The 113,509-nt window shown below is 38.1% G+C and overlaps 1 protein-coding gene, 1 non-coding gene and 2 pseudogenes across 4 annotated transcripts; 2 read left to right on the top strand and 2 right to left on the bottom strand.

Moving 5' to 3' along the window:
- Positions 1-9,954: 9,954 nt before the first annotated feature.
- Positions 9,955-10,014, bottom strand: LOC117091211. Its single transcript, XR_004440319.1, has one exon. It is a non-coding gene; the product is annotated as a U7 small nuclear RNA (small nuclear RNA).
- Positions 10,015-11,705: 1,691 nt separating this feature from the next.
- Positions 11,706-73,719, top strand: LOC117090785 (pregnancy zone protein). 3 transcript variants are annotated; one of them, XM_033223386.1, is made up of 36 exons: positions 11,707-11,860; positions 16,854-17,037; positions 18,088-18,247; positions 18,404-18,456; positions 19,415-19,435; positions 19,702-19,870; positions 20,305-20,389; positions 23,890-24,001; positions 24,327-24,441; positions 24,580-24,689; positions 26,949-27,110; positions 28,794-29,021; positions 29,277-29,340; positions 39,249-39,391; positions 40,234-40,383; positions 51,523-51,687; positions 52,139-52,244; positions 56,414-56,561; positions 57,238-57,466; positions 58,348-58,474; positions 58,817-58,938; positions 59,663-59,714; positions 61,188-61,271; positions 61,524-61,700; positions 61,991-62,078; positions 63,738-63,894; positions 64,553-64,627; positions 65,039-65,219; positions 67,721-67,944; positions 69,212-69,430; positions 69,605-69,732; positions 70,254-70,344; positions 70,882-70,950; positions 71,811-71,913; positions 72,962-73,003; positions 73,565-73,719. In XM_033223386.1, exons 1-36 carry the CDS (start codon positions 11,778-11,780, stop codon positions 73,585-73,587), a joined length of 4,449 nt encoding a protein of 1,482 aa, XP_033079277.1. In that variant the 5' UTR covers positions 11,707-11,777; the 3' UTR covers positions 73,588-73,719. The 3 variants fall into 3 exon arrangements, with proteins under 3 accessions (XP_033079279.1, XP_033079277.1, XP_033079278.1); XM_033223387.1 differs by lacking the exons at positions 11,707-11,860; positions 16,854-17,037; positions 18,088-18,247; ... (1 more) ...; positions 19,415-19,435; positions 19,702-19,870 and adding an exon at positions 20,080-20,184; XM_033223388.1 differs by lacking the exons at positions 67,721-67,944; positions 69,605-69,732; positions 70,254-70,344; ... (2 more) ...; positions 72,962-73,003; positions 73,565-73,719 and having other exon boundaries at positions 11,706-11,860; positions 69,212-69,401.
- LOC117090765 lies at positions 65,889-66,805 on the top strand (annotated as a pseudogene).
- A 23,598-nt stretch (positions 73,720-97,317) lies between the features above and the next one.
- On the bottom strand, positions 97,318-100,219 carry LOC117090916 (annotated as a pseudogene).
- Positions 100,220-113,509: the final 13,290 nt, after the last annotated feature.

Here is a 113,509-nt window from a genome sequence, read left to right as displayed (position 1 = left end):
AAACAAAAGCATAAAATCGGGAAAGGACATTTCATTTAACAAATGGTGCTGGGATAATTGGCAAGCCATATGTAGGAAAATTAAACTGGATCCCCATCTTTCACCTTATACAAAAATCAACTCAAGGTGGATCAACGACTTAAGTCTAAGACCTGAAACCATAAAAATTCTAGAAGATAACATCAGAAAAGGCCTTCTAGACGTTGGCTTAGGCAAGGATTTCATGACCAAGAACTCAAAAGCAAACGGCAATAAAAACAAAGATAAATAGGTGGGACTTAATTAAACTAAAGGACTTTTACATGGCAAAAGGAACAGCCAGCAGAGTAAATAGACAACCCATGGAGTGGGAGAAAATCTTCACAATCTATACATCTGACAATGAATTAGTTTTTTGAAGTGCTGCTGGATTCGGTTTGCTTAATATTTTGTTAGGGATTTTTGCATCCATGTACATTGAGTATATTGGCCTAAAATTTTCTTTTTTTTTTTGTTCCGTCTCTGTCAGGTTTTGGTATCAAGATAATGCTAGCCTCATAGAATGATTTAGGGAGGAGTCCTTCCTCCTCGATTTTTGGAAGTAATTTCAATAGGAATGGTGCCATCTCTTCTTTATGTATCTGGTAGCATTTGACTGAATCTGTCTGGTCCTGGACTTTTTCTGGTTGGTAGGCATTGTATTACTGATTCAGTATTGGAAATCATTATAGGTCTGTTTAGGGATTCAATCTCTTCTTGATTCAGTCCTGAGAGTTGAATGTTTTCAGGAATTTATCCATTTCTTACAGATTTTCTAGTTCGTTTGCACAGAGGTGTTCTTAGTAGTATCTGAGGTTCTTTTGCAATTCTGCGGAGTTGGTGGTAAATTCTCATTTTCATTTCTGATTGTGGTTATTTGGATCTTCTCTCTTTTTTTCTTTATTAGTCTATCTAGTGTTCTATCAAACTTATCTATTCTTTCAAAAAACAACTCCTCAATTCATTTATCTTTTGTTTTTTTGTTTTTTGTGAGGTTTTTTTGCATCTTAACTTCCTTCAGTTAAACTCTGATTTTGGTTATTTCGTTTCTTCTGCTAGCTTTGTGGTTGGTTTATCCTTATATCTCCCGTTCCTCTAGATATGATGCTAGGTTGTTACTTTGAGATCTTGTAACTTTTTGATATGCATGTTTAGCATTATAAACTTCCCTCTTAACACTGCTTTAGATGTGTCCCAGAAATTCTGGTATTTTCTATCTTTGTTCTCATTCATTTCAAAGAATTTCTTGATTTCTGCTTTAATTTCATTGTTTACCCACAAGCCATTCAGGAGCATGTTATTTAATTCCCATGTAATTGTATGGATTTAAGAGATCTTCATAGTATTGATTTCTATTTTTATTGCACTGTGGTCTGAGACTGTGTTTGGTATGATTTGGGTTTCTCTGAATTTGCTGAGGATTCTTTTATCCAATTATGTGGACAACCATGTGGACAGTTTCAGAGTATTTGCCACGTGGCAATAAGAAGAATATAGATTCTGCTGTTTTGGGGTAGGGAGTTCTATAGATGTCTCTTACGTAAATTTGGTCAAGCGTCGAGTTCAGATCCTGAATATCTCTCTTAGTTTTCTGCTTCAATGATCTAATACTGTCAATGCTCTGTTGAAGTCTACTACTATTATTGTACAGGAATCTATGTCTCCTCATTGGTCTATAAGAACTTGCTTTATGTATTTGGGTGCTCCTGTATTGGGTACATATATATTTAGGATAGCTAGGACTTTCTGAAGTCCTCTCGTAATGGGCTTATCATGTCTGATTAAATGAGTATTTTCAAATATTAACATACCAGGTATACTTTAATATAACTGTATCAATGTATCCAATTATATACAGTTTAAAAGGAAACCAGTTTTTTATTAAATAACGTAAATAACTATATGCCATGAAAAGTAAGGAGACTCAGTAAAAGTATTATTTTTTTCTGAATTCTAATGGAGTCCACAAAAATCAGATATCATTTAAAAATGCTTAATTCAATCCACAGAAGTAAAATCTTCTAAATTAAGAGTCAGATATTGTATAAAAAGAAAGAGAAAGGACTTTTTTGGTATTTATTAAAATATAATTAAAATAAAGCCTACCATATTCCAAAAAAGTAATTACAATTTAATTTTTTTCTCAGTTTTATTCAGTCCTATAATTCTTCTTTTGCTTGGTCTTCTGTCAAGCATTCTTTTTTAAGGAAGTATGTTTGCTTCTGAACTAAAAAGAGTCTTGGAAACCCTGCCTCAAGCCACTGGTACAATCTGAAAGTTGACAAAAGAATAACACCTCAGAGGATTGAATTCAAGGGTCCATTCTTTGAAATATCAAAGTTCAGTGTCTAAAAGTGTTCTTTCCAGATGCCTTCAGCAAGCATAAAGAAGGAGAAATCTGCTTCATAATGAGGTCAATTTATTAATACAACCAATAATGTAAGAATGGAGGAGGGCAAAATTTTCTATTGGAATACCACACATAGCTATTTTGTAAGTGTTGCTGCAATCATTCTCTGAGAGTAAGAACAGGTTATGTACAGTGAAGGCACTGACAAATCTCTAGTGCCTTCACATAAAGGGTACAATATGAAAGCCTATTTCTTCTGATTTGATCATTCTTCTCAAGTAGCTGTTATAAGGTTAACGAGGTCACATATATGAACATATATTAGCAAATACAGTAAAAGACATCTTGACTTTTAATTTTTTAACACCTTTATTGAAGTATAATGGATATACAAAGAATTGCACATATTTATTATGTGTAATTTGATGAGTTTGGACATATGAAAACACTTATGATGCTATCACCATAATCAATGCAACAGACATATCCAACATCTCTCAAAGCTTTCTTGTATCTGTTTTTGTTTTGGTGAAGCAACAGTAAAACACATTTTGAAATGCAAAATATGATATTGGTAACTACAAGTACTACATCGCACAGTAGATGCAACAAGAGGTTGTGTATCAGGAGAGTATTATTGTGACAGTGATGCATTAAATAGACAATTAGTCTAGTAGAGGGACATAGAATGAGGAGAGAATTGAGAAAGGGAAATAAGTTCAATAGCTATTGCAGTATTTAGGACCAAGATAATAAGGGCCTGCCTGTACAAGGTCAATAGCACTAGAAACCCAAAGAAGAACCTTTTGGAAAAAGAAAAAAAGCACGGAACTTGGTTGCAATTACATACAAAAATAGAAAAATAAAAGAGTAAATATGAACTCAAAAAAAAAAAAGAATTTATTCAAGTAACATAACTGAAACTTTATAACCATAGGACAACAAGTCCTCATCCCCCCAACTTTCTAGATCCCAAGAGCCACATTGTATTCTCTGTCTCTATGAGTTTGACTATTATAGATATGTCATATAAGTTGAATCTTATTGTATTTGTCCTTCTATGATTGGCTTATTTCACTTAGCATAATGTCCTCCCGGTTCTTGGATGTTGCTCCAAACGGCAGGATTTCCTTATCTTTAAGACTGGATAATATTCTGTTGTATGTATACACCCTTTTAAAAATCCATTCACTTGTAGATGGATGCTTGGGCTGTTTATTGGCTAATATGAATAACGTTGCAATAAACATGGATGTGCAGATACCTTCTCAAGATGCTGATTTCAGTACTTTTGAATATATACTCAGTAGTGAGATTGCTGGATTATAAAGTGGTTCTCTTTTAAATTTTTTAGAAACCTCCATACTATTTTTCTTAGCTGCTTTCATGCCACCAACAGTGCACAGGGGTTCTGATTTGTCCACATCTTCACTAACACTTGTTATCTTTGTTTTTTTAAAAATGCATATTATAGCTACCTAACAGGTGTGAGGTGATATATACTTGTAGTTTTGACTTGCATTTCCATGATAATTTACTGCACTGATTATCTTTTAATATACATGTTGGTCATTTGTATGTATTCTTTGGAGAAATGGCATTTTGTGCAGACATAGAAAAAGCAATTCTAAAATGTATACGGAACTATAAAACACTATGACTAGTCAAAGTGATCTTGAGGAAAGAAAACAAAGCTGGAGGCATCACAATTCCTGATTTCAAACTATATTACCAAGCTACCAGAATCAAAACATCATGGTACTGGCATAAAGGCAGACATATAGACAAATGGAATGGAATAAAGGCCCAGAAATAACCCCATGCATATAAGGTCAATTGATCTTTGACAAGAGTCCCAAGAATACACAATGAGAAAAGGATAGTCTCATCAACGAATAGTGTTGAGAAAACCAGATATCTACATGCAAGGAAATAAAATTGGACCCTTACCTTATACCACACACAGATATCAACTCAAAGTGGATGAAAAATTAAACATAGGACCTGCAATTATAAAATTACTAAAAGGAAACATGGGGAAAATTTCTTGATAATGGTTTTGGCAATAATTTCTTTGACATAACACCAAAAACACAGAAAACAAAAGTAAAAAAAAAGATAAGCAGAATTGCATCAATCTAAAAACCTTTGCACAGCAAAGAAAAAAACTAACAAAATGAATAGGAAACCTAAGGAATGAGAGGAAAAAAATTTCAAATCATATATCTGAAAATGGGTGACATGGGTTAATTTTCAAAATATACAAGGAACTCCTACAACTCAGTTGGAAAAAGTCAAATAACCTGATTTTTAAAATGACTTAAAAAATTTTTTTTAATTATATCTTTGGAAGGTAAAAGCAAGAGTTGCCACTGGTTACTTCATTAAATAGTGTTATATGTCCAAGAAGTAATATTCAGTTATACTTATGTAACCAAAAGACAAGGAAATATTTTAAAATTAGCATTAGAAAAGATAACACGACTGTAAAGTCAACACAAAGCAGAGAAAAATATTCTAGTAAGATATCAAATAACTGCTATCTGGATGCATTGCAACAAAAGATAAGTAATAATCTCATAACCTTTGTTAAGCACTCTAAAGCCAATCTATCATTTAACAAAAAGAAAGTCAAATTATTTCTGTATAAATATATTTGGCAATAAATCTTTTATAAACCTTTAAATTAATAAGCCAATTAAAATTGAGCCAAAAGTGACATTAGCACAAAAGGCAGAGTAAGGAACTCTAAAATACCTCCATGCTCATGAATTGGAAAACTTAATTGGGTTAAGTTAATGATACTCCCCAAATTGATGTGCAGATTCAATACAATTCCATCAAAATTACAACCATCTTTTAAATGGACAGACTGATTCTAAAATTCATTTGGATATGATAAAGATTCAGATTAGTCACAACAATTTTGAAGGGAAAAAAAGAACAAAGAGGACTTCTACTTTCCAATTTTGAAACTTACTACAAAGGCTGTTGCAATCTCAAGATAGCATGGTACTAGCACAAGGATAGATATATAGATCAATGGAAGAACATTGAGAATCCATAAATGAATCCACACATTTTTGGTTAGTTTATTTTTGAAAAGGGTGCCAAGAACATTTAATGGGGAAAGGATAATATTTTCAACATAAATGATGAAAAAACCAAATACTCATATGCAAAAAAATGATTGGAGTTGGACCCCTAACTCACATTATATCCAAAAAATTAATCCAAATCAATTACAAACCCAAATGTAAGAGCTAAAATAATAAAACTTCTATGAGGAGACATAGGTATAAGTCCTTGGGACCTTGGCTTAGGCAATAATTTATTAAACTTGACATCAGAAGCACAGTGAACCAAAAAATGTTTTAAATTGTATTTTATTGAAACTAAAAACTTGTATGTGTCTCAGAACACTATCGAATGTGAAGAGACAACTCACAGAACAGGAGTAAATATTTGCAAATTATATATCTGATAAAAAACAAAGATCCAAAATATACAAAGAACCCTTACAATTCAACAATAAAAAGATAAACAATTGAATTAAAAGATGGGCAAAGGAATTGAACAGACATTCCTCTAAAGATGATACATAAATGGTCAGTAAGTACAAGAGAATATGCTCAAAATCATTACTCACTAAGGAACTGCAAATTAGAACCATTATGAGATACCTCTTTATATCCACTATGGTTATCATTCTAAAAATTAAATATAGAAAGAATAGCAAATGTTGCCAAAAATGTGGAGAAAATGGAATGCTCATATATTGCTGGTGGGAATTTAAAATGTTTCAGCCACTGTGAAAAGTAGTCTGGCAGTTCTGCAAAAAGTTGAACACTGAGCTACCGTATGACCCACAGATTCACTCCTGTATATATTCCCAAGAAAATTGAAATCATATGCTCATGCAAACACTTGTATACAAATATGTATAGCAGAATTTTTCATAATAGCTAATAAATGAGAATAACTCAATTGTCTATCAACTGAGGAATGGATAAACAAAATGTGGTACATCCATACATTGGAATATTGTTCAATATCGTTCACTCATATAAAGGAATGAAGTGCTATATATATGCTACAACATGGATGAACTTCAAAAACATCATGCTATGTGAAAGAAGCCACACAACATAGGCCACATATATTATGATTCTGTTAATATGAAGTGTACAAAGAGGTAAATTCATAAAAAGATAAAGTAGATTAGTGGTTGCAGAGAATGCACGAATTAGTATTTCCACTTATTGAAAATAGGAAGTGACGGCTAACATGTAAGTGGTTTATGTTGGGGATGATGGAAATGTTCCATAATTTCATAGTGATAATAATTACATAACACCATTAGCATACTAGCAGCCACTGAATTGTACATTGTAATGTAATAAATGTTACATAATGGGAATTTATGTCCATTTAAAAATTGTAAAAAATAGCCAACTATGGAAAAAGTTTACCTTTTTTTCAGATTCAATGTTATAAATGAAGGAAATCGTTGCCCTTATTGTACATTCATTCAGATTTTCTTTCACTGTCCCATTTCACATTCTGGAAAGATCAGATATTTTAACACAAAATTACTCTCTTTTCCTCATTTGGAAAACATTTGTCCTATTATCTTGCATACAGAGTTATGTTTTTTGTCACTACTGTTTCTACCATGGCCTCAACTATACATATTAGTTATAACATTTAATGAAAGAAAATAACTACTTAACATAAAAAAACTAGAAAAGATCATCTACTACTTTCTTTCCTATACAGTGAATCCTAAAATGGCCCTGAAATCTGGTACCAGCTCCTCTATGCTGCAGTCTAAGAGCAGTCTTGCCCTCACAGGGACCTACTGGGAGAAATGCTCCTAAGTGCCCTGGTAGGCTGACCTTGGTCCCACTGTGGATCTTAAAGCAGCACTGTAAACTGGATCCAGGCCTTCTCATCTGTGATTTGAGAGCAGGCCTGCCCACTCAGGGACCCACTGAGAGACATGTTCATTCATGAACCCAGAGGCGGACCTGAAGACCTTGGTCTCAGCTTTAGGCCCTGAGGCAGCCCTGTTACTTGGTTCCCTTTTCTCTCAGCTGCAATCTAGACCAGTACTGTCTGCCTAGGAACCTACCCAGTGACCCAACAGGAGCCCTCCTAAGGACCCGGAGGAAGCCACATACATCCACATATCTGGTAACTAGTCCACAGTCTGTGGACTCTGAAGTAGACCCTCATCCCAGTGCCAGACCTACTGACCAAGGTCTGGGAGGCAGTCCAATTTACCCAGGAAACAGACAGACTCTAAGCCAGCATAACCATGTGACCTGTCTCTATCTCCAGTTGACCACAATTCTAGAAGCAATCCTGTCATCCTGGGAACCCAACAGGAGGATCCTGAGGACCTTTACCTGCAAAACCAGTCTATAAAGATGGGGAAAGGTGTTTGCTCCTTCAGATGCATGGAAACCAATGGAAAGTTACACAGATAATGATGAACCAGGCAAACATAATACCACCAAAGGAAACTAATAAAGTTCCAGAAACTAACTTCCACCCCAATGGAGATCTACAAATTGCCCCCCAAAACTCAAAATAATCATCTTAAAGATGCTCAGTGAGATGCAAGAAAACACAGATAGACAACTAAATAAAATTAGAAAAACAATGCATGAACAAAATGAGAAGTTTAATAAAGAAATAGAAACCATTAAGAAAAAACACAAAAATTATATAAGAATAGAACAGAATATTTTAATGGAGAACTTCAACAACAGACACAATCATACAAAAGAAAGAATTAGCAACTTGAAGATAAGTCATGTAAATAGTTTAATTAAAGGTGAAAAAAGAAGAAAGATTAAAGAAGAGTGAAGAAAGTATAAGGGACCTATGGAATACCATCAAGCATGCAAATACACATATTATGGGAGTCCTAGAAGGAGAAAAGAGGGAAATGAGCAAAAAGCTTGTTTAAAGGAATACTGGAAGAAAAATGTAAAAGCTAGAGTATTGGTGGCAATATGGGGATATGAAAATCCTCATGCACTACTGGTAGAATTGCAGTGTGATGTAACCATTCTGGAGAGTTCTATGTCACAACTTAGTCACTTAAGTACATGCCTCTGATACAATAATCTCACTCCTGTGTATGCATCTTGAAGGAGGATTTACCTGTTTCAAAGGGTATATGTAAAAAGAAATTTATCAAAGCATTATTTGATCACGGCAGGACAATAGAGACAATCTTGTTTTTATCATTAGGAGAGTGGAAACATTAAACATCGTGGATGATCACCAAAGAGGGCTATACTGTAATAAAATGCAATTAACAAAATACATACATATAAACATGGGAGGATGTTTTAAAACTAGCAATAACTAAAAGTAAGAAACAGGCAGGGTCTTTTTCCAATGCTATTTGTATAAAATAAAAATATCCACTCAGGACTTTCCTTTCCAGTAATGGTATACAAGGTAATTGAGACCAAACTTCCCACTTAAAGTACAAATGGCTGGTTTATATATATATATAATATTCATATATGATATTCATTATATATAAATTCTTTTTATATATATATATATATTCACTGGAGGTATTGAAAAGCAAAGGCTGTGAAGAATTATAAATCCAAAGTTCCGAAGTAACATAGCAACCCAAAGAGGTAATTCTGTGTTAAAGGGCACTTTCCCTTTAGGGTATTTAACAGCTCCAGAATATTTGGCTGAGAGATTTAGAAGCACATTTTAAAGCCTTTAGTAAATAAAATTGCAGCATCTAGAGTCCAAGGCTCACCAAACTGGGGCAAGGAGATGTTCCTGCTAGACCTTTTACACATTGTGTTGAGATATCAAACTGAAGATATAATTCAAATGGCCCATAAACATATGAAAAGATGTGTAAAGTCATTAATAATGAAAATTAGGACAAGATACTGCTTCACTCATCAGAATGATAAAAAGTAAAATGTCTAGCAGAGTAAAATGATGGTAAAGATACAATAAACTGAAAATATCCTCTGTTGCAGATGGGTATTCAAATCCGTGTAACAATTTGAAGAGCAATTTACCAATATCTGATAGATTTCAAGATGTACATACATCTATAGCCTATAACCCAATCTCTGCAGTATACCCTAGAGAAACTCTTGCAAATATGCTTAAGTAGACACACCGTATTTGTAGCAGCATTATTTGTAATGTTGAAAAACTATGAAGAATCCAAAATCTAGTACTAGGGAAATAGAGTAACAGGTTTGGTCACATTCATACAATAGAATGTCATATAGATGGTGATTAAAATTAATAAATTATATCCTCATTATCAATGTTAATAAGTCTTAAAACCATAATAGTGACAACAAATTTTACAATATGTGCATATCACTTATATATATATAATACAAAACACAAAATTATGCTATATATTATTTACATAAGTATGGATTAAAAACATAAAAACATGTCCTGAAGAATACGTATCAACTTCCTAATCCCACAACATTGGGAAGGAAATGAGATTGGAGAGAATTACAAAGGAAACTCCAACCATATTTGTCCTGCTTTATTTCTTTTTTTGGGTCGGGGGATCTGGTAAAAACTGGAAAACCTGCTAGACAAATTCTAAAAGAGCTCCACCATTGCCATGCTTCATTTCTTAAGAAGAAATGATCATAAATATAACTTGGCAAGTGTTTAATTTTATTAAAGTTGGGTGCATGTGAGGTACGAGTGTTTTTTATCTTGCTCTCTGTATTTGTGAGTGTATACAGATATAAAACATTTCATGATTTAAAATAAATTATTTCATTCTGTGATAATGTGACAAAAGAAACCAAGATGTGAAATAAAAACTAATGGGAAGGAATCCACTTTAAGCAGTGTGGCCAGGAATTAGCTCTCCAATGAAGGAATGATTAAGCTGAAATACGGAGAAAGAGAAAGTAAGCTGATAAAAAAAAAAAGTTTCAAGCAATGCAGTATGTAAACAGACACCAATGTCTGCAGTCTAGAGATGGCATTAAATCAGCTGTCGGTTTATCTGTGATCATCATTGTACTGCAAGTTCTATGAGGGATTGGATACCGAATATCCTGTTCAATGTTGTATTTTCATCACCAGAATAGCACTTAGCACACAGTACGGCTCAAAAAAAATCTCAGATAAAGTGAATGACATAGTTTAAGGGACCCACATGTTAGTGTGTTCAGACAGTAGCAAGGACAGATAGGAGCAATTAAGAATCTGATCAGGGATTATAAATCATGCTGCTATAAAGACACATGCACACGTATGTTTATTGCGGCACTATTCACAATAGCAAAGACTTGGAATCAACCCAAATGTCCATCTGTGACAGACTGGATTAAGAAAATGTGGCACATATACACCATGGAATATTATGCAGCCATAAAAAAGGATGAGTTTGCGTCCTTTGTAGGGACATGGATGCAGCTGGAAACCATCATTCTTAGCAAACTATCACAAGAAGAGAAAACCAAACACCGCATGTTCTCACTCATAGGTGGGAACTGAACAATGACATCACTTGGACTCGGGAAGGGGAACATCACACATCGGGGCCTATCATGGGGAGGGGGGGAGTGGGGAGGGATTGCATTGGGAGTTATACCTGATATAAATGACGAATTGATGGGTGCTGACGAGTTGATGGGTGCAGCACACCAACATGGCACAAGTATACATATGGAACAAACCTGCACGTTATGCACATGTACCCTAGAACTTAAAGTGTAATAATAAAAAAAAAAAAAAAGAATCTGATCAGATCAATGCTGTGAAATAGGCAAGGGTGATCTTTGATAACTCCTTTCTAAAATCTCTTTTATCTTTTATCTCTTTTATCTTTCATTTATCCTCTACTCTTAAAATCCTTATTTTGCATCACTTTCTTCCAGGACCATGTATTCAATCAACAGCTAAAAAAAAAAAAAAAAAAAAACCTACAGTCTATAGTTATAACTCACTCAGTCCCAGAAATGAATCTGCAATGCATGAGTGACTGTTGTGGTAACGTGTCCCATGATATTCTTTGTCAGCATCCTTTGTCATCTTCTTGTAAGGATTTTGAAGGAGATGGAGAAAGGCAGGTTGAAGGTTCCTTGTCAGGAGGTTTGCTGTCAAAGCTTATTCTAAATGGAATATGAATTTTATCCTCCAGACATGCCTCAGTACCTGTCAGAATTTAGCCTTGAGAAAAATGAGGCAAGCACTGAGAGTAATGACCCTTTTAGGGAATCTGTGCTCAATTCTGAACTCTATTCAGAGGCCTTGGGGTGGGGCTTGTTTGACATAGTGGCCGCATAAAGCCTGGTAAACTCTGCTGGTCTCCGGGACGAGGCTGAGGGCAGAGAGTTGAACACAACCCTGAGATTTATCCCTCACAATGGGGAAAGACAGACTTCTTCATTTATGTCTCATGCTACTTCTTATCCTGCTTTCTGCCAATGACTCAAACTCTGCAGAACCGTAAGTCTCACTCAAGACCCTTTCCTTCAGAGTGCATTTCAGGCTCTCCCTTATGTCTTCGCTTTGCCTTCCTTTATAAATGCGACCTTTCCACTCATTACGACATCTTCCAAACATAAGAAATTATTCCAGTTAATCCCTTGTTTATCTTTCATTTATCCTCTACTCTTGAAATCATTTTTTTCTACATTGGGCCAATCAGAGTCATAAATACAAGTAGTCACTAAGAAGCATGATTAAATAAAACACTAGATCCCACCTTCACAGAACCATTCTTTTGGATGGAAGGCACTGAAAATAAAGATATTCAAAATGTATAGTGAGGTGCAACTTAACATGTATTGTAGGCTTTATATATATATACAGAAAGTATAGCTCCTTTATTTTTCAATCATGTATCAAGTCTTCACCAACAGCCCCAATGGGGAACCAAAGTGGGGGAAATAATTTTAACCCTATCCAGTTGTAAGTTGGTAAAATTCAATAATTGTAAGACTTCTTTTTCACCTCTCCCCAGTTCCTCTCCTCTATAGTGTCTAGAGGATTGTGGTCTCCATTAACTCCTAATAGAGAAAAGTGTCAGAGTCCTTGGTCTCAAAGTTCTCCGTCCTTCTTGGCTACTGTCAGTCTGACTTCTTCTTATCTGCTAGCAAGCACTGTTGAAGTTTAGTCATCTCGTTTCTCTTGTGTGGTCAGGACCCAACAGTCCTCTCTACCTGACTGTCTCACTTCAGCTGTTTCATATCCCATAGAACTCCTACCTTTGCATCCTGCCTCAAATACTATGGCTATTGTTCCAACCCAGCCTGTGATGCAGGGTCCCTTTGCCCCTTTGCAGACCAGGCCATTTAAGGTCCCTGGCCTTAACCCAGCTGCCTTTACATTTCTTCCAGAGAATGGTGAGAACTCTTGGGTCCAATAATAACACTGAGGTGTCCTGGAGAGGTTAAATTTCTACCTCTCTCTTGCATACCCATACTGCACTTCTAGATGCCTATCGTGTCTCCTATATTTCAGATTGATACAGGGAAGTCTTCAGAGTCCCAAATGGGGGTAAGGAATAAGGGGTCCCTCTGCTCTGTGTGTTACCCTTATTCATCTGACATAATTAGCCCTCTTCAGGCCAAAGCACAGAAAGCAGAAATAAGGACTTCAATCCAGTAAGTCTCCTGCTTTCCTCAGGCATTTTCCTTGCACAGTTTCCTGGCAACCGGTAGGGGTACATTTCTCCCCCTATCTCACTATCCCTCTACCTCATCTACAGCTGTGGGCGCTACTACTTCCGGCTGCACTCCACCCAGAAAGCATTTGGAGTATATGGAGGCTATTTTGCTTTCTGAGAGGAGACTGAATGGATAAAGCGAGTGGCGTGTATTGGGTCAGAAACATGAAGCAATTTGTGGTTTTGGATGCAGTCCTATACTGCATAGGACCATGCTGCCATTGAAACCATCCTTTTACATTGTGTCCACCATTGAACCAAGAAGAGCAAGCCTCATGCCCTAGTTATCACAAGCAGAAGGGGTGTTTTCTCCCTTTGTAAGGAGAAAACTTAACTTTATCCCTCCAGAATTAACCCTTGATGTGATAAATGAGAGAAAGATTGCCAAAGAGACCCAATAGCCATTCTACCTTGCCTTGGGGCAGTAAACTTCAGAGAGATGAAGGCTTCAGGGGAATAAAATGAAAAAGAGAAAATTAAACATTATCACTTTAATATTTGCTAAATTTAGTCCCTGCTAAAAAAGCAAATATTTAAAATGCAAACATTCATGATTGAGTAATATATTAAAACATTTTAGCAGCTCACTACCAGTGAAATCTTGGGCCAGTTTGTCAACCCGGATTTGTTCCAATTTCAATATCCATTTAAAAATATTAACTGAACTCGGCCGGGCGCGGTGACTCAAGCCTGTAATCCCAGCACTTTGGGAGGCCGAGACGGGCGGATCACGAGGTCAGGAGATCGAGACCATCCTGGCTAACATGATGAAACCCCGTCTCTACTAAAAAATACAAAAAACTAGCCGGGCGACGTGGCGGGCGCCTGTAGTCCCAGCTGCTTGGGAGGCTGAGGCAGGAGAATGGCGTAAACCCAGGAGGCGGAGCTTGCAGTGAGCTGAGACCCGGCCACTGCACTCCAGCCTGGGTGGCAGAGCGAGACTCCGTCTCAAAAAAACTAAATAAATAAATAAATAAAAATAAAAAAATAAAAATATTAACTGAACTCATACAAAAATAGCTCTTTAGAATATCAAATATGTGTGCAATTAATTTTTACTCATGATAATTTTTGGCTTATAATTTATAAGAATAAAAATAGTACATCAAATAAATTAGAAATATATGTATACACCTTCTTATTAAGCTCAAAGAACTAAAGGGAAAATTTTGAGATGGGGAGGTAAAAATGATAAATTTTTATTATGTATTATGTCCTTAAAAGAGTAGTGATCAGGAGATCAGAAGCATCCAGATACCAGAAAAAGATGAGACATAAAGGACAAGCTGAATGACTATCAGCGAGTTACTTAACTGCCCTCAACTTCTCTGCTAGAGAACAAAACCATACCACTCATACAGTAAGATCATCTGAAACTTGGATGATTTAAGAGTGGTCCTAGAGATTCATGGCATATAGTTTTACCCAGGAACACTTTAAAACACATGTAGCAAGACGGTTTTGCTGGAGCAGACTACATGGAGGATGAGGAAACCAAATTTGAGTTCCAGATTCCACAACTCAATTATCCTTGGATCCTCTCCTCCAAGTCTCACACCTATTAATTTTGTAAAGTGATAATATTGGGTTTCTTGTGTCAAATTGCCTGTCCAGAAAACAATTTAAAAGGTAAGAGTTTATGTTGCCAATGGAAAGGTAAGGGTAGTAAAATAATATAAGAAAATAATAGTTTTTACTTGCAAATTTACTCTACAAATGGCTTAACCCTGCAGACATTGAATCGTGAATCGTTGAATCGTTAAAGCTTTGAGGTGTTAGATTTTAGTCATGATTTACTGATTTGGCAGGGGGGCAGGGATTTTATTCTTCTGTTATGTATTCAAGTTTTGGGGACTGATGAGGATCTCATGTTTTAGCTTTCATGAACATGGAGAGTATCATGTATGTCCCTTACAGCATTGCTGGGAACATTAAATGGCTTAATACACAGACCGCTTAACAATTCCTGTCGTGTGGCAGATAGTCAAAAAAAGCAACAACAGAAGCACATTCTCGTTCAGCCCATAGGAGTTCAGAGTGTGGAGAGATTATACTGAGTTGCAGTTTTCTGGAAAGTGACAGGAAAATATGGCATGGAGGGCATTAGAGACAAAGGATACTCATCAATAAAGCTAAGGCAAGAAAGTGAGGTTTACACAAGCAATTGCCTGTGCCTCTGAAAAACTGAAAACATTGAACAATTTAAATAAAAAAGGAAAGACTTTTCAAAATAATATGTACTTTTAGTACTCATATCAACTTTTCTTTTTTTCTTTTTTTTTTTATACAGAGTCTTACTCTGTCACCCAGGCTGGAAAGCATTGGTGAGATCATACCTGACTGTAGCCTTGACCTCCTGGGCTTAAGTGATCCTTCTTGCCTCAGCCTCCTGAGTAATTGGGACTACAGGCATGCGCCACCACACAACCAAATCTGGCTAAACTTTTTATTTTGATTTTTGTAGAGATGGCGGGGGGGACCTCACAATGTTGCCCCCAGGCTGTTCTCAAACTCCTGGCCTCAAGTGGCTCTCCTGCCTCAGCCTCCCAAAGTGCTGGGAATCAGGTATAAGCCACTGCTCCCAGCCTGAACCCTTTTTTTTTTTTTTTTAAAATAAAAAAGATAACCTATCCACCCATGTGATTCTGAAACAAACATATATTTACAAACATGGGCCGGGCACGGTGGCTCAGGCCTGTAATCCCAGCACTTTAGGAGGCCGAGACGGGTGGATCACGAGGTCAGGAGATTGAGACCATCCTGGCTAACACGGTGAAACCCTGTCTCTACTAAAAATACAAAAAACTAGCCGGGCGAGGTGGCGGGCGCCTGTAGTCCCAGCTACTCGGGAGGCTGAGGCAGGAGAATGGCGTGAACCCGGGAGGCGGAGCTTGCAGTGAGCCGAGATCCGGCCACTGCACTCCAGCCCGGGAGACAGAGCGAGACTCCGTCTCAAAAAATAAATAAATAAATAAAAATAAACATGGACATACTAATATTAAATTATTAATGTTGTTGCCTCAAGAAATTGAGCATAAAGGGAAATGATAATAAAATACAGTGTGCGTTTGTGTAGTATGTGTGTGGTGGGGAGTTGTGCACGTAAATAATTGACAAAATTTTCAAACTTGTTGATAAAATATTGACTTTGAGCTGTATCTGAGGAGCCTAAGAGAAACAGCAAATACTTTTTTTCAGTGTTGCTGATATTAAGGAAATGATTTCACAATATACACATGTGCTATTTTGTATAGTGATATATGCTTACTGAAGTTCTTTCAGCTGAATTTCTGTAAATCTAGTCATGGTGTTCATTCCAAAGTGATGTTTATCTAGACAGATTTTAATGTAAGTCCTTTTTAAAATGAATAATCACTCCCAATTTATTATATATGTGTGTGTGTTTGTGGGTGTGCACTTTTATGGATATATATTCAAGAATTCAGATACTTTTTGAAGTTCAAAGTTAAAGTTTAAAGAGTTCAGATTGCTCTTTAAAGCCAGGAATGTCTGTGAAATTGTGACATCTTGGAAAGCACTCTCCAGTGTTGTGTGGCTCCAGATTGTGTGGCTGAGGCACGACTGATGAGTAAAAGATAAAATTTTTGTGCTGATCTGTGACAGAACCTCCATTGTGTTGTTCTTAGTCCATTGACTTCTGGAATAAAACTGATTGCACCAATGATTACATATTGTTATGAAAACACATTTATGAATGAAAACGCTTACTATCATCAGTTTTTCTCTAATTTAGACTTCTTCCTTTCCCAGGCAGTATATGGTGCTGGTCCCCTCCCTACTCCACACTGAGGCCCCTGAGAAGGGCTGTGCCCTTCTGAGCCACCTGAACGAGACAGTGACTGTAAGTGCTTCCCTGGAGTCTGTCAGGGGAAACAGGAGCCTCTTCACTGACCTGGTGGCGGAGAAGGACTTATTCCACTGTGTCTTCTTCACTGTGAGTGCCGCGGTGCCAGCTGGCTGTCCATGCTTGATATATTTTATCGAGTTCTGTAAGTCATGGTGATGGAGTTCTGGTGTGCAATCCCAAGGAATGACTTTAAGAATGTAGTTAGGACGTCAGGGGCCGGGCGCGGTGGCTCATGCCTGTAATCCCAGCACTTTGGGAAGCCAAGGCGGGCAGATCACGAGGTCAGCAAATCGAGACCATCCTGGCTAACGCGGTGAAACCCCGTCTCTACTAAAAATACAAAAAATTAGCCGGGCGTGGTGGCGGCGCCTGTAGTCCCAGCTACTCCGGAGGCTGAGGCGGAGGAATGGCGCGAACCCGGGAGGCGGAGCTTGCAGTGAGCCGAGATCGCGCCATTGCACTCCAGCCTGGGTGACAGAGTGAGAGACTCCGTCTCAAAAAAAAAAAAAAAAAAGTGACTTTTCAACTATTAAGGAACAAAGCATTTTTTTTTTACCAGAGTAAGGGAGAAATACTCTTCTAAATTTCATTTATAAATAATAATCCTTTTGCCCACAAAAGTTTCATGACTTAGAGGAGTTTTCTAGTTTTGATTGTAACTGTCTCTTTAAGGACGGGGCTGGACATTGCCTAGAGATAGAGCGTATGAAAATTTCATGATAAAAACTTTGCATGCCACATAATTTTCTGCGCATGCAGGATACTCTAAGCAAACACCTAGTACCTCTTTAAAGTTGCCTAACTTGGGATACTCAGCTCCTATGCTCTCCCACATTTTTTCAGAGATGTTTCTCTCCATTCCTTCTGAATACAGATACTCAGTTAAAAGGCATCTAATTTAATAACTAGAGCTCTAGGTGAATTCCATGGAGATCTGGGTTCTATTGATGGCCACTCTTACTGATACAGTTCCTCTGTGTCACATTAACATCTTCACTCTTATGTCTGGAGAAACAGTTATACCTTCCTTCTCCTTGGTGAAGCTGAAGGAGAGATAGGAAATAACAATGACAGAAGAATGCAGAGGCAGAAGACTGCACAGTTCCTCCGCAGTAAAAAAAATCCTTCGCTTTTCAGCTCCCAAGGATCTCAGCCTCTTCAGAGGTGGCATTCCTTAGCATCCGGATAAAGGGGCCTACGCAAGATTTCAGGAAGAGGAACACAGTACTGGTAAAGAACACTCAAAGTCTGGTCTTTGTCCAGACAGACAAACCCGTCTATAAACCAGAACAGACAGGTAAGTAGGGAAATTCCACCGGTTGGGGCAACACTGAGAAGGAAGGGCCACCGGAACCGCCAAAGTCTCCATTATCCTAGCCCCATAGCCTCCTGTCTTATACCCAAATTACCTGCTTTATCGTGTCTGAATCTTACCAGAGAACTACTTTTCCAGTAAGATTCCGTGTTGTATCCGTGGATGAAAATTTTCGCCCTCAAAATGAACTGGTAAGCATCCACTATCTGTGGTTTGGGTGAGGGGTAGAGGGGGAATAGGCACCCAGAGTGAGGTAGAAAGGTACAAGAAAAGCGAGAGGATGAAAGACACTTGTTTTTGAACTTGGCTCCAGCCTCAGCACGGATTTGCAGTCTTATGCAAGACAAAAATTGAGGGACAAGAGATGAGGAAGTTCTTTCTCTTATAACAGTAGCTAACCATTCTGGTAATAGCTGCATTTGTTGCTCTGAACACACTCCATTAAGAATATTAAAGAAACATAAGAAAAAAGGCACTTTTCATATTCATACTTTCAAGGAATTTATGATTTAAAAAGCAACAAAGAATTATACTTTTATGAATATCTAGGTATATACAATAGGCTATATTATAATTTTATTATATATTCTATATATAGTATGGAAATAGACACAAACACTTTTTTACGCTAATTGAATTTCCCTTTTTTCAACTTACCTTCAATATTAGCGCAAAGGAACAAAGCTGCTTTAATAGAAAATAGACAATGTTGAAATTAGAAGAAATATTCTTGGTTTACTTTCAACCAAATGATTCTGGGAATTGTCTTTCTGTTAAGTCTAAATCACAATGACATATAACTCTATTCATATCCATTTCCCAATTTATGAAAGTAAGCAGTATAGTCATATTACTCACTAGGAGAAATTTACTTTCCAAATAATATTAATACTTAAAGATTCAATAATATCATTCACCAATAATAATTTTCAGGGAAATGGCAACACATAATAATTATTGAATATATTGTGTATGCTCATCCTAGAACTATTTAATAATTTCCCTGAGATTTTATCCAGTTCTGTGATGTTTCTTGTTGAATTTAGCTACAGATAGTATTCTTCCTCAGTATGTTGTTTGATCACAAGTCTGAAATTGTAGCCTTTGCTGGAATTCTAATCACATCTCTTCTTTCCTTTTATCATATAGATTCCACTGATATACCTTGAGGTAAGTATCAGAAAAAGTATCTTATAAGGAAATTAGTACTTTTAGAGAGTAGGAGGTTCTGATAATACTTCAGACAGATGAACTACTCTAAAAACTTTCAGATCTGAATTCTTCCTACTCCCAGTTGTCAGGTTGATTGTATTTTCTCTTCCCTCTGTATTTGTCTTTCCAGAGGCAATGCTAATTATCACCTTCAAAATCATTTGCGATGCTCAAGGACTATTGTGACTAAATGATTACTGCCCATGCTTCTTGTTTCCCTTCAGAACCCAAGAAGAAATCGAATTGCACAATGGCAGAGTCTCAAGCTAGAGGGTGGCCTCAATCAATTGTCCTTTCCCCTTTCATCAGAGCCCATTCAGGGCTCCTACAAGGTGGTGGTACAGACAGAATCAGGTGGAAGGATAGAGCACCCCTTCACCGTGGAGGAATTCGGTATGGATTATGGAAGATGAAAAAGGCATGACATTTTGGTTCCTAGTGTGTGAGCTTACTTAGATCCTTTGAATTTCCCGTAGGTATGTTGAACTTGCAGTACAGTCAGACATACCTGCTTCTAAGACCATTAGGACTGTGTGAACACAGAAGCTCATAAGAGCTTGCTGATTTTCAGTAGCAAATTACGCTTTGCCAAGTATGAAACTTCTTATTTCAGTGAAACCACCATCATTTGTTCGTGTCACTGAGATCTGCTGTGTTCAAGAAGTCAGTTAGATTCTGCAGGAATTGTTAAACCTTACCATCTTAAGGTGGATACATTGGAAACATTCAGGGTATTATTTTGGGAAAAATTATACACATACTGAAATTATTTGTATTTCCAATAAATGTTTACCAACATTCTTTATTCATATTATCTTTATTAACAGTGCTTCCCAAGTTTGAGGTCAAAGTTCAGGTGCCAAAGATAATCAGTATCATGGATGAAAAAGTGAACATAACAGTATGTGGAAAGTGAGTTATATTGTTTTTATCTAAAATTTTATATTTTGCCTCAATTTTGAGTGATTATGTAGGTACCAAATTATAAATTTATTTCCCGTTAGCACTTTTGTAGTATTACTCCATTGACTTCTCTTTATTTAATGACTTATTATTAAAAATTTCAAATACATAAAAGAATAAAAACACCCTTAATTATGATTTAACAATAAACATCTTTCTGTATTGTTTCATCATATATTTTGCTTTAACATTTGAAGATAAATTGCAAAGATCATGATATTTTTCTGTACACGCAGTAGCATGTACCTCTAAAACACAGAGACGTTTTCCACTTCCATGACACCATGCTCACTTAACAAAATTAAAAGTAATTTTCCAAAACTAATTCCAAGTTTACAGTCAAGTATCTTTAATTGTCCTAAAAACTGTCTCATGAAGCTGGGTGTTCATACATTGGTTTTGATTATTATGACTCCTAAGTACCTTTTGTTTTTTTCCAAACTCTCTACAATGGAAAATTCCAATCACGTGCAAAAGTTAACAGAGTAGTAAAATACAATTTCATGTACCTATCACCTATTTTTATAAAATTATAAAATTTGCCAGGTTCTTTTTGCCCCATTTCCTCCCCTACAGTGGTTTTTTAGCTCTAATATTTTAAAGCAAGCCATAGGAATCTATAAATATCTTAGAGGTTTAAAAGTCTATAACCTCCTTCTTAATGACATTTCACTGAAGATTCTCAGTTGGCCTCTAAATGTCTTGCTTGCAGGATCTGCCTGTTTGTTTTCTCATGGAACATTGAATTAATTACGTCTAATCTTTCCTCTGGGCAATTTTAAGAGGATGTACTGAATGTTTTACATTGACCTTTTTGATAGAACAATTGTTTAATAACCTGAAATAATCTCTCCCCCAGAATTTTCTACTCCAGGCAATTTCACTTTCTCCTTTTCTTCATATATATACCATAAATACTAATCCTGTCATTGAGGAAAGAGGATGAGCTGATACGATGGACTAAATATGTGAAAGAGAAGCCTAAAGGTCACAGGTCACAATTACTGGGCAAAAGCCAATGATTAGGATTTTATAGAAGTGACTTAAACATGATATAAACTATCCGGTGACTGATGTCATGATTACAAAGGGTACTAGACTCAGAATCGGCAGTGATGAGTGTGCCTCCCCTCCCAGAACTTACTATTTTAACTAGGCATTCTGCTGCTTCTCTGTGCCTCCATCCCTTAAGCAGTAGACAGAGGGCATGAACCTTACCTATGAGGTTCCTTTCCACCGTTGCCCTCTGTGATTACAGATACCTCTTACAGTTCCTTTTAACCTGGAGAAGCAAAACTGATTGCCTACAAACAAACAGTCCCAGAGGGAGCAGGTAGGGTGAAGGAACATGCCAGCCTAAATATTATATACTGGAAACACCAAAATGCCAAGGTCTCTGCCTCATTTCAGCCTCAGAGCAATGGCCAAGGAGTTATGTGTCTAACTTAATAGTGCCGTAGTGCAGATATCTATATCTTGGAGAAGGGTTTCAGAATAAGCTGCTTTGATTCTATCTTTGTATTTGAAGTAATTTCAGAGCCATTTGCAAATAGGAAAGAAAACCAATGTCCAAAACAAAATTTTTGTGTATTATTCTATTACCCTTTATCTAATGAGAGAAAGGACTAATATAACATGTGCACACACATACAACCCCACAAATTATTTTGTATTTACATGCCTCATGGTGTTCCTAGGCTTCTTTTTCTCCCTCTCTCTCCCTTCTCTTCTCTGTGCATGTAAGTGCACGTGCATGTGTGTGTGCCTGTGCATTTTGTGTTAGATTTGCTTAGTTATTATGTACTTATTTTTATTCAATTTGTCATCTACATTTGTTCACTTAGTATACAGAATAAGCTTTGATATTATCAAAACAAAATAAAGAAAGATAGGTAAGAAATAGGTTAAAAGGAAGAAATGTTTTTTAATAGACAGAGTCTGTCACCCAGGCTGGAGTGCAGTGGCGCAAGCTTAGCTCATTGTAGCCTCAAACTCCTAGGCTCATGTGAATCTCCCGCCTAAACCTCCTAAGTAGCTAGGACTACACGTGTATGTCACCATACCTGGCTAATCTTTTTAAAAATTATGTAGAGACTGGGTCCTGCTATGTTACCCATGCTAGTTTGGGAACTTTTGGCCTCAAGTGATCCTTCTTCTTGGCTTCCCAAAGTGTTGGGGCTGCAGGCATGAGCCACTGCACCTGGCCAAAGGAAAAACATATATATACAGTTTGCATATATATATGACTGCATCATAGCACCACATTCTTTTTGGGATTAAATATACATATTTATATATTTAATATATATTAATATATATTTAATATATGTATTAAATATTTATTTATATCTATATATTAAGATATATATTTATATCTTATATAAATGTATAAATATATAAATCTTATATAAATATATAGTTATATAAATTTTTATATAAATATATATTTATATAAATTTATATAAATATATATTTATATAAGATTTATATAGTTATATAATATAAATTTTTATATATTTATTTATAAAATTATAATTATATATAAATTTATAATATAATTTAATAAATTAATAAATTATTAAATTATTTTTAAAAATAAATTAAATTTTAAAATATTTAATAAATTGGCTGGGATCGGTGGCTCAAGCCTGTAATCCCAGCACTTTGGGAGGCCGAGACGGGCAGATCACGAGGTCAGGAGATCGAGACCATCCTGGCTAACACGGTGAAACCCCGTCTCTACTAAAAAATACAAAAAACTAGCTGGGCGAGGTGGCGGGCGCCTGTAGTCCCAGCTACTCGGGAGGCTGAGGCAGGAGAATGGCGTGAACCCGGGAGGCGGGGCTTGCAGTGAGCTGAGATCCGGCCACTGCACTCCAGCCTGGGCGACAGAGTGAGACTCCGTCTCAAAAAAAAAAAAAAAAAAAAATTTAATAAATTAAATAAATTTATAAATATGTAAATTATATATAAATATATACTTATATAAACATATAAGTTTATATAATATATACTTATATAAATATATAAGTTTATATAAATATAAGTTTATATAAATATATAAGTTTATATAATATATAAGTTTATATAAATATATACTTATATAAATATATAAATTGTACATAAATATGTAAATCCAAATATCTAAATATATAGATATAAATATATAGATATTTATATAAACATACAGATATCTATACAAATATGTAGATATAAATATATTATATATATTTAATCCCAAAGAGAATGTGGTGCTACAGTGCAGTCCAGTTGCAAAGGTTTTAATGGATAACACTTCCTGAGGGAGACGTTTTCCAGACAGGTTTCTACTCGGTGGGCGGCCAGATGATAAAGATGTGTGGGGAACTCTAAAGAGGAGCAGTGGAGGAGTGGTAGTGGAAAATGCAAATAGCCATTCTCAATTCCTGATTTATTTCTCAATGTGCCAGATACACCTATGGGAAACCTGTCCCAGGACTTGCAACTGTGAGCCTGTGTAGAAAATTATTTCATGTTCCTAACTGTGATAAGCACGAGGTCTGTGAGGAATTCAGTCAACAGGTTAGTACGCGGTATTCTCCCTCAGTGCTATCGCTGTTTACAACCAGTGAGACTCCATTTTACTAACTAGAAAGAGGGCATCAGGACAAGCCTGTCCCAAAATATCCCCCGCCAAAAAAGAAATTTCTGCTCTTAGTCAGCAAGATTCTCATTTGGATGACTAACTTTGGAGGTTACAAAGCAGATATGAGTATTAAGTTCTTGAAGGTCAATTAACATGCTTAATGCAAAAAAAAGTTTTCTTGTCATTAGAGAGAGAAGAATAGATTGAGTGACTATTGATCTTAGTCAGTTTGACATTTATTGCTTTTGGCATTTTTCTCAGCTCAACAGCAATGGCTGCGTCACCCAACAAGTACACACCAAAATGCTCCAGATTAAAAATATGGGCTTTGAAATGAAGCTTAGAGTGGAAGCCAGGATCAGAGAAGAGGGAACAGGTGTGAGTAATGAATGAACATAGGGAATAAAACAATAAACATTAGTTTCCTTTCCATAACAAAATAAAGGTCATTTGTAAGAAAGAAATTTTATGACTAAAGTAACTTCTAAAAGTACTAACTCTTCCTATTTTTCAGACCTGGTAGTCACTGCAAACGGGATCAGTGAAATCACAAACATTGCATCCAAACTCATATTTGTGAAAGTGGATTCACACTTTAGACAAGGAATCCCCTTTTTTGGACAGGTAGGATATATCGTAATGCACAGGTAAGCAAAGTGCCCAGTTACACCTAAGCACAGGACACAATGATGTAGCCCACACTTGATTAGTGTTATCAGTTAATTAATATGACTAAAACTATGAAACCAAGTGGAAATATTTTCCTTTCTAAAGATCACTGATGAAACGAACAGACACATACTAAATGATTATGAGAATCAGAGATACTATTTTAATATGTAGCTAATAAAGATACTTAATGTAATGTGATTTAGTTATTATATCAAATCTCTTCTTTTGGCGGGGTGTGGTGGCTCAAGCCTGTAATCCCAGCACTTTGGGAGGCCGAGACAGGTGGATCACAAGGTCAGGAGATCGAGACCATCCTGGCTAACACAGTGAAACCCCGTCTCTACTAAAAAAATACAAAAAAATTAGCCGGGCGTGGTGGTGGGCGCCTGTAGTCCCAGCTACTCGGGAGGCTGAGGCAGGAGAATGGCGTAAACCTGGGAGGCGGAGCTTGCAGTGAACTGAGAACTGAGATCCGGCCACTGCACTCCAGCCTGGGCAACATAGCGAGACTCCGTCTCAAAAAAAAAAAAACAAACAAACAAAACTCTTCTTTCATCCAGTTTAGAATAAATGATATTTCTGTCATGACCCAGGCAGCATCAGAATTTTCAGAGTTTGTAACATTTATGGCCGTCAGTGTTCTTTTTCTATCTGTTGTTCTCTTTTGACATAAATAAGTCTTTAATTTTAGGCATAGGTATTAAAATAGTGTGCATTTCATGGTTATTATTATTATACTGTTTATATGGTTAACTTATATATTTTAACAACAATAAAACAAATAAAATATTAATTTTATTCATATTAATAATTAACTTTACCAGTTTTATAATTAGTAAATTGAGACATTTGGCCAGGCATAGTGGCTCATGCTTATAATCCCAGCACTTTGGGAGGCCAAGGCGGGAGGATCTCCTGAGGCTGAGAGTTTTAAATCAGTCCTGGCAACATAGTAAGACTCTGCCTCTACAAAAAAAATAAAAAATAAAAATTAGCGGTGGGCTGGTGGCATGCACCTGCAGTCCCAGCTACTTGGGAAGCTGAGGTGGGAAGATCTCTTGAGCCCAGAGCTTGGATGTTGTTGTGAGTTATAATGGCACCACTGTACTCCAGCCTGGGCAACAGAGCAAGACCTGTTATGAAAGAAAAGAAAAGAAGGAAAGGGGAAGGAAAAGGAAAAGAAGGAAAAAGGGAAGGGAAGGGAAGGGGAGGGGAGGGGAAGGGAAGGGAAGGGAAGGGAAGGGGAGGGGAGGGGAGGGGAGGGGAAAAAGAGGGGAGGGGAGGGGAAAAAGAGGGGAGGGGAGGGGAAGGGGAGGGGAAGGGAAGGAAGGGGAAGGGGAGGGGAGGGGAAGGGGAGGGGAAGGGGAGGGGAAGGGAAGGAAGGGAAGGGGAGAAAACATTCTCATGTGGATTTTCTTAGGTGGTTTGTTGCAGGAGATAATAATAGTGTTATTAACTAACATTTATGGAATAATTATCATACACCAAATATCTTCTGATGTATTTTTATTTTTTTAATTTTTTAAAAAATTGATACATCATAGTATCAATTTTGGAGAGTACATGTGATTATTTAATACATTCAAATAATTTGTGAAGATTCAGTCAGCATAATTGAGATATTCATCACCTTAAGTATTTGTCCTTTTTCTGCTAAAAATTCAAGTTATTCTCTTCTGGCTGTTTTTAAATCACAATGGATTATTGAAAAACTATAACCGCCCTACTCCTCTAATGTATGTTTAGATAATTATTTAATCTTCAACACTACCATATGAAGGAGGCACCACTATTATCCCCCTTTTAATGAAGGTGGAAAACTGAAGCACAGAGAAGTTAAGTAACTTTTTTAGCTAGTAGAGTTCAGTACACAGCCAATCATTCTAGCCTCCATCTATGTGAAAAGGGAAAAACAGCCAGTTTAAATGCATTTCTGTTATTCTTATTCCAAGTGCATATTAAGTGGCATGTTGTAGTTATTAAAACTCTGCCTGACTTTAATGGAAATACTGCGAACTTTCATAGATAAGCTATGTAGGACATGAGAATCCAAATGGAAGGAAACATTTTGTGATAAATATAAAGGTTTGGTGGGGTTTTTTTTGAGGGGGAGGTGGTTGTTTTAGTTATAGCAGCAAAAGCATTGTTCACATGAGTTCAGGCCTCTCTGGGTGTTATTCACATCAACTATCAAGTATTTTTCTTTTTTAGGTGCTTCTGGTGGATGGGAAAGGTGTGCCCATCCCCAATAAACTCATCTTCATCTCTGCGAGCGAAGCCAATTATTTCTCCAATGCGACCACCAATGAGCAGGGTCTTGCACAGTTTTCAATCAATACTACCCATATCTTGGCTAATAAACTTTTTGTCCAGGTAAGTACAGAAAGGCAAACCTGTGAGGACAAGAGGAAATGTTAGGAACAGTGATATATTCAGAAGAAACATACAGATTGCATTTAAGAGTGAGAAATAAGAAGATATCTAATGTTGAGGTTATAAATTTGAGGATAATAGAATTTCATGAAAAAAATAGACAGGCATTAGAAAAGACACTACAGAAGTGCCTGATAATTTTGCTATCATTATCTGTAACATTTTATATATTATGAAAAAAATCTTATTTGATTTGGGTCTTGGACAAGATCAGCTGCTTCAGTAATTCATGTAATTGGTTTTATGTTATTTTTCCCATGTCTACTTAAAAATTTTGTAAAGTGATCACACACACACACACTTAATATAAATTGTCTAATGATGATGATTAAGAGATTTCTATAGCTAAAAAGTTTTCATGCTTGTCATCTCAAATAAGTGATAAAAGACTAATTTATGAATTTCAGTGTAGATAAATAGCATATAAATTATTTCTGTTTCTCAGTGTTCACATGTTAATTCAGCTCAAAAATATGTAATGATTTTAATGTTTTCTATGTGATAGACACTTGCTGTCCCTAGGATTTAAAAGGTGACTCAATCATGTCCCTACACTTTAAAAGTTCCTATTTTCATAGAGTTGACAGATCTGTACATTATTAGCATGATGTGTTTAGGCGTAAAAGGTTTTTTTAAGTAGGAACTTTATTAGGAGAGCCAATAGAAGAGTCCATAAAATATGCCTAATAAATTTAGAAAAAAGGCCGGGCACGGTGGCCCAAGCCTGTAATCCCAGCACTTTGGGAGGCCGAGACGGGCGGATCACGAGGTCAGGAGATCGAGACCATCCTGACTAACACGGTGAAACCCCGTCTGTACTAAAAAATACAAAAAACTAGCTAGGCGAGGTGGCAGGCGCCTGTAGTCCCAGCTACTCGGGAGGCTGAGGCAGGAGAATGGCGTAAACCCGGGAGGCGGAGCTTGCAGTGAGCTGAGATCCGGCCACTGCACTCCAGCCTGGGCGTCAGAGCGAGACTCCGTCTCAAAAAATAAATAAATAAATAAATAAATAAATAAATAAATAAATCTAGAAAAAAATAAGTGCGCTCTGAAGAAAAGCTAAGGAGCAGTTACCACAAGGGAAATCAGATTGTGCGCTCAACAATATCTGCCCGGCTTAAAGTTTCAGACATCACATGGGTCTTAAAGGTTGGAAGTCACAATAATGATAAGAGCCATAAATGCTAATTTACTAAGGATTACTCTAATTAATTTTGAAGCTCATAAGGTAATAGAATGTTATATTAATACAAAACCTAATTTCAATTAAGTCAATTTATGAGGCAATTGTAATTCTGAAAAATCCCTTTTCCAATTGTTTGAGTTATTTATCATTCTCATCGGGATGTCATTTTTCCTCTAGTTCTAAGGGGCAGGAGGAAAATGTCAAAGTAGTAACGAGTTAGCAGAATCAGGGCAAAAGAGATAAATTTGTGGATGATTTCCTTTTAATATTTGAATGTTGAGAGGCTGAAAATTCATTTATTTGGCTGTCAACCAGTATGAGGGAAAGCCATAGTGTATTTTAGAGTGGAAGACACAGTTTTAACTATTCATTTTGGTGAGAAGCTAAGGTGAAGAATTTCAAGATAATATCCTTTCTTTGTTTTTCTGTTTACTCAGGTTTACACTGTGCATCCTAACTTGTGTTTTCACTATGCATGGGTAACAGAAGACCACCAGGGCGCTCAGCACACTGCAAATCATGTTTTCTCCTTAAGTGGGAGTTACATTCACCTGGAGCCTGTGGCTGGTACCCTGCCCTGTGGCCACACACAGAGTATCAGGGCACACTATATACTGAATATTCAGTCTGTGGGAGAGCTATCGGAGCTCAGTTTCCATTACCTGGTAAGAATGAGGCCATGGAATACAATTGCAGCTTATCAGTAGGACAAAAGTGGTCAATAGGTTCAGGACTGTCAGAATAAACTACTTGCACACAACCACTTTGTGTTCTTGTTGTGCGTCCTTCATTCCGTGAGTTTTCTTGAGGTTGATTCTCTCCAGCAGAGATTTGACAACTGAAAGTGGGTCATGTGGGGAACAGAATGCTGAGACTGTGTCCAGCTCAAGAAAAGTTCCTTTACTGTTTTTTCATTTCAGATCATGGCTAAGGGAGGCATCGTCAGATCTGGAACCCACACTCTGCCTGTGGAGTCAGGAGACAGTGAGTATCCTCAGATTCATCTCTCCTTGCTCCGCTAACACATCCTTACCCTTCCCTCAGTGACAGTTCACAAATGGGAAATCACTTCCATCACCCCTTCCCAGTAAGGAGGACATGCAGGAACATACTCGTCTTATGACTCTCTGGCATTTTAAAATTCAACAGTCAACAGATAAATTTGATTGTCTACTCTGTTGTCAGTCACTCTGCTAAGGCACGCTAGTTTTTCACTTTCGTTTGTTTCTTCTAACAGTAAAATTAAAAAGCTTCCTTCTATTCGTCTCCACCCCCAATAAAGTGTACATTGGTTAAGTTAATATTGCAGAGAAGAAAAGAGTAATTATCATGGGAAATGGGAAGGAAGAAAGGTGATCGATTTTTTTTTTTCTTGTACCAGGCCATGAGTACTTTATATGTGAAGTTGGATTCACTTCAAGAATAAATTGAGGCCTAGGGAACCAAGATTGTTTACTATTCTAAGTCAAACAACGTAGAGGTTAAGCCACTGAAAAGAGAACTTATGAACATTTTTGTAATTAACCTAAACTAAGGCAAACATTTTACCAGTTTCCACCACATCCGTGAGCTAAACTTAATAACCATTAGGATTTGCTCCATGCCTAATGTTTTCTGTTTTTGTGGTTTCTCTTCCTGCTAAGCTGGAAACATAAAATATCAATTTTTAATATTTATTTTTCAGTTTTGAAAATTGAAACAATTTTGAGAAAGTTAAAATTTACAAATTATTCATCAGTACTCTAATAATTAATAATTATTTTAATTAAACATTAAAAACTGCTGCCAGTTTTGAATATCAGTTTTTTCCCAATACTAGTGTAGAGATAGATATACAGAGTGGACATTGTATACATTGTTCCTCTTCAATTTTTGTTGAATAATTTTCTTCTAATACTGGTCTATGTATCACATTCGCGGAAATAATTGAAGGTTTTAAAACATTTATTTGATTTTTTCTTTTATAATATTTCAATTTGAATTTTATTCATAACAGGAAGAGTCTGTATAAAAATCTCTATGTAGTAAAATGAGGAATAGTTATTTAATCACTCACTTTGTGAAGATGCCACAAAATTTTATTGAAAGTAGTTGAGTCAACAATTGGAAACAATTTCTCTATGTAGCTAATTAAATCACAATTGTTTCATCATAAAATGATTTTAACCACATATTTTAATAGCTATTAATTACCGATTTACTCTTCACCAAAGAATTATTGAAAGCCCTTACACCTCTGTGATAGAAGAACAAATTTTATTCACAATTTGTCTAAATTCAACTTTTTAAAACTTTTCAGGTTGTCCAAGTTGAGCTTCCTCATATTGTTCTCTTTTCACACTATTCTTCATACTGTCCAAATTATTATTTCCTAAACTATTTGCCTATTTAATTTTCAGAATTCAGATTTTAAATAATGAAGCCTTCTCAAATTTTATTATTTATTATTTTTATTTTTTAACTTTTATTTTAGGTTTGAAGGGTTCATGTGCAGGTTTGTAATATAGGGAAACTCCTGTCACAGGAGTTTGTTGTACAGATTATTTCATTACCCAGGTTCTAAGCCTACTACCCAATAATCATTTTTTCTGATCCTCTTTCTCCACCCACCCTCCACCCTCCAATAGACCTCAATGTCTTCTGCTCTCCCTCCTCCTACTCTCCATTCTCAGATAGGCCCCACTGTGTGTTGTCCTCCTCTTTGTATCCATTATGTTCTCATCATTTAGCTCCGACTTATAACCGAGAACATGCAATATTTGGTTTTCTGTTCCTGCATTATTTTGCTAAGAATAATAGCCTCTAGCTCCCTCTATGCTCCTGCAAAGGATGTGATAGCATTCCTTTTTAGGGCTGCATAGTTCCATGGTGTATATGTACCACATTTTCTTTATCCAGTCTTCCACTGATGGGCATTTAGGTTGATTTCATGTCTTTGCTATTGTGAATAGGGTTGCAATGAACATACGTGTGCATGTGTCTTTATGACAGAACGATTTATATTCCTTTGGATATATACCCAGTACTGGGATTCTTGGGTCAAATGATAGTTCTGTTTTTAGCTCTTTGAGGAATCACCACACTGCTTTCCACAATGGCTGAACCAATTTACATTCCCACCAACAGTGTGTAAGCATTCTGTTTTCTCCACAACCTTGCCAACATCTGTTATTTTTTGAATTTTAATAATAGCCATTCTGACTGATGTGAGATAATAATCTCATTGTGGTTTTGATTTGCATTTCTCTGATATTCAGTGGTATTGAGCTTTTTTTCATTTGTTTGTTGGCCACATGTGTATCTTCTTTTGAAAAGTGTTTATTCGTGTCCTTTGCTCACTTTTTAATGTGGTGGTTTGTTTTCTCCTTGTAAATTTGTTTAAATTCTATATAGATGCTGGATATTAGACCTTTATCGGATGCATAGTTTGCAAAAGTTTTGTCTCATTCTCTAAGCTGTCTGTTTACTCTATTGGTAGTTTCTTTTGCTGTGCAGAAGCTCTTTAGGTTAATTAGATCCCATTTGTCAATGTTTGCATTTGTTGAGATTGTTTTTAGTGTCTTCTTCGTGAAACCTTTGCAATTCCTGTGTCCAGAATGGTATTGCCTAGGTTGTCTTCCAGAGTTTGTATACTTTTTGGTTTTACATTTAAGTCTTTAACCCATCTTAAGTTGATTTTTGTATATTGTGTAAGGAGGAGATCCAGTTTCAATCTTCTGCCTATGGCTAGCCAGTTATCTCAGCACCATTTATTGAATAGGGAGTTCTCTCCTTGTGTTTGTCAGCTTTGTTGAAGATCAGATGGTTGTGGGTGTGCAGGATTATTTCTGGTCTCTGTATTCTGCCCCAGTGATTTGTGTGTCTGTTTTTGTACCAGTACTATGCTGTTCTGGTAACTGTAGCACTGTAGTATAGTTTCAAGTTGGGTAGTGTGATGCCTCCTCCTTTGTTCTTTTTGCTTAGGATTGCCTTGGCTATTTGGGGCTCTTTTTTTAGTTCCACATAAATTTTAAAATAGTTTTATCTAGGTCTGTGAAGGATGTCATTGGTAATTTTATAGGAAAAGCATTAAATCTATAAATTGCTTTGGGCAATATGACCATTTTCAAGATATTGATTCTTCCTATCTATGAGCATGGAATATTTTTCCATTTGTTTGTGTCATCTCTGATTTCTTTGAGCAGTGTTTTATAATTCTCATTGCAGAGATCTTTCACCTCCCTGGTTAGCTGTATTTCTCGATATTTTATTCTTTTTGTGACAATTGTGAATGGGATTGCATTCCTGATTTGCCTTTTGGCTTGGCTGTTGTTGGTGTATAGGAATGCTAGTCATTTTTGTACATTGATTTTGTATCCTGAAATTTTGCTAACATCATTTTTCAGCTTAAGGAGCTTTTGGGCCAAGACTATGGGGTTTTCTAGATATAGAATCATGTCGTCTGCAAACAGGAATAGTTTGACTTCCTCTCTTCCTATTTGGATGCCCTTTATTTCTTTGCCTTGCCCAGCTGTTCTGGCTAGGACTTCCAATACTGTGTTGAACAGGAGTGGTGAGAGAGGGCATCCTTGTCTTGTGCCAGTTTTTAAGGAGAATGCTTCTGGCTTTTTCCCAGTCAGTATGATGTTGGCTGTGGGTTTGTCATAGATGGTTCTTATTATTTTGAGGTGTGTTCTTTCAATATCTAGTTTATTGGGAGTTTTTAACACAAAGAGGTGTTGAATTCTACTAAAATCATTTTCCACATCTGATGAGATAATCTTATTTTTGTCATTAGTTCTGCTTATACGATGAATCACATATATTGATGTGTACATGTTGAACCAACCTTGCATCCCAGGGATGAAGTCTACTTGATCACAGTGGCTAAGCTTTTTGATGTGCTGCTGGATTCAGTTTGCCAGTATTTTATTGAGGATTTTCACACCAATGTTCATCAAGAATATTGGTTTGCAAATATTTTATTGAGGATTTTTGCATCAATGTTCACCAAGGACGTTTGATCAGACTATTTTTTATGTGAGTCCCACTTCTCCTCATTGGGTGCAACACCACAACCTGGGACTGCAGCCACTACCACCTCACCCGATCAGGGTTTTCAGGCTGGTAGCAACTCTACATTTCCCTGGGACAGAGCTCACAGAGGGAGAGGCTGGCTGCCATTTTTTCTGTCTTGAAGCTTCCATTGCTGTAACTTTCAGGTTCTGAAGGGCGAGTAGTGATTAGGATGTAGCACAGATCCCCTGCACAGCACAGCTGACCCACTAGTTCTTTTAGTTGTGATGTGAGGTTGTCAAGATCTTTCTAACTTTTTGATGTGGATGTTTAGTGCTATAAGTTTCCCTCTTAACACTGCCATAGCTCTGTCCCAGAAATTCTGGTATGTTTTATCTTTGTTCTCATTAGTTTCAAAGAACTTCCTGATTTCTGCCTAAATTTCATTATTTGCCCAAAAGTCATGCAGGAGCAGGTTGTTTAATTTCTATGTAATTGTATGGTTTTGAGTGATTTTCTTCTTATCGAACTCTATTTTAATCACATGGTAGTCCGAGAGTGTGGAGTATAAGATTTTGTTTTTTTAATTTGCTGAGAATTGTTTTATGTCTGAATGTGTGATCAATTTTAGAGTAGTGCCATGAGCAGTTGAGAAGAATGTATGTGTTTTTGTTTTGAGATGGATAGTTTTGTAGATGTCTATCAGATCTATTTTGGTCCAGTGCTGAGTTCAGATCCTAAATGTCTTTGTTAATTTTCTGCCTTGATGATCTGTCTAATACTGTCAGTGGAGTGTTGACTTTTCTCAATATTGCTGTGTGGGAGTCTAAGTCTCTTTGAAGGTCTCTAGGAACTTGTTTTACGAATCTGGGTGCTCCTGTGTTGGGTACATATAGGTTTTGTTTAGTTAGGTCTTCTTGTTGAATTAAACCCTTCACCATTATGTAATTCCCTTCTTTGTCTTTTTTTTTTTAACCTTTCTTGGTTTAAAGTCTGTTTTGTCTGAAATTAGTATTGCAACCTCTGCTTTTTTCTTTTTATTATACTTTAAGTTCTGGGGTACATGTGCAGAATGTTCAGGTTTGTTACATAGGTACATGTGCCATGGTGGTTTGCTGCACCCATCAGCCCATCATCTACATTAGGTATTTCTCCTAATGCTATCCCTCCCCTAGTCCCCCACCCTCCAACAGGCCCCAGTGTGTGACGTTCCCCTCCTGTGTCTATGTGTTCTCATTGTTCAACTCCCACTTGTGAGTGAGATGTGGTGTTTGGTTTTCTGTTCTTGTGTTACTTTGCTGAGAATGATGGTTTCCGGCTTCATCCATGTCCCTGCAAAGGACATGAACTCTTCTTTTTTTATGGCTGTGTAGTATTCCATGGTGTATATGTGCCGCATTTTCTTTATACAGTCTATCATTGATGGGCATTTGGCAACCCCTGCTTTTTTGTATTTTCCATTTGCTTGGCAGTTTTTTCTCCTTCCCTTTGTCTTGAGCCTATGGGTGTCATTGCATGTGAGATGGGTCTCTTAAAGACAGCATACCACTAGGTCTTGCTTCCTCATCCGGCTTGCCACTCTGTGCCTCTTAATTGGGGCATTAAGTCTGTTTACATTTGAGGTTAATATTGAGATGTGTGAATTTGAATCTGTCATCATGTTGTTAGCTATTTGTCAACTTGTTTGTGTAATTGCTTTATAGTGTCACTGGTCTGTGTACTTCAATGTGTTTTTGTACTGGTTGGTAATAGTCTTTCCTTTTTATATTTAGTGCTTTTTTTCTGGAGCTCTTGTAAGATGGGTCTGGTGGTAACAAACTCCCTCAGCATTTCCTTGTCTGAGAAGGATCTTATTTCTCCTTCATTTATGAAGTTTAGTTTGGCCCAACATGAAATTCTTGGTTGGAATTTCTTTTCTTTAAGAATGTTGGCTGGACACGGTGGTTCATGCCTGTAATCCCAGCACTTTGGGAGGCCGAGGTGGGTGGATCATGAGGTCAGGAGATCAAGACCATCCTGGCCAACATGGTGAAATTCCATCTCTACTAAAAATACAAAAATTAGCTGGGTGTGGTGGTGCATGTCTGTAGTCCCAGCTACTTAGGAGGTTGAGGCAGCAGAACTGCTTGAACCTGGGAGGTGGATGTTGCAGTGAGCTGAGATTGCACCACTGCACTCCAGTCTGGTGACAGAGTGAGACTCCATCTAAAAATAAATAAGTAAATAAATTTAAAAAATTAATGTTGAATATAGGCCCCCAGTCTCTTATGGCTTGTAGGGTGTCTGCTAAGAGACCCACTGTTAGTCTGATGGGCTTCCCTTTGTAGGTAACTTGTCCTTTCTCTCTAGTTGCCTTAATATTTTTTTTCTTTCATTTCAAGCTTGGTGAATCTGATGATTATGTGTCTTGGGGACGACCTTCTTGTGAAGTATATTTTGGGGTTCTCTACATTTCCTGAATTTGAATTTGGCCTCTCTAGCTAGGAGGGGAAGTTCACGTGGATGATATCCTAAAATATGTTTTCCAAGTTGCTTTCATTATGCTCATCTCTTTCAGAGACACCAAGGAATTGTAGATTCAGTCTTTTTACATACATAATCCCATATTTCTAAGAGGTTTTGTTCATTCTTTTTCATTCTTTTTTCTTTATTCTTATCTGACTATTGTATTTCAGAAAGTTAATCTTGTAGCTCTGAGATTCTTTCCTCAGCTTGGTCTGTTGTGCTGTTAATACTTGTGATTGCATTATGAAATTCTTGTAGACTGTTGTTCAGCTCTATCAGGTTGGTTATGTTCTTTTCTTTACCGGCTATTTTGTTTGTCAGCTCCTGCATCATTTTACTGTGATTCTTAGCTTCCTTAGATTGGATTTCAACATTCTCCTGAATCTCAATGATCTTCATTCCTATCTATATTCTGAATTCTATTTCTGTCATTTCAGCCATTTCAGCCCAGTTAACAACCCTTGCTGGAGAACTGGTGTGATCATTTGGAGGAAAGAAGATGCTCTGGCTTTTCGAGTTATCAGAGTCCTTGTACTGGTTCTTTCTCATCTTTGTGGGCTGATGTTCCTTCAGTCTTAGAAATTGCTGTTGTTTCGATTGTTTCCTTTTATCCTATTCAATGACCTTGGGAGTTTGATTGTGGTATAAAGTGGGTTCAGTCAACTGACTTTGTTACCAGAAGATTCGGGGGCAGTGGAGGCAGGAAAGGGCAAGGCTTAGCTCAGGACTCCTGGATTGCATGCTGTAACTCTGGGGGACTGGTATCTGGCTCCAACTTTGTTATCTGGCTCCTCAAGGTTGGGAACATGCTGCACTGAAGGGACCAAAGTGCTCCCAGACCACTGGTCACAACACTCCCATGGGTGATGTCAGCCAAAGCACTTTGCAGGACGGTAGCAGTGGGATCCCTCCTCATTCACATGTACCAGCAGCACGGCAGTGGCAGGGAGGTGGGGTACACGCTCATCAGCTGTGGCAGGGTGCTAGCAGGTGCCAGGGTCCTGGACTTTGTGCAGGCATTCATAGCAGTGGTCACAGCAGTATGACTCAGGGGATTGGGGGATCCCCACCAGCAACTGTGCATGCATTTGCAGTGACGGTGGTGTTAGCATGGGGGTGGGGCACTAGTGTGTGCAGGACTATATGAACCTTTTGTGTACATTCATGCTGGTGGCAGTGTCTGCACATGGCTAGGGGTGGGTTTGTGTGTTTTGTGCCTAGTTTTGCACTGGCAGCTCCAGTGCACGGGCAGGGTGCTGGCAGGGCTGAGGTTGGTGAGCTTAGTGCCTGCCAATGCTCTGATGTCAGTGGTGGTGTGGTAGGGGTAGAGGGCATGGAGTACACTCACGCTGCCAGCAGTGGCAAGGCAGGGTGCATGCACACACAGGTGCTGGCAAATTTTATTATTAAAAGCTTTAATTTCCTGCCACTATTCTTTGCCATAAAGTCACTATAATTTTTTTTTCTGTTTTTATGACATTTCGATCTACCCCACCTTCCTTGTTGAACTCAAGACACAGTGATAGAAGAGCTTCCTTCCTTTTAGAAGGGGAACTTATTTCCTTTCTGAGGTCTGAGGTAAAACTTGATCTGTCCAACTGAAGAGAAATGTGAATGGCATGACACTGCCTTAAGGATATTTTAAACTTCCTTTCTTCCCAAACTTAAGAGCTTTGCAGTATAAACACATAGTGATATAAAAATAAGTACTGTTAAGCTAAAGTAAAATTTGCATAAAGTTGGAAAATTTCCATGTTCTACGTAGAGTTAAAACAGTTTTTAATTGAGCACCACCTATCTCAGGGCTTTAATACAATCATTTTTAAAAAGTAAATTTTGGCCAGGCACAGTGGCTGCTGCCTGTAATTGCGGCATTTTGGGAGGATTGCTTGAACCCAGGAGTTTGGGACCAGTCTGGGCTACAGAGCTAGACCCTATCTCTACAAAAATATATAAAAAATTAGCCAAACATGGTGTTGTGCACCTATAGTCCCAGTTACTGGGGAGGCTGAGGCAGTACAATCACGTGAGCCTGGAAATTTGAGGCTGCAGTGAGCTATGATTGCACCACTGCATTCCAGCCTGGGCAACAGAGCAAGATTCTGTCTCAAAAAAAAATTACATTTATTTAAGGTGTACAGCATAATGTTATGGGACACATATAGATAATAAAATGACTACTATAGTGATATAAAGTAACATGGCCATCATCTCACCTACTTACTCATTTGTGTGTGTGTGTGTGTGTGTGGCAAGAACAGCTAAAATGTACTCATTTGGCAAAAATCTAAAATATAGTGCCATTTTATTAACTATAGTCTTCATGTTGTGTATTAGATAGCTAGCCTTGTTCATCCTGATATTACACTTCATAAAACATTCCTAAGGATATTAGACTTAATTTTTAACACATATGGTTAAGAAAAAAATAAAATCAATTATAGTACTTCTGCAATTATAATTGTCCTTGTCCTACATTATTTGGAGTTTCAACAATGTCTAGAGACTCTGTTATCCTATGTATTGTCTAATTGCACCAAGAACATGTTACTGGAAAAGAACTTGGAAGCACCGGAATTTAAAGCCATATAGCTGGGAATCTGGAACAGGAGGGATGTAGAGAAAAGGAAGATGTGGAAACAATGCCAGATGGTATCTGTCCTTTCTTTATGTACTGAGGTCTCAGAAACTTTGCTGTCGTTAAGTCTCTCATGGTTTTATAATTACTGTTATTCAACTAAATGTGGGCCATCTACTCAAGTCACCAGTGGACCATTCAGAAAATGGAACCTTTGTTGTTGCCCTTTTGTAACTACCTGGTGGCCCTTTACCCTGCTTTAAAATGTAATATATTTTCTGAAGTGTTATCTGGCACCATTTAATACTTCCAGTAGAAATATGCTAATGTACTTATGAGAGTTTAACACTGCAAGGAAAACTCCAAGCATGAAATACTCTTTTAGGAAATTCAATTAGTAGGAACTTTTTTTTACATACAGAGCTTTTTAAAAGTCATATGTTACAAAATAAAGTCATTATATCTTACAAATTATAGCTCTATATTTAAATTGAGAATCACCTCTAGTCTGAAATGTAAACAAAATAGTTGTCACATATATATGCAGAAAATCTGGAGCTATTGATATTTAATTGATTTAGGCAACAGTTAAGTGGCATATCAAATAAAAAAGATGTGAGTGAATGGAACTTTGTTACCTTATGCTATAATTAAAGTTCTGAAAGGAGACATTGGCCTACTAATTTCACCAAATAACTAATAGCACATAGAGAGACTAAGCCATTGAATGAATGGACACAGTTCTAAACTGAATAAGACCAAGCAACAGTGTCCTGACTTATGACCATTTTGTCTCACTCTCTCCATGTTCCAGTGAAAGGCAGTTTTGCCTTATCCTTCCCTGTGGAATCAGACATTGCCCCCATTGCACGCATGTTCATCTTCACCATTTTACCAGATGGAGAAGTTATTGGAGACTCTGAAAATTTTGAGATTGAAAACTGTCTAGCCAACAAGGTGAGTGATTTAACATAAAATTAAAAGAACACAAATAAATGATACTGTAGGAGCCATCTATTTTACCCCAGAGAAAGCTGAGTCCAGAAAAGTAAAATGAGTTGCCCAACAATTCCCAACAAGTTTATGGCAGACCTGAATTTCTAGGCATCTAGTACAGCACTTTTTCAATTACACAAAGCTGCTACCAAATAAAATACGATCCGTTTTGTGTTCATGATGCTGTTCTCTGCTGATTCAATTGTGTGAGTATGTAAAATGCTAAGACTCAAAAGTTCCCAAAGCCTGAAGAATAAGTGCAAGCACCTAGGATTACCTTATCATGTGTCAGAGATAAAGATGGCCATCTAAAAATCAAATAAGATATCTATCCTTATTCTGCCTCAGTTGTCTCCTTAGGACAAGATTAAGCTACTGAGAAGCTATATTTTGTTAAGAGTCCCCACCTATGTGCTAGTCATGTTTAAACGAGTGAATAAATTAATGTGTTGCCAAAGTATTAGATAATTTGGATCCTGTCTAAATAGCATCACTTTTGGTCACTGGAGTAGGTAAGCTTGTTATAAAATTAATACTCACAAACATAAGGGAAGTCATGTACCTTTTAACAGATCTAACTATTTATGTCTCTAGAGTTGTTGGGATCTGTGAATGGGGTAATAAGTGATTTACAAATTATTTTCTATTTTTAAAGTGAAGGGAACATGTAAAAATAGGTTTCTGACTGACATTACCAACATAGTCATATGAATTGTATATAAGGGTGACTTAGGAGATGCAGGTGACTGCAAGATCACAGAAGTAGGGAAAATGCTAGTTGACGTGCCCTTCATTTCCCACAGGTGGATTTGAGCTTCAGCCCAGCACAAAGTCCCCCAGCCTCACACGCCCACCTGCGAGTAGGAGCTGCTCCGCAGTCCCTCTGCGCCCTTCGTGCTGTGGACCAAAGCATGCTGCTCATGAAGCCTGAGGCTGAGCTCTCCGCGTCCTCAGTGAGTTTCCAGCAACCTTGGGGACCAGGAAGGGCCGTTCCAGAGGCTGAGAGCAGGAAGCCTCTGTTGAGAGTAAAATGTAACACTAAAAATACTTCCCACTTGCTAAGTGCTTGATAGTTTCTCAAGCCGTCTCATACAGGTTTTCTCACTTAATCTGCCCAACATTCTGGAGAGTAGTAGTCCCTTTTTAAGATGAGAAAACTGGATTCAGAATAGTTGAGAGATTTGTTCAAGATAAGTGGCATAAGCTGAGATGTGATTCTGAAATTCTGCATCTGCCTGCAAGTATAATTCCTTCTATGACACAGCTTCTATTTCTGTGAAGAATCAAGTCTTAACCTCAGTTATTAATGTCTTACAGTGATCTTCATGAAAGCTATATTTTAAGATTCCCCACTTATGTGATAGTTTAAAAGAGTGTTGCCCAAGTAATAGATAATCTGGATCCTGTCTAAATAGAATCACTTTTGGTCACTGGAGTAGGTAAACTTATATTATATTATAAAAATAATACCTGGCCGGGCGCGGTGGCTCAAGCCTGTAATCCCAGCACTTTGGGAGGCCGAGACGGGCGGATCACGAGGTCGGGAGATCGAGACCATCCTGGCTAATACGGTGAAACCCATCTCTACTAAAAAATACAAAAAACTAGCCAGGCGACGTGGCGGGCGCCTGTAGTCCCAGCTACTCGGGAGGCTGAGGCAGGAGAATGGCGTAAACCCGGGAGGCGGAGCTTTCAGTGAGCTGAGATCCGGCCACTGCACTCCAGCCTGGGCGACAGAGTGAGACTCCGTCTCAAAATAAAATAAAATAAAATAAAATTAATACCTGCAAACATAAGGGAAGTCAGGTACCTTTTGACAGATCTAACTATTTATGTCTGTAGAGTTGTTGGGATCTGTGAAAGTGGTAATCAGTGATTTACAAATTATTTTCTACTTTTAGAAAATGACCCACTACACCTTTGTTGGCAATGTTGATTCACAGACTAAAATTTTAATTCTCTGCTCTTTACTATAGTTATATTAATTCATGGGGGTAACATTCGGCATGTTGTGATGATTTATTTATTATTATTATTATTATTATTATTATTTCAAGCTTACTACATGCTGGATCTGTTGTAGAAGCTGGGAAAACAGAAGGAAATGTATCACAGTCCTTGTCCTTAGAGAGAGGCAATAAAAAAAGGCTATAGGTGGCTCAGCAAAATAAAAGGTGAACATTTGTTAATTATTGCCATTTGGAGAAAATATTGTCTAATATGGGGTTTTTGAAGAACAATTATCAGAAGGAAGGGAAAAGTCCAGAAACTACTTGTCTAACCTATTTAAAACTAGATTACTCATATTTGGAATTTTTAACATAATGCAAGAAAAAATAATATTATGATTTGATCATTGATAAAAAGTTATGAGAAATTTGATAGCTTTAACTGCCTCATGAATCACCATTTAAAAGGGTCAATCAACTTATGTATTTGGGAGGTATTATTACCTTTCAATGTTGCTTGGTAAATTAGTAATATGAAAGTTTCTTTTGTTTGTTCTAGTTTCTACTTCATGTCTATTAAAATGCTAAACTGTGAGATAACTATATCCGAGACCTCTGTCCTACTTTTAGTTATGAAAATTAACATTCTTCAGGTTGGAGCATATCCACTAGTGCCCCCTGATCTGCAGGGGTGTGTCTCAAGACCTCCAGTGGATGTCTGAAACTGTGGATAGCACTGAACCCAATGGCCATCAGCCGGAACACGTTTCTGTTCCTGTCTTCCACCCACAAATTTAATGCCTTTTCCATCTTAAGGAAGCGCTTACCACATACTGTAGCCATAATTTTTGTAGTTTGAGATGTCACAGCAAAACAAGCATGATTTTCTTTTTCCTTCTTCAAGTTTCATGGATAGAAGATTCATTCTTACCGTAGATCTTAGCAACCTCAGCATACATCATTTTTTCTTTCCTTATCAAGTGGAGAACTTTCACCTTTTCACCTAAAGGAAGCACCTTATGGCTTCTCTTTCACCTCCGAATTGCCAGCATCAGTCCTCTGGTGCATTGGGGCCATGATGAAGTAAAATAAGGGTGACTTGAACGCAAGCACTGTGATACTGTGACAACCTTGTAACAGGATTCTAGGTGACTAAGGGGCAGGGAGTGGCTACAGTGTGGATCCACTGGAAAAACGGAGGATTCACGTCCCGAGCAGGATGAAGCAGGAAAGTGTGAGATTTCATCATGTTGCTCAGAATGGCAGCAATTTAAAACTTATGAATCGTTTATTTCTGAATTTTCCATTTAATATTTTTGGATCACAGTTGACCACAGATAATGGAAATCTTGGAAACCAAAACCGCAGATCGAGGAGATTGCTGTAATCAAAACTTTTCTTGATCTTGATTTGCATTTGATATATATTTGATATATCTCCTCATAGCATAATAATTATTATACAAGAGACAATGACTATATTTCTGTATTTTAGTTAGAGGAAACAACATCAAGAAGTTAACCTGAAACAAGAAAACTGTCTCTCTGAGTTCTTTCTTTGGAACTATGCCTGTTATTTTTACTGTCTGCATTTATGGCAGTCTATTCTAAGCTATTAATTTCAGCAGGTAGTATAGGAATTTAGTCTGCCTCTCAAAAGTTTATGTCTGTCTTATTCTGTTTAGTCATATACATTTAACAGTCACTTCAGTAAGGTTTGGTAAACTTGGAGTGTTGTGGAAGTGAGAAGGAATTATGAACATAACTGAAGATTTCAGATGATAAATTATAGAAACCTTTAAGCTCAGTTGCTTTGAATAATAATAGAAATCATTAGTTCACCCAATATAAATAATACATGTTCATTTATGTACCTACTTAATTCTACTCAAAACCAAAGGTAAATAGATAAAGAAGTAGAAAGGGTGTTTATGTTAGCTACCTACTGCTGCATAACAATTTTCTTCAAAACCTAGTGGCTTAAAACAATAAACATTTATTATCATATGCGGTTTCTGTGAGTCAGGAATTCAGAGCAGCTTAGCTAGGTGGGTCTAGCTTGTGACCTGTCGTGATTGTGATTAACATGGTGGCCAAAGACAGAGGTTGGAAGGTCTGCTTCCAAGACAGGTTTCTCGAACGCTATCGGCGGGAGGCCTCGGTTCCTCACCACACAGAGGTCCTAGGGCTGCTGGTGTTCCCATAATGTGGCAACAGTTCTCCAGAGCATGTGATCCAAGAGAGCTAATATGTTCCAAAGAGTACTAAAGTCGCAATATCTTTTACGACCTAGGCCTGAAAGTCATGTCCCCTCATTTCCACAATATCCCATTGGCTATAGAGGTCAACCCTATTCATTGTGGGACAAACAATGTTAGGGCATGAATACCAGGAGGCAGAGACTGTTGTGGGCAATTTTGGAAGCTGTCTCCACAGCCTGACCTCTGATCCCCAGAAATACATGAGCTCTCACATGTAAAATATACTCGATCCTCTCTCTGAGGTCCCTAAAATTCTCATCGTAAAATAGGAACAGCTCAAAGGCTAAATATCATTTAAATCAGGTCCAAGTACAGATAATGCCTCTCAGGTATGATTCCTCAGGTACAATACCGCTAGATACAAAGACATTGAACTAAAGCGTACTCAAGTTATTTGGCCCCACACACTCAACATACAATGGTGCAACTGGCATAGAATAATCACTATTGACACTCCTGTTCAAAAAGGGGGAAACGAGGCACTCAGGGGTTACTGGTCCATAATTACTCAAGATTAAGCCAGGCAAATGGAAGTTCTCTGATTAAGACTCAATCTTACATCAGTCCAGGGATAAATATTCAGGCCTCTGGCCCTGCCCTGTGGGTTCTTGATTCTGTTGAGTCATCCATTTTCCATAAAAAGTACCCTGCATAGACATTGGTCTATCCAATATAATGATACAAGTTCATTCATGTGCCTATGTGGTTCTTTTATTTTTCTTTTGAACATGGACTGTGTTTTATTTATTTCCTTCTTCAACTTTTATTTTAACTTCAGAGGTACAAGTGCAGAATGTGAAGGGTTGTTACATAGGTAAACATGTGCCATGGTGATTTGCTGCACAGATCAACCCATCACCTAGATATTAAGCCCAGCATCTATTAGCTATTCTTCTTGATGCTCTCCCTCCCCACACCCTACCCTCTAATAGGTCCCAGTGAGTGTTGTTCTCCCCCATGTGTTCTCATCATTCAGCTCCCACTGATGAGTGAGAACATGTAGTATTTAGTTTTCTGTTCCTGTGTTAGCTTGCTGAGGATAATGGCTTTCAGGTCTATCCATGTCCCTGCAAAGGACATGAACTCATCCTTTTCATGGCTGCATAGTATTCCATTGTGTATATGTACCATATTTTCTTTGTCCAGTCTATCATTGATGGGCATTTAGATTGAGTCCATGTCTTTGCTATTGTGAATAATGCTGCAGTGAACATATGCATGCGTGTATCTTTATAACAGAATGATTTATATTCCTTTGGGTATACACCCAGTAATGGGATTGCTGAGTCAAATGGTATTTTTGCCTCTGGGTCTTTGAGGAATCACCACACTTTCTTCCACAATGGTTGAACTAATTTACACTCCCACCAACAGTAAAAAAGCATTCCTTTTTCTCTGCAACCTCACCAGCATCTGTTGTTTTGACTTGTTAATAGCAGCCATTCTGACTGGTGTGAGATGGTATCTCATTGTGGTTTTGATTTGCATTTCTCTAATGATTAGAGGTGTTGAGCTTTTTTTCATGTGTTTGTCGGCTGCATGTATGTTTTCGTTTGAGAATTGTCTGTTCATGTCCTTTGCCCACTTTTTAATGGGTTTTTATTTCTTGAAAGTTTGTTTAAGTTACTTGTAGACTCTGGATATTAGGCCTTTCTCAGGTGGGTAGATTGGGAAAATTTTCTCCCATTCTTTAAGTTGTGTGTTCACTCTAATGATAGTTCCTTTTGCTGTGCAGAAGCTCTTTAATTTAATTATATCCCATTTGTCAGTTTTTGCTTTTGTTGCAGTTGCTTTTGGCATTTTCATCGTGAAATCTTTGTCTGTACCTATCTCCTGAATGGTATTGCCTAGATTTTCTTCAAGGGTCTTTATAGTTTTGGGTTTCACATTTAAGTATTTAATTCATCTAGAGTTAATTTTTGTATACAGTGTAAGGAAGGGATCCAGTTTCCATTTTCTGCATATAACTAACCAGCATTCCCAGCACCATTTATTAAATAGGGAGGACTTTCCCCATTGCTTGTTTTTGTCAAGTTTGTCAAAAATCAGTTGGTTGTAGGTTTGCGGTTTTATTTCGGAGTTCTCTATTCTGTGCCATTGGTCTTTGTGTTTGTTCTTATACCATGCTGTTTTGGTTACTGTAATCTTGTAGTAAAGTTTGAAGTCAGGTAACGTGATGCCTCCAGTTTTGCTCTTCTTGCTTAGAATTGTCTTGGCAATTCAGGCTCTTTTTTGCTTCCATATGAATTTTAAAAGAGATTTTTCTAATTCTGTGAAAAACGTCAATGGTAGTTTAATGGGAATAACATTGAATCTATAAGATACTTTGGGCAGTATGGCCATTGTCATTACATTGATTCTTCCTATGCATGAGGATGGAATGTTTCTCCATTTGTTTGTGTCCTCTCTGATATCCCTGAGCAGTGGTTTGTAGTTCTTGAAGAGGTCCTTCACTTCCCTTGTTAACTGTATTCCTAGGTATTTTATTCTTTCTGTAGCAGTTATGAATGGGAGTTCATTCATGATTTGGATCTCTGCTTGCCTGTTGTTGGTGTATAGAAATGCTTGTGATTTTTGCACATTGATTTTGTATCTTGAGACTTTGCTGAAGTTGCTTATTAGCTTAAGAATCTTTTGGGCTGAGATAATGGGGTTTTCTAGATATAAAATCTTGTCATCTGCAAATAAAGATAACTTGACTTTCTCTCTTCCTATTCAAATACACTTCATTTATTCATCTTGCCTGATTGCCCTGGCCAGAAATTCCAACATTATGTTGAATGGGAGTGGTGAAAAAGGGCATCCCTGTCTTGTGCCAGTTTTCAAGGGGAACGCTCCCAGTTTTTGCCCATTCAGTATGATATTGGGTGTGTGTTTGTCATATATGTCTCTTACGAGGTATGTTCCTTCAATACCTAGTTTATTGAGAGTTTTTAACATAAAGCGATGTTGAATTTTATCAAAGGTTTTTTCTGCATCTATTGAGATAATCATGTGGTTTTTGTCTTCAGTTCTGTTTATGTAATGAATCTCATTTATTGATTTGTGTATGTTGAGCCAAGCTTGCATTCCCCGGGATGAAGCCTACTTGGTTGTGGTGGATAAGCTTTTTGATGTGCTGCTGGATTTGGTTTGCAAGTATTTTGTTGAGGATTTTTGCATCGATGTTCATCAGAGATATTGGCCTGAAGGTTTCTTTTTTTGTTGTAACTCTGCCAGGTTTTGGTATCAAGATGATGGTGGCCTCAAACAATGAGTTAGGGAGGAGTCCTTCCTTTTCAATTTTTGGAATAGTTTTAGTAGAAATGGTACCAGCTCTTCTTTGTACCTGTGGTAGAATTCAGCTGTGAATCCATCTGGTCCTGGGCTTTTTTTGGTTATTAGATTCTTTATTACTGCCTCAACTTCAGAACTCGTTATTGGTCTATTCAAATATTTAATTTCTTCCTGGTTCAGTCTTCGGAGTGTGTATGTGTCCAGTAATTTATCCATTTCTTCTAGATTTTCTAGCTTATGTACACAGAGGTGTTTATAGTATTTGCTAATGGTTGTTTGCATTTCTGTGAGGTCAGCGGTGATATCCCCTTGTCATTTCTGATTGTGCCTACTTGATTCTTCTCTTTTTGTCTTCTCTTAGTCTAGTTAGCAGTCTATCTATTTTATTAACTTTTTTTCAAAAAAGCAGCTCCTGGATTCATTGATTTTTTAAGAGGGTTTTTCATGTCTCTCTCTCCTTCAGCTCAGCTCTGATCTTTGCTATTTCTTGTCTTCTGCTAGCTTTGGGGTTTGTATGCTCTTGGTTCTACAGTCCTTTTAGTTGAGATGTTAGGTTGTTGATTCAAGATCTTTCTAGCTTTTGGATGCAGGCATTTAGTGCTGTAAATTTCCCACTTAACACTGTTTTAGCTGCATCCCAGAGATTGCAGTACATTGTCTCTTTGTTCTCATTAGTTTCAAATAACTTCTTGATTTCTGCCTTAATTTCATTGTTTACCCAAGAGTCATTCAGGAGCAGTTTATTCAATTTCCATGTAGTTGTGTGGTTTTGAATGAATTTCTCAATCTTGAGTTCTAATTTGATTGCACTGTTGTCTGAAAGACTGTTATGATTTCAGTTCTTGTGCATTTGCTGAGGAGTGTTTTACTTCCAATTATGTGATCAATTTTAGAGTAAATGCCACGTGGCAATGAGAAGAATGTATATGCTGTTGAACTTTGGTGGAGAGTTCTGTAGATCTCTATCAGGTCCACTTGATCCAGAGCTGAGTTCAGATCCTAAATATCTTTGTTAATTTTCTGTCTTAATCATCCATCTAATATTGTCAGTGGTGTGTTAAAGTCTCTCGCTATTATTGTGTGGGAGTCTAAGTCTCTTTGTAGGTGTATAAGAACTTTATGAATCTGGGTGCTTCTGTGTTGGGTGCATATATATTTAGGATAGTTAGTTCTTCTTGTTGAATTGAACCCTTTACCATTATATAATACCCTTCTTTGTTTGTTTGTTTGTTTGATCTTTGTTGGTTTAAAGTCTGTTTTTTTTTTTTTTTTTGAGACGGAGTCTCGCTCTGTCACCCAGGCTGGAGTGCAGTGGCGCGATCTCGGCTCACTGCAAGCTCCGCCTCCCGGGTTTACGCCATTCTCCTGCCTCAGCCTCCCGAGTAGCTGGGACTACAGGCGCCCGCCATCTCGCCCGGCTAATTTTTTGTATTTTTTTAGTAGAGACGGGGTTTCACCGTGTTAGCCAGGATGGTCTCGATCTCCTGACCTCGTGATCCACCCGTCTCGGCCTCCCAAAGTGCAGTTTAAAGTCTGTTTTGTCAGAAACTAGGATTGCTTTTTTCTGTTTTCCATTTGCTTGGTAAATTTTCCTACATCCCTTTATTTTGAGCTTGTGTCTCTCCTTGCATGTGAGATGAGTCTCTTGAAGACAGCATACTGATGATGGGTCTTGGCTCTTTATTCAGCTTGCCATTCTGTGTCTTTTAACTGGGGCATTAGCCCATTTACATTTGAGGTTAGTATTTTTATGTGTGAATTAGATCCTGTCATCATGATGCTTTTTTCCAGACTTGTTTATGTGGTTGCTTCAGTGTTGTGGCCTGTGTACTTCAGTGTGTTTTTGTAGTGGCTGGTAATGGTCTTTCTTTCCCAAATGTAGTGCTTTCTTCAGGAGCTCTTGCAAGGCAGGCATTGTGGTGATAAATTTCCTAACCATTCACTTGTTTGAAAAGAATCTTATTTCTCCTTTGCTTATGAAGCTTAGTTTGGCCAGGTATAAAATTCTGGGTTGGAAATTATTTTCTTTTAGAAGGTTGAATACTGGCGCCCAACTTCTTCTGGCTTGCATGGTTTTGGCGGAGAGGTCCACTGTTAGTATGATATGTTTCTTTTTGTAGGTGACCTGGCCTTTCTCTCTAGCTGCCCTTAACATGTTTTCTTTCATTTTGACGTTGGAGAATCTGATGATTTTGTGTCTTTGGGTTGATCTTCTTGTGGAGTATCTTACTGGCCTTCTCTGCGTTTCCTGAATTTGAATGTTGGCCTGTCTTGCTAGGTTGGGGAAATTCTCCTGGATAATATCCTGAAGTATGTTTTCCGACTTGGTTCCATTCTCCCTGTCTCTTTCAAGGATCCCAATTAGTCATAGGTTTGGTCTTTTTACATAATCCCATATTTCTCAGAGGTTTTGTTCATTCCTTTTCATTCTTTCTTCTCTATTCTAGTCTGCCTGTCTTATTTCAGATAGATCATCTTCAGGCTCTGAGATTCTTTCCTCCTCTTGGTCTGTCCTGCTATTGATACTTGCAGTTGCATTGTGAAGTTCTTGTTATATGGTTTTCAGTTCCATCAGTCGGTTATGTTCCTCTCTAAACTAGCTACTCTGGCTACCAGCTCCTGTATTGTTTTATCATGATTCTTAGCTTCTTTTCATTGGGTTACAGCTCAGCAAGTTTATTATTGTCCATTTTCTGAAGCCTACTTCTGTCAATTCAACTATCTTAGCCTCAACCCAGTTCTGTGCCCTTGCTGGTGAGGTGTCATAGTCATTTGGAACAGAAGAGGCACTCTGGCATTTTGAGTTTTCATTGTTTTTGAATTAATCTTTTCTCATCTTTATGAGCTTATCTACCTTTAATCCTTGAGGTTGCTGCCCTTTGAATTACATTTTTGTTGGGTCTTTATGTTGATGCTGTTGTTTTCTGCTTGTTTTTCTTTTAACAGTCAAGCCACTCTATCATGGGGCTGCTGAGGTTTGCTGGGGGTCCACTCCAGACCCCAGTCACTTTGGTTTCTCCTATACCTGGAGGTATCACCAGTGAAGGCCACAAAACAGCAGAGATGGCAGCCTGTGTCTTCCTCTAGAAGCTCCATCCTGGGGGGGTACTAACCTTTTGCCAGGTACTAACATGCAACTGTTGGAGGTGGCTGGAGACCCTTATTGGGAGGTCTCGCCCAGTCAGGAGGAATGGGATCAGGGACCTGCTCAAAGAAGCAGACTGGCTGCTTTTTGGTAGAGCAGGTGTGCTGCATTGCGTAGGATCCTTCCTCATCTGGATCACCTGTATTCTCCAAAGCCAGCAGGTTGAAGTGGCAGAGTCAACCAAACTGCAGAGATGGTAGACACCCCTGCCCCCAAGGAGCTCGGTCCCCGGGAGAGATCAAAGCTCTGTCTTTAGAACCCTGCCTGGAGTACCTGAAGCCCCCACAGAAAGGTCCCACTCGGTGAGGAGGAATGGATCAGGGTTCCACTTAAAGAAGCAGTCTGATCACAACCTGGCAAGATAGCTGTGCTGCATCGTGGGGGACCCTTCCTCATCCAGACCATCTGTATTCCCCAAGCCTGCAGGCTGGAGTGGCTGAGTCCTCAGAACCACAGAGATGGCAGCCACCTCTCCCCTCAGGAACTCAGGTCCATCTCAGGTGGACTCCAACCCACTGCCGTTGGCTGGCTGGGATTCCAAGACAGCGAGTCTTAACCTGTGAGGTACTGTGGAAGTGGGGTCCACAGGACGATGCTCTTTGGCTCTCTGAATTCAGCCCCCTTCCTAGGGATATGTACAAACAGATTTCCTGCCTTTCCGGGGATCCCAGGGCCGGAGTACTTAAAATTCCTGGGTCTCTGTGTGCCTGAGTGGCTGCTCTGCCAAGACTCCACATAGCTTTGTGTATCAGACCCAAGGCCCTGATGGCATGGGTTCACTAGGGTATCTCCTGATCCACGGGTTGCAAAGATCCATGGGAGAAGTGTGATTTCCCAGGCGAGGTTGCACAATCACTCCTTCCGTTGCCCTCCCCCACTTTCACCCCTGCTGCTTTTCATTGTTCTCTGTGGCTCAAGTTGCTTGCCTAGTCAGTCTCAATGTGAGAACCTGGATATTTCAGTTGAAGGTGCTGAATTTAATATCCCTTTTTCATTCCACTCCGTAAGTGCTGCAGACCGCAGCTGCTTCTAATTGGCCATCTATACGATTTTCTATCTGAGAATAAGCCTGAGTAGACGTAAATGTTTAACAGGTGGCAAAAATAATTTGCAGCTAAATTCCTCCAGGGCATTACGTATTAATTAAACACAGATGCAAGTTAAGTCTTCTTCCTATAGTCTATTTTTACCTCTAGACTCTACAATGAAGTTTTAATTAATCCTTCATAACTTAAGGTTTTATTAATCTTTGGAAGCATTTTCCCAAGTAGGTTTTATATATTTCTTTATAACAAAACAACACTGTTAAATATAAGGAAAATCTCCAACTTATCTCTAAGGTACCAACTACCTGAACGTACTCAAGAAAAGATTGATGATAATTATTTTATTTCTCTCAGTTCATTCTATTTCAGAAGAAAAGTAAGTAACAGTTCTGCCTTTGATCTCCCCAATGCTACAGGTATATAATCTGCTAACTGTGAAGGATCTCACCAATTTTCCTGACAATGTGGACCAGCAGGAGGAAGAACAAGGACACTGTCCCCATCCTTTCTTCATTCGTAATGGAGCCTTCTATGTTCCCTTATCAAGTAATGATGAAGCAGATACTTATAGCTTCCTCAAGGTAAAATCCTCACTACTTATTAACATGCTGGCTTGTGATTTTTTGAATGTTAATAAAACTCTGTATCTATTCATAATCTTAGTGATTATGTAGACTTGCCTCTCCATTTTTCAGCAGAGAACAATGAAGCCAATAAAAAGGTTGAAGTCTCTGTCAGGATCACATAGAAGTTCAGTTTGTGAGTCAAGACTAGATCTAACCTCTGCCTATTCATCCAGATACTTTTTAGTTATATTTAGGGTTTTCTTGCAAACTAAAAAATAATAAATAAAGAATAAAACCTTAATAACCCATAAGTTTTGTAATTTAACTACTCTATATTTACTGTCAAGTGTTTTGCCATAGAATTAATATAAGGTTACTGGAATTACATAGGGCAGTCTCTAAGGATAGTATGTTTTATATATTCTAATCAAGCTTACAAGTTGTTTGAATTATTATTTTTTTCCAGGGGATGGGATTGAAGGTGTTCACTAACTCGAAAATCCGAAAACCAAAGTCGTGTTCAGTCATCCCCCCCATGTCTGCAGGAGTAATAGGTCAAGGATACTATAGAGGTAAAATTTGCTTTTAATTTTATTTCATGTCCAACAATATTACTATGCCAAAAATGCTAAAATGAAATAATGTAGCCCTCTTTCCATTTTATACACACAAAGAAACCAAGATTCAAATTAATTGTTTCTTGCTAAGGTGACTTAGCTGGTGATAGCCAGAACTGATCAAGGATTATTTTTTAGATACATCAGATACTTCAGGGCACAAAATCAGATAAAATACAAGATTCTGATGTACCATAAGAGAGGGAAAATGCTGACAATGGAAGGAGAGACTAATTCTGATTATGGAAACAGGAAAGACATTCATAGGGATGCTGTATTTTGAAAAACATAAAGAAGGACAAAGGGCTTCACTGGTGACAAGAAACAATGTGAACATCACCGAAATATCTCCTAATCCATGGCCAAACCCACTACTCAAATACAGCAGCCTTTTTCAAGACCCTTCAACTTATTAAACATCTGTCTCGTCACCAGATCTGCTTACACTTGAACACTATCCAGCCATTTCTCATCCCTCTCTCATGAATCCAACTCCCCTTTTCTCCAAAATATTCCTGACGTTCATCTGCTAACAAATATTTATATGCTCGGATTGGAAATTAGAAGTCCTATATGTGAAGTGGGTGTGTCACATCTCCTCTCTAAGCCTCAAATCCTTCGTTAATAAATTGAAGGAATTTGACTAATGGTTCTTCAAGACCTTGCAAAATGCCCAATAAGATAACTAAATATAATGTACCAACACAAATTAAGAACTTTGATTGTTTAGCATTTTCCATGTTCCTTGGCATTTAAGATTAATATCCATGTTTAAATGAGCTTTATTATTAAGAAAATGGCACCTTTTCAAGGGCCATGGACTGTTTATCTCTAAGTATACCTTCAATGATAGCACAAATTTCAAACAATTTCTCAAAAATGGTAAATATGATTTTGTCATGTAACTAAGACGTTATATAAACAATGAGAATAGAGAATAAGGGAACGGAAATTAGCCATGATATTTGCATAGAACAAACTTCAAGTTTAAACCATGGGGGTTTAAGGGGAAGGAAATGTTCTTGAATTTATTAAAACTGAAATTGGGGGTATATAATAACACTCAGGAAAAAAAAGAGCTTCTAAAATGTGTGGTGAATACACAACAGGGATTGAAATTAGTAGCTATAAATGAGCCAGGTATATGAGGAAATAAAAGAACTAAGAAAACTGAAATACCTTGTGAAATTTCTGGACAATAGGTTCAACAACATGAAGCCATTTCCATGACTATTTGGGAAGTCATCATGCCTGAAAGTGTTTAATGCTATAGAACAGTACATATGAAGAAGATCAATTCAATAGCGTTGGTAGGACCTAAAAGAGAGGACAAGTGAAAGATAATAATTAAACTAAACAAGGAACTAAAATTATACTAGACAGTGAAAGACATGGCTAGTACCTGAAACTACAAAAATTAAGAAGTTGCAAATTTTATTTCATGTGTTCAATATTTACTGACATAGTTTCTGGTTATATAACAAACATTAATAACAAAACGATTCAACTATATGAAGGTTATGTTCTAATAGGCACAGAGAGAATATAAACAAAATAAGCAAGTAAATTATATGGCTCACTATAAGTTCATAAATGCTATATGGAAAAATTCAAGTAGGGAAGGGATGTTGAGACTGAAGGAAGTTGAAGATTAAACAGGGGGGGGTAGTCAGTAAAGATCTTACCAAGAAAGTGAAATTTGAGCAAAAACTTGAAGGAAGACAACAAGCCATGTGACTGGAAGATGAGTGTCATAGTCCTAGGAAACAATATCAATAATAGAAAATACTTATGCAGTGCTTTCTATGCTCCAGGAGATAGATAATAGGGAGATAGGTGATTGATAGATTGGTAGATTTGATAGATCAATGGATAGTTATAGATAGATGAGTTTAGATAGATTTCCTTAATTCTTGCAGTAGCCTTATAAGGTAGGTATTTTTAACACCATTTTTCATAGGGAAAAACTGAGGCCCAGAAAGGTTAAATAACTCAGCCACTAAGATCTCATAGCCAATAAGATGTAGCATGCGGTAGATTCAAGTCAGGGAGTTTGATTCCAGATCTCATGTTGATAACCTCCTCACTAGTCTATCTCTCAAAGGCTTTGAGGTGAGAGTATGCCTGAAATGCTCTAAGCAGAGAAGGGAAACCAGTGTGGTTGGAACAGAATGAATAAAGTGTGAGCAGTTGGAGAGAGAGATCAGAGCAATACTCGAGGCCACATTGTGTGGGGCTCGTAGGTCATAGTAAGGACTTGACTTTTATACTATGAGTGAAATAAGAAGGTTTTCAGAAGACGGGTGACACGATCTAATATATGTATAAATCACACTAGATTCTAAATTAAAAGAAAATATTCAGGATGTTTTTGTTTTTGTTGTTGTTTGCTTGAAGGTGTTAAAAGTCAAAAAGTATTACAAAGGGTTGAGCAGCCCTTTTTAAGCCATGAACAGAAAATTTCATTGAAAGTATTTTGAGATCAGCAACGAAACAGAGTATGAGTGGCTTAGTCCAGAGTTCAACAAAGTTTCATAAAGTCAAATGGGGAAAAGAAGCAAGAAAAAAAAACAAGATTTTTGTCATGGGAAACTGATTCAAAGGCATTTACTGTAGAGATTATTAGTTGTGGCATGCAGAAGAATAAAACTTTGATACAGAGACTAAGACAGGATACGTGGAAAGTCAAGTTGACAGTAAGAGTAGGAAGGATATATCCATCGTCCTCTGAATGGAGTTGAAATAACACATAATGCCATGGTTTGTTAACTGCAATAACTGGAGAGGTTGGAGGGCCCTTGACATATCCAACAGAAAATGGAAAATAATTCATTTAGGTGTATCATCCTTTTAGATATTTCAATATTTAAGATAAGAGTGAAGACAGAGAGGACAGAACATCAGTGAGAAATCAGAGTCAGAAATCGTTACCTCTTGGAAGGACATGGGGTAAGAAGGTGTATGATATTCACTAAAGAAATTACTGGCCGGGCGCGGTGGCTCAAGCCTGTAATCCCAGCACTTTGGGAGGCCGAGACGGGCGGATCACGAGGTCAGGAGATAGAGACCATCCTGGCTAACACGGTGAAACCCGTCTCTACTAAAAAATACAAAAAAACTAGCCGGGCGAGGTGGCGGGCGCCTGTAGTCCCAGCTACTCGGGAGGCTGAGGCAGGAGAATGGCGTGAACCCGGAGGCGGAGCTTGTAGTGAGCTGAGATCCGGCCACTGCACTCCAGCCTGGGCGACAGAGCGAGACTCGTCTCAAAAAAAAAAAAAAAAAAAAAAAAAAAAAAAAAAGAAATTACTACTGATGCTTTTTTCAGTGGAGAAAACTATTAGGGTGAAATTGCTAGAAATATATTTTTCCTTATAAGTATTCTTTCACAAGGTATTTCTGAAATATCAGATGGGATACATGGGAGGGAGATCTTAACTCAAATTCAATTAGTAAGCATGATTTCAGGCACAATATGGACAAAATTGTCTACATGTCTAGCTCTCTGCCCTCTCACATTGGTAAATGATTTCTTTGTCTCAACTACACAGGCATTTCAAATGGAAATATCTGTTTTTGACATCTGAATTGTTTATTTCAGATATCAAAAAAAAATAAGTGGAATAAAATCTAATGCTCTAATCTTATTCCCCAGAGAACAACAGTTTTGCAAACTTCCATATAGTACACAGAATTTAAATCATTAAATTCTGTTCACTCCACTGGTAATTCCACTTTCAGTATAGCAACCACTGACAATGCCTAAAGAGCATTTTACAATTCCTGCTGAGATTCTCTAAGAATGAAGCAATACTGTCTCAACTTCAAAACTGGTCCTTCCCCACAAAACCCATAGAACTGTCTCCAAGTGGTCTTGTTTTTCCAACTTCCACTCACATCAAATTATGCTATGTCTAGGATACATAGAATTTCCACCTTTGACAAAGACTTCTCTCTTTTCAGAGAGTGAGGGATCACAAAGTATTTCCCAAGTTCTACAACTTCTACAAGACTTTTAGGACAGTCTGAGCAGGAAAACTGAAAATTTGTTCTCTGACGTCTCACGTGTGCACTATGAAATTAATGAAGGTTTTTCCCTAACTAGATAATTTCCTCTACTTTATTAGGTCTAGGAGCAGCAGGGAGACCATATCCTCCTCAAATGAGCGCCTATAATATAATGCCTTTAAATAATGAACAAAGTTCAGGGCCAGTCCCTGAAACGGTACGAAGCTATTTTCCTGAGACTTGGATCTGGGAGTTGGTGGCAGTGGAGTAAGTAACTTTACTTTCCTCCATTTGCTGAGGGGAGGGAATGTGGTTCCTCCAACATTTTCAATTCTAAGATAATCCTTCTGAAAAGTTCTGAATAATTATCTTAATCTCTTTTTAGGATAGACCTAAGTAAAATGCTGCAATTGTATAGGCTTATTAATATAATTGTCTCAGTGCTGAGCAATTCTAAAATAAGTATTCCTGATACCGTCAAATAGTAGACATGAGAACTATAATATTCAGTTCTATATGTACTGCTTAATGTCATTCAGAGAGCCTTCTGTAAATATCAGGGCTGGAGCAGGGACATAAACAAATCAGGCTACATTAATCCAGTGGTCTCACTGGTCATGATTCTTAAAAATGCTTATTTATGGGATTACACATTAGCAAGGGAAGTCAAGGACCAAAATGAATCGCAATTCAAATATTTTTATTCCAAGTACAGACATGTGGGATATGATCATTTGTTGATAAGAGGGAGAGGTACCATTTAGTGGCTTTCGTTTTCCCAACTCAGATCCCAGGACATAATCTAGTGTTCACACGCATGCACACACCCATATACCCTTAAGTGGATTCAGTTCTTGACATTAGCTTTATGCATCTTGATTCTCACTTGAGAAAAGGTGGCTCACATTCATTATTTGTATTCTTCACTTGTCCTCCACCCCAGCTCATCAGGTGTGGCTGAGGTAGGAGTAACAGTCCCTGACACCATCACCGAGTGGAAGGCAGGGGCCTTCTGCCTGTCTGAAGACGCTGGACTTGGTATCTCTTCCACTGCCTCTCTCCGAGCCTTCCAGCCCTTCTTTGTGGAGCTCACAATGCCCAACTCTGTGATCCGTGGAGAGGCCTTCACACTCAAGGCCACGGTCCTCAATTACCTTCCCAAATGCATCCGGGTAAGGAAAATGAGGGTGAACAGGAAAGGTGGGTACAACAAAAGATTCCTTTGATCAGTCAGCTCCTGATTCTGTTCCTGAAACTAAGGATAATTCAAGGAATTGTGTGTGAGCACTGTGAATAATTAGTGCTATGCAAAGCAGGATGTGATCAGAGAGATAATACAATGATATGTGTGCTGTGGGTGCTTAAACCATGGCTCTCTAAGCCACACCCTGCTTTTTTATTTCTTAGCACATGCAGAATTCTTTGCTACAAGTTAGGTTTTATGCCAGGAACATTCTTGAAGCTGACACACAACTCAGCTTTCTCAGTTCCACGAGTGTCATTCTCCAACCCCTCATCTCGAAATCTCCACAATATATAATTTTAATTTATCTTATAGCACGTATCTCTTTGTAAATTATGTAATAGTGGTTGTATATGGATCATCTTTCTTGTAACACAATAGCCTCAAGATCGGGAGCCTCTCATATACCATTCCCCATGTTTTATGTCTTGTGTGGAGTAGACATGTGATATATGTTGTAAGAAATAGGAAAAGAGAGGGAGGAAGAAACAGTCAGAAAATCTACATAGCAGCAGATAATACTCCCTAGGGCAATATACAATCACTGCTTTTCCCTTTCATCTGCTACTGCCAAGTCTGCATGTCTGCAATCTACCCTAATGCAAATGCCAGATCCTCCTAATACATAACCAGCCTTGATTTGTATCATTGCCATTTCCATGCTTCTTAAAGCATGGATGAATCTATATGACATACATTTTTCTTACAAATCCCAATTTACTGCAGCATCTCACCCTTGGCCCCAATTCTACATGTTCATGTCTTTCCATATTCTCATCATTTCTGTCTCTTCCTCACATGGGCTGATAGGTCAGTGTGCAGCTGAAAGCCTCTCCAGCCTTCCTAGCTTCCCAAAATACAAAGGGAGAAGAATCCTATTGTATCTGTGGAAATGAGCGGCAAACCTTGTCTTGGACAGTGACTCCTAAAACTCTGGGTGAGTGACAGTACCCAAAAGGGCCTATCAATCAACAAGGAGGGTGGCTGTCTGAGCACTTTTTTCATCATATTCTGTTTTATTTGCCGTAGATATAATTCTATAAAATTAACATTTTTTCCTATTTCTATCCACAATGACCTCCTCCCACTGTTCTCACCCAAGCTAGTCCCCATAATCACTACTCTTGAACATTGGCTACTCAGTATACATTAACCTTGTGGGTTTTTTTTTTTTTAACCCTTATTTTCTATTCTGGCCAATTGTAAGTTTAGGTGTAGTCCTTAAAGGTGATTGGAATATCAGAATGGATACTCATGTTTTCAATATTCCTTGTTTTAGGGAATGTGAACTTCTCAGTGAGTGCAGAGGCAATGCAGTCCCTAGAACCCTGTGGAAATGAGGTTGCTGAGGTCCCTGAGATTAAAAGAAAAGACACAGTCATCAAAACCCTGTTGGTGGAGGTAACATATTTTTGGGAGTCCCTAACAACTGTAAGAATGCAACACCGGGTGGTCACTCTTGAGACAACAAAGAACCATTAATATCATGCTCACATAATACATCCTGTAAAACTAATGGAATTTCCTATCCTAAAAGCATTGCAGCAGACATTGCCAGCTATTGTAAATCTTTTTTCACAAACTATTTGAGTGCAATTTCTTGATCTCCACCTCCTTCCTAAGATTCACATATCTCTCATGCCCATTACCTTTGATTCACTGCCCTTATTATCTCTTCCCATTTTCTCTCTACCACCCTCCTTTGTTCTTCAATGTTTTATGGATTTGTAATAATTTAATAACAAGTAGGATGTTATGTTCTCACTTATAAGTGGGAGCTGAATGATGCAAACACATGGAGGGGAGCAACACATACGGGGCCTGTCTGAGGGTGGGAGTGAGAGGAGGGAGAGCATCAGGAAGAATAGCTAGTGGATGCTGGGTTTAATACCTAGGTGAGGAGATGATCTGTGCAACAAACCACCGTGGCACACGTTTCCTTATGTAACAAACCTGCACATCCTGAACATGTCCCCTTGAACTTAAAATAAAAGTTGGGGAAAAAAAGAGTAGAATGGTAAACATCATTCACGTAAACCCTACCCATCAAAGAAAGGAATCTATGGTGGTTCTCTTGTCACCAGGATGTTTCTATCTTTTCTCCTTTTCTTTCTTTTCATCCAAGGCTGAAGGTATTGAGCAAGAAAAGACTTTCAATTCCATGACCTGTGCCTCAGGTAAGAGTCCATCCTCATAATCACAGTGGGATCAAAGCCACAGAGGGGTATAAACCTCAATGCATATTCATACGTATTATCTCCCAGTTTTCAGCGTGTTCCATTAAAGGCAGCATAATACTAAATATTTCTTTATGTGCGTTTTACAGATGAAGACATTGAGCCCAAGAGAGCAAGTTAATGTGACTCAGGTGGTACAGACAGGACTAATACCTGGGCTTTCTTGGTTTACACGTAGTTATTTTACCTGGATAGCCCAGTGGCTGCTCACTGACAAGCCCAGCTGCAGAAGCCTAGAGTGTCCCAGGACGAGGTAGAAAGAGAGCAGGATTGGCCGGGCATGGTGGCTCACATCTGTAATCCGAGCACTTTGGGAGGCTGAAGCGGGAGGATCACTTGAGGTCAAGGGTTTGAGACCAGCCTGGCCAACATGGTGAAACCCTGTCTCTACTAAAAGTACAAAAATTAGCGAGGCCTGGTGCCAGGCGCCTGTAGTCCCAGCTACGTGGGGGGCTAAGGCACGAGAATAGCTTGAACCCGGGAGGCAGAGGTTGTAGTGAGCCAAGATGGCACCACTGCACTCCAACCTGGGCGACAGAGTGAGACTCTGTCTCAAACAAACAAACAAACAACAACAACAAAAACTAAACAGAGCAGGGTCATGATAAGTTTGAATCCCAAGAGATAGTCTCTAAAACAGCTGCTGACAAAACGTATAGCATTTTCTACCCATCTCACTACAAATGTGTGTTTTCCGTGTCAGAAAATAATTTACATTTAACTTCATCATATCATTGAGAACTAGTTCTAGCTTTTATACAGCACTGCCGCATTATTAGTTCTATGTCCAGAGTGTATACAACACTGTATTTGTCATTTGAGAAGGGCTAATTTAAGATATATTCATGTTATCTATTTGTAAACATGGGAATCCATTCAAATATTACATAGAGTAAGGGAGGCAGTAAAATAACTCGTATTATTGTGAGTATAAGTCTTAATATTGCTACGAAAGAGAGCGATAGTTCCCCCACAAAGTCTCAGACTTCTTTTAGAAAGCTACTGAGCACAGCGATGCAAAACATAGTTAAGTGAGGAGAGGAAGGACCCTGGAAGTCACACAGTGCCAGAAGCAATTAGACTGTTAAAGGTAATCTCATCATTAAATCAAATTCTTATTCCTAGAACCCAGAGTTCCTCAAGGAGATATAATAACATTACTGCTCACTCTAATAATAAAATAACCACAATAATAATTGCTCACATTCATTGAAATTCAGTATGTTGCAGATCCTGTTCTGAGTGTTTTACATGTATTTTTTCCTCAAATCATCACAATTTACCCAAGGTCACAGAGCGGGGCCAGTACCATATCCAGGCAGCGTGGCTCTGAAGCTCTCACTACATTATAATCGCTAAATTGTATTGTAATCATAGAGGTCCTCCTTTAACATGGGCTGTCTGTTTCCAAAGGTGCTGATGTGTCTGAGCGGCTGTCCTTGAAGCTCCCATCAAATGTGGTCAAAGAATCTGCCAGAGCTTCTTTCTCAGTTCTGGGTGAGTCACCTTCCATTTAGTAAACCTGGGCCAAAAGAGTTGCCACTGTACATCTTATCTATGTATTTGTATTTGAATTATCAAGTTCTTGATAGCTGCTATTCTTGTTAGGATCCTGGAAATCACACTCTGTGTGTATAACTTATCTCTTACCTAAATGATAGACTCTGAACTTAAAAGCCATTTTTGTGAATAATGTTGGCTGCTTATGAACTGAAATTATTCTGACATCTAATCTTTCACATTCCCCAGGTGACATACTAGGTTCTGCTATGCAAAATATACAAAATCTCCTCCAGATGCCCTATGGCTGTGGAGAACAGAACATGGTTCTGTTTGCTCCTAACATCTATGTCTTGAACTATCTGAATGAAACCCAGCAGCTGACGCAGGAGATCAAGACCAAGGCCATTGGCTATCTCATCAGTGGTACGTGAAACAGAGAAAAATTTATTTTGTTACTCTAATGAAACTTTTCCCAATGAGGCTTCAGTTATATCATCAAATATTAACCCACGAAGACAATTTTTATGAAAACAGCAATCTTCCCACACTCTTAACAGGATGTTGTGTTTTGATATATCCATAACATTCACAAAACTATGGCAGATTACAGGACGTCATAAAACGTCCATGGCTCCTGGATGCATCAGCCTGCACATATGGATGGCCTGCCTTTCTTTAATGCTTCATGAACCATCTGTAGCCTTCCATTTCAGGTTACCAGAGACAGCTGAACTACAAACACCAAGACGGCTCCTACAGCACCTTTGGGGAAAAATATGGCAGGAACCAGGGCAACACTTGGTAAGAAAGAAAATATATTCTGAGTTTCAACTATGAGTTCAAAACATGCACATAGATTCCCTGTCTTAGTCCATTTTCTGTTGCTTACAGCAGAATACCTGAAATTAGGAAATTTATGTTGAAAAAGAAATTTATTTCTTACAGCTGTGAAGGCTGATAAGTCTGAAGTCTAGGGGCCGCATCTAGAGTCTTCTTGCTGGTGTGGACTCTGAAGAGTCCCATGGTGATGCAGGGTATCATAGGATGAGAGGACTGGATGTGCTCAGTCAGGTCTCTCCTTCTCTCCTTTTACTTTCTTTGTTTTACTTTGTAGAGACTGAGCTAGCATCTTCTCCTCTTCTTATGAAGCCACCAGTCCAACTCTCATGATAGCCCTTTAATCTAGGAATGGATTCATTCCATTCATGACAGCAGAACCCTCATGATCCAATCACCTTTTAAAGGCTCCACCTCTCAATACTACCACATTGGGGATTAAGTTTTAACATAAGTTTTGGTGGAGAAACCATTTCTAAACCATAATGTTACCCTATTTAATTATTATAGCTACCCTGCAAAGTGAGAGTTATTAGCTTCATTTTACAGAGGAGAAAACTAATATTCAGTGTGGATAAACAAATGTGTCAGGAGCAAACATCTAATAAGTGGCAAAATTGAAAACAGTTTTAGGTTGACTTTTTTAATCCAAAATACCCAGACCCTCTTCCTTCTCATGTTGCTAAGAGAACATTATAAGTTTGTAACTTGCCCCCTTAAATTGTTGCTCAGCACTAAGAGGTGTTAGAAAAATTCTAGAAAAAAACCACAACATGATAGTAAGGTATGACAGAGCATATCTTACTACCTTCTACTAGATGATATCCTTTCTCTCTCTCTCTGTAGTTTTGCCACACAGGCAAACACAGGAAAAGAAAGTGGAGGGGCAGGATCATGGAGGGAAATAGTTACTGAAGCAGAACATTAGAAGTTAGCTGTTTAGAGTTAAAACTACAGAAAGTAAGCTAAGAAATCTATGAAAGGAAATAAATGCATAAAGCCCACAGTGTAAAAGCAAATGCCTTAGTTAACCAACCAAGAAAACTAGAAGGAGCCTGAATCTCTAAAGTGGCATAGAAATGCTTTAGGAAGCGGCCGGGCGCGGTGGCTCAAGCCTGTAATCCCAGCACTTTGGGAGGCCGAGACGGGCGGATCACGAGGTCAGGAGATCGAGACCATCCTGGCTAACACGGTGAAACCCCGTCTCTACTAAAAATACAAAAACTAGCCGGGCGAGATGGCGGGCGCCTGTAGTCCCAGCTACTGGGGAGGCTGAGGCAGGAGAATGGCGTAAACCCGGGAGGCGGAGCTTGCAGTGAGCTGAGATCCGGCCACTGCACTCCAGCCTGGGCGACAGAGTGAGACTCCGCCTCAAAAAAAAAAAAAAAAAAAAAAAGAATGCTTTAGGAAGTAAGGACAAGTTGGTAATGGATTGAACAACATGTGGCAGCAAAAAAAGAAAAAAAGAAATTTCCAAGTTAAAAGAAACAGTCTCCAAACTCTCAGTAATAGCTGATTGACTTTCTTGGGGGCGCACTGTGATAGGTGAGCCTATGTGTACAAAACAGAGCAGTGAAGTGCTCAATGAAAACAGCCTCAGCACTGCATTTTTCCTCCCGCTAGGCTCACGGCTTTTGTACTGAAGACTTTTGCCCAGGCTCGATCCTACATCTTCATCAATGAAGCACACACTACCCAGTCTCTCACGTGGCTCTCCCAGATGCAGAAGGACAATGGCTGTTTCAGGAGCTCTGGGTCACTGCTCAACAATGCCATAAAGGTGATCTGTTCCATGAACTTCTGACCCTATGACACATCAATATAACATCCCCCAGGGGTGAGGGGAGGAAGGAGGTATGAGGAAATTGCAAAGATGAAGTCCTGGATGATGTGGGAAGGCATCAGGGAAAGAGTATTAAACCTTCTACAGAGAAGGAAGAAACTGGGCCAGATGCAGTGGATCACACCTAGAATCACAGCACTTTGGGAGGCCAAGGCAGGTGGATCACTTGAGCCCAGGAGTTCAAGACTAGCCTGGGCAACACAGCAAGATCCAGTCTCTACAAAAACACATTTTACAAAATTAGCCAGGCATGGTGGCCTGTGCCTGTAGTTGCAGCTACTTGAGAAGCTAAGGAAGGAGAATTGCTTGAGCCTAAGAGCTTGAGGCTGCCACGAGGTGTGATAGTGCCACTGCACTCCAGCCTGAGCTACAGAGCAACACCCTGTCGAGAGAGAGAGAGAGAGAGAGAGAGAGAGAGAGAGAGAGAGAGAGACAGAGACAGAGAGAGAGACAGAGAGAGTTAAAAATGGTATACTTTGAATGGGGGCGTTACTTTACCTGATAGAAACAGAGACTGAGGAGTGTTTCCATCCAACAGAAGAGAATATACTAACACTTGGCATTGGAATTAATCGAATCAACGTTGTATTCACAGGGAGGTGTAGATGATGAAGTGACCCTCTCCGCCTATGTTACTATCGCCCTTCTGGAAATTCCTCTCCCAGTCACTGTAGGTACCAGCTTAATCTGATTCCCTGCCATGAAAACTGTAGACCTGCTGTCTGGAATGCCACCCTGCTAAGGGCTGAGTCTCAAGTCTCTTTTGGTTCAATGATGAGGCATTTCTCAGATGGATAAGCTCTTTGGTTGATGCATTAAGAGGGATTTACACTTGTCCAGTAATGCCCTTAGTCTATGTATCAAAGCCAATCCTAAAAACAGGTTCTCCAGTCTTATTCCTTAGAATTGAACTATAAAGTGAAGAGATTGAAATATTTCTCTATTTAAATTTTATGAATATCTAGCTGTCTGCCTATCTGTCTGAAATCCATTAATAACATGTGACTGTCAATATCCAGCTCTCGGCTTGCAGACCCTCTATTCACCCTAGTTTGACACAACCACCTTTTTGCCTTTACAGCACTCTATTGTTCGCAATGCCCTGTTCTGCCTGGAGTCAGCCTGGAATGTAGCAAAGGAGGGGACCCATGGGAGCCATGTCTACACCAAGGCATTGCTGGCCTATGCTTTTTCCCTAGTGGGAAACCAAGATCAGAGTAGAGAAATACTGAACTCACTTGATAAGGAAGCTGTGAAAGAAGGTGAGAGCTCTTATAAGTGGGAGCTGAACAATGAGAACACATAGATACAGGGAGGGGAACAACACACACTGGGGCCTGTCTGGGAGGTGCAGAGAGGGAGAGCAGAGAGGATAAATAACTAATGCATGCAGGACCTAATAACCAGGTGATGGCTGAGAGGTGCAGCAAATCACCATGGCACACCTATGTAACAAACATGCACATCCTGCACATGTACCACAGAACTTAAAATTAAATTAAATTTAAAAAAATAATAATAATAAAAGTTTTTTTTAAGTGTGTAAAAAAAGGTGAGAGCAAACAGCCAATGGTACCAAATTTCCATTTCCATTTACACTGATTCTAGAAAAAGAGGAGAAATATATTCCTGCTGAAATCCACAAGTTTCATCTGTAATTCTTTAGCCAAGTCATACATTGTGAGATCAGAGCACCTCTTATAAAACTATCTTCTCTAGCTAACATGGTGAAACGCTGTCTCTACTAAAAAATACAAAAAACTAGCCGGGTGAGGTGGCAAGCGCCTGTAGTCCCAGCTACTTGGGAGGCTGAGGCAGGAGAATGGCATAAACCTGGGAGGCGGAGCTTGCAGTGAGCTGCTGAGATCTGGCCACTGCACTCCAGCCTGGGCGACAGAGTGAGACTCCGTCTCAAAAAAAAAAAAACAAAAATGTCTTCTCTGGGATTGCATATGTTATACAGAACGGAACATAATAGATGTAATGCTGCTGATAAATTGTGGAATTTTATTTCTACTTGCTAACACCAATATAATCGAAAAATATATTCATTTTCTCATGATTTCTGCCTACTTACTTGAATGAAAAGAAGTACAACAGCTCTTCCACACCCCCTAAACCCCCACCCCATGCCGTCCTGGCTGCACCATGCTCGCTTCATGCTCCGGGCTCCTGCTAAGCTAGTGCTGCTGTAGTCTCCTTTCAGCTACCATCATAATTATGTACCAGGATCTCATCAGCCATGCTGAGATGTTCTCTGACATTTACAAGATCCAGAGATGGAGGAAGGACTGTGCCTGGAGGTGGAGGGGAAGATGGTCAGTAGGACAGAGGGTGACACTGATGACTCGCTTATTGGAAATGCCTTCACTGAGGTTTCCCAAGGCGAAGGTACTGGAAGCAGAGTAATCACCGGTGTTGATATTGTCAAGAACAATCACATGCAGAAACCAACTTCACCAAAGAAGCCTACAAGAAGAACATCAAAGCTGACATAAAATCAAAGACAAACTTAAAGAACAGAGACCAGAAGGAGTAAAACCTTTTATGACAGGAGCTGCAGAACAAATCAAGCACACTCTTGCTAATCTAAAAAACTACCAATTCTTCACTTGATCTTAGCCAAAAGATCAAGAAGCAATAAAATCTACCGGTTCTTTATTAGTGAAAACAGTAACTCCTATAGCATGGTGCCTCTGCCGGACTACCGGGAGGGTGGTGTGACTCCACAGAAGATTTTCCATGGTTTAGAAATGGAAAAATGTTAACAAATTTGGCAGTTACTTTGGATGTATCACCTGTCATCATAACTGGCTTCTGCTTGTCATCCACACAACACCAGGACTTAGACAAGTGGAACTGATGCCATCTTGAGATCTTCGTTTGTTTTGACCATGATTTATTTGGAGCGGAGGCATTGTTTTTAAGGAAAAAAAGTCAGAAAGGTTGTCTAAAAATAAAATGCATTCAAACTCATTTGAAAGAGTGTTATATAGTTTAGTACATATTTAACCTCAATCTATCTTGTAGTGTTCTTGGAGAAACTAGAGTCTGGTTGTAGACCACTATTAGAAAGAATACGACTGCCATGAGATAACTTCTACAGTGGAAACTATATCTGAGGCTGAAGTACAAAAAAAACAAGAATCAAAAGTTTTAATTCTGAGTTGAATTAACAGGAAAGAACATGCTTATAGAAGTGCTAACATTTGAAGTGGGGCCTTATACATTTCATCACCTGCAATGGAAGTAGTTAATTCTGGAAGAGGTTACCAAAGAACAAAAAGGGACCGATGCAATTGAGGAGAAAAAAAAAAAAGAAAGAAAGAAAAGAGATACAACAAAAAGAAAGAAAACTCAATAACATTTTCAAAGTATTTTTATCTCTATTTGCCAGAGAGAGCATCACAAAAGTCATTTTAGGTTTTATATTCTACTCTATACTGCAATTCTCAGGAAATATCACAATGAAAGAACTCTGTCTACCACTTTTCCCTTCCATCAGTCCAACTAAAATAACATTTGAGAGATTGGTGAGTATGCTCTATGCTTCTTCCTCCATCAGCCTAGCCTACCTTCATCCCACAGGACGAAGTTCAGCATAAAAGTGTGAGTTAGTGAGTTTTAGGAGTTTATGACAGAGAAGAACTTGCTTCTCCTGTATTATTTTCAGCTCCATGTATTATGAATGTGCATTTCCTTATTTACCAGTTATAATTACTTATTTGTGAGTTGCAATTATCTCCTGTTTCTTACCCTTAAGACAACCTCGTCCATTGGGAGAGACCTCAGAAACCCAAGGCACCAGTGGGGCATTTTTACCAACCCCAGGCTCCCTCTGCTGAAGTGGAGATGACATCCTATGTGCTCCTCGCTTATCTCACAGCCCAGCCAGCCCCCACCTCTGGGGACCTGACCTCTGCAACTAACATTGTGAAGTGGATCATGAAGCAGCAGAACTCTCAGGGCGGTTTCTCCTCCACCCAGGTCAGTGGTTCCCAAAGAGTCTTCTGCTCCAAGTTCACTTGGCAATTGGGAGGCTTAAAAGTAGAACAGCTAATAGAAAAGAGAAGGCAATTATTAAATCATAGAATAAGTATCTAGGAATATTTGAGGACCATGGGAATTTAAAGGAAAGACTTAAGACATCCTCCACAACAATTTTCACTAAGCCCGATGTTAATATGTTAGCAACATGGAGACTTACAAGGAGCATCTTTACCCTCTAAAGCCGTGCTATGGTCATTGGACACATTCTAGACCAGAGTTTTTCAGCATCAACACTATTGACATTCAGAGCCACATCATCGTTGTAAAAGGAGCTATCCTCAGCCTTATAAAATGTTCAATAGCATCCCTGGCCTCTCCCCATTAGATGCCAGTAGCACCCCACTTCCAGTTGAAACAAGAAAAAATTTCCTCCAGTTGGGAATCAATGTTCCAGGTATCTTCAGAATCTAACAAGAAATCCTCTAAGATGTATCCCCCCAAAAATGTGTAATTAAAAGCACAGTGACTAAGTAGAATCCATTTTTATCTTTTCAGAACGAGAAGTTCCATTTCAACTACTCCAAGGAACTCAGTCTCTTCACTCCTTTCTACTTTCCCTGAGAGTGCTCTTCTTACTTTCTCTTTAAGTTGATCTTTTTTAAGCTGAAGCTCTTGAAAATTTATTTTTCTAGCATAATTCTAAAAATATTTTATTGAGAGTATAAATGATTATATTAAATATCCAGAGTATCTGACTTTTCCCTCCTACCTGTCTTCTTTCAACAGTTAGGATCTACATAGTGAAACTTTTGTTTTTCAGAGAGATTAGGTAGGGGAAATAAAAACAAGCTAGATGAAGGTAAAAAGAAACTCAAGAAAGTGCAACTTGTCTGGCACCATTTTTATGTACAGTATCCATCTTCCATCTAACTGGTCATCAATCATCTACTTAAAAATGGTCACTATTTTTGTCTTAACTTCTTAGTTTTAGACCTATTCTTTGAAGGACATATCCAAAAGGACTATCGATGAAAATAAATTGTGAAATTAATAAACATTATTAGCCTTTTATTTCATTTGGAGAAACTGCAGCATGATTTTGATAATGCCTGAAAGGCAGAGAAAACGGAAAGGCAGTTAGTGAAGACCTACTTTAGGGGTAAAAAGTCAGCTTCCCTCACGGCAGGTTAACACAGACTTTGGAGGAAAATCCCAGACACCAAAAATTTACTCTTTGGGGCGGTTGTCCACTCATCTCTTCCAGGACACAGTGGTGGCTCTCCATGCCCTGTCCAGGTATGGAGCAGCCACTTTCACCAGAACTGAGAAAACTGCACGAGTCACCATTCAGGATTCACGGACCTTTTCCACAAATTTCCAAGTAGACAACAACAACCTCCTGTTACTGCAGCAGATCTCATTGCCAGAGCTCCCTGGAGAATATGTTATAACAGTAACTGGAGAAAGATGTGTGTATCTTCAGGTGAGGCTCCAAGGTTATATGGCTGAGAGTCAACTTTAAACTTGCCAATTGAAATGGAAACTCTGTTCCTTCCTTCCTGAGAAAGTAAAGGGCACCTCCGGAGACATTAAATAATGAGGAAGTGAGGGGTCCCAGAAAAAGAGAGAAACTGATAGTGTCTTTGCTGTTTCACAGACATCCATGAAATATAATATTCTTCCAGAAAAAGAGGACTCCCCATTTGCTTTAAAAGTGCAGACTGTGCCCCAAACTTGTGATGGACGCGAAGGCCACACCAGCTTCCAGATCTCACTGACCGTCAGGTAAGACATTCTGACCTCATCACCTGATCTTTGGCTCCAAAGCAACTTGGAATTACCAGAAATTAATAGTCCATTTGGAAGCTATGTTATTAGATTAATATAATTTAGAATTGATATATCTATAAATGAATTTAACCTTTTATCATTATGATGTGATCCTTTCTCTACTAAAAATATAAAAGTAATATATACTAAATCACGAATGAACCATATACATGAGGTGTGCAAAAACCATAGATATGTTAAAAATGCCAATTAGCAAGATTCACTACCAAAGATTTTGATTTGATAGTTTTGGGGTGATGCTTAAACATCTGTAATTTTAGCAAGTGGCAGGCAGATCTGATGTATATTCATGTGTCCAATGTCAATGTTGCACATGTCCAGGGAACACTGACCTTTGTAGAATATTGCTGGGACAACTTATTGAAAACAGACAGGCTTAAGGTGACTCTTGAAAGCAGAAATTTGGCTTTCTTTTACGTATAAAACCCTAACTTCTTTTTTCCTTGACACTACAGTTACACAGGAAACCGTCCTGCTTCCAATATGGTGATCGTTGATGTAAAGATGGTATCTGGTTTTATTCCCCTGAAACCAACAGTAAAAATGGTAGGTGTATTTTAATCCTAATAGACCTCACACAAAAGTATGTTCTGTATCTCCAAACTGAGACCATACCAATATCAAAACCATGTCAACATCATCCTGCCTCGAAAAAAAATATTTTCCCCAAACCCAGGAAGTAAATGAACTATTTATTTGGCCCTAAGCTAAGGGACATATATGATACCAGAGAAAAGCACAAAGAGTCCCCACCCTTAGGCCACTCATAGGTTAGTTAGGAATTTAAAGCACAAAACAATAAAACCACCCCGGAAAGATAGAATATGGTTTAAATCCCAAACTGACTGACATGCACTAAAAGTTTGGGAAGGGAAAAAATCAACATGAATTAAACTTATCAAAGATGCCAGAGGATCTAATGTGTTACTTGGATATTGAAGAATAGTGGAACTCTTGACCTGAAAACAATTAGCTTTCTTTTCTTCAGAGAACGACCATTTGTCCCTTATTACAATCTGCTCTAGATCTCACAGTATTCTCACATCTGTTCTCTAACTTTCTGAGTTTTCCAATTCTCTCCAGCTTGAAAGATCTAGCTCCGTGAGCCGGACAGAAGTGAGCAACAACCATGTCCTCATTTACGTGGAACAGGTGAGGGCTCTGACATCCTGGCTGAGACTACATATAGGTCGTCTTTCTAAGTGAGTCTCTCTCCTAGAATAGTAAATAGTCAGTAATATAAGGAAAACAATCATCAGCAATGTCCTTCCAGAAAGTTTCTCTATTCCAAGAAGAATAAGAGGGGAAATCTCCTTTGAACTCCATGTAGTGTTCTGTTCTATTTTTAATTATGTTAAAGTTGGAATATGAGTATTTCCATGAAATTTAAAGTATAAAATCAATAGAACAAAAGGTGTACCATGTATTCCTTTTGTTTTAAAGACCTCACTCCCCAACAATATGAATAAATATTAAATTTGAAGTGATAAATCAATAGGACTAAAGGTTTATCATGCATTCCTGTTATTTTAAAGACTACCTCCACGAAATGAATAAATATGATCCCAGTGGTTGACTAGTGATAATATTAACATTCTAAAATGTCACCATAAAATAAAATGTGGATTTTATGAATATTTTCAAATAAGACCATAAAACAAAGAAAATGTTTTATGTATCCAAACAGAAAGAATACTTTGTGGTTTTAATTACAAGTTGCATGAAACCATGTTTCTCCAGCTTAGAACACATTCACACGGGCCCAAAGATTTAATCTCGTACCAAGGGACTACAAAATAATAGGGTTGTCTCAATTGAAGAAAATCTGTGAAAATTTGTTGACTGTAAATAGAGTTCCCCAGGATGCATTCTAAAACCCGTCTTGACATCCACAAATGTCTACTCACCTAAAGACACTGGTAAAAAAGAGTCAAAGAACATTAAGAATATGTTTTGTTCATGAGAGAAAGGAGGCTTTCTAGGTTATTGATTACTCCCACTTTTCCTTTCAGGTGACGAATCAGACACTAAGTTTTTCCTTCATGGTTCTGCAAGACATCCCAGTAAGAGACTTGAAGCCAGCAATTGTTAAAGTCTATGATTACTATGAGACAGGTGAGTGAGAGAAAAATGAAACAATTAATCTTAACCAGAGCCAAGAAATGGATCCTGTTGTGACAGTTGATCCTGTTCTTCACCCAGTTAGTCAACATTAATCTTTTGTTTCTTTCCTCCAAGATGTATACTATGAAAATGACTTACTACAGTCTGGCCAACATAGTGAAACCCCATCTCTACTAAAAATACAAAAAATTAGTCTGGTGTGGTGGTGTGCACCTGTAATCCCAGCTACTTTGGAGACTGAGGCAGGGAATTGTGTAAGCTCAGGAGACAGACGTTGCAGTGAGCCGAGGTTGCGCCATTGCACTCCAGCCCGGGTGACAGTGCGAGACTCTGTCTCAAAAAAAAAGAAAAAACAAAACAAAACAAAAAACATTTACTGAACAAATTTATCAATTAGTGTTTTTTGAGTCAGAAACTGAAGAATTTAAAAAGAATGATAATATATAGTCATCGCCTTCAAGTAGTTTAGAGACATAGGTAACATAATACAGATGAAAAGATTATATAACAAGGAAAGACTATTCATGACAAATGAGTGTTAGTGAGCTAAGCAATAAGTTTGAGAGGCAAAAACAGCACAGCACAGAAGGCTGGTGCTCAGGAAGAACAAACAGGAAGAAAGATCTGATTTGGATCCTAGAGGATGAAGGCAATTTTGGGGTCTGTAAAAGTAGGAGGAGTGTTTCAAGCTGGAACAATAATCTTAGAAAAGGAATTAAGGGAGCAAGCTGAACAAAGTGAATAGAAGCAGAGAGGTCATGGAAGAGAGAACTACAGATTAATGCAATTATGATCATCTTCCCAAGAATTTAAAATTTGAGCATATGCCATCTGAACAGGCTTCAATCTGCATCTCTGGTCTCAGGGAAAGAAAATATAAATATGCTAATGATCCTGTTTAATTCTGGTCTATTTACATGAAGTTTTGACAATTCTGATAGGGCATGCTTTTCTCCAGTAGTAAAGTGACTAGACAGATTTACCACGGTCCCTGGTTCATAGATCTTTTGTTTCTTCCTTCACCCAATGTATCTTTCAGATGAGTCCGTGGTTGCTGAGTATATCGCCCCCTGCAGCACAGGTAAGAGGTCACAGCTTATGACCAGTACTAGAATGGCATTAACCCACTTTCCAAGAGCCCCTACATTTTGAATTCTCTACGGTGCTTTTCCTACATCTGAGACAATCCACATGGCATGTCCTCACACCGAGATGAAACTGCGGCGTAGCAAGCCTATTCTGTAGAGGACTCTCCAATTTCAGATATTCACTCCCAGAAAAGTCAATAAGCTTTGTTTATTTGTAGGACAACTATCTCTAAAAGCAACATTTCACTTCACAGCTAATTGGGCTTCCTTCAACACAATGGTCAACTAATCACACCCCTCAAACCAAATCTAGCCTTACACTTAATTTTGTAAATGAAGCTTTATTGGCACATAGCCACACTTATTATTGTCTATGGCTGCCTTTGTGTGCTGATTAGTCATGACAGACCACATGACATATAAACCTAAAATAATTACCATCTGGCCTTTCACAAAGTTTGCTGACCCTGCGTAAACTCATTCTGTTGCCCACACTCAACTGAATGCTCCTCAGGAAACCCTACAACCTTCTTACGTTTTTCTTTTCTCCATAGATACAGAGCTTGGAAATGTTTGAGGACCATACAGGCTGTATATTTTGCTGGATTCTCTGTCCTATACATTTACTTACAAGGAACGGCACTATTTGTCTCTATAAAATAGACACTAAAAAGGTTTGCTGAATAAATATGTATTTCTGGTCAAACTATCATTTGGTGCATCATTCATTCTTCAGACATTAATAGCATGTTCCCATGATGAGTTATATTATTTCAAATACTATTAAGATTACAGTTGTGTAACATATTTGCTTGTATTCCAAATGTGGATATAAAGTCAAATCAAGGATAATTTTAAATAAAGTTCTAAGAAACATTAGAAAAAAATGTTCTTTGGTCTAGGAAGCTTTTACTTAGAAGCTAAAGGCAAAAGTATGTAGTACTGATTAATAATTAGGAAGGCATAAATATTTCTTGAGAAAGAATATCCTAAAAGCATCAAAAATTGATTTGACCGGAGGCAAAAATGATTGGAGTAAATGGAGAATATGTTGGAAAGAGGCAGTATTGTACAGTGGTTAAATTTTAGACACTAGAGCCAAACTGCCTAGGTTTGAATCTTGATTCCATCCCTGCCTCACCAACTAAGTCACTAGGGCAGTTATTTATTTATTTATTTTCTACTATCCCTTCCCCCGGTGAGGGTTTCTTTCTTTTTTTTCTTCAACTTTTATTTTAAATTCCGAGGTACATGTGCAGAATGTGCAAGTTTGTTACATAGGTAAACATGTGCCATAATGGTTTGCTGCACAGGTCAACCCATCACCTAGGTATTAAGCCTGACATCCATTTGCTATTCTTCCTGATGCTCTCCCTCCCCAAACTCTCCCTTACAGGCAGCAATGTGTGTTGTTCCCCATCATGTGTCCCTGTGTTCTCATTGTTCAGCTCCCACTTATAAGTGACAGCATGCGACTTTTGGTTTTCTGTTCCTGCATTAGTCTGCTGAGGATAATGGCTTCCAATTCCATCCATGTCCCTGCAAAGGACATGATTTCATTTCTTTTTATTGTGCATAATATCCCATGGTGTATATGTACCATGTTTTCTTTATACAGTCTATCATTGATGGGCATTTGGGTTGATTCTATGTCTTTGCTATTGTGAAGAGTGCTGCAATGAATATACATGTGCATGCATGTATGTTTATATCTTTATAGTAGAATGATTTATATCCTTTTGTGTATATACCCAGTAATGGGATTGCTGGGTCAAATGGTATTTCCGCCTCTAGATCTTTGAGAAACTGCCACACATTGTATTCCACAATAGTTGAACTAATTTACACTCCCACCAACAGAGTACAAGCAATCCTTTTTCTCTGCAACTTCACCAGCATGTGTTGTTTCTCGACTTTTTAATAATCACCATTTTGACTGGCATGAGATGGTATCTCATTGTCATTTTGATTTGCATTTCTCTAATGATTAGTGATATTGAACTTTTTTTCTTATGTTTGTTGGCCACATGAATGTCTTCTTTTGAGTTCACGTCCTTTGTAGGGCAGTTGTTTAACCTCACCGCCTCAGCTTTCTCATTGAGAAATGAAAATAACAACAGATTCTATTGCTGAAATACCAGGGGTCCGGTCTAGGTCCTGCTGCTTGCTGCACGGAAAGCCAATCACAAGTATTGCCAAGGAACAAGGCTTTAATTGGGTCCTGCAGCTGAGGAGATGGGAGTTCAGTTCCAAATCCATCTTCCTGACCAACTAAAACCAGGATTTTATATAGCAGGGAACAAATGTAACAACTTGTAAGAAAATGGGAACTAGGGAGGGACAAGGAAGCAATTATGATGAATGAGGGATCCAATGTCTCATTGTCTGGATGTGGTGATCTGGTGAGTTTCAGTTCTTTTATACTTTCTTTTGAGAGGCCTAAAGTTCCTTTCCTGAGGAAGGAAGTCAGATAAAACGAATGTAAGTTTCAAGTTTTAAGACCAGAAATGTTAATTTCTATGTTTATCCAAAATAAAAGTTTATGGGATTATTGAGTCAGTTTCAACTCTAGCTCAAAGTATTATTTATGAGAATGTGCCATCCTCCTGGAAAAGAGAAATAACTGAATCAAGCAATGACTCAATGCTTCTGCTCAAATGAGTTGTATGTCAATTTCACTTACATTCTATTGGCTAAAGCAAGTCACATGACCAAGCCTGGCTTTAATGCTCTAATAATAAGATTGATGGTGGAGTGCTGTGACTTTTCTCACAGACAGGCACACAAGCCACATGACAATGTGAAGAAATACATAATTGTCTTACAGGGACAACAGTAGATAATTGAGAAAAAGCCTGAAATTCCACACAGGAGTGAAACATAAATACAACTTAATCTCACAAGCTTTTATTAAATAGTTCACCCATAGCACACTAATTTGAAAGGATGCCTTTATCCTATACTAAATTCCCACACATTTTGTGGGGTATTTAATGAATTTCTAGTCTGTTTCTTTGCTCTCTCTGTGTATTCATATATCACATTATTTTAATTGTCATAACTGTATATTTTAATATAGGGATAGTTCTTCATCATTGCTCTTATTTTTCTCAACTACACCTTTATTTTCTCATATGAAATTTAGAATCAACTTTGTTATTTTTTTTAAAAAAGTTGGAATCTCATCAAATGTGTGCATTCACATAGGGAACATGGTCAGCTTTTCGAGGTTGAGTTCTCTTATCCAAGAACAGGTTGTATTTATTTATTTATAATTGTCATTTTTCAAGTCTCCTTATGTGTGTTTCAGTATTTTAAAGTTTTTTCTGTATAGGATACATATACATATATAGGATATATATATATATTAGTTTATTTCTAGGTCTCATATTCTTATTAAAAATGTATATATATTTTATTATATAAACTAGTTACATATAAAAAGATTTGCTATGGAATTCTCTTTTATTAAGATATAATTTATATACCATAAAATGCACAAATGTTAATGGCAAAGCTTGATCAATTTTTATTTATGGTCAAATCCTATAGAACATTTTCAGAATCAATCAATCCATTCCACTTGGTTACCTTGCAACCTCAGATCACTGATGAGTACAAGAAAGGTTATAGTTTTCAAATATTATCCCATTTTATTTCTTCTTGTTACAAGGAAAGCAACATTTTATTGCAGCTTTTTATATCCCACATAGAAGCTGAACTCCAAGATCATCATTTTGCAGCTCATAATGAAATAATGGATCTAAGGCTTGCACACCAACAGTTTCTAACATTACAAAAAGTGAAACAGATACTCAGGGGATCTTGATAAATGAATAAAATACTACCTGTGAGGTTACAAAAATGCCAAAAAACAAAAATCAAAGCTAATTCTGCTTAAGCCTAGATATATCTATTAATTTTCAGAAAACACAGAGTTCAAAGGAGCATGTTAAATTATATAATGGGTATGTAATCTGCAAAATTTGTACATGAAGGAAAACATTGCAAATTCTCCCATAAATACATTATCTCAGAAAGAGAAAGAACTTATAAGTTAAAAAGAGATTTAAAAGACATATTAATCAATCACAAAGTATGAACCTAAATTAGATCTTGATTCAAACAACATAAAAAAATTATGACATTTAATCAGCAATTAGAAATTTGTGGCAGCTAAATATTTGAATACTTATGATATGAAATATTTTTACTAAATGTTTATATACAACAATAATGTTGTGCTTTTGTTTGAAAAAAAATTCTTATCTTCTAGAACCAAATACTTAAGGATATTGCTTCCAAATGATAGTAGGAGAGGTATAGTGGTAGAATGTAGATGGCAATATGGATGGGATGTGGGAAGGGTAAAATTGTACATGGGTTAATAGATATTGGGGATGTGCATTGTGGATATATTTTAGTATTATAGTATTGTATGTCTGGATTCATAATACTGTCTTGTCTAATTTTGTTTTGTTTGAAACTCTTTGTCATATAAACTTTAAAATTAAAAGTGAATAATAATGAAAGTCATAAAACTATTTAGACTGAAAAATAATTAAAACATTAAATGTCAAAATACCTGGATTGGGTCAGAGGTGGTGGCTGATGCCTACAATCCCAGCTATGCAGAAAGCTGAGGCAGGAAGATAGCTTGAGCCCAGGAGTTTGAGGTTATAGTGAGCTACAGTTACACCACTGCCTTTTAGCCTGGGTGACAGAGCAAGACCCTGTCTCTAAAAAGGAAAAAAAAAAAGAAAGAAAAAAAAAAACTGAAGTTGTTTAAAGTAAAACTTAAAATTCAGGGAAGTGCTTGCCATGGGTCTCTCACACAGTTGCAGTCAGATGCTGACTAGGGCTGCAGTCCTTTGCAGATTCGACTTGACTAGTGTCCAAGACAGCTCCTCATACAGCATGCAGTCAATGCTAGCCAACACCTGGGGATGTCAACAAAGGTGCCTACAAGTGGCCTCTCCTTGTGATTCAGATTCTCACAAAATGGTCACAGGATTCCAAGAGGGTGTGTCTGAAATACAGGCATTGCAGGGGACCAAGGAAGAAATTAAAAGACCTCTTAGCCTAACTTTGAAAGTCATACATTATCACTTCCATCATATACCTTTTATCTAGTGCAATTCACAGGGCAAGCCCAAATTTAAGGGGAGGAGACTACACAAGGGCATGAATACTAGGAGGCATGGTTCAGTGGGGGAGCAATTTTCAGCAACTAGATACCCTAATCTTCCTTGGGGCCCCAGTGATTTGCAGCTCTCCTGTGTGCAAAATACACTCATGCATAATCCCTTCCAATATTTGATGTCTCATTACAATACTGCACCATTCTCAAGCTTGAAATCTAGGATCTTATCATCTAAATTATGTCCAAGTACATTTGAGGTCCCTAGAGTTCATCTTCTTTGAGTGCAGTTTCTAACGCACAGTTTCTCTCAATCTGAAGACCTGTAGAATAAAAACACAAGTCATCCGCCACCACACAGCTGGGAGGAGTCACAGGATAACTGTAACAGACATTACTGCTTAAAAGGGTAGAGAACAGGAGGCACATATGAGTTACTGGTCCATAGCCATTCTGAAACATAACCAGGAACATGTCACCAGTTCTCTCACCAGGGCTCAGTTCTGCTTCCTCAGAGTAGTTCTCTGCTGGTCTGGGTTTATTGTACATGCTAATCAATCCTTTCTTTTTCACAAGAATGGACATGTGTTAGTTGAGAAGGGTTCTCGGCCTTTTGCCTATCTATAAAGTTTGAGGGCTCTAAAATCTCTTTTCATTTTGAATTGTCTCTATCATTTGAAGTTGAATCTGGCAATGTTTCTACTAATACAATTCTCTTAAAAGTTCATGAGTTTCCTATGAACCTCAGTGAGATTTATTCCCTAAGACAAAAGCAACACCTACAAATCTCTCCAACAAAGACCATTCTCTAGCTTAGGCCATGTGTGAGGCTGTTGTGAATAGAATTATTAGGATTTCTGTTGCCTAGCAAATATGGTCTAAAAGACACACCCTTAAATTTCTTAGAAGTCATTTTTTTTTAACCTAAGAAAACCTGCTAAACATACCTTACCTAGTTCTGAATCTTAATGCAGGATGTTGCAATCAAAATTTTGACTTTATCTTATCCTGAGGTCACATTTGTTGTCCTGCCAAAAACATTTGTAAATAAATATGATAATTTTGCATATGATAAAATTAACATCCCAAAACAATTAGTAGGGTATGGACCTTCAAAAAAAGCAAAAAGATAAGAATATGTTGGTACAGATAAGTATTCATCTATATAACAATAAAGTGTGACACATTCTTCATGCCCTACAGGAAGATTCAAAATTTACTAAATACTTAAGTGTTAAAAAGGAAGCTATAAAAGTAGAAAACATGAGATTTATAAATTTGGAGTGGGAAAGACCTTTTGAACCAAAATTCAAAATCCAGAAGGCATCAAATAAAAGACTGATATATTCAATATATTTAAAGCAAAATCTTTAGTGGAGTAAAAAAAACAACAACAAACAAACAATCAAAAAAACCCACCATACACAATTTCAAAAACGAACAACAAACTTGGAAACAAAATACCTGCATTTACAAATCACATCACTGGAATGCCTATAAAATAGAGTGAGAATCTAGAAATTTAGTAAAAGATGTGAACAAGCAGCTCATAAACAGTCAAAGAAGGGAACATATAAATGGCCCTTAAGTTATGAAGCCATGCTCACCTTTATTTGTCAAAAGAGATACACAAATTAAGGTCAAATTGTGACGTTATTTTTCACATATTTGATTGTCAGAAATCCAAAAATCTGGTGACACCTTGAAGGCAATGCTATTGGTAAGCTCAGCATTCATACATTGGTAGTTCTGATGAAGGTAAATGTGTACTGCTTCTATGGAGAGTAATATGTCAATGTCAATCAAAATTCAAAAAAATGCACATACTCATTAATTCAGAAATTCCACTTATGCAAAATTTTTCCATAGACATTCTTGCATACAAATGAAATGCCATATGAACAAAATTGTTCATTTTAGGATTGTTTGTTATAGTTGGTCAAGGACTAGCTAAATTATGGTTTATCAAAGCAATAAAATAATATGCAACTGCAAAAAAGAAAACAGAAATAGAATGAGAAAACTACGAGCTAAAAATTCTTCCATATATAGTTAACTAAAAATAAATGGTGTCTAATAATGTATATTGTATGCTGGCCTTTGTATTGAAAAATAAAAATAAATATATATATACACATATACATACATATTGTATTAATTTATATCTAGAAACAAACTCTTAAAGTATGCAAGAAGTTACTGATGGTTTGGAGTAGAGGGAAGGAGTAAAAATTGGGTCAGTGTAGGAAGGCACAGATATCATATGCTTTTCTATATTTTTTTAATATATTAACATTTTTCTATTTTAAAATTAAACTTAAAAATATCATATAATTATTCTATTTGTGGTAACAGCCACAATGAAACTTATTTGATTTAAATTTTATTTTTTAATTATATAAAGCTGAATGAAAATTTTTGTTTTATATACAAACACTCTGAATGATTTATTTCAAGCTTATAGATTAGAATACTCAGATTAAAGCATTATCATAGTTCCACAGATTTATCAAGTCTTTATATATTTTATTATTCTTTATTCCATTAGATACCAGAACATCTTTTAGAATTATTCAATTAATTTCTAGTTATTTTACCAAGAAAACAAAGAATGAGAGACAGTGGGTATAGACAATACGTTTGTAGAGATTTGTTCTAAAAGGGAACAAAAAGTTGGGATTGTAGTTCAGGGGAGATATGGATCAAGGCAAGAATGCTAGAAACTGCTAACTATCCTCCAGTATATATTCTACCCCATTTTTCTTTTCAGTATCAGAACCTTTTGAGTTTTAGTGCATGACCACTAAGCCACTGAAGCAGCATCATTGTCTGGGGTAAACACCCGGGTTCGTCCTATCTCACCAAAAGGATTAAGGACACAAACACATGTGGGTGTGTTAAAAAGGGGAAAGTTCAATAGGCAGAAGAACAGAGGCCTGTCTCTCTTGCAAGAGACAGGTGTCCAAAAAAGGAAGAGGGGTGGACAGCAGCAGGTTTTATAGACAGGCTTGAGGAGGCAGTGTCTGATTTACACAGAGCCCAAAGATTGGTTGGACAAGATGTGATGCCTACATAGTGTGTGGGGAAGGCTGGTCGCTCCACCTTAATCTTATTATGCACATAGCCTTTCTACTTGGCCAGTGCCATTTTGTCTCCTCCTTACTGTACACGTAGCTGGCAAACAGAATGGAAGACAAAGCCGCGATTTTGATCGTGCCTAGTCACAGGTAGCCTATTGGCATAACTGCTGGCATTCACCTGTCCAAACTTCCAGCTTGCTTGTCTATGTCTGTAGCTCAATTTTACAGGCCGCTCTTTGTTAGAAAAGGAAATGACTTGGGGACTGCTTTTCATTAAATGGAAAACCTTACTGAGAACCCCCGTAACCTCACTATCCGCATAAGTAATTTCTTCTCAACTCCTATATCACCACAAATATCATTTCCTCGCTTTCCTTACAATTAGTTTTGACCAACAGAGTAGAGTAACACCAAGATGTTAGCAGAGGAGATGTGCTCAACTTTCAGATCCTCTCTTTAAAGATAAAGCCTCTTGCCCAGAACTGCATACCCACTTCTCCCTCTTCTCTTCCTACCCATCCTATCCTTGCTTCTGTCTTGAAAACAGAGCAGCCACTTTGGACCCAGAACCAGAAGTCATGGATTGAGGATGATAAGTGGGCACATTGTTTCCTCAGATTACCTCATTTTCAGAGCTGCCCCACCACCTCTAGACTATTTTGTGTAAGTGGAATTAACTTATATCTTATTTAAGCTATAAGAAAGATTGTGAAATAATATAATCCATTATACAATGTTCATGTGTGGCTGAAAATGATCCAGTACATCCCTTCCTCACACCTTATACAAAAATTAATTCAATATGGATTAGAGACTTAAATGTTAGACCTAAAACCATAAAAACCCTAGAAGAAAACCTAGGCAATACCATTCAGGACATAGGCATGGGCAAAGGACTTCATGTCTAAAACACCAAAAGCAATGGCAACAAAAGCTGAAATTGACAAATGGGATCTAATTAAACTAAAGAGCTTCTGCACAGCAAAAGAAACTGCCATCAGGGTGAACAGGCAACCTATAGAACGTGAGAATATTTTTGCAATCTCCTCATCTGACAAAGGGCTAATATCCAGAACCTACAAAGAACTCAAACAAATTTACAAGAAAAAAACAAACAACCCCATCAAAAAGTGGGCAAAGGATATGAACACACACTTCTCAAAAGAAGACATTTATGCAGCCAACAGATACATGAAAGAATGCTCATCATCACTGGTCATCAGAGAAATAAATGCAAATCAAAACCACAATGAGATACCATCTCACACCAGTTAGAATGGCGATCATTAAAAAGTCAGGAAACAACAGGTGCTGGAGAGGATGTGGAGAAATAGGAACACTTTTACACTGTTGGTGGGACTGTAAACTACTTCAACCATTGTGGAAGACAGTGTGGTGATTCCTCAAGGATCTAGAACTAGAAATATCATTTGATCCAGCCATCCCATTACTGGGTATATAGCCAAAAGATTATAAATCATGCTGCTATAAAGACACACACACGTACGTTTATTGAGGCACTATTCACAATAGCAAAGACTTGGAACCAACCCAAATGTTCATCAATGACAGACTGGATTAAGAAAATGTGGCACATATACACCATGGAATACTATGCAGCCATAAACAAGGATGAGTTCATGTCCTTTGTAGGGACATGGATGCAGCTGGAAACCATCATTCTTAGCAAACTGTCGCAAGAACAGAAAACCAAACACTGCATGTTCTCACTCATAGGTGGGAATTGAACAATGAGATCACTTGGACACAGGAAGGGGAACATCACACACCGGGGCCTGTTGTGGGCTAGGAGGAGGGGGGAGGGATAACATTAGGAGATATACCTAATGTAAATGATAAGTTAATGGGTGCAGCACACCAACATGGCACATGTATACATATGTAACAAACCTGCATGTTGTGCACATGTACCCTAGAACTTAAAGTATAATAAAAAAGAAAAAGAAAAGAAAAGAAAATGATCCAATACAGAGAAATAAATTGATGATAAGACATTGATGGGAGAGAGGAATAGAGTTCATGACTAAAGAAATGGGACAGGCCCAGTGCTCCCACGGAGAGGGGTTGCCTTAAATAGGAGGTGAAGGAGCTTATCCATGAATCCATCATAACACAATGGAGGGCTTAATACATGGGTAGTGTAGACCCAGGAAATTTTGTTGCAAAGCTTGCATGGGAAGTTAAACTTTTTAAAATTTATCTTCTATTTAAATTGTATTTATATCCTCCAGTAGTTACTGCTCTGTTTATTCCTTGTGTGTTTGGTCTTTGTTTGTTTACTTGTTTGCCTTATTTGTAATGTTTGTTGTTTTTCACATTTGTGAGGTAAAGTTTCATTAATAATTCCCAAGAAAATTTGGCATTAGGGTTGGAATATCCTTCCTATTTGCACTCAGACTGACATTAGAAATGGAAGGTTGTCAATTAAGATCTTTCAGCCAAACATACAGAGCTTGCAGACAATATCCCATTCAGGAAAAAGCAGACCTATACGCATCTGTCTCATTGCATTTGCATGCTTTAGTCCTTTACTTCCTTGAGGTCTTTTTAAAACTGAATTTAACAAGAGACTTCTGGCCACATCACCTACACACATATTATATATAAACACCCACACCAAAACCCTTACTCCCTAATCACCTTACCCAGTTTTATTTTTCTCTGTACCATCAAGTAATGTACAGATGTGAGACAGAGAGAGAGAGAGAGAGAGAGATATTATAGAGAGGTAGATGGATACAGTTATTTGTTTATTTACGATTTTTCTCTCTCCACAAGACAAAATTTCCATGATCATTATGCAGGACGCTTTGGGAAAATCATTAAATTACAAAAGTAGTAGCAAGAGAGGAATAAGGGCACAAAAGAACTACAAAACATATAGAAAAAATTAACAAAATGGCAATAGTAAGTCCTTAGCAATTAATAAATACTTTAATTGTAAATGCTTAAACTTGTGAATCAAAAGCTATGATGTGGCTGAATGAATTAAAAAATGATATTGGCCGGGCACAGTGGCTCACGCCTATAATCCCAGCCCTCTGGGAGGCCGAGGTAGGTGGATCACAAGGTCAGGAGTTCAAGATCAGCCTGGCCAAGATGGTGAAACCCTGTCTCTACTAAAAATACAAAAAAAAAAAAATTAGCCAGGCATAGTAGAGGGCGCCTGTAGTCCCAGCTACACAGGAGGCTGAGGCAGGAGAATGGCGTGAACCCGGGGGGTGGAGCTTGCAGTGAGCCAGAGATCGCACCACTGCACTGCAGCCTGGGTGACAGAGTAAGACTCTGTCTCAAAAAAAAAAAAAAAATCTTCAAAGAATAAAATGGGAGTAACCTGCAACCTACAGATTATTTTAATGGAAAGAGACATGGTGGCTACAGTTAACAATATTGTATTCTTGAAAAATGCAAAGGAATAGAGTTTAACCATAGGACAACTATATGAGGTAATGTATACGTTAATTAGCTTGATTTAACCATTCTACAATGAATATATATTTCAAAACATTGTCGTACATGGTAAATATATACAATTTTATCTGTTTAAAATAATTTCTAAAGTAATTTTTAAACATCATTTAAAAATAAACAAGGGTATAGCAGATGGTAAAATTAGATGGCATGAAAGTAGTTAATGCCTTTTATAGAGGGAAAAAAAAAAAACAAGTATTGAGAAGAGGTATGGGAGAAAAAAAAACCAACTGGTCACCTCTTAATGGAGATACAAAACAAGTCAAGGTCTCAGTAGGAAGCCATGCTTCAAATTCAAACGTAAAGGCATCATTTGGAGAAGGCTATAAGATATTTTGCTAATAATAGGTTCTGTCCAAAAGACTTAGCTTGAAGTGTTTAAGGAGTCATGGGAGAATGGTAGGGTGGCTATATTAGAGTGGAGCCATAAGACAGTAAGAAACTGGCTGATGAAAGATACATGAGTGGAGAAGTGATGTCAGCAAGATGACATAGTAGGAAACCCTGTTCTTCCCCCAGGCTTCTCCTTGTCCCACCCATGAATACCAATTTAGTAACAATCATGGACAGATTCCCTTTGTGAGAAATTCAAAGGCTAATTGAAAGATTCCTGCATCTTAAACAAATGTAAAAGCGACTCACCGAAGCCAGTAAGATTCAGGACATGCTATGGCTCATGAGAGGCTAAAAAATAGAAAAAAGAAGATTCAGAACACTCCAGCATAGCACAATACAATCAGAAAGAGGCCCCCTAGCTCCCAGTTTCTCTTAGGGGAGACAAGGGGTTACCTCACACATCTTAACTTTTCTGAGGGGTCTCCCCCAGAGAATTAGCTTCTGTCTTGCCAGTAATAGAGCTCTGACAAGCACAGTCTAGCTGCTTGAAGGAGAATGAAGATGGCAAGTTGGACTAGTAGGCACTATAGATCCTTCTCCCTGGTCAACACAGAGTGTGTGGACAAAAAATTTCCAGCTCTCAGCTTTCCCTTAGGGAGAGAAAGAGTTGATCCATGTGTCTAATACCCTAACTTTTCTATAGATATCCAGACAACTGGAATCTGCCTTGCCAGTCAGAGAAATCAGAGGAGTCTGCACAGTTTAGCCCCACCTTGGGAGGAAGGAGGTGGCAGCTTGGAATGCTAAACGCCATTAATCCTTCCCCTTGCTAGCAGACAGTGAATGGATTTTTTAAATCCCAGCTCTCAACTTCCCCCTGGGAAAAGAAAGAGTTGATCCATGCATCCAGTACTCCAACTTCTCTGTGACTGACCAAGGAATTGGTACCTATCTTGCCAGTCAGGGAGCTCTGATGGGTCCAGCACAGACTGGCTGCCTGGGGGAGAAAGAAGGCATTGATTTGAAGTGGTGAACACTATAACTCCCCTAGCTCACTACAAAACAAGCAGACAAGAACCACAGCTTCCTGCTTCTCTCTGAGAAGAGAAAGGATTGTTAGACTCTACCACAACCTCCAACAAGGCTGATTGGTAGGAGTCTTCTCCTATACAAGACTAGTCCATGAAGAATGGAAGAGGTGCCTTCCTTTGTCTAATGCAGAAGCAACAACACAGAGAGTCAAAGAAAATGAAGAATTAGGCAGATATTCCTTTAAAGAGGAACAAAATACATTCTAGAAATTAACCCTAATGAAATGGAATTATATGATTTACTTTATGGATAATTCAAAATAATTATCATAAAGATGCTTACTGAAATCAAAAGAACGATGTATAAGCAGTGAGAATTTCAACAAAACCATAGAAAATATCAAAAAGTACCAAGCAGAAATCATTGAGCTGAAAAACACAGTAACTTAAAAATTCACTATAAGAGTTCAACAGCCAACTAGATAAAGCAGAAGAAAGGATCAATTAATTTGAATACCAGTCATTGGAAGTAGTTCAGTCTGAAGAGCAAAACAGACAAAGAAATAGAAAGTGTAGAAAGTCTGAGGAACTTACGTAGCACCATCAAATTGACCATTATACAAATTATGAGAGTCACAAAAGGAGACTAGAAAGAATGAAACAACTTATTCATAGAAATAATGACTAAAATCTTCTCAATCTGAAAAAGGAAATGGAATCCAGTTTGGAATCAAAAATAACCAAGTAAGATGAACCCAATGAAATCCACATAAAAATACATAATAATTAAATTATCAAAAGTAAAAGAGAATTTTGAAAGCAATAAGAGAACAGTGACTTCTAAGACAGACAAATGCCTGAAAAGATTATCAGCTGGTTTTTCAGCAGAAATTTGCAGTCCAGAAGGCAGTGAAATTATTCATAGTGGTAAAACAATACAAACCTGCTAATCAAGAACACTATACCTGGGAAACCTGTCCATCAAAAATGAAGGAGCAATAAAGACTTTCTCGGACAAACAGAAGCTGAGGGAGCTCATCACCTTTAGATTTGTCTTACCAGAAATGCTAAAGAGAGTTTTTCAACTGAAAGAAAAGGACACTAAACAGCAACACAATATCAAGAGAAAGTATGAAACGAATTGGCAGGTCGGGCGCGGTGGCTCAAGCCTGTAATCCCAGCGCTTTGGGAGGCCGAGATGGGTGGATCACGAGGTCAGGAGATCGAGACCATCCTGGCTAACACAGTGAAACCCCGTCTCTACTAAAAAATACAAAACACTAGCCAGGCAAGGTGGCGGGTGCCTATAGTCCCAGCTACTCAGGAGGCTGAGGCAGGAGAATGGCGGGAACCCGGGAGGCAGAGCTTGCAGTGAGCTGAGATCCGGCCACTGCACTCCAGCCTGGGCGACAGAGCAAGACTCTGTCTCAAAAAAAAAAAAAAGAAAAACACATGATACTGTATTACTATAATGCTAGTGAGTAAATCACTTTTAATTCTAGTTAAAAGTTAAAAGACAAAAGTATTAAAAATAACAAGCTAAAATATGTTTTAAAACATAAAATAGATATCAATTTTCACAAAAATAACATAAAGTGTGTAGGGACAGATGATAAATGGTAAAGTTTTTGTATGTGATTAAACTGAAGTTCTTATCAGCTTAAAACAGACTGCTATAACTACAAGATATTTTGCGTAGACTCCAAGGTAACCCCAGAAAGTTACACAAAAGACAGAAATTTAAAAATCAAAGTATATTGATATGCAAAAAACAATAAACACAAAGGAGGACAGCAAGAGAGGAAAAGACAGACAAAATTATTACAAGGCTAACATAAAACAACTAACATGGCAATAATAAATCTTTCCCTGTCAACAATTACTTTAAATGCAAATCGAGTAAACCTCCCAGTGAAAACACATAGAGTGGCTGAAAGGATAAAAAAAGACCCAAATATGTTCTATGTACAAGGTACTTACTTTACATTTAAGAATACACATAGGCTGAAAGTGAAGGGATGAAAAAGGTATCCCATGCAAATGGTAATCACAAGAGAGTAGTTGACAGGGTAGGAGTATCATCATCTTGGACAAGCACTGGCATTTTAAAGTTCCCCTTAATCAAAAACTGCCCCAAAGGGCATCAGCCTAATGGCTAATGTCAGCAAGACCATAAATCACAAATAACATCTCCGACCAGAAACATTCCAACATGAAAATAAACCCTCCCTGACCAGAGACATGCCTGCCCTGAGATAACCTCCCCTACAGCCAGAGAGATGTCAGCCCCAAGATAACCTTACCTCTCACCAGAGACATTCCAACCCCACAATAAACTTCTCCTCCATACAGAAACATTCCAAGTCTGTGATAAGCTCTCTCACCCTAAAACTGTTAAATCCTCTTAGTCTGTAAGAGAGAGTGGTCCTGACCGAAATTGACCAGAAGCCCCTCTCAGGTTGATTCTCCAAAATAAACCTGTCTTTGACTGTTAAGCCACTAATCATGTTTCTTTCCTCTTTAACTCTTACATTTGGTGCCAAAACCCAGGACGGGTGTTGTGGGTAGAGGCTCTCTTGCAACCCAGGAAGCAGTGGGCAGTGGCAGCTCGTCCTACTGGATCCTGAGAGTCTCTGGCCAACCATCCCATCTTGCCTCTTACTTCACTTTTCAAGTGATTTACATGAGCAGGACAACTAACCTGAAGGGAACTGTGAGGCTTGAGCTGGGGCTACTCTCCAGTGGGCTCTCAAAACTCTCAGGTCTCAGGAATCCACTTCGGACCATCCACAATGGGTATTTTTGCTCTCTAGCCCTTGTCCCCTCCTCCTCCTTCCTCCTCCCTCCTCCTCCCTTTCCTCTCCCTCTCTCTTCCTCTCTCTTCCTCTCTCTCTGTCTCTCTCTCTCTTTCTCTCTCTCTCTCTCTTCCTCATGTGGCTCCAGTTCAAGAGGCTCTTTGCCAATTCCAACTGGAACATCCCATATTGGACACTAATCCAGCCAACTGGTAAGATCTGCCTTCCCCTGGCTTTCTCACGGTACCCAAGAAAGTCAGGAATGCCATCCCCATCCTCAGAGGACCAGTGGGACTAGGCTAGAAGAAATCTTGGGGACACTCAGTTTCTTCTCAGCTTAATTGTCCTCTTTAGAAAGAGGATTCTGGGTCTGTCTTTTGTCTGGGGACACCTAGAACAAAAACAGACACCCTAGGCTTCTTCTTACCAGTCTACATGAGTGCCCAACAATCCAACATTCCTATGTCCTCTCCACTGGGCTGTCTCCTTCACAGCCTTGCCAAACTTGGTTTATGGGAAGCATAAAGCCAAAGTGTTTGGCTTTTTATTGCAATGTGGCCAGGCCCCAATACAAATTAGACAATGACAGCTAATGGCCAGAAAATGGCACCTTTGATTTTCAAATTCTCAGGGACCTTGACAACTTTATAACCAGGAACGGCAAATGGCAAGAGGTTCTTGCCTGAATATTCAGGCTTTCTTCTACCTTAGATCCTGACCCTCTCTGTGTCAAGCTTGCACCCCTCATGAAATCCTTCTTAATAAAAACCTTCCCCAGGTTTCTCCTTTCTCTGAAATTCCTTCCTTCTAAACCCCTTCCTCTGAAACCCCTTTTGACCCTACAGATGGATGCCCTCTCTATTCTCATTCCTCTGCATCCTCTTCTTGCCTGTCTGAACCCTCAGCCCCAAACTCCACTCCTCCTCTTTCTCCACCTGTTACTCATTCAAAACCTACTCCAACCAGTCAAACCACCTCTGCCTTTCTCCCACTCTGGGAAGTGGCTGGGGTTGAAGGTTTTGCTTGTGTTCATGTCCCTTTCTCCATGTCTGATTTGTCATAGATTAAACAGCACCTTGGATCTTTCTCTGAAAATTCTCTCATTATCACAGGGAATTCCTGCACATAACCCAATCCTTTAATTTAACTTGGCATATTATCTATATAATTCTAACCTTGTCCCCCACCCCTGATGAAAAAGAGCACTCAGCTTAATTAAAATGGATGTCTAAGCTATGAATATAGTCAAAGGCCTTTATGTTTTTCTCTTCATAAATCTTGTTTTCCTGGAAAACGTTTCTTCCCAGTCAACTGAATTACTTCTCTCCATTCTTTCTTGCCACTCTTGGTGCAGGTATGAAAGGCCCTCAAGTGACTTCTGGTGGCCTGGGATTCCTTGGGAAAACAAAAGTTGCCCAAATCCCATTTTGGGAAAAACCTTTGTTTTCCTTATGGAATCCCTGGAATTAGAGGTAAATAAGTACTTCTCAAAATTTGTCTTTGTCTCCCAGCTATACTTATTTATTAGGCCCTAGAGATTATTTTCCTAGCCCTGTTCTTAAAGTGCCTCACCCAAAGACCAATAATCCAACTGGAAAATTGGAAAAAAAAAAATATTATAACTACTGGATTTTCTTCTGATTGTCTGTGTGGCTATATATGTGTTAGGTGTGCAATGTCTATTTGAAAAGCTCTAATTAACTGCCCTAAGAAAAATAACTGCTTAAATCAAATATTTTCAAGGGAAAAGTAAAAGCTGTAGGACCTTTCAGTCCACATGACTTTAATCTTTAAAACGTACTGGTACAGTAAAATTCGAAATGTTTTAAGAGTTGCCCGCATACATTTTTGTTTGCATTTATTAATCAAGCAATTTCAAACTTATCTCTGCCAAATACTATAAGGTGGCAATATTTTGCATAGAGTCTACAAAACTATAACTCAGCCCAATCAGAATAATCTTTGCTTGTGTAACTTTTTAATAAATGAAGCATAAATATTGGTTTAATAAAGATAGCTTCATCTTGAACTATTTAGTGAAATACCCTAACTTCTAATCTTGTGGCCTTAGGCAGTCTAGTCCACAGACATGAAGGAAGTTTGTTTTGGGAAAGGACTATTATCATCCTTGATATTAAAGAAAAGAGAATTTATATTAAAAGGAATCACATATGGTAAATTCTTGTCCTAAAGTAAATTAACTGGTTGTTTAAAGAGAGATGTTTACATCAAAGTTGAGGCACGTCAGAGATTTTCCATGTAAGTCATAAAAAATTTATAAAAGGGAATTTATGCAAGAAATGTTGTACAATTTAAAAGTGATTAGGCCTCCTGAATGCTTTATAAAATGCTATATAACTCTTAGCTGTACAACTTGCCTGCTTTGCAGCTAGGTAAGACCTAGGACACATGGAGTTAAATGCTGGAATAAGTCAGACCTTATCTGAACTTCTGTCTGGGTCCTAAGCTCTCCACCTAGTACATAATTAAAATCCCAAACTTACCAACAAAAGTAAAGGTTGCTAAAAGTTAACAGTGTAACATGTATTTAAAACTATTGAAAAAACAGTTTACATATACTTTTGGTAAAAAGATTATAAGGAGGCATGAGAATGTGGATTTTTACCTAGATTAAAAGGTTAAAGAATTGTTTTAAGTTGAATAAAATGAAAATGAAGGTTTAAGCAAGTTTTTGAAGGTTAATTGTAAAGGAAATTCTGTGTGTAAATATACTGGCTAAAGTTGAAGGGGTATCGTCTACTTGTTCTGTAAACTGACATTAAAATAAAAGCACAATGGGTTTCTCTTAAAGCACTAACCTGCTCTTTAACAAAAATTATAAAGGGTTAAAAAGGGTCTATAGAAATCTTACCTTATGGTCAAACATTAAAATTGGGTAAATGTGTCTACAAGGTTCTATTAAAAATTGAGTTTAACATTAATAGCACACTAATATAAAGGTAAAATTTGGCTTATTTGGTATAAAATAATACAGGAAGCATTGTCAAATTTAAAATGGTGTTTGACTTTCTTTGGGCTATATTTGTATAAATATGTTATTGGTATGTGTTCCAAAGTTATAAGAGACTCCTATATTTCTGATATATCTTAGGGTATGTTATCAGTATTAATTCTAATTGTTATATTAAAATTATTGCATGCCACAAAGGTAACAGATATTCTTGTCAACTGTGACTTTAACTGTGGCTACCATAAAACTTTTTGTCATCCATAAACAATTGTTGTCTTGTTTTTGGTCTCTAGAGACTAAAGTAATCTTTTTGACTTTTTCAGGATTTTTAAGTGATGGTAATATAGTTATTTGCATAAGTGCAATAAGAATCTGTTTTATTTTGTAACAGAACACAATTTGAAAAACTGGTTATTTTACCAAGGCTTTGACTGGAATGGTGTGCTCTCCTTTAAGGAATCAAACTTGACTTACGGGGCCAATAAAGCTCTTGGGAAACTGGCCTCATATTTTATGTGCACAGTCCCTGTACAGGGTTTCTGACCTGTGGTAAGTAAAGAATGTCACTTTCTGATAAGCCAGGACCACCAAATTATCTTGGAACCTCAAGAGGAGAGGAATTCACCCAACTCATAGGTATTTAATAACACAATTCCATGACTGGGCCCAGTTTTAAAAGGCCTTATCTCAGATTCCTTCTATGGAACAAAATTCCATCAATGCCAGTTTAAAAGGCCTATGTAACAAATAATTATTCTTGCTGCACTGTATGCAAATAATTAAACCAAGTATAATAAAGCAAACCATTCCTACCATGATTTATTTTTTAATAATGGTTACCAGCAGAAAATAACACATGGACCTTTCCAAACATGTGCCTCTGCCTCTTATTAGGTAAGGAATGTTGCTTCTATCTCAACCAATCGGGCCTAGTTAGAAATGCTGCTAAATAACTTAAAGAAAGGGCCAAAAAAGCTAAGGGAATTCCAAAACAACCAAATGGATTCCTGGTTTGGAAACAAAACCATAGCATGGGTCATCCCATTCCTGGGCCCTCCCCTACTAATATGTCTAGGACTAATGTTCTTACCCTGCCTAACTGATCTTTTTGAAAGATTTTTAACTGACAGGATCATGGCCATTTCACTTACAACTATCCAAAAGTGCCCCAAAGGGCATCGGCCTAATGGCTAATGTCAGCATGACCATAAACCACAAATGACATCTCTGACCAGAAACATTCCAACACGAAGATAAACTCCTCCCCAACTAGAGACATGCCTGTCCCAAGATAACCTCCTCTCCAGCCAGAGAGATGTCAGCCCCAAGATAACCTCCCCTCTAACCAGAGACATTCCAAACCTGCAATAAACTTCTCCTCCACATAGAAACATTCCAAGCCTGTGATAAACTCTCTTGCCCTAAAACCCTTAAACACTCTTAGTCTGTAAGAAGAAGTGGGCCTGACCAAAATCAGCAAGAATCCTCTCTCAGGTTTATTCTCCAAAATAAACCTGTCTTTGACTGTTGAGCCACTTTTCATGTTTCTTTCCTCTTTCTTTAACTCTTACAGTAGGAGTGGCTACGCTTATATCAGACAAAATAGACTTTGAGTTAAAAACTGTTACAAGAGACAAAAAGGGAAATAATGATAAAAGGGTCAATTCAACAGGAATATATAACAATTACAATTATATATGCATCCAACAGTAGAGCACCTAAACATGCAAAGCAAACATTGGAAAAACAGAGAAGAGAAATAGGCAGCAATAAAATAATAATAGGAGACTTCAATACTATTTTCAACAATGGATACATCATTCTGACAGAAATCCATATCCAAAAGAAAACAGCAGACTTGAGTAATGTGATAGACCAAATGGACCAGACATATGCAGAATATTCCACCAAACAGCAGCCGAATACATACTCTTCTCATGTGCACTCAGATCTTTCTCCAGGATAGGTCACATATTAAGTCACAAAATAAGTTATAGAAAATTTAGGAAGACTGAAATCATACCAAGTGTCTTTTCTGGCCACAATGAAATTAAACTATAAATCAAAAACAGAAGGAAGACTGGAAAAATCAAAAATACATAGATATTAAACAACAGACTCTTGAAAAGTCATTGAGTGAAAGAAGGAATCAAAAAGGAATTTAAAGTGCCTCAATACAAATGAAAACAAAAATAAAAAACACTAAAATTATGGTCTTCAGCAAAAGCACTATTAAGAAGGAAGTTTACTGTGATAAATACATACATTAACAAAGAACAAAGATCTCAAATAATCAACCCAAATTTATACTTCATAAAAGAACAAACTAAGCTCAAAATTAGCAGAGAGAAAGAAATAACAAAAATTAGAGAAGAAATAAATAAAACAAGAAAAGAAAAAAAATCAAAGAGGCTGAGTGGATTTTTTGAAAAAAATAATTGACAAATTCTTATCTAGACTAAAAAAACAGAAATGAAGAGACATTATAACTGCTCTTTTAGAAATAAAAATGATCATAAGTGAACAAACATGTCAACTGATTTAATAACCTAGAAGAAATGTGTAAATTCCTAAACATGTAAAATATACCAAAAGTAACAATAAAGACAGTCTGAAAAGATCTATTATTAGCATGGAGATTTAATGAATAATAAAAGTCCTTCTAACAAATAAAAACCCAGGAACAGATAGCCTCACAGGTAGATTCTACTACATTTTTTTTAAAAAAGTGCCAATCTGTCTCAAATGCTTCCAAAAAGTGAGGGAACCCTTCCAAACTCATTTTATAAGGCCAGTAGTACTCTACTACCAAAGCCAGACAAGGACACTACAAGAAAAAAAATGACAGGCCAATATCTCTGATTAATATAGATGCAAAAATTCTTCAAAAAATGTTAGGAAATAGAATCCAACAGCACATTAAAGGGATCATACATCATGACCAAGTGGTATTTATTTTCAGGATGCAAGGGTGGTTCAATATGTATAAATTTGTACCATGTTAACAGAATAAAGGGAAAAACATCACATGATTATATAAATGCATGCAGAAAAAGCATTTGACAAAATTCAACATTCTTTCATGTTAAAAACTCTCAAGAAACTAGAAATAGAAGGAGAGTACCTCAACATAATACAGGCTATATATGAAAGGCCCATAGAAAATGTCAGACTCAACAGTGAAAAGTTGAAAGCTTTTCCTTTAAGAACAGGAGCAAGGCAATCATGCCCACTCTTGCTGCTTTTATTCAATGTAGTACCAAAGCCCTAGCCAGAACAGTTAGGTAAGAAAAATAAATTAAAGGCTATCAAATCAGAAAGGAAGAGATAAACTTTTTCCTGTTTGCTGATGCCATTGTACTATGTATTAAAAATCCCAAAGGCTCCATTTTAAAAAACTGTTAAAACTAATACACAAATTCAGTAAGATTGCAAGCTACAAAATCAACATACAAAAATCAGCTGCATTTCTATACATCAGCAATAAACTCTGAAAAGGAAATTAAGACAACAATCCCATTTACAATAGCACAAAAAAGAATTAAACACTTAAGGAAAAACTTTTCCAAGGAAGTGAAAGACTTGTATCTGGAAACAAAACATTGATGAAAGAAATTAAGACACAATCAAATAAAAATATATACCATGTTCACTGATTCGAAGACTTACTATTGTTAAAATAACCATAATATCAAAAGCAATCTACAGATTCAATGCAACCCCTGTCAAAATCACATTGGTATTGTTTACAAAAATAGAAAAGGAAATCCTAAAATTTATAGGGAATGACAAAACACCACAAATAACAAAATCAATCTTGAGAAAGAAGAAAGCCGGAGGACTCACACTTCCTAATTTCAAAATTTAGTACAAAACCACAGTAATCAAAACAGTATGGTGTTGGCATAAAGACAGATAAACATCAATGACAGAATAGAGATCTCAGAAATAAACACACACATAAAAGGTCAACTGGTCTTTGACAAGGGTACCAAGAATACACTAGGGGGAAAGGATAGTCTCTTTGTTGAAGAGACTTTGTAGAGACTATCCTGGTGTTGAGAAAGCAGTATATCCATAAGCAAAACAATAAAATTGGACATTTATCTTACACCATACACAAGAATTAACTCAAAGTGGATTAAAGACATAAAAGTAAGGCCTGAAACTGTTAAACTGAAAAAAGAAAAAATAAAATAAATGCTTTATGACCTTGGTCTTGGCAATGATTTCTTGGATATGACAACAAAATCACAGACAACAAAAACAAAAATAAATAAGTTGAACTCTATCATTGGAAAGCTCTTGCAAAGCAAAGCAATAATAATCAACAGAGTGAAAAGACAACATACAGAATGGTAGAAAATATTTGCAAACCATATATCTGACAAGGGGTTGCTATCCAAAACATATAAGCAACTACTACAACTCAACAGCAAAAAGAAACTAATAACATGACTTTAAAATGGGCAAGGATCTGAGTAGACATCTTTCAAAAGAAAACATACTAATGGCCAATAGGTACATGAAAAAATGCTCAATGCCAATAATCAGGGAAATGCAAATCAAAACCACAATGAGATATCACTTCACACATGTCAGGATGCCTATTATCAAATAAAAGACAACAAGCGTTGGCAAAGATGTGGAGAAACTGGAATCTTTGCATACTGTTGGTGTTAATGCAAAATGGTGCAACTGCTGTGGAAACATGGTATATATATTCATGTATATATGTATATGCATGTTATATACATATGCATATACATATGCACATATATATGCACACACACATCCACAATGGAATATTGCCTTTTTTAAATGCCAAGATAAGACACAATTTATTAGAGAAGAAAAATTTCTCATTGAAAATATAGAAATCTGTACAACTTTGCCACAATCAATATACATGAACTCTACAAATTTATACCTATTCATAATTTACCAAATAAACGATGATTAACAAAGTTCACAAAATAGATGAAAATACTTTTACTCAGGAAAGTTACAAACCAGACCTCCACTTTCTAAAATAGAAGTCTACTCTGTCTTAGAAAACTACAAGCTAGCAAATGCACATAGAGCTGGCTGGTGCCAACACCACAGTTGAGACAGTCTTTTTAAGGGTCTTTTTAAAAACCCGTTGCCATGGCAGATTCTGGTCACTTGCTACTTTCAAGGTCAAAAACACAATACAAAGTCTGACCATTTTCCCAGGTCATGTTTGCTAGCTTGTCTTTATGTATATTTAGAAATATTTGCTAGGTAAAAGTCTTGTCGTAAAATTTCCAGTACTACCATGTTTAAAACGTTGAGCTATTGAGGTGCCAAAAAGGTTAACAATAATTTTCAAGCATGATAGTGCAAATTCCTCTGCAAGATCTACTGCAGAGAAAGGTTCTTTAACATACAGATTTTCTCTAAAGAAATTGATGTAAAAATTTAAGTATGTCTGGGAGAAGCTGAAACCACTCTAGGACTTCACTCCCTAGCAAATAAAGTGATCATTTACTTGGACTCACAGGCTATTAAATTATTGAAAGGTACTGTACAAAACATGGCACTGTCAACTTTTAAAAAAATGTTTACCGCTCTATCTTGCGCCAGATCTTCACAGCTATGACATGGTTTAAATTCCATAATCCATCCCCAATAGGAGCCCATCCAAAGCAAAAATCAAATTTATCCATGCACTATAAGATGATCCATCTTAACCTGATACAGTCATCATACTGTAGTTTTTGGAAGGGCTTGCTCTGCCCAAGAGAAATTCGTCCTTACAGCTTATTCAGCTGTCTACATTTGCACGTCGGTGTTGTTTTGAGTGCTACCTCCTCCTGCTGGTGGGGCTTTCATACAGCACACAGATGGAGCCATCCTCTCCGATTCTGTAGGACAGCCACCTCATAGTTGCAGGTGAGCGTGAGTCCAACCCAGAGTGTGAGTTCACTTGGGAGAAGCTTGAACGGCTCCTGACTGCTCGGTCCAATCCGCTGTGCTGCCTGTCCAGAGGATCCATTTTACAGTTGATGCGAATAAAAGATAACCTGATCTTTTGCATGGCTTTTCTGGGAATCAGTGATGTTTATAATGTTCTGTCAGCAGTTCCTGCAGGCTGTGGCTGAAGGTCTGCAGCTGTTGCTCGTTCGTGAGCCCTTTGCTGTGGAGAAACTTGGAGACGAAGGACATGGCGGCGGCCATCTCGCCTACCCTGGTGGTGGCTCCAGGGTAAAGGGATGCAAGGAGGCAGAGGTGGGGCGGCCCGGGAATGCCAGGGCTCGGCTGCGCTGCCCCAGCTGCTGAGCAGCCCCCAGGGCTTCCTCACAGAGCAGAGGGCAGAGACGAAGACAGGGCGTGCGGGGCAGACGGCTACTTTTTTCTTTCTTTAGAGTAAAAAAGTTCTTTTCTGTACAGGAAGAGGCCGACGAAAGGAAGAGAGGAGCGATGGCGGTGTGGTTACATGGCTAGGACCTCCCCAGCTGCCTCCGCCCCTAGCTGCGCAGCCTCTGAAGATCCCAACAGTTGCATTTTCAGCACTAAAGGGTGAACTTCTTTAAAAAGAAGAGAATTCTGCTGTATACGACAAAATTAACGAATCTTGAGGACATTATGCTCCATGAAATAAGTTACAGAAAGACAAATACTGCATGTTTCCACTTACATGATTTACCTAAAACAGCCAAATTCATAGAACCAAAGAGTAAAATACTGGTTGTCAGGGGCTAAATGGAAAAGGGAATGGGGAGTTTGTAATCAACGGACATAAAATTTCAGTGAAGCAAGGTAAATAAGCTCTGGAGATCTGCTCTACAACATTGTACTTATAGTCAACAATAATGTATTGTACACTTAAAATTTGTTAAAAGGGAGATCTCATGTTAAAAAGTACCACAATAAAATAAAATTTTTGAAAGAAAGAAAAACACCTGGGGGTCTTTTTCTTGTAGCAACTGAAGTAAATAAAGATGTATGCGTGTGTGGGCATTAGTTTATTTTCTCTTACGAAGAGGTCTGGATTATAGCCTCCATCTTGAGACTGGAGGCAAGCATTTGAGGTGGGGACTGATGGAGAGATTGGAAATGGCATTCTTCTCCAAAACACCATGGATTCTGTAGTCCCTTGTGCAATTCTGCTATGATAGTTATGGAGACCAAGACAGGCAAAGTCTAATCAGGGAAGGAAGCGTTCCATAGACTTCCTTCCAGTTCTACCAAGGTTGATATTGAGAGCAGGGTTCTTGGCAGCAGCATTCAACCCAACAATCTATACTTTCTAGAACAATCTCTACCTTTGATTTCTGCAAAATAACACTTTTTTATTTTTCTTCTGAGACTCCTCCTTCACAGACTCGTTTCTGGATATCTTCTTCTTTATCAGACCTCTAAATGTTGAGATTCCTCTAGATTTAGATCTACGCTCCTTGTTCTTTGCACTCTACATTTTCTTCATTCATTTCTACAACTTTTAATAGCGTGTATAGGTAGCTCCCAGATTGCTATTTTCATCGTGATTCTCTTGCCTCATACTATTCCCCTCTTTGGTGATGATGTGTCAGAACTTTGGCCCTCTCTCTAATCTTGAATACTTTATTTCTGTCTGGGGAGTTTAGCACATGCTTCCCTCTGCCTATAATGTTGTATAACTTGCCCTCTCCCTTTTTGCAAGGATAATTCCCAGCTTAAATGCCATATCATAAGAGAGGTCTTCCCTGAATGCACAATCTATGTTGGATCTCCCTAGATAATCAGGGAAGAAAAGAAACATTTTTTTTCTTTCACAGCATTTATCACCATATGGAATTACCTTATTTAATCTATTTGTTTATATACTTTGACCTGTATTCTTCCACAGGAATGTAAAATCCCTAATGACAGGAACATGTGGTTTTTCTTCACCACAGAAGAGTATCTGATGCAAAATAGGCATTAAAATTCTTGTGAACTGACTAAATAATATCCATCTTCTCTACTTGATTGCTTTACTTGCCACACATCCCCAGTCCCTAATTCAAGAGCCTGGTTCATTGTCAGCCCTTAAATATTGATTGAACCCAATTAATCAATTTTTCTTCAACTTCTGAACTCTGTGCCCAGCTCCCTACTGAATAGCTTCACTGGATATCTCAAAAGAACCTCAAATTCAATATGTCTACTTTCCCTATCTGTTATTAGCAACACAACCCAGCACTTGCCCTAGTAGGAAATCTACAATCATCCTTTACTTATCTCTAAAACGAAAAAAAAAAAAAAATCCACACCTTTTTCATAAAGTTTTGAGTGCACTAAGTGAAATAAGCAAAGTGCCTATCACAATGCCTGGCATACAGTATCTATAAATAGTAGTTTAGCTATACCAGTTTTCATTGATTCAAAGAGGCACGTCTTTTCACATCTCTGAAATCAAGATATGTTTTGTGATCAGTAGTGTTTCGTAACTGGATACACATCCAGTGATTAATCAGGTGGAAACTTTTTCTTTAAATACTTTGTTAGAAAATTGTGTCCTTTACTTCAATGGTGCTTCAGATGTGATAATTTGCAGTAACACAACTTCTCTCTCCAATGTGCCCATACATATTAAAGTAGTAATTAGGTCACATCACGTACATTTTAAATCCATATTTTTCTCACTCTTCCCACTGTTGTAATCTTACTTTGGACCCTCATTTTCTTTCAACTGAACATTGAGTTAGCCCCATAAATGGTCTCCCTGCCGACTATATTGCCCTTCTCCAAAGTGTGTGTCATATTCATGCCAGAGTAATCATATTTCTCTCGTGCCTAACTCACTTCATTATCTACACAACTGCCTGCAGAATGGAATCCAGATTCTTTCATATGACACACAGGGCTCTGACTCTCTCTCTCTCTTTAGCCTAATCCCTAAGCAAGCCACAGTCAAGCTGACCTCCTTTCTGTACTTGCAGATTACTTAACACCCTATGTTGTTTCACAACCCATGTCCTTTATCACACTGACTTATCTTGAAAATATTTTGTACCAGCTGGAATCCCTCTGGCAATAAATAACAGAAAAGCAACTAGCAGTTGCTTAAACAAATAGGAAAGTCCATAGGTTAATATTCCAAGGTTGATAGAATTGCCCAATAATGCTGATGAGGACCAAGGCCCATTTTATCTTTCAGACTTCCTTAACAAGCAGACCTTCATCCCCTTGCTTGTTACTTTGCTGTCTCAAGATGGTCATTGAAATATTAAATATCACATCTATTTTCCATTAAGTAAGAACAAGGAAAGACATTCAGGAGTATGCCCACTACAACTCTTCTTTTTAAGAAAGAAAATGCTTCCCATAAGCCCTACCCAGCAGTTTTCTACTTACATTTCATTGCCCAAACAGCACCTTAGTCACTCTGGTTTGAAGATGCCTAGAGAGAGGGATGTTGTGTGTAGTTTAGCCAATAAGCAGTGTCTGCCACAGTCTGCTTGGAAAATATCTTCTCATTTTTTGTGAGATTCAACTCAAGAGTTATATCTTAGAAATTTAGAAATGTATATATGTATATAAATTATATTGTATATAAATTATATATGTATATAAATTATATTGATATTTATATAAGCATACATAAAAGACAAATATATAAATATATATAGTATGTACTCTTTCATCATTAACTGAATATTTATCAAACACCTGTACACAGGGCATAGTATGTACTATTCTAGGCACTGGGAATATAGCAATGAACAACTTCCTTTCATTTGTGGAATTTACATCCTAGTGTTTACCCTTTGATCTAACTTTTTCACCTCTAGTAACTTACCTTACAGACTACACCTCAAAAACAAGGATGCTCACTGAGGTGATAGCTAGAATAACAAAAATCTGATTGAATATCACTATGGGATTGATTATAATATACATAAAATTATAAAATGTAATTATTCAGAAGAGTATATTTCTCTTAATAGAGACATACTAACATGGAAAGCTGTCTCCAATATATATTTTAATTTAAAAAATTGAAGAGCAAAATGTATAGTAAACTCTCACTTTTAAAAGGAAAATCCATCCCCAAATTCATATGGAATCTCAAGGAATCTGAAATAGCCAAAAGAACTTGGAAGAAGAACAAAAGTATTAGACTTACACTTCCTGACTTGAAAGCATATTACAAAGATACATTAATCAAAACAGTGTGGCACTGGCATAAAGAGAGACAAATAAACCATTGGAATAGAATGAATAGCCTAGAAATAAGCCTGTTTGTATGTGGTCAATGATCTTCAACAGGGGTGCCAAGACCACTCATTGGGAAAATGATAGTCTCTTCGACAAATGGTGTTGGGAACACTAGAAACGAAAGTTAAACCTTTATTTTTACGCTATTTACAAAATGTAACTTATAATATATTAAAGACATAAGCATAAGACCTAAAACTATAAAATTTCTAGAAGAAAACAGACCAGATGATCTCATGACATTGGATTCATCAATGACTTCTTAGATGTGACACCAAAAGCACAGGTAACAAAAGAAAAAATAGATAAATGGGACTGAATCAAAATGGAAAACATTCGTGCATCAAAGGACACAATCAAAAGAGTGAAGGGCAACATACAAAAGGGGAAAAATATTTACAAAGAATATATTTAGAAGTTACTATCCACAATATATAAAGAACTCCCACAACTCAACAATGAAAAAATCAAATAACTAGATTCTAAAGTGTGCAAAATGTTTGAATAGATATTTCTCTAAAGAATATATACAAATGGCTAATAAACATTGAAAAGGTGCTCAACATTACTAATCACCAGAGAAATGCAAATCAAAATCACAATGACATATTACTTCACACCTGTGAGGATGGCTACTATCAAAAAAAAAAAAAAAACAGAAAGTAATAAGTGTTGGCAAGGATGGGGAGAAATTGAAACCCTTGTGCATAGTTGGTGGGATTGTAAAATGGTTTAACTGCTATGGAAAACACTGTGAAGTTTCCTCAAAAAATTAAAATAGAACTACTATATAATCCAGGAATTTTACTTCTGGGCATATATCCAAAATAACTGAAAATATGGTCTTGAAGAGATATTTACATACCACAGTCATAGCACTATTCCCAATAACCAAGAAGTAAAAGCCAGTCAAATGTCCATCAATGGAAGAATGAATACATACAATCAAACATTATTCAGCCTTAAAAAGAAATGAAATTCTGATACATGCTGCAACATGGATGAACTTTGAAGAAATTTTGCTAAGTAAAATAAATTAGTCACAAAATGACAAATACTATATTATTTCACTTATATGAAGTATCCAAGCCAAATTCATAAAAGCAGAAAGAAGAATGCTGGTTACCAGGGACAGAGAAGAGGAGAAAGGGGAGGTATTTAATAAGTTGTTTAGTAGGTATAAAGTTTCACATTTGCAAGATATAAAAACTCTGGAGATCAGATCAACAATGTGAATATACCTAACACTACTAAACTGTACATTTAAAAATGGTTGGCTGGGCGCAGTGGCTCACACCTGTAATCCCAGCACTTTGAGAGGCCGAGATGGGTGGATCACGAGGTCAGGAGATCGAGACCATCCTGGCTAACACGGTGAAACCTGTCTCTATTAAAAAAACAAAAAATTAACTGGCGCCATGGTGGACACCTGTAGTCCCAGCTATTCAGGAGGCTAAAGCAGGAGAATGGCATGAACCCAGGAGGCAGAGCTTGCAGTGAGCGGAGATCTTGCCACTGCACTCTAGCCTGGGTGACAGAGCAAAATTCTGTCTCAGAAAAAAAAAAAAAAAGGTTAAGATGGGAAAAAGGAAACCCATTCCTGCATCTTCATATATATTATTATATATAATACTTTCAGTTTATGAATTTGGTGCATAGCTCACACATTACTTTATATTTTCTTCATAGTTATATATTTTATAAGTATACATTACTTTTTACAGTCAGAGAAAGATTTGAAAAAATTTTTAAATTACAAGGTACTTTCTTCTCTATCTCTCCTCTCAAATAGTAATGACCATTTATTTGTACTTATGTAGTCACCAACAGAATGTATATTTATTGAATGAAATAATAAATGTATCATCAACTAGTGATAATGAATAATGCCTTTAATAAAAAGTTATACTTAGCACCAAATTAAGAAATTCGTTTAATACAGTTCTTCATTTAATGAATATCGATTGTTATTAAGTGCCTAGGATGTGCCCAATGTGCTTGTGTAGGTTTTGAGTAAAAACATGGTTATTTCTTGAAACAATCTTTTTTTTTTTTTTTTTTTTTTTTTTGAGACGGAGTCTTGCTCTGTCGCCCGGGCTGGAGTGCAGTGGCCGGATCTCATCTCACTGCAAGCTCCGCCTCCTGGGTTTTACGCCATTCTCCTGCCTCAGCCTCTGGAGTAGCTGGGACTACAGGCGCCCGCCACCTCGCCAGGCTAGTTTTTTGTATTTTTAGTAGAGACGGGGTTTCACCGTGTTAGCCAGGAGGGTCTCGATCTCCTGACCTCGTGATCTGCCCGTCTCGGCCTCCCAAAGTGCTGGGATTACAGGCTTGAGCCACCGCGCCCGGCTTTTGATGAAGAAAGAGCAAAAGAGAAACAGAGAAAGAAAGAGGTTATGGCTAGCTGGTAACATTCAAAAGCAAGCCACCTCATGAAACTCCGTTACAAGTCAAGATAGTATCGTCCAGATGTGTAGTACTCTGGTGGTCTGGTTTTATCATAGTTAGAGCCTAAATACATAGCAAAGAGAACAGATTTCACGTAATTCGAAAACGTGTAACTGCGAGTATGAAATACCTGCAGACCCAGTCACCCCACTCCAGCTTCTGCCAGAGAAAGCTGGTGTAAGAACAACTGCTTTGGAAATTAATTGCATTCTTCCCCCCCACCCCCTTGGGCCATAAAATTTTATTGGCAGGTAAGGGGAAGAGCCAGCTGTAAGGGTCCCTGGCTTCCCATTCCCTACCCAGGATCCTCCCTCCGAAGGAGAGCAGAAGCCCAGGAGCCTGCCACTCAGCGGACCTTGCAGGTGGGCAGGTTGCTGTAGGGATCTTTCTGGAGCTCGAGCAGGACGCGGTCGGCAGTGATCTCCTGCTCAGGCCTCCTCTGGTGGTCAGCACGCACATCGCGCAGCTGGACTTCGACACCGCTGCTCAGAGCCTGGATCCGCACCAGCTGGGCCTCAACGCAGGCCTCCGTTCCTGCAGTGCGGCCTTCCAATGCGGCTTTCATGCTGAGCTGCCACTGCAGCTCAATCTCAAGACCCCGGAGAGTACGCCACCGGTCTGTGACTCAGACTTGCTCATCTGGAGCTGCTCCGTGTGGCCAGCGACCTCCCAGCTCAGCTCCTCAGTCTGGCTGGTGACCAGGCTTCAGTATCTTCCGTGTCTGCTCAACCATGACCGCACACTGGCTTCACGTGTTGCCCAGGATCTTGGCAAGACCAACGCCTGGAGCAGAATCCACCTCCACACTGACCTGGCCACCCACAGCACTGATTTCCTCATTGTGGTTCTTCTCCGGTGATCCAACTCCTCCTGCAGGCCTTAGATGTACGTCTCCAGGTCAGCCCTGGCCGGGGTCAGCTCATCAGGCGCCCTGTGCAGGCCTTGATGTCTGCCTCCAAGCTCCTTCACAGAGCCTGCTTCATCTCAGACTTGGTTCAGAAGTGATCTGCAGGCAGGTAGGCGGGCGTTGTCAATCTGCAAGACAATTCTGGAGTTCTCAATGGTGACCCCAAGAATCTTGTCCCGCAGGTCTTCCATGGTCTTGAAGTAGTGGCTGTAATTGCCGGGGGCCCGGGCCGCTGCTTGTGGTCCCGGTCGCGGATCTTCACCTTCAGCTCACCACTGGCCTCCTCTAGAGCCCACACCTTGTCCTGGTAGGAACCAGGTGGTCGTGGATGTTCTGCGTGGTGATCTTGGTGCCCATCAGCAGCCTGTCGGACCTGCCCAGGACGCTGGCATCGCCGCTGCCATAGCCCCGGAGGAAGATGAGGGCACAAAGTGGGTGGAGGGCACAGACAGGCTATGGCCTCGGATGCTGGGCGCTAGGAAGGCGCCCCCGACCCCAAAGCGCACGGAGCTGCTGCCCAGCCCCCAAAGGACTAAGTGGCCAATGACTGGCGAGAACTGCAGGAAGTTAGGGTGAGGCGGAGGAGAACGGTCCAAGGAGCTGCAATCGGCAGAAGGAATCGGACATTTTAATTGCATTATTACCAGTTATAAGAATTTTTGTGCTATGAGTGGACTCAAAAAAAGGACCGGGAAAACACCAAAACCACTCTTGAGGAGAACTTAAGAGGGAACCAGGCTTCAAGCTCCCAAACTCACCATGGACTGCCATAGAATTTAAAGCACAGTCCTCATTCCCCAGAAAGCTAATCAAGCCCACCACAGGGTGTCCTACCAAAGGCCGTTCCCTGGCATTATTCTAGATAGAACAACCCAGACAGGAAAAATGTACTCCTGAGGAGAGATGAATCAATTCCTAGGAGGACTGGACAGACATTCTCAAAAGTTTGTTGGAAAGATAGCAGAGAAGAGAAGAATGAAGTGCTTTTATAAAGGGATAGGAAGAAGGTGAGAACAAGGAACTGAGATTAGAAGCTGAGTGTGTCCATGACAGACCGCCTAGAAAGAATGTAACATCTAGAGCTTTTACTCATAGACTGCGGGACAAGGTATATTTACCATGTAGCTCTGTATTTTCCCTCTTGTGTTATAATGTTTTCTGTAATTAATTACTCTAACCCTTTTAGCAAAGTCTAATACACTTCAGCATTGTCTAGTGATGATATACAGACTAAATGGACAGGCGAGTAAAAGAAAAAATTAAGGCCTTTCTGTTTAGAAATAAAATATAAAAGAACAGCTTTTATATTTTATTTTCACATTGAAAATCAGTCAGATTTGCTTCAGCCTCAAGGAATGTGTTTACTAAAATTAAATGAATGCTGGCAGGGAGCTCTGCACTTTTTTTTCTAAACAGGAAATGGGTTAAGGGCGGCAGCTGAGTGCTTTTGACATAACCCTAGTAGTCTTTGGCAGCATCCTTTCTGTTTGGTAGGATAAGATATTCTAGGCTCACCTTGCATTTTCTGGAAAAAAAAAAAAAAGCCACTGAATTAGGCATAGAGGAAATTACTATAAAATTTAAGGGATAATGTAAAAGATCTAGGAAAATAATTGCTTCACAAACAAGGAAGAAACTGAAACTAGAAATGTAGTCAATTAGTATTGCTGATGTGCTTTACGCAAGAAAGATCGTATATTAGTTCTCTCTTACCTACAGCTTCACTTTCTGTTGTTTCAGTTACCCTTGGTCATCCAGGGTTCAAAAATATTAAGTGGAAAATTCCATAAATAAACTATTCATACATTTTCAATTGTGTGCCATTCGGACTGGTGTGATGAAATCTTGACACCCGGGACACGAATCATTCCTTTCTCCATCGTATCCATGCTGTATATGCTGCTCTTATCCCCCCAGCCCCCAGCCCAGTCACTTAGTAGCTATCTCAATACTGCAGTGCTTACGTTCAAGTCATCCTTATTTTACTTAATAATGGCCCCAAAGCTCAAGAGTAGTGATGTTGGCATATTGTTATAATTGTTCTTTTATTATCAGTTCTGTTCATCTCTTACTAAGCTTAATGTATAAATTAAACTTCATCCTAAGTATGTATGAATAGGAAAAAACATAGTATATATAGGGTTGGGTACTATCTGTGGTTTCAGGCGTCCACTGGGGAACTTGGAACATATGCCCCTCGGATAAGGGGAACTACTATATACAAGATTAAATAAAGTCACTTAAAATTCATTTATAAAATTATGTCCTAAAATATTTGTACCAATAACAAGATATATTCAAATTATTTAACCAAATAAAAACATGTTTTACTTTCTAATAAAAGTTAAAATATGTTAGCAGTCTATACCATTTTCTTTAAATACATGGAAAAAGTTACATTATGATGTCTAATTAATAAATAGTTATTTATAATTACTGCCAAAAGTCAAAAACGAGTTTGATGCATACGTTTTAAATACCATGCCTTTTTATACACTTTTCTTTATACATAACTTGTAATTTTATCTTCAAATTATACTGCATTACTTTAAAGTAAATAATGAGAGTACATATGTATAACTTGCTTTGAAAATATATGAATCATGAAAGCTACACTATTTAAAACTTAAGAGCTTTCAATAATATCTTATACAATATATTCATAATTAACTTTTTATAAATTTTTATGATATTACTGTAAATTGTGGGTTTAGGGACCCACAGTTCAACTAATGGTAAAATAATCTTTTAGCATAACAAAAATTAGAACACCTAAATCTCTTAGAACTTGTCTTAGCCCATTTATGTAGTAAGTGCTACATAATTGCAAGCTGTCATTACTTGTTACTGTTGTAGCTATTGTTGTTAGCATCATTATCATCAGCATCATCTGAGTAATTAAGTAAAGTTGGCAAACAACTTTATGTTTCCTACTTTTAAAATTTAACCCCAATGTTTGCTCCCAAACTAAATAGAACTCTCTAATGAAAGTTCTGACACTGGAAAGTTCCACAGTGAACATGAGAGCCACAGTGAACAAAGGGGACTCCTATGGTTAAGAGTCATGAATCAACCCTGTGCACACAAACGCATAAACATGCACACATTTATTTTCTGTTCATCAAAGGAAAAGTAATCCTGTAATTCCCCCACCTTGCTTCGTATTCCAAAATTAACTGCAGATAAAGATGAAAATCTAAACACAAATACTTAATGTAGGAAAAAATGTAGGATAATATTTTTACAATTTCAGTATGCATATGCAGAAGGACTTCTTAATCAGAAAATAAACAAAGATAAAGTATTTAAAAAAGAAAGTTAAACAAAGATAAATTATAAGCAACAGAGTTCCTATAAGTGGCGATGATGTTGAACGTCACTAGTAATCGTGAGCTTAAAAAAGAAAAGACAAAATAGATCACGCTCCCCTCCCCATCAGATTGGTAAAATTGTTAAAGTGATGGGAAAATACACACATGTAAGCATTGCTAGTGAGAAGGTAAGTTGGCAGTCATTTTAGAAAGTTGATGAGATAGTATCTGTAAGTTTAAAAGGTATATACTCTTTGACATAGCAAATTCACAGTGTGGACAGATTCATTACACAAAAATATTTCTACATGCCCAAAAGTATAAATATGTTAGGACAGCCATTGAATTCTATTGTTTGCAGTAAATTTTAGTCCAAACACTAATTCCTCTGTAGCAAAACACAGGATCTAGTAAAATGGATTATGCATGGAAATCAGTCCTCTGGAGCAAGTGTATCCTGATGAAAAAGATAAAACGCTTTTTTTTTTCTTTTTGTGTTTGTTTGTTTGTTTTGAGACAGAGGCATACTCTGTTGCCAGGCTGGAGTGCAGTGGCACAATGGAAGCTCACTGCAACCTCTGCCTCCCGGGTTCAAGCAATTCTCCTGCATCAGCCTCCCGTGTAGCTGGGATTACAGGTATGCACCACCACGCCCAGCTAATTTTCATATTTTTAGTAGAGATGGGTTTTCACCATGTTGGCCAGGATGGTCTTGATCTCTTGACTTCGTGATCCACCCACCTCAGCCTCCCAAAGTGCTTTTTGATAATTTTGAAAAACGATGGAAGCATATTAGAATGAAAACAAACTGAGGATGTGCTTTTGTCTTTGTATATTCAAATATTTTTTCTCATTAAAAATCAGAAAGGCCAGGTATGTTGGCACATGCCTATAATCCCAACACTTTGGGGGGCCAAGGTGGGAAGATCACTTGAGGCCAGGACTTCGAGGCAAGCCTGAGCAACATAGTACAACCCCGTCTCTACAAAAAGCTTAAGAAAAAAATTAGCTGGGCGTGGTGGAGTGCACCTGTAGTCTTAGCTATTTGGGAGGCTGAGATGGGAGGATCGCTTGAGCCTAGGACTTCAAGGCTGAGTTGAGCTATGATCTAACCACTGTACTCCAGCCTGGGCAACAGAGCAAGACCCTGTCTCTGAAAAAAAAAAAGTATACACACACACACACACACACACACATATGTTAATGAGATAGCACAAATGAGAAAATCTCTGCTCTTTGATCTCTGAGTACATCTCTGTAGATACATATTTCCTTCACTCCAGGTTTTGCCCAAGATACTTGGGCAAAGAAAAAGCCAGTAAACCCTCTAATAGGGTGAATATGGTTATGCCACCTACTGGGCTTTCTAATGTTGGTGGTAGTTAATATGTAACCAGGTGAAATTTTCATTATCATAACTGTCAGGACTACGGGAAGCTTAAGTGTTCTCTTTCCCAGGAAAATGTGCATGAAGTGTACAATTGGTACAATTGAATACGTTATATTCAGTTCCTGGGAAGCACTACAGCAATACAAGGGGAAATTTTTATTCTGTTTATTTTCATTAAGGCCCATCTACCTTCTAATCCTAATTTCTCTCATTTCCCAAACATTCCTTGCTTGTTCTTAATGTTATGTGTTTTCCTGTATTTTGCTCCTCTACTTTCTTTTCCATGAACTATCTTTTTCCCTTCCTTTTTTTTTTCTCTCTTTACCCCTTTACCTCAGCTTTCTAGCAGTATTTGCCAAATATTTCTTTTTTTTTTTTTTTTTTTTTTTGAGACGGAGTCTCGCTCTGTTGCCCAGGCTGGAGTGCAGTGACCGGATCTTGGCTCACTGCAAGCTCCGCCTCCCGGGTTTACGCCATTCTCCTGCCTCAGCCTCCCCAGTAGCTGGGACTACAGGCGCCCGCCACCTCACCCGGCTAGTTTTTTTTTTGTATTTTTTAGTAGAGACGGGGTTTCACTGGGTTAGCCAGGATGGTCTCGATCTCCTGACCTCGTGATCCGCCCGTCTCGGCCTCCCAAAGTGCTGGGATTACAGGCTTGAGCCACCGCGCCCGGCCGCCAAATATTTCAAAACTGTATAGAACTTGTTCAAATTGTGTGCTTCCTTTTCTGTCAAGAATTTGCTATTCAGGTAACCCGATTGCTGATTTTTCCTGGAAATGCTGATGGATGCTGTTCCTATAGCAAAACCCAGAACAGAGATGAAATAGATGTGATCCTCAGCCATTAGGATTCAAACTATAAAAATTAACTTACATTGGTATCGTAAGGATCAGAATGTTAAAGCTGTGTTACACCTAGCATCTTGCATGAAACTACCTCATGAAGATGAGACCACAGATGTTATTGCCCCACTATTGGCATGAAAGCTGAGGCTCAGAGCAGTTAACTGAGTTACCCAGAACCACACAGCTAAGTTAGAAGTAGGGCTCAGGTGTCCTGGCAACTAACTGGTCCAGTTATTTTTTCCCTCAAGCTCATTTTCCCTCTCCTAAAGAATATGAGGCTCTGTCACGGTGAAAGGGGATTTTAATGATACTTTCCTCTTTATCTGTGATTATAATGAATGTGGCATCTCTCTCATTAAGGATCATTAAGGATCATTCCTCCACCACATTCTTTTTTTTTTTTTTTTTGAGACGGAGTCTGGCTCTGTCGCCGGAGCTGGAGTGCAGTGGCCGGATCTCAGCTCACTGCAAGCTCCGCCTCCCAGGTTTACGCCATTCTCCTGCCTCAGCCTCCCGAGTAGCTGGGACTACAGGCGCTCGCCACGTCGCCCGGCTAGTTTTTTGTATTTTTTAGTAGAGACGGGGTTTCACCGTGTTAGCCAGGATGGTCTCGATCTCCTGACCTCGTGATCCGCCCATCTCGACCTCCCAAAGTGCTGGGATTACAGGCTTGAGCCACCGCGCCCGGCCTCCTCCACCACATTCTTAATACATCTGCTGCATGCATCCGTCAGAGACCTTCCTCGGGGATCATCCCTTCTCACTCGAAAAAGCTCAACCTCTCCCCTGTCATTTGCATCTCCCACTCTGCATTTTTAGAAGCACTATTTCATTCAAACTTCTTCAAGTTTATCTCCACCTAAATAAATATTCCTTTCACCCTGGCATCTCCATCAGGTACTGCCCTGTTGTTTTTCTCTCCTTCAGACAAACTGCCAAACTGGCTCTAGTTCCTCACATTCCCCACCCCCCTCAGTAAGTTTCTGCCCCACACTGGCACTGAAACAACTGAATCCCAATGTCCTTGTCCCTAAACCCAGCAGAAAAAAAAAAAAAAAATCAATTTATTATTTGATTTCACAGCAGCACTTGACATGGGTAGCCAGGAATTTATCAATAACAACCTTTATAGATCATCATCTTTGCAACTTACGATGAGGCATCAAATGAATATTATTAACATTAATCCTTCCTATTTTAAGTCACTAATCCGGGTAAATACTCACTTATTTCTAGCGCCTTAGAAATCATTTAAATTATGTTACATTTTGAATCAATACATTATAAAATCATATAATCATTTGTAATAATTTGTTTAAATGTTGTGTGCTATTAACATTGATGCCTTGGTGTAAAGTCATGACCACTCTGGTCTAGTAGTAATCTTCTATTGACTATTCTCTTACTAAAGCGGTCCCTTCCTTGGGACTCAGAGACCTCACACTCTCCTGCCTGTGTTTCTTCCTCTCTAACTGGCCCTTCTTGCTCCATTTGGGTGCTCCTGCCCATTGCGTAGACAAGATCTTTCCCTCTACCTCTGTCTTGGGCTCTTTTTCTCTTTTCATCAACATCTTCTACCTGGGTATTATCATCCATTTCCATGGCATCAGCTTTCCCAATAAACTAATATATCCATAGCCTCTATAAATAGAACAGAGCTCATCAAGCTAGTGGCATTCAGACTGCTTTAACTTTAATCAAAAATAAGGGATTTTGTACATGTTCAATAAGCAGTTCCCAATGTAACACTGTAATCACATTTCCACAATTGTGATCTAGGACACATAGTAAAGGATACAGATGATTGAGACAGAAATAGTGACAAAGAAAAATAAGGTTAGGATATAGGTTTTAATGCTGTAACAAACAGACCTCAAAATGCAATGGCTTAACTAAGAGAATGCATTTCTCTCTCACATGAAGGTCCCAAGTAGAATAGCCTTTTGATGACTCAAGTGCTCAGGCTGTGCCTTGTTTGTGGTTCTGCCTTCCTTAACACATGGCTTCCATCTGATGAGCTACAGCAGTACCTCTCACTACAGTCAGCATGTCCACATTGCAGCCTGGGCAAGGAAAAAAGGGGAAGCACAGAACTGTACCTTCCTTTTTAAGTCATGAACTGAAAGTTGCATGTATCACTTCCACTTGCCCTCCAATCACCAGAACTTAGTCATACGCCATACCCAGCTTCAAGGGAGTGGGTTAAGAAATAGAAGTCAACTAGGCAGTCTGCACCCAGCAAAGGATCAGGAGTTCTATTATTAAAGCAGAATTGGAGAAGTGGTAACAGGAACAACCACCAGCCTCTGCTGCATGTATATGAAACAGATGTTTCCCAAATCACTATTCTCACTTATTCTGTCTGGTCCATTGTATTGTTCATGATACTCTATTTCATGTTTTTAAATCCTGGTCGTGACTCTCAGGTCACGATGTTATAACCCACTTAGATGGTGATACCATAATCTGAAAATGATTACCTATATTATGTGTAATATTGGTCACTTGAAGTATGGCTAGCCTAAATGGATCTATGTTGTAAGTAT

The sequence above is a fragment of the Trachypithecus francoisi genome, unplaced genomic scaffold (assembly GCF_009764315.1).
Source record: "Trachypithecus francoisi isolate TF-2019V2 unplaced genomic scaffold, Tfra_2.0 Lachesis_group11, whole genome shotgun sequence".
Taxonomy (NCBI): domain Eukaryota; kingdom Metazoa; phylum Chordata; class Mammalia; order Primates; family Cercopithecidae; genus Trachypithecus; species Trachypithecus francoisi.
Note: the sequence above shows the minus strand (reverse complement) of the source record. Positions and strands in the feature narration are given on the sequence as shown.

Coding starts and splice junctions, on each gene's coding strand:
- LOC117090785 (XM_033223386.1), top strand. CDS start 11,778: ATGGGGAAAGACAGACTTCTTCATTTATGTCTCATGCTACTTCTTATC. Junction 57,467..58,347: donor ACCTTCCCAAATGCATCCGG/GTAAGGAAAATG, acceptor ATGGGCTGATAG/GTCAGTGTGCAGCTGAAAGC. Junction 69,431..69,604: donor AAAGATGTGTGTATCTTCAG/GTGAGGCTCCAA, acceptor GCTGTTTCACAG/ACATCCATGAAATATAATAT.